Source organism: Osmerus mordax, chromosome 8 (genome assembly GCF_038355195.1).
Source record: "Osmerus mordax isolate fOsmMor3 chromosome 8, fOsmMor3.pri, whole genome shotgun sequence".
NCBI lineage: Eukaryota > Metazoa > Chordata > Actinopteri > Osmeriformes > Osmeridae > Osmerus > Osmerus mordax.
Window position 1 is genome coordinate 12,712,928 of NC_090057.1, and position 115,481 is coordinate 12,828,408.

The 115,481-nt window shown below is 41.1% G+C and overlaps 11 protein-coding genes and 1 long non-coding RNA gene across 24 annotated transcripts; 7 read left to right on the forward strand and 5 right to left on the reverse strand.

Annotated features, from left to right (window-relative positions):
• Nucleotides 1-11,389: 11,389 nt before the first annotated feature.
• On the reverse strand, nt 11,390-28,259 carry flvcr2b (FLVCR choline and putative heme transporter 2b). 7 transcript variants are annotated; one of them, XM_067241817.1, is made up of 11 exons: nt 27,283-28,259; nt 22,608-22,749; nt 20,065-20,205; nt 18,961-19,028; nt 18,230-18,333; nt 17,558-17,668; nt 16,223-16,328; nt 15,826-15,877; nt 14,523-14,578; nt 12,848-13,024; nt 11,390-12,110 (listed from the first exon to the last, which is right to left on the reverse strand). In XM_067241817.1, the coding sequence occupies exons 1-10, from the start codon at nt 27,865-27,867 to the stop codon at nt 12,950-12,952; spliced, it is 1,440 nt and encodes a 479-aa protein (XP_067097918.1). In that variant the 5' UTR covers nt 27,868-28,259; the 3' UTR covers nt 11,390-12,110; nt 12,848-12,949. The 7 variants fall into 7 exon arrangements, with proteins under 7 accessions (XP_067097918.1, XP_067097917.1, XP_067097915.1 ...); XM_067241816.1 differs by having other exon boundaries at nt 12,848-13,036; XM_067241814.1 differs by having other exon boundaries at nt 15,766-15,877.
• Nucleotides 28,260-28,652: 393 nt separating this feature from the next.
• Nucleotides 28,653-34,157, reverse strand: batf (basic leucine zipper transcription factor, ATF-like). The gene is made up of 3 exons (XM_067242129.1): nt 33,904-34,157; nt 32,380-32,484; nt 28,653-29,842 (listed from the first exon to the last, which is right to left on the reverse strand). Exons 1-3 carry the CDS (start codon nt 33,967-33,969, stop codon nt 29,639-29,641), a joined length of 375 nt encoding a protein of 124 aa, XP_067098230.1. The 5' UTR covers nt 33,970-34,157; the 3' UTR covers nt 28,653-29,638.
• Nucleotides 34,158-51,049: 16,892 nt separating this feature from the next.
• Nucleotides 51,050-55,917, forward strand: LOC136947663 (visual system homeobox 2-like). Its single transcript, XM_067241790.1, has 5 exons — nt 51,050-51,452; nt 51,821-51,905; nt 52,800-52,923; nt 54,727-54,907; nt 55,607-55,917. Exons 1-5 carry the CDS (start codon nt 51,050-51,052, stop codon nt 55,915-55,917), a joined length of 1,104 nt encoding a protein of 367 aa, XP_067097891.1.
• Nucleotides 55,918-56,837: 920 nt separating this feature from the next.
• LOC136947357 (acetyl-coenzyme A synthetase 2-like, mitochondrial) lies at nt 56,838-68,768 on the forward strand. Of its 2 annotated transcripts, XM_067241391.1 has the most exons (14): nt 56,838-57,182; nt 57,616-57,712; nt 57,889-58,088; nt 58,791-58,966; nt 59,261-59,413; nt 60,536-60,683; nt 62,072-62,209; nt 62,838-62,930; nt 65,040-65,152; nt 66,168-66,294; nt 66,748-66,875; nt 67,172-67,235; nt 67,371-67,492; nt 68,310-68,768. In XM_067241391.1, exons 1-14 carry the CDS (start codon nt 56,873-56,875, stop codon nt 68,487-68,489), a joined length of 2,049 nt encoding a protein of 682 aa, XP_067097492.1. In that variant the 5' UTR covers nt 56,838-56,872; the 3' UTR covers nt 68,490-68,768. The 2 variants fall into 2 exon arrangements, with proteins under 2 accessions (XP_067097492.1, XP_067097493.1); XM_067241392.1 differs by lacking the exons at nt 56,838-57,182; nt 57,616-57,712; nt 57,889-58,088 and adding an exon at nt 58,183-58,188.
• Nucleotides 68,769-68,856: 88 nt separating this feature from the next.
• On the reverse strand, nt 68,857-76,411 carry abcd4 (ATP-binding cassette, sub-family D (ALD), member 4). 3 transcript variants are annotated; one of them, XM_067241421.1, is made up of 19 exons: nt 76,128-76,411; nt 75,550-75,668; nt 75,235-75,362; nt 74,416-74,555; nt 74,191-74,307; nt 73,819-73,944; nt 73,581-73,631; nt 73,337-73,431; nt 73,123-73,244; nt 72,330-72,421; nt 72,108-72,197; nt 71,556-71,758; nt 70,979-71,070; nt 70,652-70,688; nt 70,417-70,460; nt 70,264-70,316; nt 69,959-70,035; nt 69,438-69,553; nt 68,857-69,123 (listed from the first exon to the last, which is right to left on the reverse strand). In XM_067241421.1, exons 1-19 carry the CDS (start codon nt 76,160-76,162, stop codon nt 69,052-69,054), a joined length of 1,809 nt encoding a protein of 602 aa, XP_067097522.1. In that variant the 5' UTR covers nt 76,163-76,411; the 3' UTR covers nt 68,857-69,051. The 3 variants fall into 3 exon arrangements, with proteins under 3 accessions (XP_067097522.1, XP_067097521.1, XP_067097523.1); XM_067241420.1 differs by having other exon boundaries at nt 70,417-70,466; XM_067241422.1 differs by lacking the exon at nt 76,128-76,411 and having other exon boundaries at nt 70,417-70,466; nt 75,235-75,357; nt 75,550-75,605.
• Nucleotides 76,412-80,783: 4,372 nt separating this feature from the next.
• LOC136947581 (uncharacterized) lies at nt 80,784-82,780 on the forward strand. Its single transcript, XR_010877019.1, has 3 exons — nt 80,784-80,863; nt 82,519-82,593; nt 82,728-82,780. It is a non-coding gene; the product is annotated as an uncharacterized lncRNA (long non-coding RNA).
• Nucleotides 82,781-83,029: 249 nt separating this feature from the next.
• Nucleotides 83,030-88,134, forward strand: adgrg11 (adhesion G protein-coupled receptor G11). Of its 3 annotated transcripts, XM_067241695.1 has the most exons (15): nt 83,030-83,186; nt 83,269-83,427; nt 83,602-83,634; nt 83,722-83,796; nt 83,889-84,042; nt 84,362-84,515; nt 84,687-84,821; nt 84,905-85,015; nt 85,125-85,164; nt 85,280-85,380; nt 85,716-85,837; nt 86,307-86,575; nt 86,783-86,873; nt 87,398-87,681; nt 87,924-88,134. In XM_067241695.1, the coding sequence occupies exons 1-15, from the start codon at nt 83,117-83,119 to the stop codon at nt 88,073-88,075; spliced, it is 1,950 nt and encodes a 649-aa protein (XP_067097796.1). In that variant the 5' UTR covers nt 83,030-83,116; the 3' UTR covers nt 88,076-88,134. The 3 variants fall into 3 exon arrangements, with proteins under 3 accessions (XP_067097796.1, XP_067097797.1, XP_067097798.1); XM_067241696.1 differs by lacking the exon at nt 83,602-83,634 and having other exon boundaries at nt 83,032-83,186; XM_067241697.1 differs by lacking the exons at nt 83,030-83,186; nt 83,269-83,427; nt 83,602-83,634; nt 83,722-83,796; nt 83,889-84,042 and having other exon boundaries at nt 84,469-84,515; nt 84,725-84,821.
• Nucleotides 88,135-88,339: 205 nt separating this feature from the next.
• knstrn (kinetochore localized astrin (SPAG5) binding protein) lies at nt 88,340-90,520 on the reverse strand. 2 transcript variants are annotated; one of them, XM_067241700.1, is made up of 9 exons: nt 90,450-90,520; nt 90,161-90,199; nt 90,029-90,065; nt 89,907-89,936; nt 89,730-89,829; nt 89,403-89,517; nt 89,023-89,084; nt 88,784-88,858; nt 88,340-88,485 (listed from the first exon to the last, which is right to left on the reverse strand). In XM_067241700.1, the coding sequence occupies exons 2-9, from the start codon at nt 90,189-90,191 to the stop codon at nt 88,354-88,356; spliced, it is 582 nt and encodes a 193-aa protein (XP_067097801.1). In that variant the 5' UTR covers nt 90,192-90,199; nt 90,450-90,520; the 3' UTR covers nt 88,340-88,353. The 2 variants fall into 2 exon arrangements, with proteins under 2 accessions (XP_067097801.1, XP_067097800.1); XM_067241699.1 differs by having other exon boundaries at nt 90,152-90,199; nt 90,450-90,487.
• A 1,330-nt stretch (nt 90,521-91,850) lies between these two features.
• Nucleotides 91,851-101,249, forward strand: knl1 (kinetochore scaffold 1). The gene is made up of 25 exons (XM_067241791.1): nt 91,851-91,877; nt 92,158-92,243; nt 92,331-92,383; nt 92,529-92,550; nt 92,848-92,891; nt 93,009-93,061; nt 93,225-93,375; nt 94,123-94,374; nt 96,622-96,803; nt 96,998-97,148; nt 97,235-97,302; nt 97,389-97,487; nt 97,578-97,693; nt 97,839-97,929; nt 98,010-98,126; nt 98,236-98,323; nt 98,446-98,511; nt 98,605-98,644; nt 98,764-98,868; nt 98,975-99,075; nt 99,208-99,276; nt 99,486-99,595; nt 99,704-99,825; nt 100,036-100,161; nt 100,303-101,249. The coding sequence occupies exons 1-25, from the start codon at nt 91,851-91,853 to the stop codon at nt 100,397-100,399; spliced, it is 2,436 nt and encodes an 811-aa protein (XP_067097892.1). The 3' UTR covers nt 100,400-101,249.
• Nucleotides 101,250-102,073: 824 nt separating this feature from the next.
• Nucleotides 102,074-105,557, forward strand: rad51 (RAD51 recombinase). Its single transcript, XM_067241526.1, has 9 exons — nt 102,074-102,157; nt 102,430-102,567; nt 102,692-102,809; nt 102,968-103,059; nt 103,335-103,429; nt 103,731-103,844; nt 104,105-104,234; nt 104,393-104,514; nt 104,781-105,557. The coding sequence occupies exons 1-9, from the start codon at nt 102,074-102,076 to the stop codon at nt 104,902-104,904; spliced, it is 1,017 nt and encodes a 338-aa protein (XP_067097627.1). The 3' UTR covers nt 104,905-105,557.
• Nucleotides 105,558-106,390: 833 nt separating this feature from the next.
• Nucleotides 106,391-112,414, reverse strand: rmdn3 (regulator of microtubule dynamics 3). The gene is made up of 12 exons (XM_067241483.1): nt 111,625-112,414; nt 110,476-110,665; nt 110,022-110,168; nt 109,422-109,776; nt 109,110-109,212; nt 108,748-108,808; nt 108,552-108,627; nt 108,272-108,349; nt 108,020-108,118; nt 107,746-107,799; nt 107,549-107,629; nt 106,391-107,375 (listed from the first exon to the last, which is right to left on the reverse strand). Exons 1-12 carry the CDS (start codon nt 111,842-111,844, stop codon nt 107,289-107,291), a joined length of 1,551 nt encoding a protein of 516 aa, XP_067097584.1. The 5' UTR covers nt 111,845-112,414; the 3' UTR covers nt 106,391-107,288.
• On the forward strand, nt 112,153-114,330 carry LOC136947665 (GTP cyclohydrolase 1 feedback regulatory protein-like). The gene is made up of 4 exons (XM_067241793.1): nt 112,153-112,242; nt 113,285-113,458; nt 113,842-113,936; nt 114,198-114,330. The coding sequence occupies exons 2-4, from the start codon at nt 113,423-113,425 to the stop codon at nt 114,328-114,330; spliced, it is 264 nt and encodes an 87-aa protein (XP_067097894.1). The 5' UTR covers nt 112,153-112,242; nt 113,285-113,422.
• Nucleotides 114,331-115,481: the final 1,151 nt, after the last annotated feature.

Consider the following 115,481-nt stretch of genomic DNA (forward strand, 5'->3'; position numbering starts at 1 on the left):
CATCTTCTTCTTCTCACACTCGGTGCCAAAAGTAGGGAATTCTTCCATTGGCAAGTATCAATTACCCACTCCAAACAAACCTCCCAGGCTTTTGAATATCAACATGGAGCACACACGCCTCCCCCATAAGGCACCCGAAAGGGAGGACCACACACATGGAGTCACCTTTCAGCATCACCCTTCTCCCTTCACTGGCTTATTGTCCTCCTCGTCCACATGCTTCTCTTTTTTTTCCTTCTCCTATCATTTCTTCAGAGAACTTAGTTCTACCAAGCTAGACAAGCATCTGACATGGCCTGAGGCCTTGAGCTACCACCATTTTGACAGACTCAGCCCTGGCTTGGAAAAAAAACACAAAGGTTAGTGGCAATACAATATATATATATACTATATATGGTTATATATGTATTCTCTTAAGAGGAAAGACAAAGCAACTTATAGAAAAATATCTGTTCATATTTGAAAAGAAATGTCCTTTTTCATGTTCAGTTCACATTGCACATCTTGATATTGTGTCTTAACCTGACATGAACTACACTGACTAAATTCAGTATCACCGGAAAAAACACATCCATCAACTTTGCTCACAAATGCCATTCAGGCAAACTGAACGTCAGCAGAGGTGACAGGCATAAAATCTTCCATAGCTTCCATAAGCTCCCATCTGGTACAGATCTGGGAGTATCTGCTCATAGCCAGCCATCAACATTTAATACATACCACACTCCCACTGTGTAGCCTGTATGACGGCTAAGAAACTCGGACAAAGGCACACAGAACACTTCACCTGGATCTCACGTTCAAGAGAGGAGTTGGAACAGCATCTTTTTCTTGGGGTTCATTCCTGAGGAGCATTTTTAGGGAAGAATCCCTGTTCTTTTCACCAGAAATTACGGATGAAAGTCCAAGTCTGGAGTTTAACGTTCACTAACATCTGTGGCAGTTCCTCCACAGAGTAACCATGCAAAAAGGGTTTATTTGTTAGGTTTTATGACAGGAAATTAGCCCTTTACAGCCTGTAACAGTTGTAAAGATTTGCTCTTATGCACATAATTACATACCCGTTCTCCTCCTCCAATTTAATGAATCTTGCGCGACTCAGTCAGTCAGTGAAATAAGGGCAAGTGACTGGGCAAACTCATCATAGTACCTGCATGCTCTATTCACACAAGCAGCTGGATCACAATAGACATGAACTTTAACCACTAAACCACAGGCAGAAAGCCAAATCACTGAGGGAGGTAAGCCTTGACCACACTGTTCTTGCACTCTCTTGCTCAAAAATGAGCGGTGGGGGATGAAGATAGATGGCTCGCCTCGAGGTATCTTCAGCAGCTCTAAGAGCCTTGCACACGTCGCAATAGACTCCTACGCCGACGCTATAAAATGGGAAACGCTTCAAGGAGTCAAAAGTCCACCGCTCGGCGGGAAATTGAAAACATGAGGGCGTTTTTCGTGCAGGGAAAAAGGCTTTGATTTCTCCAAGTGTTGACAGTGCGAGGACACCTTATCCAGAGGCCCTCTCCCACCAGCTCCTCCAGCAGCTCCCAAAACGGTACATGGGTTCAAAACAACTGGGTCATTCGGTTTAACGTCGATAGCATGAGCAGCAGATGACGCAGACGGAAACAACTCATCCAGGCTGCGAAGGGTTTGTCAGTCGAAACCCGGTCACCGGCCTGCGAAAACCTCTCGATTGAACTCGAGCCAAACAACCCTAACCCTTCCACACATGGTGTGGCGCGAATGGGTGACAAGGCGTCAACCGTGGCTTTCTTGGCATTGATTTGGTTGCGTCACTCAACATCCCCGAAACAAATGTCAATCAAGCAGAGAGGTTGGTTGGGAATTCCCTATTCGACGGGCGGAGATTGGTGGATCACAACTAAAGACACAGTGAAAGGCGTTCATGCTTGAAAATGCAGATGACGTGTTTTCCAAACCAAAGTCTTACAATTCAGAGGACTAACCAAGGGAATAGCCAAGCCATCTCTGGGTTCTGCTCTGAAGTATGGTTTGGGGAGACCATGGCAACAGCATACTGCAAATCTAGTACTAAACTGACATTGACAAACAACACCTGTGGTAGCCATCCAGTCATGAAATGGGAATAATGAGAGGCTGATGCAGTATTTATCAGTGACGCTGAGCTCTACAAACTAACATCTACAGAAGCAAAAGTACTAGTAAACCTTTTCCTTCATCATGTGGAAATTCTGTTGTAGTCATCATTTGAGTTTAACGTTTTAAGTTAAATCTTCAAAAATAGCTTACGTAGCTACTGTAGCTAGTTCAGGAAACAGAGTGAAGAGTTTGAAACAAGGGATGTTACCTGAGTCCCAGAGTTGCTTATGTGTTCAAATTTGTAGTATACCAGATGATCTAGGGCCATCTCTGCCAACTGTCAGGCTCTCTCCTCTCTGCTGTCTGAGTTAAAAGCAAAGAGCAGTTCAGTAACAGGGTGTGAAGGAGGTCAGGACCTCCTTCGGATCACTTTCACTGGGAACAGCCCACTGAAAGACCTACAACGCTTCAAGCAAAACCTTAATTTCCTCGCAAATCCCATTTAATAATATTAGTTTTACACCAGCTTAGCACATTATGTCATACGTACTGCTGGACCTGAGTCAAAAGTAGACTACATTTTATGGTAATGCTTAGTAAAGGTCAGTCCCAAATATAGAATCTCATTTACATTTTCATTATTCTACAATTACATTACTTGACCCTAACAATGACCAGTCTTGGTTCATGACTCAATTTAACCACTTACATACAGTAGGCTACTGTCTTCAAACATGATTTTGTCTTTTATATTCTTTATTGGATAGGACAGTTCAAGGAAGACAGGAAAGGCGGGGGAGAAAGAAGGGAACACATGCAGCAAAGGGCCCAGGGATGTTCGAACCCGGGCCCCTGTGGTTAGGCCTCAAACTCATCGTACCATACTATGTACTTCGCAGAAATGTGCCACTTCATGACATATTCATCAGAGATTGTGTTGGCTTCTTTTGGCAAAAATGACTTGGGCTGTTTGTACAAGTGATGACTTCACGAGTCATTCCAATGGCAAGTACCACGGGCAGCACAGCGCTGCAGGCCAGTGATGACGTAGCCTTTTGGCCGGCTGGGGAAGTTGGGTCTGTGAACACGCAGAGATGAATGAGGAACAATGTGTAGAAAACAAGAGTCCAACAGCCAAGTAGTAAGAGAAGGATCAAATACTGAAGTGAGGTGTTTTTATGATATTGTTTGGACTTTGGAACAGTCTTTGTTTTGAGGAAAAATGGAAGAGAGAGAGAGAGAAAGTATGAAGTAGAGGGAACAGGAAAAAACGTGCATTCATGAACAAAAAATCTTAATGATGGTACAGTAGTGTGTGATATCTTCTTTTTCCAGTGTGTAGTTATGGTATCGCTGCTACAGAGGTCTGTTACAAGCTGTCGAGGGATTACCATGTCAGTTGACCCGTTTGCTACCCGATTGCTAATACATTTTTGCCCACACATGTAAATGTGTTATGTAAATTACCAAGAAATATCAAGTTATAGCCAACTTGGAGAACTGCAACTATCCCTCTGCAAGTCAGATGCATGATGTTCACATTATAAAACCTAGCAAGGGTAGACCACTGATATTAAAAATATACTGTATACATGACTATTTAACTCAACTTTGATACAGGAAGACTATTAAAAGGAAAAGGGTCTGACAACTTGCAATATGGACTGATTTTCTCCAATGATGGTATCATTGCATTTTCTCTGAGGTTACGTTGCCTTTTGAGGTACGGAGGCAAGAGAAATGGAAAAGAGCTCAATTACAGTACACACACACACACACAAAGATGATTGTACACCCAAGCAAATCCTCACTCTAAATGCATAATATATGGACTATATGGCAGAATACCACAAATCCCGCCATGCATGCATTCTAGCTCTCTAGCTAGCTAGCTAACTGTGGGGCGGAGCAGGAAAATGTCCCGTCCAATAAACTCCCACAGTAAATCCAAGGCTTAGAGGAGGTGGGTTCAGTAGTTGACTTAACCGAGCCAAAGCCTGTTAGAGCTGCTGCACAATCGTTGAGCTTAGCAAAAGCATTAGTCCGATGATTGATAATAATTCACAGAGCTGACTATTCGCAGGGTGATGTCACTTCTCCTCTCGCACTGATTGCATTCACAGTTGCTCTTTTCTCGCCAAGATACCTTTTCCAGGGGAGAGACGATTCGGCTCACTAAAATCAAAACATGAGGCGTTTACAGTGGACCAAGCCAGGGCCAATGTCGAGATGGACAACCACTGCAGCAAATCAGGGATATCCACTGTGACTCAGATGCCTGTTTTTGTCCAAAGGCAAAATAGAAGGCAGGCCCAAAAATTGGTTGGATGAGACTGGACACAGCACAGTTGAAGGAGTCCAGATAGTGACTCAACAACAGGTCTTTAAAATACTCAATTGTGTGACTAAGAAAGAATCTCACTTTCAACTGTATCCTCATTGGAGACTTAATCATGACTAAAATGAGGTGTCATGCTACAGTAAATATACCTTTACTGACTCACTGTCTGACAGTGAAAGTGAACATCTGCTAATGACATTGTGACACATGGTTATTTGTTAGAATTCACTACGCAGTCAGTAGGCTTCTGTAGGCAACGTTATAAAATATTTGAAACAGCTCCCCCAGTACTTGTCTGAACTTCCACGCTTCCTCCAGCTCGATTGACAGTGGTTTCACAAATTGAAACAAAAGGAAAGCCTGCCTCGCCAAAGGTGATTGGCCGGAACAGGATTGCTGGAACATAAATGGCTGGAAAGTAGCGGGCCACTCCAAACTTTGAGATGAACATTCCTCTGGCACTGTGCTGTCTGTGTTGCTAAACAACTCTCAGAGGACCTTGTTAGCTTCACAACATGTTTATAGGGGATTTTTCTATTCTTTTTTACTGAAAAGGAGATAAGCATTAATTGAGTAGAAATACTCAATTGAATGCATGTGTACTGATAATTTAAATTGTTCTGTACAAAGACTTTGATTCATCAGAAATAAAAGCACAGCCGTACAACCAATTAGTCCTTGGAATCAGAACTCCCCATAGTATAATGGTTCTTTAGCTATTGTCATGTTTATTGACAAAGAAGCCTATATTAAAAGTAGTAACAGTCGAGGACATTAGAGAACATTCTACCCCCAATCACAGTGACTACAACCAACAGGGAGTTAAACATCACCCTGCCCTATGTGAATGAGCTGAAATGGAATTGCCATTCTGTCAAAGGTTCCATGGCTGTATTCCCTCTAATAAAAGTTAATAGTACTTGTGGTTTAACCAAACACATTATCCTATTAGTGTGTATCCTTAACTAGTCTCAGCAGACAACATAAATTGGATAGGGAGACCCTTGAAAATGTAACAACGTCTTGTTGTCGCTGTTGTGTGATAACCATGATTATTGTACATCCAGCCCCAATGAACATGGGACATACACAAGAAGGCAAAAATGAGGATCAAGCGACCTCTAATGAACTGCTTTCACCTGCATTATGGAGTGGAATACTAGCATGGAAACGTATGGAATGTTATGTAACACTAAAAGTATTTGTCCACTTGCTACATTCCATTGAACATTCTCGCAGCCTGAGGAGTGTTCATGGCCTCTATTCATCGATGAGATGAGCACTTTGGTGGGCCCCGAGTGCTATCTTATTGGATTTCTTTGGAAACAAATGGAACAGTGATGGATTCAGAGTGACAGAGAGCTTATTCAGGGGCCATTTCCAGCATCTCACTTTCTTCTGGTTCGTTGAGTGCAGCCTTCAGCAGAGTTTTGTAGGAAAAAAACTATGTTCATCTGCATATGGTTTAGGTTGAATATAAATTCACGTACTTTTCGTGTTTTATAATCCCCACCTAATACATACTATTGTGGTATCCACTTTGTGTCTTCATACAATATCCCTTAAGTCAAGGGAGGAATCATGTTCAAATTCACTTGTGCTTTGTTGGCAAGAACAGTAAGGTACAACTATGCTGCCAAAGTAGCAAGACAGTTACTATTAACGGTCATCAATCATCTACAATATTGAGGCTTGGAAATACCCCAGTGACATCCTCCATTATTCTTCAAATTGTTTGCATAACAAGGACAAATGTGAAAAATCTGCCTTTTTAAAGGGGCTTGTGCAATAGGAGGTCATATCGGTGTACTTTGGTTGTAGATATCTTAAAAAAAAAAACGAGGACAAATGCCACAGTGGGTGATTGAATCCAGGCCCTATGCTTGGACGCTTCTGGGGAGGATTTTCCGAGCACGAGGGACCTGGCGCCGTGGATCCTGTGTATTTTCCACCCCGAGCCTTGCTTGGCAGAAGCCTAAATAATAAAGCCCTTTTTACTGGAGCTGCCTGGAGTTCCCTGTGTACAAACACAACCTCTGCCCCCCCCCAAAAAAAAATTACTTAACAGAGTCTGTCGCTATGGGGACTTACCTCACACTCTGCAATGCTCCCCAGCTTATTTCCTTAACCCCACCCCCAACCACAAACCCAGGAAGGGGGCAACCCAATTAGGCATCGAGGTTGAAGTATCATTCTCGTAGCTGGGGGGGCTCAGAATAGGAAGACACAGGGTCAACCATCTTCCACAACAGAAGAAAAAGGAGAAAAAAACATCTACTCATCTTCTGAAGAACAACCTTTGAAAGGAATTTGGCGGGAGTGTTGGCAGACGCTGAAACATCAAAAGAGCCAAGTGGAGGAACAGTAGGCCAGCCAGCCACCTACAAGGTAAAGTGAGTGGGCAAGGGGATTTTTTCTGAACTCGTAAACATGAGAGCTGTCCGCAAGTCTTTAATCCGCACCAGTTTTTCTGAGCACCGTGTTTTTCTTTCAATTGCATCACGTGGAACGACGTGCGTGAATCCAACACGAACACAGAAAAGCGGCGGGGCAGGATGAAACGTCCATTCATGCGGCAGAGCATTGGCGTGTTTACTTAACTACCGTGCAGGTTAATCTGGGTCCTCAAAGGGTCCTTCAGTCTGAGGCTGTGTGCCCGTGCCAAGGCTCGCTGCAATGATGGCCCGAGGGCAGCTTTGAAACCTGAAGCGGACCCCAGAAATCCGCTCCAAAAAGGTATTGACGCTTCTTACCTCTCACAAGAAATGGGAGGTGGTCATGGGAGGAAAAATCGAAAACCTTTTTCATACCCCTTTCATGAATAGCCTACCTCACTCGTCATAAAGTGCGTGCCGTAGACAAGCACAAGCTGTGACAAAGGAAGCTCCACCATTCCGTCCAATGTGCCATGAACTGTGTTCGATGCCTTTGATACGGTCATTTAACCTTGATCTGGTCCAGACAATGTGGTGTCTCTGTCGCCATATCAACAAGACATTTACATAGGGGTCACGGAGATAAGACGGTACAGTACATGTCTGTTATTATACAACACAGCATGTTTCCATAAGGCCTGCACAGAATCCACAAATGGTTTAATGGAGGGACTGAGTCTCTAGATGGGCGGGTTTTGCACTCTAAAAGCCAAACAGTAGCTTGCTGCGGAACATTAAAAAAGTGATTTTTTCCCCCTTCTACGGCTTAGCCTGACTTTCCTCATTCCCCCCCTTCCTCGAAATATGAACACAACACGCAAGTCTTTGCAGAAGGCTGGAAGAAGTTAGGCCCAAAAGTGCAGTATGCAAACCAACAAGACCACAACATGAAGCAGTGAAACAACAGAAGACGTCCCTACTCGTGCGTGTGAGAAACTTTGAGAAGAAGTTGTCCCAAGGATTGTCAAGAGACAAGCAAACACTGTGAAAAGCAACTAAGTGCTGTCATACTAGATTCAGACCACATGAAACCAACCAAAAGATACAGTAGTGAAACTGTAATAAACAATATATTCCCTAAGAGATTTTACTGGTGGTAGTTTCATCTAGCTTAGAAAATCAAAACCACATTTTAAAGCACCAAAAGTATCTAAACACGATACTTTACATGAAAGAATCAAATTGAAAACCCCCCCCAAAAAAACCATAATACTCTCACATAAAAAAATCAACTGTGCATAAGATTTATCAAACTGCAAGGTTCCTGTTTATTACTCATGAATCCTTCACTAGATTAAAAGGTATACACTCTAGAGAAGAGGAAACAGTTTACAAAGATAAACAAATGTTAGTAACGAGATAAATCATAAAAATGTAATGAACAACGATTTCCAGTAATGATGCAACACTGACAACCAGCAATTGGCAAATAAAAAAACATCACCTCATTGAAAGTTGACTCACTAAGTCCAACCAGCTGTGTTTCTCTCGTACTAACTGAACACACACACACACACAGTGCATTTCATACATGCCGTTTTCACACTCTCTTGCTCTGTCTCTCACCCACACACACATGCATGCTATAGGTGAGAGACTGAGAACATATCTCTTGCGTTGCGGGAGGGAACTGGTTTGAGTGAGAATCAGGTACAAGCTGGTACCAACCAGAGCTGTTTGGACCTGAGCCATCAGTAACCGTTTCACACTTTCACTGTACCATGCACCATGCCAGTTACAGTGTGGAGTATCTGAAGTGGACCTGCATGCTAAGCAGTCTATTTGCAACGCATTACAATCTCTATGCAGAATTTAAGACTGTCCCCTTATATCATATCTAACCAGTTCCTGAATGATTACTCGTATACTAGTTCATACATATTCATACTTTTAGCTTGATTTGATGATTTGAAGCCCTTACTGGAGGCATCCATTTCATGATATCGCATTTTACAAGCTGGAAATAGAGAGCTCAGGGAGTTTGTCTCTCAAAACATCTGACTTTGTGTCCCTTTCGTGTCTCCTTTTCCTCTCTCACTCTGTCTCCACTCATTCTCCCGAAATGTTTTCTCACAATCCCATATGAACCACCTTCTCTCTCACGTCCTTTCTTCCCATCCTGTCCGTCGTTGCGTACCCTCCTCCTCTTTTCCTCTGCCCCTCTCTCCCTTTGCCTGTCATGTGTGCTCAGTCCAGTGCCAGCACACTCAGCCCACAGTGCAAACAGCTTCTCCTTTACTACCGTTCGTTGTGCACAGCCAGCACCATCAATCTTTGCCGCTGTTTAAACAGGCAACACAAATAGGGGGCTCCATGCTACACCGAGTTCAGCCCAGTTCCTCCACCTTACTTCCCCCAACACAGTGCCTCTCTCCCAGGGTGTCTTCTAACATTTTTGTGCCCCCCCTCTCTTCCAGATGCAATATCTTAAGTTCAGAGGGTTGCGTCCGATGTAGACCGATTGACATACCATTTGTTTGATTAAAACATTTAGGTGATTCTGGTCTATATGAAGCATGTTGGAGAAACCATCTGTACTGGACATTTTAAAACTGATTTGTACTGAGATCATGTCTGGAAGTTCTGGAAGTTCACTACCATCTACTGAAATCAGATAATTGTATACATTCACCAGGTAAGATTTTATCTGGCCACTTGTTGTCGTCTTATAAGTGAAAATGGATATGGTTTTTACACTTACTGAGAGGATAGTAGAAGGACACAGATTCTTTCACTCAATTCCAGGAACTTCAAAGAACCTATGTGGCTCCAGTTAGCATTAGCCTCCTTGCTAGTGTAAAGTACGCCTATGGGAGAACAAAGAACATTATCCTAAGCAACTCCAAAAACCACATTCAGATTGTTTTGTTACACTAATGAAATGACCTTGATAGTCAATATTGAACTTGTTGAAATCTAAAGCAGTGTCAGTATGTTAGTAGTCGGTTTGTCTGATGACTTTCAATGCTGTGTAACCAGGCAGGGTAATGGCCTATTTGTCCACTGCAAGGTGCCTGGAATGAGACAGTTTCTAAACATTTCATTTCATGGCGTGCCCCTTTACCCAAACATACATTGCTTTTATTATCTCCTACTGAGATTATAAGCCTTTGACTGGTCATTGTTTTGGCTACATACCTAGTAGATTTGAAGGCTTGGATTAGGAGGGGGTGGTAATATCTGAAGAGCACCAGCATAAAGACAGAATGAGACATGCCTTGAACAACACTGGACTTACACATCCTCAGACAGCATCTTTTTTCAAGAGTATACTTTAATTCTAGCCCATGGCCTGTCTGCTGGTAACCTGTATGCAGTCAGGAGGATAAATAAGCGAATGTGTGTGACATGGGTTCTACATAACTTTACAAATGTACAGTTGACACATTTTAAGGAAAGCGCCAGGCTCTCCTCTTGCTCTTCACCAGACTATTTACCTCACAGAAATGTTGAGAAGGGCTGAGAGCACTGTACATACACAACTGCTTCCAATAAAAATATCTCCCTTTAGAATTCTTTTTTAATTTATTGCCAAAACGAATGCAATCTATCCACAGGTATTTGTTTGAGCAGCACATAGGTAGCTGGTATTGGTAGAAAAGCTGATAAATCAAGGAAGTATTGGAGGATTGAGTGTTGAGAAAACTAACATGTGAAACAGGACAAATGAGAGGATGAAAGAATCCTTCCTCCATTTGCCATGTGAACTGGACCAGGGCCTATATATACGGCAACTAGCTGAGCCATGAGACTCAGCTATCTATTACATGCACACATACTTACAGCTCCACTGTGACGTTTTGCACAGCCAGCCTCCATCAAGGCCCTGGTCCTCTACACACACACAGGCAGCTCTACCATGGGGCTCTGGTTTGTGTTAGTCAACTCTGCGTGGAGACTCAGTATAATCCAGTGGTCCACACACAGGTCCCACTGTCTTGTATGACATCGAATTTAGACGTTTTTCTGCTTCAACACACCTGACTTAAATGAATGATTGTTATCAGACTTCTGCAGAAGTTGATGACGACCCCTTCATTTGAATCAGGTGTGTTGGAGCAGGGAAACATCGAAAAAATGCCAGACAGAGGTGCCCTGAGGACCAAGGTGGAAGACCACTGGTATATCTTTATTATGATTATGGGTATAATCACGTGAATATGGCTTCTAAGACAACCTTTACAAGTTATGGGGCTTTGCTGCAAAAGAAAAGCCTGACTAAACCGGTGACCTTAACTAAGACTACGTTGTTGACTGATTTAAGTAGACACAAAGGCATCAGATGTTAGAGAAAGATTAACAATATGACATTTACATCAAATGAGGCTCCAGGTTAAGTATAAGTATTACAACTTTCATGTCATTACATTAGATGCTTAACTTGAACAGATATTTCACACCTTTAACTCATTCTCACATTCTGTACTGTTTTAAAGTGATGTGATTTCATCATTACCCCATGTTTGGACATTTTTTTTATTGCATCCTCATTTATATGGCAATATCGCTCTCTAGTGGCACATTATGGAAGCAAACATTGAAACAAATGCACAACTTCTGCAATAGTTTTATTTCTTTAGGTACAAGTAGTATTTGCATAGGACAGTATTGCTTTAACACAGTAACCCATGACATTTAAGTATACGATTCAAGTATTTTTTTATTATATATTTCTTGAAGAACCGACATACACCACCCAAAGTGCAGTTACAGTAAATCGTGTGTATTGTAACTATAACAAACTAAATATATATATATTTTTTTACAGGTAGTAAAAAATATCTTACAAAATGCTACACATTGAAAAATGGGATGTAATAACAATTCACATTGATAAATACCAATTAATATCAGAATTTGATCAGTATTGTAAAAGACTCCAAATAAAAGCTTTGTTGTCATAGTAACAATCCTGTATTTTTATCTGAGGTGTTATTGTAAAAAATGTTAGGTAAGATGCAGCACAAATGCTTACATAAACTACTGTTAATTAGAAAACTTTAAGGACAAATTAAATGTAAAATCTTCCATATTGTCAATCAGCAATGTAATAAACACTGCAGTAAAGTTGAAGTACAATATAGAAGCTCTATAGAATTATTTAGAAGTTGTTTTACATACTTCCTGCACTATATTCCTCCCCAGATATTATCCAAAAATACAATATTATTTTTGTAATATGCTGGTAATTTACAACACATATTCTAAAGCTTTGCTTCATTTAGAACTGCAGGCAAAGGCACGATTCCATCCTGATTTTCAGACGGTTCCTGGTAACAAAAATTATTTAAAAAAACAAGTTAATATGACTTTATTTAGCTATTGAATTCCTATAACCAATCTAGCGATAAATAAATGCAACTTTGTCTCGTACTAATTAACAGCAAATCTCCAACCTACACATAAAACATTTAATGTTAGTGGGTTGCTAAGGGTAGTAAGCATTAAAGGTAGTAAATGTGTAGTAAACTATTTGCATCACAGCATACAAATAACAAATGTTTAAGGACATGGGATTAATGAAAAGATAACACAGACACCCTACTGTATGGAGCTGCAATTCTATTCTAGCCTATTAGAGCAAACGGAACCGCTCTGACTGGTCATTTACTTATCAAGTGGTATTCATTTAAGTTACGTCCAATCCAAACCATGTACAAATGTCCTCAGAATGAGGGATATTTTACAGAGCAGGCTCAATACATTAGCCCACAGATGTACACTGGCTGTTAAAAAAAATCCTTAACTAGTTACAATTCAACACAACAAACTGAGCCAGTCAGCAATCGCAACTTCTGTGAAAACCCTCTGTGAAATGTCCCTCTGTCTAACACATGACTGGTTTGAAGTGAAGAGCTCTAAGGTGGCTGTGCCTGACTGATTGAGGATCTTTAACATGTGTAAGATCAACGGAAAGGGAAAGGTGAGAGGTCAGGTAAGGGTGCACAGATGTGATAGAATCACAGGGAAGGGTGTGGTGATTGTGGGTGCTTCGATATGCCCCTACCTTAGACCATCTGTTTGTAGAGAATAGAAGAAGAAGAAAAAATATTTGGGGGGTGGAGGGGTGGGGTTGGGGGGGTGGGGAGTAGATGGGTGAGATTAATGATCATGCCTGAGGAGGCGGTGCTGGGTTGATTAGAGCTGTGGCCCCGTAGTCGTGCCCCGCAATCTGTCCATCCGCCTGGAACGACAGCTAAGGGTCACAGAATGTCCGGAGTTGCAGTTTCAGTCCACTGGGTGGAGCTAGCACATGTCTCTCCTTGTTTTCCCATGAGTCCTGTCTGCAATACCAGCTTTAGCTTCCTATATTTTCGGTTTATGGGGTTACATACCAAGGTATATCCTAAAATTTACGTATGTAAGTTAACTGGGAAAGTCCAAACCCATAATTACCATAATAGTTGACATGTTACTTTCGCAATTAGCTTGTTAGCTCTTGAAAATTAATCGGCCACGCTGTGAAACATGGCTGTGACAGTGAACCTCATACTACACCAGAAACTTCCACTTTTGTAGAGTACCAAGTCACTAAATTACTACCAGATTTCCGTATTCTCTCTTCCCTTCCAATTTCTTAGGTTGAAATATGCTGGAATTGACATTATTTCAAGGTCATGTTGATTGAAGAAAAATCAACGTAAAAATTAATGATTAAACTGCATGATTTCAATCAATGTCATTAAATGTAAAAGACTGTTTTATGCTCGTAATTTCAGATTAGTATAATTAGCAATGTGAATAATGAGTTTGGATAATAAGAGTGACTGTCACAAAACAAACCTTTTATAGCGTTAGCATTTTCAAGGTTCCATTGTTTTTCGGTCTTGCATGACAAATAATTTTCCCTTAACATCCTGACTTAAGTTTGGTTTGTTGGAAAAAAAAATCTCAGAAAAAAGTGATGTTTAGTCACTTTACCAAAGCATTTTGGTAATCAAGTAAGGCTAGTGCCTCATAAAACTAGGCTATAATACCACCTTCAGAATACTTTTCAAGCTGTAGACAGATCCACTAAAACACATGATCACGTATCCGTGGGCATGTTAGCAGCCCCTAGCGTGACTGCATACAGTATGTGTAAAGGTGTGCTGTCTGTTACTACCGAACTGCACCACAACAACTCATAACAACGAACAGACAAGCAGCTGGGGAGAACAAGACAGGCAGGTGAGTGACACGAGACAGGCTATTCTTGGAGATACAAAATACATTTTGGTGACCTTCGAAGCATTGTGTACTCGCCCTGCACATTCCGTGCACGCACACAAGTTCACAATGTTGTTGCTAAGAGTATGTCACTCCAACTGACTCTCTCCAGAAACACCAAGTAGTAGTCAGTCAAACAGTTCGGATAAAAGTCCTAAATCATCTTTTAATTTCTACAGAACACTGAGTAATATAGTATCAATAACTATTTGTATATCACCATGCATTAAAGCTTCTCACTTTATTCAAGCACATTAGCGTTGCAATATGGATAGAACATTAGATTTGAAGCGGTACGGCCTCTTAAAAGAAATGATTCAGTGAGATGCTGATCATAGTTACATGTAGCGTAACCTTTGCAGTAGTGTAAATTCCACTACTGCGAGACCCCTTGAAATAGGCATTTCATTTTCTCCAAAAGAAATCGCTGATACCCCATAACCCGTCCCAAGTAGTTATACACTGATACATACCGCTGCTCTGGCCAACTGGTTGGCTTTCTGTCTCCTAAGGTCAGACTTGATAAAACCTGAAGTAAACAGAGGAATACAGTGAGTAGTTAGGTAAGGGTGGGCAGGTGTCAGGCAGAAAGGGGAAGGGGGTGGTTATTGTAGCTGAATTATTTTTCAAGCTGAAAGCTTGCAATGCTGGTACTTAGATGTAAACAACCAAAAAACGTAATTTCTTGAAAATATAACACAAATAACAGCTTGCGCCTATTACTGTGTTACTGATGCTTGGAAAGAACTACTATTAGTTGTGTGGTATTTGAAAAATGTACAGTATGTAGCATGAGGTATATTTGCATTAGGACACACTTTAACGTTCAAACAACTATGCACCCATGCAACTATGCACTGTAAGGAATTTCTCAGGCATTAGCAAGGTATGTTCCAAGGGCATCCACTAGGGGGCAGCCCTGGAGTAAACTAACCTACTATACGAGTGAAGTGACATGGTTTTCAGTTAGGCCCCAAAGTTGACAACATTTGTGTGTATATTGCATGCATAAGAGTGTGCAGTACAATGGACACAATTGTGTTACTTGTTCCATGAAACGTTGGTTTTCACACCAAATATTACAAAATAATTAAATAATTGTATATTTAAAAAAGAATTATATATATATTTATTCTTTCAAATGATGCTCAACGTAATGATGATGATCAACGTACTGAACTCATTACCTTCCTTTACAAATGCAAGGAGACAGTGTGTGCTGTGACAGACTATATCTATATAATTGTGCGCCATATATATTCATAACTTGAGCTATAACCTATAGTTTAGAATAAGTCGAGTAAAAAGGTAAACCTGAACTATGACAATTTCAATGAATGACGAAAAGACGTTTCATAGAATTGTTCTTTGCAAAAGGAAATATTATGACAAAAACATACATTCCTCCAAGTACAAATACTGTAAAACTGGGGTGTTTTTTAACCGTCATGGTGTGAACTTTGACAACCATCTGTTTTATGGATGTCATGGAAAAAAACCAGTATGCAACAAGAACAACACTGTTTTTGTAATTGAGTAATAACGCTTAACCTTGAAGTACTTAAACTGGAAAAAGTTACACAGTAACCATTACAAACGCTTTGTCTGAACTAAAGAACCTTCTCACTGCAGAACCACTGGATGTGCACCTCTGGGTACACGCTACTTCATGAATACGTGTCTTCACGTGCGGTGACAGGAAAAGGAAATGTCTACCTGTCATTATAGTGCCAATGAGGAGAAAGACACAGAGGAAAATGTTGCCTGCCAACGTGCCATATTCATCAATGATCTTTCCCTGGCAGATGGTAAAGATGATTCCAAACACCTGTGGTAGACGTATGGATTTACAGGCATTTAGACTCAAAACCACGTGCACATAACAGATACACTTACATGCACACTGAGGCATAAAATGTATGTCAAATGCATGCACAGACATCATTCAGTTATAAATGTGTGTGGGTAATGAATTTACAGTGTTCAGTAGTTTATATGCAAGCAGATCACATGTGTTTGTAGTCCTTTTGATTCTGATATACAGTGAGTCAAACGCAGTGTTAAAACGTATGAGCATTAATAGGTGTACAAAGTATGTATGTGTGAGCGATTCGCCAGTAGTTATTTGACTTGTGAACACATTTGATACATTTTGTGAACTGTGTGTGTTCACCTGCGCAGAGCAATTGAGAAGACCTGACGAGGTCCCCTCTGACTCTGGGTAGGTGAGCTCCACAGCAAACTCAAACCCCAGGGGCAGGTAACCTGTCATGAAGAACCTAGACGGAGAGAGAAACCACACGCGAATCATTTAAGAGAGTCTGCTTACGAAACGGTTATGATAATACTGCAAATCAGGCCCAGTGGCCAGATTGCTTATCCTCATAGTGCGTGATGAAACATTTCATATCAAGAATGGAAATGGTTGTTGCTATGTAGAGAGAGCTGACCAAAACAGGGGTACACATATCCTGGGGGGTATTCCAGAAAGCAGGTTATGTGATATACCCAGGTAAGTTAACTCCCCAGCTGACACCCAGCGTTGAAGCAACATTGCCACTAAGTTGCTGCAACATTGTTAATCAGCTGGTGGGTTAACTTACCAGAGTATGTGACATAACCTGCTTTCTGGAATACCCCCCTGAATAAACATTTCTGAGAATGCTGTGCTGTTGACATTGATGTTTAACTTTTTACTTACAAAGGGCACTATACCTTATTAGTGATGATTGTACTTTGAATTTAACAATAAATGAATCCCTGCACATTTAGCTGACAAACCTGTCAACAACCATGTTGGTAGTCATGTTGTCATCTAACACTGTGGCTAAGTACTTCATTAGAATAAAAAAAGATAAAAGAGCAGTTGAAAGTTAAACTAAAAAGTTAAACGTGTGAAAAAGGTCCTTACCTACAAAGTATACTTATCTACAGTTAAATGACTCAACATACCATCTATAAGTGGGTTATATGCACAGATTAGGGTCATTTTGGCAAACTATTAAGAATACAAGGTCAGTCTGTATAAAGGTCAGCTCTCACAGACAGTAGACAAGCATGTATCAGAACAGACAACAAACCAAAGGTGACCAGTAGATAAACACTACAGTAAATCATTGCCACAGACGTTTGGAGTCTTTAAATTATAGTTTCCAAGCATTAGCGTTTCTGGCACACTGACTATACAATCATTATAGTCAGACTACAGACTACAGTTATTCACCAATTATTTTCCATAGCAGAAGAAACTGTATTCAAAGAAACACAGCAACGCACAAATACAGTGAAGTGAATTGGCTACCATTATGACATGCTAACAACGTTTATCTAGATCCTTCTACCCTGGCCCTAGTTCCCGTTTCAGCTTCCTATTTCACTGTTGTGTGTCTGTTACTGCAGTTGACGAATGTAAAAAGGAGTGCAATCCCGTTCCAGTGTGTAAGGCTTTTGAACAGCACCACTGGGCCGCAAGTTCTCTTGTACAGTGTCATGTAGAGTGTGGTATTACCCGAGAGCTCCAGCAGTGATGAAGACCACCCACAGGTGGCCTAGACTGAGAGTGAAGGCATAGACCACCATCCCCACCAGTGACATGAGGTACACAGCCAGCGTGGTCTGTCTAGGGAAGTACACAGATGCAAAAACATGAGGGAAAAACATAGTAGAATCAAACTTTCAGAGAAGACGCTAAGTTCCATAAGTCTTCTTTTCCCTACACATGTACTTTCCCTGGAACCAACAACTTTGAACAATAGGATAAATACCAGTCTGTTTTCAAAGTCACCACATATTGACCGCTCAGATGTCCTTAATGTTGGCTGGCAGAGCTGACAGGAAGACATTCACATTCCATCATGTACTCTGTGAGCACATGCACATTTCGGACATATCTCATAACACTTTTAGGAACAGTCACGAGGAACAACAGGCACCATTAGGAAGGGGGGTTGCTGTTCCCCAGGAAGGATCTCTGTGAGCACATGGCCGGTGACCCCACCACAGTGCGGGCTCAGAGATCAGAGGCGCTCGGGGCGCTATCAGCAAAGCTGCAGCTGGGTCAACAAAGCTGTAACATCACACAAGACGCAGGAGACACAACAGCGTTCAGATACTGATTCAGGAGGGGGCGGGAGGGATGGAAACAAGACAACGGGGGGGGGGGGGGGGGGGGGGGGCTTACTTGTAGGTCTTGGTTCTGTCGAGCCAGATGCCGCAGATCAGGGAGCCGACCATGCCTGCGATGACTATCGTCAGGCCTATTCTCCCGGCGTTCACCTCTTCTCCCTGCGGTCAGGAGGGAGGAGGGTGAGGGGGGTCAGTAGAGTGCGGCACACAGCCATAAGCCTTTCTGCATTCTAATCTGATTGCAACTATGGGCATAAAACTTTATTGAGGGCTGTGCTATTGAGGTCTGCCTGATTCAAGTAATGTTGGCCTTGGAGTCACCGAGGTGGTGAGTCAGAGTGTTTGAGTCGGGGTGTTTATCTATATTTATAAGTCCATTCACCACCTATTTGCGCAATTCATTTTGCACTATGCTGCCCGATTTCATGTCTTGTAACTTTGTAACATTTCATATTTTATATTTTATTTATATCTATTTTATATCTACATTGTTTAGCTCTTTAGGATATGTTTCGCTCTTTAGTATTAGTATTAGACTTTTTAAATTGTATTTATACATTTTCCAATTAAGTATATGTTTTTTGTATGCACCTTCCTGCCACAGTCAATTTTGTGTTTGTGTCAACTTACATGGCAATAAAAAACTATTCTGATTCTGAGAATATTCTTGCCCTCCCTCCCTCACGGTCCACCCCCCACCCCCCCGTCAACACTCGACTTTGGAATGTTTGGAAACAGGTGGAAGTGGCAGTGCTCAGGTCGCAGGTTGACTCAGCCAGGACTTACAGGGTAGTGTTCAATGATCATGCGGTTGAGCAGAGTGCCCACAGCGTAGAAGCAACCAACGTTCAGTCCTGTGAGAGAGACACAGTTACAGAGTGAGATGTACCACGCAAAGCCATTCGGTGTTGCCAACGGCACCCAGTCAGGATATGCTGTCGTCTGTGGTTAAGGTATGGCTGGGGGCAAGCATCAGGCACAAAGAGCATTAATTTCACCAGAAGAATCTAAGTGTCGTTTGTGTCATTTATAAGATGCACGCATACAGCAAAGCAGTCGGGACATGAAGGCCCTAACAGTAGCCCCACAGGCTAATTAAGGGGAAATAAAAGGAGGATTTCAGTTGAATGAAGTGAAAGTCAATTCATTTTGACCTGCAGGTCACTCATGTTATCTAATCTCTAGGGGTTGCCTTTAGTCGTATCCTGTCCTATTAATCATTTGCAAAGACATAGCAAACTCTGAACCTCATAGGCAAACAAATCTGTACGTGTGAAAGTAAAAATAATTACAAAATAAAAGCATTAACCACTACCATGATTATGTTGAATCACCTTTACCTAAATTCATAACCTTGTGGGATAAGACGTTTTATAGGTATAGCTCAGTGGTAGAGAATTTTACTGCTTATAAGTTTCTTACATTGATATAACAAACGCATTCATGTAGGATAATGAGCTGATACTGTAGGTCAAACAAGCACCTACAATATTAGGTTAGGAAATGACAAAGTGTACATAGCAAACATATCCTCTACTGTTTCTTTCCATGATGCTCTTTGTGCATGATTCTTACTTAATTCTTATCAATGTTCCTAACTTATAACTTCACTTGTGCAGCAATAAACCAGCTAGTCATTAAAGAACAGCTCACCACTGATGGTTATCAAACCACTGCTGTGGCGGTTCCTGAAAATTCTGGACCAGTTCCGTAATTAAACGTACAAGCCTTCATTTCCTATAGCAAGCATAGTCATAACATACAGCCAAAATGTCACAAATAAGTAGCAATATTCTTAAAGGACAACTTCTGCTTCTTGTTTTGATGATGATTATTGCCAAGTAACAATTATGGTGGTGGTGTTGATTATAATGGTGCTGGTAGACAAACCATAGCTGATGATGAGGAGGATGAAGGGCTTGTTGCGGAGCAGCCGGAGGATGGAGGCAGTGTAGGAGTACTGGTCTGGGGGGATGCTCCGAGCCGTGGCCTGGGCCTGGGTAGGTGGAAGTTCAGGGCGCTCCTGGAACACTGGCACATAAGAACCAGACAGAAGACCTTGACATCATGTGTTCAAATGGTGGAAAGAGGAACCAGAACTGACTTCATACTCATACTGCGGTATGACTGCAGAGTAAGTTGACAGACACATTAAGCACTTCTTATGATAGAAAATGAACACGTTCCCGGAAGTGTTGTAAGCCTTTAGTATTTTGGCCAAGTTCCAGGACCCCTGGGTCTGTGGGTTCCTGCAGAGCCCTTACAGGACAAGACAGAGCAGATGTGTATATTTATGGTTCTTCACATCAAACTAATCTCCCCTGGAGTGGCTGACTAGAAAACATGTGAACTGACAAGTAAACTGTCTTCAGTACAAGCAAGGCCCTTATAAAACCCAATCCATTCCCCTCATCACTTCAGTTATTTTGAAGAACTGTAGTGAGTGATTTGTATGATATGAAAATATGTAATGTGAAGGGGCCAAGGACAGCATAGACTTTAAAGCAGTGTTTCTCAGTTGGCTTAACCTCACAACCCACATTTCTCCTCGGTCATTAGGTCATCAGAGCCAAAGAACACATCCACGACCCATTCCTCACCAGCTCGCGATCCAGTTGAGAAACACTGCTTTAAAGCCTAACCACGTGAAAGCTTGGATACATGCTGCATCCTCTTCTGCGCTGACAAACGTTCCTTCAGACAACTGTCTGCTAAAGGCCTCGCTGTCAACCGCTTTGGTGGAAGCAACCAACCACATTTGCATTGACAGTTCCATCTGAGTCAGCAGTAGAACTTTGTCAGCCCTAACTGAGAACAGTTCCAAGTTCCAGGGCATGAGTCAGAACCCCAGATGGCCCAGTAGGACACCAGACATCGCATGAGGCATCAGACAGACTTGGCTGACCAGTTGGTATCATTAGGTCACTCAGTAAAGCAAACAAGTACAACATAAGGGCAGAAATTGTTCATTAACAGCCAAGTCCCCCCCAAAAAACTTTGAACAATGTGTCATTGAATAAAACTTCAAATATCTAAACAAATTCTAACCATATCCACCCCATTCAGAGAAATGCATTTGAATCATCCACGATTACAGTCAGAAGAATACACACATGTGGACTAACAACATACTACAAGTGAGTGCGAGTGACTGGCACTTTGCATTGTACTACAACTGAAAGCTCACACACACAACTGTTCTTTTGTCTTTCAGAATGCAACTTCACCCCCCCCCCCCCCCCCCCCAACAGAACAACAGAAGATTGTATCCATTCGCTTCTTCCTGCTCGTGACCTGGCTCAGTGCCTTCTGTGTGGGCGTGTCTTAGTTAAACATGGAGCGATGCAGGCTCTACGGGTTTTTATTCTTTGCACACCCACAAGTTTACTTAGCATACGTGCCCTCCTGGGACACTCCTATGTGTGCTGCTTGTTATGTCAGAAAGACCCGGAGCGTACAGTGTAAACACAAGCCAAGATAAGCAGGAAGGATTCATCTGATTCTACAAATGATATTCAGGTCTGATGAATACACCAGTTAGGTTAGGCTATAAAAGGCTAAATGTTTATGCTGATGTACTCATCAACTTACACAAATCAACATATCTGTGGCAAATCCTTCCTCTGTTTCGTATTAGGGAAGAGGCTACGTTCAGAGTAAAATGGCTTGGGGCTGTTTTGAAGCGGTCAGAAATCCAAGTCCATTTCAATCACGTCTTTCAGACTCAGTACCGTCACAATAATGGTCATTCTTCAACACCCTCTCACCCAAGGGGAAAGATGCTGAATGTGTTGGGGGATTTGGGCCAGGTCTGCTCTCTCTGTGACTTTTAAATGTTGCTCATTGACAGGAGGCTAACTCTCAATTACATCATCACCTGGGACTCCCTGTAGACAGCGAACCAATGTGCGAAGCACACAAGCCAAAGCAGAGAGCTTTTTGAAGACAGACTTGAGAGAGCTAAGAAGGAAAGAGGAAACACAGGCATGAAGCAACGTAAACTAAGCTCAAGGTCACACGCTGAAATAGCTTAAACTCAAAATTTCACTTCTACTCTCCCATTTTGCAATGTCAGAGTACTTGAGTACTTAACCTCACTTAACCCCCCCTTAACTAGAGTACTTACAACACTTAACCACCCTAACTATAGTACTTACCACATCTACCCCCATAACTACAGTACTTACCACACCTAACCCCCATAACTACAGTACTTACCACACCTAACCCCCATAACTACAGTACTTACCACACCTAACCCCCATAACTACAGTACTTACCACACCTAACCCCCCCAAAATGTGAGTACTTAGCTAGCCTCCCATAACGACCAGCACTAACCACACCAAGCTCACTGTAACTACAGTACCTACTACACCTACTATGGCTAGAGTACTTACCACAGCTAACCTCCAGTAACTAAGAGTACTTACCAGTAACAACGAGAATGAAGAGTAGCGTGGCCACTCCGGCTGTTATGTAGAACATGATCCTGATGTGATAAGAAAGCTGCTCCATGTCTTCAACATTGGGTACAAGAATAGGTGGCACAAGGAACCCAATGGCAATACCCAGCTGTGAGAGCAGAAACAAAGAGGGTGCATCTGAAGTTAATACACATCACAGCAACGTGGCCCAAACTATGTGGTGTTCACTGGCTGACAGAAAGAGAGATGGTGGTGGTGGGGGGGGGGGGGGGGGGGTTGTTGTAGAGCAGGGGTCCCCAAACTACTTAAACAAAATGAAGGTAATTGCGTACTGTAATGTACAGTACTGTAGCATCAGAACAGCACATTCTGCACAGCTCACACAGAAGGCCTCTATTTCCCGTGTGACCTAACTTGGTGTCTATGGGGTGTGAAACATAACCTAAGCCGTAGACACATCTTATCAGTTCCCAGCAGTGAGATTTGACTAAATAAAACTCTGAGGAGGAACGAGCGCAGACCTTCCATCTGAGTCAGAATGGCAGAACATGGCTCGCTAATTACGCAACATCATCCCTCCGTGTTGGGTATTTGACAAGTGTGCTACAAATCTGTTGTTTAGGTGTAACACCATGTCACCGTGCTCTGCTTCATCCACACAGCCAACGTTACTACAGACTACGTCTATTGAGAATAATTCAAGTCAATCGAGACAGCTAGAGAGACCGCTACGTCAGAGCACAATTCAAGCTGACATACGCCAATGAAAGGGGTCAAACATTTACAGTTAACCAACCTGGTTCCCCGATACGCCAATAGAGCAGGCCGTGGACACCTCTCCCTGGCCAAACCACAGAGAGGCCAGACGAGAAGGGATGCCGAGGACAAACACAGTGGCGACAGAGCACACAAACTGGCCAAGGAAGGTGACGACGAAGAGCCCCGGGCCGACGCTGCCGATCTTGATCCACGCGCCGATGCAGTTGAAAGCGGCGCCGACCAGAACCACCTCGCGCATGCCCCGCTTGTCCAGGAGCCACAGGACAGGCACAATGAGCGGAATGTAGCTGAGGAAGTATATCATGGCGAGCCAATCGATGGCCAGCATGTCGATGTCATAGAAGCGCATGAAGATGTTGCTGATGATGCCGTACTGCAGCCACATGAAGGCGTTGCTGGCTGACAAACCGCTGAAGAGAAACAGCATGACCCAGCGTCGCCGGTAGATCTTGGTCTCCATCTTGGGCACCAGTTTGGCTTTGTCACCACATGACATCTCCGGGCTCTGCCAAGAGACTATAGGGACGGCTTTGCCCAGCGGTCCCGGAGTCCACTGGATGGAGTCCAGTCCAGGAATGAGACTCTTTCCTGTCTTGGATTGTGGACACTTGCCTCTTGATACACAGTCTGTCCCAGAGATGTTGACCTCTACACTTTGGTCCAACATACTGTTTTAGGCTTTACTTAGCAGATCGGAAGTTACACTGAGAAGCAGATGGAAACCCCTCTGCCCACTCCCTCCGTCAGTCTTTATTCCACACTTCTCCAACCAGGTGACAGTCTGCAGGCCGCTGTTCTAAATTCAACCTTCATTAAGTTGAACACTGTTGTGTATGTCCGAAGAATAATGAAGCCAGATTCCCAGTGTAGCTGAAGTAGCTATGCAGTTTCCGTTGCATGTGTGAGAGGGGGACGTTCAGGAAGTACTCCCTGCCCTCTGAATTTTTAACAGCTAGCTGCTTGTACTAGTTCTGAGGTCTGCTCCACCTTTTATCACCTCCAGCCTTGTCATGTGATGCTACATCTATCTGAGCCCTTATGACATTGGCAATAGGTTACATCTGTTCATGCAGTATATCATTGAAAACAAAGACATGCACATGTATCTAATATGCCTCAACATGGCAGGTTTTGAGAAAAACAAATGTGGGTATCTGAGTCATTTTAAGTTAATGGTTGATGTTTCTTAGTATTGTGGCCATTGTTCAGCCATTGACAGATTATAAGTGCCTCCATGTGTTATGTCACAAATAAAAATACAACAAAGCTAGCTTTTTCCACCAATACCTTTTTCCACCATTACCTTTCAACATGAATGATTCCCTATTTAGTTCCTAGTATATTCTTCATCCATCTGCCCCTGTCCCTGCTGATGAGAGATATCCCCATTGAATGTGATACCTCCACTATCCTTCACATTAACATTATTGTAGAATTTTTCAGCAAATGCAATGTTTTGCATGTCAGGCAAAATGTTGTTTGAAAACAATATGGAAATTCTTATAACATAATTGCAAAAGGTTGTTCTGTCTGAACCTAAACAAGTTTCTGATTTAAACGTGCATCTTCAAAACATAAGCTACCATTACAGCAACTAAAATCTAGTAATACGTTCTTTCTTGGAAATGATATCACTAAGTTTCAAAGGATAATGGGACAAACGTAACTGTTCAACAACTCTGTTAGCTGATGTCCTGTTCAAAGCATTCAAGCATTCAAAGCATCCAAAGCCTGAATACTTCCCTGTTCTTAAGATAGCAGAATCAGCCATTACAGTCAACAGGAGATCACAAGGCTGGAAGAAACATTAGATGAACTATGAATGTCAAGACAAAAACCAATGACATCAAAATGCCATGATACTGTGGTTTAAGTTTAAGCCCTGGGGCAGGATCCTGATTTATTTAACTGTCTTAAGTTATATGTTATAAAGTATAATATATTACTATAAAGCCTCTAAGGTATTCAGTGGCTGTATACTGAACATATATATTATATATAATATATATATATTTTTTTTTAAGATTTAGCTGTAAGGAAGTAGGTGGAAGCAGTTATGTTCCAATGCTAATCAAATGCTTTGCTTTGAGACAGACCAAACGGTTGGTATTGTATCACTACTCTCTCTCCTTGTCTTTCCTCTTTATATCCACCTCTCATTTAGCAAAGACATGTCAGAAGTTCATTGGACACTCAGAAAAAGAAGGAAAAGAAAAAAACGTATGTTTAATAAGTTTTAACATAAAAAGTTATGTTAAAAAACAAAACATGTTGTCTACTCTAATTGAAATGAAAAAAATATGACACAACCTGTCTATTGTATCAAACACAACAGTGGGATAGGATTTCTAATGCGTCTAATGGAGTTGATATAACGTCTGTTTGGAGTAGTTATCTATGGCTAGAATGTCACAATTATAGGCTTATATTGGTTTAATACTATACAGTGTCTAACTGATAAGCTAAATTGTGAGCCTTACTCAACAGTATACCATATTTGCCTGTCCTGATTCTCTTTTCCCAACAGTGAAAGCTAAATGTTGTACCATCATTGGCCCTATACACTGATTAGTCTAGTGAAAGAAAAAAAGAAATATGGTCCAAGATCTAAGAGGCAGGTCAAGTGCTCACGAGTGCAGTTACCGGTCAATATAGCCTATTTTAGTTTATTTGAAATACATACTTTCTAAAGGTATCAATTGTTCATTATAATAACGTTATTACAAGAGCAGAGTGTAGTTTCATCAGGGTCATTACCACGGTGGCCGTCAGGTGTAAATGCAAAAAAAAAAGAAGCTGCATCCAGTTTAAACAACGGAAGTGCTCCAGGACTCTAGGGGCAGCACTAATTGGAACAGCTTGATTTTCGATCCAGAGAGAGAGCAGATGAGAGGTTTGTTTTTGGAACGGGACCAGAAGTGAAGTAAAGAGGCGACATAAAAAGGTTAGTATTCATTTTTACATTTGGTCCTCCTCTTTTACAGTAGGCTATTTTAAAAGAGTATTTCCAATACAAACCTCTCATCTGCTCTCTCTCTCTCTCTTTCTACGTGGGGTCGAAAATCAAGCTGTTCCACTGAATACTCCCCCTAGAGGCCTGGAGCACTTCCGTTGTGTAAACTGGATGCAGCGTTTTTTTTGTTGCATTTTTTTCGGGGTTTGTGTGCATTTGCATTGTTTCTATATTTGCAGCTCGTTTATGTATTTGGTTGTGTTTTGTGTATTTGCAGCGCGTTTGCTGAATGCTGCGCATGTGTTGTCAAATTAATGAAGATGTTTTCTTAATGTGCTTGTGTTTTGTCTATTTGCATGTGTTTTCTTAAGTTGCAGGGCGTTTGCACCTGTCGGGCACCGTGCATTACCGATCATAGACACAATTAGAAGAATATGGAGATATATGTTGCATTAAATACTTACATTTACATTTAGTCATTTAGCAGATGCTCTTATCCAGAGTGACTTACAGTAAGTACAGGGACATTCCCCCGAGGCAAGTAGGGTGAAGTGCCTTGCCCAGGGACAAAACTTCATTTTTCACGGCCAGAATCGAACCAGCAACCTTCTGATTGGTAGCCCGATTCCCTAACCGCTCAGTCTTCTGACACCCCACTTGAGTTTGATATGGTCTAAACATTTTAAACACCCATCTGTGCATGTTCTACATTAAACTTCCAGTCAATGTGCACGTTTTGGTTACATTTCATAGCAATGATGTGTCAACCTTTACTGTCGAGGCTGACGATCACGTCCTCAACACTTGTGCGTAATTGCGCAACTCGCCAAATGGAAACATGGGGATGTCAGTATAGCATTCAGTTAACAGGGATGTTTAACGAATGCTACTACTGAATAAGTTATCAAGTCAATGTTATCAATATTTAACTTGAAAGTTGACACATACCTGATTTCCAAAGACTCCAATGGAGCATGCAGTTGACACCTCCTCTGACCCAAACCACACCGATGCGATCCTCGATGGCATCCCGAGGATAAATACCTGCGCCAAGGAGCAGCAAAACTGACCAAGCATGGTAACTGGGAACAGGTCCGGTCGGACGCTGGCTACCTTGACCCATGTCCCAGCGCAATTCAAAGCCGTCGCCACCAGCGCAATGACCCTAAGTCCCTTTTTATCCAACAGCCAAGTCACGGGAAATATGAATGGAATGTAAGTTAACATATAGATCATAGACATCCAGTCTATAGTGAAAGTGTTGACATTGTAGAACCGCATGAAGATATTGTTGATTATTCCGTACTGTATCCATTGGAAAGAGTTGCACAAAGAATAGGAACTAAACAAGCATACAATAAACCATCGCCGCTTATATAGACGAGTGGGTTGAGACGGTTCGTTGACATTCAAGCTTATCCCTTGTTCTGTGTGTACGGTGGGTTCGAGGCAGTGTATCATTCTCAGTTTTTCCACGTCCGTAATAGTTTGACTGTCTTTAATTTCACCATCGATGTTGTTTTTTTCGCCCATGTTAAACTACAACAAGCAACAAGCATTGACAATCGACTCGCCAGTTGCCTCTAAATGTTTCTTCAAAGTTAATTCTAGCAACTGTAACTACTCCTCTTAAACGTTAACCAGTCAGAAACCGACAATCGATATAGGCAACACGCTGTTCTAATATTTTTCACAAAAATTGTACGACGCTTGGTTGTGTAATTAGTCTGAAAATGTACCCGAAAAATATGTTTGTGTTTCTTCGTCAACTAATTTACGAAGATTTTCAGTTTCCCGTCTTGAAACAACTTTTAGTCAACTATAGACAAACACAATTTCGAATTAAATCTGATCGATTTTCCCCACGAGTGCCCTTTCCCACACGCTATCTACTTTCTTGCAATGTTGACTTCTCCACCGCATGGTCACCCAAAAAAAAAAATACAGTTTGATAGAGCTATACAGTCTGCATGGTCTTAGTGGCGCAAAATTACAGCAATTTACGTCATCACGCGAAGGCAACCGCCCCACTGGCACGCTCCTCTCGAGGGCGGAGTTGAGCCCCAGTTGAGTATTGACTGTAAAACAAGGATGAGACTATAGTGTACTTGTGCCAGTCATCTTTGACAGAAATGTAATACACCAAACATGCAAATAACCCAGTGTGATCATTTAAAAATCATTTTTTTAAAGCGTTTACTGAAAGTCCAGCGATGGTTAAACCATGGTGCAATAGATACCGTGATATTTAGCATGCCCCTCTTCGCCTCTTAATTTAGACTTCGAAGAAATTCAAAATGTTCCACAAAACCTTAATATAACATTTCAAAATTATGTTTTGACTTTATTTCTATTCAACACAGTCTAATACAATCAAACATTCAATAAGTCATTATAATAGTTCACATTCGCATTGCCGAGCTCTCAGAGCTAACACATACAGTATTAAACAGATGTACATTGTACCTTACATTTTCTTGCATGTATACAGCGCCACCTAGAGACTCTTCACATAAATCACACACAATGCAAATAAAGAATAATGGTCAAAAAATGACTTAAAGGAAGCATACACGTGGACCAATAAGCAGCACAATTGCGTACGCCACAGCACTTTTTCGTCTTGCTGGCTGTTTCATTCTCAACTTTTACCAGTTTATTTGTAGTTCTTCAAGAACAATCAGCCTTATCAGATATTATGTGCATGAGCTTTTCCTTCTTTTTCCTGAGCTTTTCAATTTTACTGAATAACAACACAAATACAATGATAGATCTCCATGACAAAACGAAAGGAATAAACAAGATAACGCACAATCTTTCAGAAAGCACAACAACAAAAAACAATCAACATTTCACGTCATGTTGGTTTTCGGTCGTGTAAACATGGACTACTTGGTATTTCAAGACATTATTCGACACATAAAATTAAATCATTTTACAAATCTTGTGCCATAAAAAAAAAAGAAAAGTAAAATCATAATATGATCAAATGTGGCAATAAATATATTTTGTCAATCAATTATGTCACCTGTTACTTCTGAAGAATATACAACAAATAAACAAGATGCTGACTGCTTCATTTATTCAGTGTCTTGTGGATAACTTGTCCCTAGATGTATCTCCAAGATCAGCTTAATCTCCCCCAAATCTCCTCCAATGTAAGGATAACATCAAATCACTGATCAGAGCTTGAGCATCTAGAGGCAATTTAGCATCCACATCACTGCTCGTTCTGTCAAGTAATATACATTACTTTCACCTGGGGATCTCAGCTTTTACATGGCTTCATAGCACCACCTAAAGGTCAGTGTTGGTAGTGCGGCACTGCAATATGCTGATGGTGAAAGCTGCCATGGGGTGGGTAAAGTAGGTCGGAGGTTTGGGTAGCCAGTCCCGTACACAGGGGCTCGTGGTTATTCAGCACAGAGGTCAGATACTTGGCCTCCTCTGTCAGTCTCTTCACCTCCTTCCTCAAGGCTGCATTCTCCTTCTCCAGATTTTCGCTTTCCTGAAACAATCACACATTCAGGTAAGTTAACGACAGGTGTGCGGTACCATCACTTTTATTGACTGTCGCTTGTCAGTTTGTTAAAATACATAGAAAACAGATACATCGATGGTAAAGAAGCAAGTAATTACAGTATGTGTCATATATATATTCTCATTCTTCTGTTTCTAAAGGCAGGGGAACATGTTGCTGGATTGGACCTGTGTGGTGTTTTTGAAATAAGAGGAATCTGTGATTGGTTGGCCTCATTTGTTTGTCTTCGTTTATTTTCATTAGTTTGTTTTCCTACGACCATCAGATACAACTTTGTCTCCTAGTCAATCTTAGCCAAATACCAACCTTAAAGTACTACAATGATTGGGCTTGTTCAGAGAATGTCCTGTGTTCTATCATAGCCAAATTGTTTGTCTTTGGTCCCAATATGTACGCAAATGTGTCACATCCGTCACAGTTGCCATATGATTGCATGTAAGATGCTACTAGTTGTGGGTGATGGCCTTGTTCTAGCCGAGCTGTGTGAATAACAAGGTAGAAAATGTTCCGCTTGGGTCTTCTAAAGGTCATCATAGAGTCAGGGAAGATAACACAGAACTCAGATGAGGGGCCTTACTGTCAGAGATAACCCTGGGTAAATCCCTTTGCTCGCGTCACTAAGCCCAACACAGCCCACTGCCATCCGTCCTTTACCAGAAATGATGGCCTATCTCCCCTGCCCACGACTTACAACTAAATCTCATTTACCCTGCACACAGAGAGAGAGAGAAAGAGAAAAAAAACTTTCAACTACAACTCAGGAAACAGGAAACGTGTCACTCTGAGGGAAAATTCAGCTTCCTGTTTATTCTGCTACGCGATGAAACCAAAACCACAAAAATACGCTGAGTGCTGGAGTGGTCCCCCGTCCCTCTCGCTCATTCTTTCTCTGTCTCTGTCTCTCTTGCTCTCTCTCTCTCTCTCTTGACTAAATGGACAACCCTCACAAAACAGTGCAATAGGAACCTTTCACATGGATTTAATCTACTGTCACCCACGCTATGGGGTTTTTTCCAAGGTAAATTACAGTGAAATCTGGTCACACAAAGGAGTTCAAAAGAAATGGCTGCTCTAGAAGAGCGTGTGAACGACGGCATGCTTCCTCAACACTGGAGGTGTGACGACCCTTGCGTGACAGGAATGGCCCATTGTAGAAATAAAAGTACAATATTCTGTAAGCATTATCTGGAACATTCAGATACTCAAAGTATCCTCTACAAGTTTTCAAATGGAGCAGTTTAGCCTGTCTCCTGACCGCGTACAATCAGTTTGCAGTGTATTTGTGGAAGCTACAAGTGAAAATAGCTGCTCTCAACAAGGATTATAGTGAAAGTTGGTGACTAAAAACCTGTAATTGTGTCTAGTCACTCACCCCAAAAAGCAGTTGGAATGAGTGTGTACTTTTGTTGTGACCCTCCCTCCATCACGTGGACCAACACCACAGAGAATTACCGTAATGAGAGAACACCAGTAAAAACACCCCCCAGAAAACAACACAATTCAGTTATTTAGATTCAGTGCGATAACCACTAGTGCTGATTTCTGCTCTAAAGGGAATGACGCCCACGCTCGATAATTAATGCCCATGGGCTTCTGCAAACACACACAGCAAAGCGTCCAAGTGTGCAGCTCAACAGAAGCCATGACACATCGCCACATGGTCAACCAGCACCTTGTAAATATAATACAAACCAAAGCCCAGACTCAGTTTCTCGAAGCGTAGGTGCCTGTAAGAACATGACATTTTAGGCTAGGTGGTGGATAAAGGTTGGGAAAGTTCCCTTAGACAAATCAGTAGACCTAAATATTTAATCTTGGCATGTGATTGAGACCAGGCTGTAAAAGACTGGTGGGATTTTCAAGGGGTAAAGCCGCTTATGATTTGTCCTGCCAAATCTGCCACATGGGTCAAATATTTGAAACAATATACTTCAAAGAGGTTGGAATGTGACACCTTACGGATGCACAAAAGAACCACTTTGCATTAAAGGTGAACTACCTATACATCTCCAAATGTATTATGGCTACCAATTACTAATAAAGAGAATTATTCTTGAGTGCAATACCTTGTGAATATAAGTGTATTAGAAGGTCTACAGTGTTTGACAACTGTTATTGAATCCCAATTTGGGTTAAGCACCTGCAAATGCTGCCAAATAATGTTGGTGCACATCACCTATCTTCACCTCTACCTTGAAACCAATGAAACACACCTAAAAGTGTAAATTCTGAGGCAGTGGTCTTCAGCCCTGGGCCTTAGGGACCCCCTGCCCTGCATGTTTTAGAAGTTTCCCAGCTCCAACACACCTGATTCAAATGAATGTCTCATTATGAGGCTCAGCAGAAGACTGATAACAACTCATTCATTTGAATCGGGTGTGTTGAGGGGAACATCTAAACATGCAGAGTCGGGGGTCCCTGAGGACCAGGGCTGAAGAACCACTGTTCTGAGGTATTAACTTGGTGCATCTGAAGTGCATTCCAATGTTGGGAAGTGTCCTTACCAGGTGTAGACTGTCAGCTTTCTGAGTCTGCCTCATCCTGCTCTTTTGAGCAGCAATCCGGTTCTTTTCTCTCCTCATCACTCTCTTCACGTCATCCGAAGAGCCCTAGGACAGAGAGGGACAAGATTTATGACGAATCCAAGATGCCACCAAGATGCAGTTGGACGGCCCCTATCACTTAAACAGAAAACATCTCTACATCAGCAAACTTTGCATCTACCGTGGAATGAAACTGCCTTCAATGACATCTTATTACAGACCCAGTGGATTGAGTAGAGGGTTGGAAGGTGCCCTAAGCTATTTCAGACCTGGCTCTCTCTATGTAAGCTAGCTGTATTTTGCTCAGTCATAACATCTGAGGTCTATATTGAGAAGGATTTGTGGATTAGACTATTGGGGTTTCTGGGATGCCTGGCTGTATTCAGGGCTGAAGAAGGAAGCATTCATTGATGAAAAGGTACGGTGTGGATGTCAAAGTCGAGTCGTTTGGTAGGTGGTTTGATCCTGCGGCTTATCACAAAGCAAAAACTGAATGAGCTGAACGGGCTGGAAATGTCATCTGAGGGGAAGGGCTGGGGTTGGGTCAGGGTGTGTCTGAATGATCAGTAAATGGATTGAGAACACAAGGTTTCATGTCCTGGAAGCGACAGTTATTGGAGTATCAGAATAACTAAGTGCTGATGCCATGCTGACTCACACTTTCAGCAGCACTGTGCATTACCGAACGAAATCTTTTCTACAGAATGCAATGGCATCTCAAAGTACACCAGCATGGTAGAAGAAGAGCAGTGATTAAGCTGGCCTCAGCAGGGCTCACATGCACACCCCTGAACAATATGTATTTGAGGGGCTAAAAGATCACTCCATGTGACTCAACCATTCTGCAGACTCCGCTGACAGTTTGTACCAGAACTATACTAAAACATCAAAGTCAAACATTTCGGCTCTTATGGTTTGCGTTTGAAATGGCCACAGTTCCATATTGCATGGCACACTACTGTGCATTAGAAAGCCCATTTTCACAAGTTGTATTGTAGACCAACCAAGTGCGATCCACCTCGACCCACGACAAAATATACCACTGACTTGATTATCGCTCTAAGATAGCTGACCTTTACTATTTTTTTACTTCCAAAACCATGATAAACAACATGTCATGACTTTTCCTGTAACTGTTAAAATATGTTCTAATCTCCATATAGCTTCAAGCTGTATTGATACAATTCCTGACTCCTCAAAGGATGTGATGGACAACACTTCAAACACATTGTTCAGCACGTAAAATGTACACCATGTGTTACAAAGGTGATGTGTGTAGCAAATATCAGACTCAACGTATAATACCTGATGGCATTATACCCACATGGCATCGCAAACTGTTTTCACACACTGACATCCGCTTGCAGATTAAGCCATCTAGAGCAGTTGGTGATGATGTAAATATACTATATGAACTCCCATTGTACAACACATAACTAAATAAATGTAGTCATAAGAGCGGGACGAGTGAAAGAGATCTCTTACCTGCTTGCTGCCGGGCGATGGAGACTTAGTGTAACTTGTGTCATTGCTGTCAGAGCCCTGTGCCATAGCCAACCACGACAGCTGAAACCCCTTGCGCTCTCCACTTCTGCTTTCTGTTTTTGTGTGTCTTAGTGTGCGTGCGTGTGTGTGTTTGTGCGTGTGTGAAACAGAGCGAGTGCTGAGCAGAACTTGGCAAATCGCTTAATGAGTAATGACTCCTTTCTTCCCTCTCTCTCCTCTGTCCCTCTCTCTCGCCTCTGCTGGCTCTCTCTTTCTCTCTCTTTCTCGCTCACACACTTCTGCTCTCCTCTTTTACCTCCCTCTCTCTTACTCACACACACACACACACACACACGTACACACACACCAGCACACATTGAAATTGCACGCACACAGAGTGAGACTGAGCCCGCCTTCCTAATTAGCAGTGTGTGATGTGGTTTCTGGTAAAGACAGGGGGTAAGTGACACCAAATTGGAAGTCACATGTCTGATGGAAACTTTGCATTCAAACATACAGTACGAGAGAATTAAGTGTGAAATTAACCCCAGAAAAAGCCCATTTCTGAAATGGCGCAAGGACGTTCTCACAGTAATTCTCAGTAGATGAATTGACAAGGCGAAATATTCCAGGCACCAATTTTACACAGCTTCATGAATTAGGAGTGAAAATGTCAACAGTGAAGACATTTAATGTAAGCGACTGTGAGAATGCTGCTAATTTATCCATTGAGTCATAACATGGTAAATATGGCCATGTGTTGTAAACAGCATACGATGATATCACTGGCTGGTGAACACACTCGATCCATGCTGACGGCTTTCATGAACATGGAGAAGTCGTTTTTCTTCTCAGTCCAATGCAAAATTCCGTGGAATCCGTGGAACACCAGTCTGGTACCCTGCACCATTGCATGCTAATCACCCCCAAGCCCCCCCCCAATCCCGCACCCCTTCGCCCCCCCCCCCCCAACCCCCCCCCCCGACCCCCCCGACCCCTGACCCCCCAACCCCCGACTCCCCAAGTTAAGAAACATCTGCAGAGTTTAGGTAGGCCTAAACCCTGCAAAGAAACTCCAGATGAGCAAATGACTCCTGCATATTTGCACATGGTTACACAATGGGTGCTTTCCACAGCCCTCTTGTTAAAGAATCACCACCTGCAGCTGAGATGTTGAAGAAGGTGAGACTAAATTAAGCATTGTAGTTTGGGGGAGAGAAGAGGGGCAACACCCCTGAGAAATTCCTATTGCGATTTACTGAACATGACTGTATGATAGAAAAGTGGAAGTTTACGATGTGAATGCCCGGGCATTTTTAGGCAGACTGACACATCTGGCAGTTGATTGAATGAGTGACGTTCGAAGTCGTTGATTGTTTGGCCTAAATGAAGAGTGGATTTGTAGGATATGGTCGATGAATGAGAAGAGAGACACTTTTGAGTTTTAGTCACCTTCTGAAGATTGCATTCCTGTTTTAACAAAGCCCAAAATAGTTTAACGTATAGAGTGTATTTGTAAGGTATGTTAGTATACATTCATGTCATGTTGTTGTCTGTCTTTTACATTTCACTATTTTGCATTCGATGGCAGGCAATCAAAATTTCCTTGAGCGCCTGAAAAAAACGGGAGCAAAACAGATTTTGCTTGGCAGAACAGTCCTCCCACACAAAAACATGTTCTGCCATCGCAGGAATTTTTAAGAGCTCGGAACGCATTGGACGAGGGCAGATTTTTTTCTAGTACTTGGCACTTCTGCCTCCAAAACAGCAAAACAAAAACGAAAAAAGAAAAGAAAAGCTGATCAACCTAATTCGGGTCTAAGTGACTCCAGACGTATTGCAGATAAACATGCACTTGTGGGTTTACCTGGCGCGGCCCACTTTAACTTTGCCCTACACAACAGGTAGGACGAAAGCCCCCTTTTACAATAGAATTCTCTGTTGTCGTTCCATTCCAGAGAAACTGTAAAGGCTGTTTTCTGTAAGGTCAAAGGACGAGGACTACTGTATGCAGTACATACTACATTTTTACATTTGATTCATTTAGCCATGTGACCATCAGCTGCACTGAATGAAAATGATATAATTTTCTTTTACATTTAATTAAAAGAAAAGAAAAGTATATAATTTTCATGCAGTGCAGCTAATTGTCACATGTATGGCACTATTTGTACGCCGTTTTTGGTAAAATAGCCTAATTTACCTATGCCTGCAGTCATTTATGCTCCTCAAAGAGTATGAGGTATTGTGAACTGACACACTGAATATAGCTAATGACATCAGCAGGACGAAAACGATGTATCTTAATCTGTTAATCTATCCTATCTAAATAAATAAACAACTGTAGCCTATCATTTTATTTCAAACCTTTATCCAAAAAAGAGTAGACCCATAGGCCTATATCAAGGATAATTGACCTTTTGTGAACATTAGACAATTCTAAGCATCAATTTTTGGCAATACAAACACTAATAACGTGTCATTGTTAACATTGGATCATTTAACACTGAAAAGGTTCCATATTAATAGCCTATACAATTGAAATGGTTCTAAGCGTTGCAGTTATTGACGATCGATTTGCGACACCTGGTGGCCACACTTTTACGTTGCGTTTTACAACAAGTGTTAGTGCCACTTTACTCCAGAAGGAGGCAATATAGGATGCCAAATACGATATAGAGCTCGAAATACTATTCCTCTCCTCTATGTGAGAAATAACAGCCAAAAAGCACGCAATTCGATTTTCAGTGGTTTGATTGCGGTGATTATAGACCAATATCGCCTATGATATATAATATAAGTCATAATTGGCCATAGGATAATTAAACAGTCATTCTCGTGATTAAAATCCAGGGGCTAGGGCTATACGTTCTTCATGCGGAGAAGGAGTTGATGTGGAGGAGTTCATATTTATTTATCAGGCCAAAAATAAAACTTATCAAAAGCCCTAAGCAAAAGAGACGGGGTCTCGCTATATTACTCAGGCTGCACTACAGCGTCTATTCACAGGCGCGATCCCACTACTGATCGGCACGGGGGCTTTGGCCTGCTCCGTTTCCGACCTGGGCCGGTGCACCCCTCCTTAGACGACCTGGTGGTCCCGGGCTCCCCCAGGAGCACCATATCGATACCGAACTTAGTGCGGACACCCGATCGGCATAGTGCACTGCAGCTCAGAACTCCTGAGCTCAAACGATCCGCCAACCTCAGCCTCCCAGTAGCTTGGATTACAGGCGCATGCCACTGCACCCGGCGAGAACAGTGAAGGTTTTTAGATCTGAAGAACCTTCTAATGGTTACGTCATCTGGTGTCTGCAGAGGCCTCTAGTGGTAAAACCGCGACAAAACACCCTAAATCTGCAAACATCCACCTCACGGTAGCCTAACAATTTTCCTTTTTATAGTAAGTAGTTCATGGACTCGGTTTGACCATTTGATCGTGTCTGTGCAACAACGAGCACTCAATGTAAAACACACACATTAGTGATGTTCTGTTGTTTAACTGTTCTGAGACGTTTAAGAACACAATAACTGAAGTAAGTCACTTTTAAATTCCGAATGTCTCATTTAAGATCATACAGTTTATCAGTGCGGTGCAATGTTACACCGTAATCGCAGGGCTGCCAATTTTTCCAAACACCTTGGCATGAGATTTGGTATTCTTGAGAGTGATTCCTTCTTCCCACCACAGGGTGGATCTCTCTCTCTTTCTAAAGGACATTGCAGCCTGAAGGTGAAGATGAGGGACTTCTTGGCACACCTGGGGAGTGTTGCTGTGACGGTCTGGTCAGGAGACTGGGCTGAGGTCTGGGTACTGGTGAGGGGGTTTCAGGGCCATGTGGAGGTCTCTGGCACCATGCTATGCCCACTGAGAGATGCCTTTGTTAGTCTGACCCAAATGACTTGACCCGGAACCACAGCAAAAGGGCTCCAATGAACGGAACCAATGAGCAACACTTCTCCTCCCTTATCTCCTCACATCCAACCCGAACATCAATCTGCCCTTTAGTAAACGGATTAGGACAAAATGAGGTTTCCTGTTGGGACAAGACCAAGTGACTGCAGCAACAATAATGTAAAATCGGAAAAATGTAGTCTACGGTCATATTGTGCTGGCAAAATAGACAAAGCACGAGTAACTGCTCAAGGGTTATTTCCGGACTCGAGAATGACAGTGACAGTTTGGCGGCATGTGAGACTATTACCGTGTCACCCGGCCCTCGCGGTGTGTCGGTTTATGGGTGTATCTTTAATAGGCGTGCTTTTTCATTTTTCTTCCCTCACTGGCTGTCCTGAGAGGGGAAAGCACATCAATCTTTTTTTCCTGTCTGCTTTTTCATTACGCTGACTGCATTCTTTATAACCCTTTGATGAGACAGGGCAGCAAATCTGGGTGGGGATCGAAGATTTACAGCCGTGAAGACTGTCGCCATTAAGCTTGGTGGCCTGCTAATGAACAGTGCAATCACACCGAGGAGCTTGTCATCCCAAAGTCATCTAGAGGGACCGCTGCACTCTCGTGACCCTGTCAGGTCAAAGGACACGGCTACTTTCATACGCCCATTTCTTTTGAACTTTGACATAAGTGTAAATGAGAATTATGCATGGGATCTAGGGGACCGTTTGGAGATTGTGACATTGATAATGCTGCCTTTTCTTTTTTCCATTTATGTATCGGATTTATCAAGAGCAGTTTATAATCAATATTTAACAAATCAGTTTGTCAAAGTACACCCATGGCACCGATATGGATTAAAAAATATATATCATATCAGACCAACCTTGAGGTTTGTTGGATTCCAAAGGAAACTCATTTGTTCATTAGACTTTGTTTGGTCCATCTATACTTCTACGACCCTGAGATCAAACCTCAGTATCAGTATTACCGTATCTCTTGTCGGAATGACCAAACCATGAAACAGAAGGTGTCAAATCAACACCTCCTGTCAAAAATCAATCCCAGCAGAGGTGGTCGGTGATGAGTGTGTGGGTGTGTAGGGGGTGTGTGTATGAGTGTGTGTGTGTGTGCCTGGGTCCCCACGGGGGATTGACGTGTGGCAGGGTTTGGCAGGCCCAGCTGCTGCCTGGCCGGTGATGCACAGCCCCACGCTACAGTACAGGTTGTTATCATCGGACCGACGTCCCCCTGGGAGCACAGAGAGAGATGAGTGCTGTAATTAGAGGCAAATAAGCCAAGGCAAGTGCTCCTCTGGGACCCTGGTGGGGGGCGCGGCGGGCGTGGCCGCCGCAGCTGGGGCACGTGGGTAACCTGTGGGGGCCTAGCGACAGGTTCTGAGTTTCGACCTCTTTGGCATCCATGTTGGAATTCCCTGTCATCTTGTGCTCAGTGGGGCTACACTGTGTCACTAACCTCATCCGTGCACCAACTCTTCTTCGTCATTGGTAGATGAGTAACGTCGGGGCAAGGCTGGGAGGTATAACTCTAAGATCCAGTTTGTTGTTCACTGTAGTGTTCACCCCTCCTCATTGATTTAGAGGCCTTTCAGAAGGACTTCTGTACTCTCACTTATGAATACAGGAGTGTAGATAATGGAACACAAATGGAAATAGTAGAGTAGAGAAGAGTACAGGTGTATTGATCTCTGGGTAGAAATGTCAGCCACAATATACAAAGTAACCGAATCGTAAAAAATTTACAAAGGTATTCCAGGCCAAAACCTATTTTGTGGTCTTGAGACCCCTGCCTTACTTGCATTACATTTACAGCTGTTTCACGAAATAAGCAATTCTTTCACATGTAATAATTCAGGGGGGGGGGGTCATCACAGAGTTCACAGTGAGTAACCGTTTACTGAAGTTGTACCGCAAAGCCTCTTCCAACAGATCGATACCGACCTCCTGGAGACCGGCTCCACGATGGTGTTTTTAGACAGCGTCTCACGACGAGGTGCTTGATGTCGATTCGTCATCCGAGGGCAGAGGCTGTGGTGTCAATGAAGCCTGGCTGTCCTCAGCATCCTCGCGGTGATTCCTCCCACCCCCACACCGATCTCCAACACGCTGACAGCGGTCGATAGACCTGTCTTGAGCACTCTTGTCAAAATTCCATGACATGACCGGACCAATAAGTGAAGGAACTGTGTAGTATGTTTAACTGCTTGGTACCTTTATATACCGGAGGTTTAGTGCTTGTACTACGGCATATGTATGAACCAATTGTTCATACATATGCCGTAGTACCAAAACCAAGTGTTGCTGTGCACATGAATAAATACACAAACCTCCACACAAAAATAGGTCTGTCCAACGTAACGTTTTCATCTTTGACATCTCCTCTTTTTTGGGGGGTGACAGCACATCTTACAAAGTACCCTAGTATGCGTGTGTTTATGTGTGGCCAACCCTTGCATGACGTCTGTGCGCCATGGGGCTTTGAGTAGAGAGATGAGATAGATTCAGCTGGAGATGTGCGGGGGGAGTCTGCTGCCTCCTGGGAAATCAGCCCCTCATGTCCGCATCTTTAGCACCCCAGTAAGGTATCAATAAGTAGGTAATTGAATTTTGAGCACAAACACAAGCGTCAAGTGAGAGTCAACGAGGGGTGTGTGTGGGTGTGTGTGTGTGTGTGTGTGTGGGTGGGTGGGTGTGTGGGTGGGTGTGGGTGTGTGTGTGGGTGTGCGCGTGTGTGTGCGTGTGTGCGTGTGTGTGCGTGTGTGTGTGTGTGTGTGCGTGTGTGTGTGTGTGTGTGTGTGTGTGTGTGGTGTAGGGGTTGTTTTCCTTTCCATGTTTACTGGTGGGAAGGCCCTGGGGGGAAATAAGTTGGATGCTGTCATCTTCTCTCTCCAGGGATTTAAGACAGGAGGATAAATGTTTAATCCATTAAATAACAATTACACTCTGTAATGGTGCCGTGGTGATGTTCAAAGAAGGGAGGTACCGTTTTTACAGTACGTTCTGCTTTGTCTAATTGTCCGACTCTGGGAAGAGGGTTCACGCTGTGTCTTAGACAGAAAAATTGACAAAGTAAACCACCTCTAAATCTTGTTCACATCTAGTTAACATCTATTTACTAGGTACAAGATAACTAAAGGAACCTTCCATGAGTTTCTACGTGTTTGGTTCACACAAACCACCATGATCACAAAATAATCTTCAAATGCATTTTACATCGCAAAAAAAAGGTACATCCTAGAAGTGTTAAAGATTTATGGCCTTAGTGAGAAAGGAGAGGGGACGCACGCATCGTCACTTGGTACAAATAAGGTACTGATTAAACAAGTGCTGTTTTTAGTAGCCCAATTGACCTTTCTAATCAACTAAACAAATCTCTCCCCTCTATTAATCAATATATGGCTGTGAGTGTGTGTGTGTGTGTGTTCACTCAACACTGATATTCACACAATTAAAAAGGGATGGCATAGGATATCACAAAGCTATAATAGGTCCGTCAAATGTCCTCACTAATCCACCACCTTCACCAATATACCACACCTCCAGTCATGAAGAAGCATGTGATCATACAAATGTGTTGGTATACTGGTAAGGAAAACTCCCTGTTAAAACTATTTTGTAACAGGAAAGAAAATGCGTTCTGGATCCCTGACGTCACTCCAGGAGGCAAGACAGCAGGATGGCAACGAATGAATCAATCCCAGTCTCGATTAGCATCATGTTTAACCAGCTGATGGACATCTCAAGGTGAAGACCCTGTGAAACATGTGGACCTATACGTCCGTTAAATCATTTTTAAACTGGCCATTTGGAGGAAAAGTGACCTGCGGACTGAATGGGGCTATTATAAATGCAATGTTATTATAAAATTAATCACACACAAAACAATGGATTGTAAATGTAAGATTAAGATAGATTACATAAAAATAGATTAAGGCTGGAAGACAACTTCACTTGACTGAAATTCAGCTATTATCATGCTGTGTTCGTCCGGCAAGGATGTTACAGAATGTTACTTTGAAAGTAAAAAATCAGCAGATGTTTGTATCAATTACCATCTCTTGCCGTAAATTAATTATGGAATATTGCTCTGGAAAACAATCTTCCATGACACCAGGATTGGAGGTGGGAGGTTCAGGGGCGGGGGATGAAAGGAGGCACAGGTTATTAATCCTAGAGGATAATAAACTAAATGAAGGGTTGGATGTCAAGCCCACAGTTTAAACCCAATGTCGAAATGAAGACCTCCATCTGAACATGGAGGTTTTAGAGATGAAAATGGCACAGGGAGGGGTTAGTGACTGTCAGAAGTAGATTTTTTTTTTTTCGTTGAATAAATACATATTAAATTGGAAACCCCTCTGACCCTGTCTACTCTCAACTGTCTGATTAATCAAATCAGGTTTAGAAAACGATGAGCTGGAAAATTACAGTTGGAATATAGGTATGGTTTAAATATCTAAAACAACTTCACTTGTCTGCCAGTGTCAATATAAGGCCTAGCTAGATCAAAAAGGGACATTGGATAAATAAAGTTGGAAATTCCACAGTAAGACAGAGAAGAGACTAAGAGATGCAATGTTTTTGGAGTTTAGAAGATTTGAAATGTAGGCATAATCCACACGGCAAATGCTTGTTTGTATTTCCGTTTGAGCGTGTGTGTGTACGTGTGTGCATGTGTGTGTGTATGTGTATGTGTGTGCGTACGTGTGTGCGTTTATTTGTGTGTCCAAGTTTGTACGCTGATGCAACTGCATGCATGTGGGCAACAGAGGAACATAGACTAAGCTCCAGCCTCTCATTATACGTTCCTTTGAAAGCTATCGTGATGACGAGTACGGAATGATTAGTAAGATCGTTGTTGAGTACGCAGAGCTGTGAACAATATTTGTAAAACTAGTCATGAACATGCAAATTAAACACTACAGATCATAAATGCTCTAGAAACAAATATTCAATTTTTTTTTAAAGAAATGTACATCAGCGTTGTTGACACTAGGCTAAGATTTGTTGAGTCCAGGGGGGTATCCCAGAAAGCAGGTTATGCGACATACCCAGGTAAGTTAGCTCCTCATATGACATCCAGCGTTGTAGCAACATTGCCAGTGGGTTGCTGCAACATTGTGAATCAGCTGGTGGGTTAACTTACCCGGTTATGTTGCATAACCTGTTTTCTGGAATACCCCCATGATAGCTTTCTACAAACAATGTTTGGGTAAAGACATTCGGAACAAAAACATACAAAATACAATTTGTTTACAGGATGTTCCAAAAAAACAATTTTCAACTGCCACATCTCAGTCCTGGCTGTCTTTTGTTTGTTTGAGGTTATGTCCTATTCAGTCACAAAAAAACCTTCTCGAATCTAGCTAATTGCTATTTCCCAACGCTGAACTAACGAAGGAGACGGGTCACGAAACAACTGTTGATCAAAACATCTTACAGGGGGAAAAAACAAAGGCCTATAGTCTGACAATGCGGCAGTAGTGATTCAACAGTTTGTGCTGAAAGCACAAAGCATTAATTAGGGCAATAACTTCATGCTAGTGTCGTTCCATAGACTCCCCTCTCTCTCTGTCTCTCTCTCTGTGTGTGTGAGCGTCTCTCGATTGGTCTGGAAGTTTGGTGGGACCCCGCCGCCTTTCGCTGCATTCCGCCATTGCATGTGCAGATGTGTTTGGTGCATAATGAGAAAGTGGAAGAAGCAGCCCAGGAGGGCCCCCCTAGAACCCCTCACAAAACATTGGAGAGAAAAAAAACGATATTCCTCATTGTTGTAGCTGGTAACGAGAGCTGACATAATTACTCGGGCCCATTTCTTGTCTAATTAGCACACTTCCAGAGTGGACAGGGGCTTGCGCTTCGGCCGAGGAAGGGAATCGGACAGGCATGGCGATGGCAACACAAAAAGGGGGCCCCTAGTTTCAGCATAATTAGGTGAGACAATGCCCCTGACTGTTCCTCGGCTGTGGCCGTGACTGAATCTGGGGGCTGGCTAGGCAAGCGGCCGACCCGTGAGGTACGCTGCTCCCCGGAGCCCTAATAAGCCCCTAATTGTCTTTTTCGATTCACATGGACAGAGCCAGCAGACGCTAAGACGACCCGTTCCTGGTCTCCTGCCGTGACCTGGGCCCTCTGCGTGCAGAAAGGGAGAAATGTGCGCTGACTGGTTCGAGACCTTTTTTTGTTTTCAGCCCCCAACTCTGAGATGTCTCAGGAAAACATCCTGTGATAGCGTCCCTACTGAAGGGTTTCCGAGACGTATTGAGCTGAAAAACCTCCACGTTCCTCGTCCGACCACACTAAAACACGAGCAGCACTGACCGACTGATACTGTAGCTAAAAAAGGCTGACACAAAGCATCATGTTTATGGTTTGAGCTTAATTTCGCAGTGTACGGTCTAGCCTGTGGGGAGTCTGTTGGCTGAGCGGTGAGGGAATCGGGCAAGTAATCCGAAGGTTGCCAGTTCGATTCCCGGTCATGCCAACTGACGTTGTGTCCTTGGGCAAGGCACTTCACCCTACTTGCCTTGGGGTAATGTCCCTGTACTTACTGTAAGTCGCTCTGGATAAGAGCGTCTGCTAAATGACTAAATGTAAATGTAGCCTTCTTCAAATCAGACATTTGCTTGCAGAATGCAGATCTTGATGTTGCAGGTTCAAATCTCCACTTGAACATCAATTTGGAAAAAAACATTTACTACATGAACACATTAATATTATCATTGTTGTTATTGTTATTTGTTGCAGTCAGACTCAATCCAATCGTTTGCAGCGTAAGTACTGGCATTGCAAGTTGTTCAGCTCTACAGGTTGCATTTCACTACAAGTGGACCATCTCCACAAGTGTGCACATTTTTTGCAGTCACACACACGTGACACACACACCATTGCCACTAAGGCAGATTTGTTTTGTCTTATTCCAGACTTGTTACATATGTTTGAGGTCCTCTTCCAAGGCAGGTGGTAACCCTACAGACTTCCAAAATACATACACACACACCCTTCTACGACCCCGACAACATCCCCACCCCCTACTGTCAAGGCCTCGAAGCTCAGACCAACGTCAATTTGATGTGCCCTCAGCCCTTTAATTAGCTGTCAATTAGTGCAAATGAATCAACTCTTCGCCTAATTAAGCAATGCCACCAGGCAGCTCCCATACTTGCCATTGTGTGAGCAGCATGAGAAAACCATGCCTAGCAAACTCGCTTTGGATCACGTGTGCAACGCACCGATCGCACTGCCAGGACGGAAGGTGGTGGGTTAGTGTTAACAAGACTTTTACGGTTACACAAAGAACACAATTCTGTGTCGTTTTCAAGACCTTGAGGACTCTGCAATCGTTGATAACCCCCTGTTAGCTCTCTAAATCAGCACCTAATTATCATAACCTTGCAGTCTCCAGCAGGTATCCACCACTGATGTTGTACTTGAACGAAGCTCAAAGCATCTACTGTTACGGCAATAGAGCATTCTGCTGATCAACATAATGGGACTTTGTGGACCTTCTCCAAGTCCCCTTGTTGCTGGAGGTTGTATCAAGCTACAAACGTGCATCCCTGGCTTAAACCAAGCAACTTATCACCTTACTCCATTTAACATTTCATTACAGTTTTTCTCAATTGTTTACACACAAATACTGGTACTTGAGACACAATGACCACAACATGTAACTCATGCACCAACCCCATGAACCAATTCTGCTAAACTACAAGCACAATTCCTGCTTTACACTCAAATTGCAGTTCTAAAACACACTTTTTTCAAAACACTACACACAATTCTCTGCATTTGGAACAATTTTCATGAAGAAAATCTTTTGTTTTCACAAGGAACACACTGCCATTCAAATACGCACTCTGACTCATCGCAAGGACAAACACCTGTCACACAGTTTTACAATTAGCAATCAGAGCTTTAGCATAAAAGGGCAACAAGTGACCTCTTCTGTTTTTGAGCAATGGATGCCAACATTGGAAACAGAGGCAGAGGAGTGAGAGTAAGAGGAGGAGGACGGGGAGGACGAGGATGAGGAAGGCCAAGGACCATAATCTCTGATGAGATCCGAGCCGCTTTGGTTGACCATGTAGTCAACCATGGTCTAACAATGAAGGAGGTTGGGCAAAGAGTACAGCCAAATTTGAGCAGGTACACTGTAGCATCCATCATCCGGACTTTCCGAAATGAGAATAGGTAAGAAATCTACTCTCACTACAAAATTGCAGTAGGCCTACTGCATATCAATACAGTACTCAATGAGTACAGTAGTACAGTATTGCCTGTGGACTGTTCTGTAGGACTGTACAAATAAAGTATGTTTCAAGTATTTGGGAAATGTATTCCTACTTTGTATTCCTACACAGTATTTACAGTATTTTACTATTTGTTTGGCAGAACTGAAAGATTACCAACACAAGGTGGTCGGGAACATCTTCTGTCTCCTGAACAGAAAACTGAAATCATGAACATGGTCCTAGAAAATAACGCCATAACATTGCGGCAAATACAAAGAAAAATAATAATAATGTAACTGTGTACACTATACAGTAAATGATTATGTTGTTTTGTATGTAGAGCACTGTATGTGCAACTTTGTGTTGGTTGGGATGTACACTGCTTACATTGTTTTTCTGGGAAAAATACGTGAAATATATTTGTTACCGTGTATTTCTGTGATCTGAGTATAAAAACAATATTCTCAATATTTTATAACACACTGAACAAAAAAAGGCCTAAATCACTATGATGATAGTGTTTTACATTGAGCACATCAGTGTTCAAATGGTTCTTATAAATGTTGATTCATATGATGGGTTGTGTGTGTCATTTGAAGACAAAATACCATTTTGAGAAGAAATAACATTGTTTTGAATGTAAAGTTTAATTTTGCAGGAGAAGTGAGGGGTTTTGCCCATTGTGTGTGTGTTTTCTTGATTTGTGTGTAGAGTTCTGAGAGTATGAGATATGCATTCAGAAAATGTGTGTAACCAATCGAGAAAAACTGTAATCTTTTATGTAAATAGTTCACGTGAGACTCAGTTTGTGTCTCTGATGGATCATTTCCCCAACATGCATTTGTACATGGCAAATAATTGTGTGTGAGTGAGAGAGAGAGAGAGAGAGAGAGAGAGAGAGAGAGAGAGAGAGAGAGAGAGAGAGAGAGAGAGAGAGAGAGAGAGAGGGAGAGAGAGAGAGAGTGAGGAAAGGGTGCATGTTTCCCCCGATAAGAAGCCACTACAGTCGTTCTCATCGCACACACATCTTTTTATGTTACCTACTGTGCCATGATGTCAAAGGTTAGCAGATAACCGGCCACAACAAGATGTCCAGTTTAATGCTGACATGCCCCCGACACTTATCAGGCAAAAGTGGTATCAAAGGAACCAACTGGTCAAATATTCATGCCGAATACCTTAAGACAGGATGCAGGATACCCTAAGGAGAAACTATATTAGCACACAACCAAGTCATACCAACACACACAGAATATTCTTGAGCTACGTGACACTGAGAAACATATATTTAGTTACTATGATTTGACAAGCGTTCTAATTATTTCCGAAGTGAGATAAATAATGTATGGGTTCAGATGTTCCACTCACAGGCTGCCATTGTGTTAATAAACACCATATTCTTTTTTTCTAAACCTAAAGAGAGGAATAACATGTACTGAAGCAAATCTCAGAACAGATGTTTCAGTTTTAATCTTCAATCAAGGCCTCCCTTTTTTGGTGGCAAGGGACGTTGCAACGTCCCATCTCGACCAAATGGGTCAGACAAAACATTTCCCACATTTGTTGATCCTCTATCCATAATAAAGTTTTTAGGGTGTTTTGGACATGTTTTTCCCTTGACAATAGCTAAGCCAAAGCCTGATAAAGTTGAAGGAACAATGATATTCTACATAGAAGATAAATGCGTACGTGTTTGTGTGTGTCTGTCCGTGTGTGTGTGTGTGTGAGAGAGAGAGAGAGAGAGAGAGAGAGAGAGAGAGAGAGAGAAAGAGAGAGAGAGAGAGAGAGAGAGAGAGAGAGAGAGAGAGCGAGAGAGAGAGAGAGAGAGAGAGAGAGAGAGAGAGAGAGAGAGAGAGAGAGAGAGAGAGAGAGAGAGAGAAGGGAAGGATGGAGATAAGGGAATGTTGACGTGATCTGACTTCAATAATCTGAGTCTCATGCTATGAAGTGTTGTTCAGTGGAAGAGACATTAGCATAGCTATCATGGTAACATTGATCTCTGCATTCACCTTAATGAAAGCCACCTTTAATAGCTTCTCATTAGTTCCTGCTGATAATCAGGTAATTTGAGCCTCTTCTAAATTCTTCCCCCTGTATTCTGCCACTTTTACCATGCAAGATGGCAGACAGTATCATCAAAAATTGACAAAATAAAGAAAAAATATCAACCTTTTCTTGGTGGGGAGCATACAAATGTTCGGATTTATTATGTGCATCTTTATTATTGTTTTTAGATATGGATCTTGACATTATTCAAATGGCCATATAGCTAATAGTACCCTTAGAACATCATCTGATTTCATTTTCATTTGTAGATGGGATGCATCTGACTGTTTCACAAGTTAGGCCTACCTGGGGGTGATGTCATGAAAGCTTGTCTTCAAGTAGGCATAGATTAAGCTAAACCAATTTTATTAGAATGTCTGATATAAATAGAATGATCCTTTGATACTTTGAAATATACTGTTTAACATATACTGAAAATATGGATTTAGTGGCCTATCCCAATTATAACAGGGAAAAGTCTTAGCAATTGCATATCTTTTCCTTGTAGTAACTGTCATCCTTGATGAAGTGTAATGCAATACCGTGATTTCTGTCTTAAATCTACAGCATTTAAGTTCAACTAGTTGCGCCTCGGAAACTATATTGCATTTACTAGTATCTATGCCCAAGCGTGGCCAGTTTTTAGGGAGACGGCAGTGCATTCATTGCACAGCACTCATAGCACCCGTCATGAGACAAATGACTTGTATCCTATCTATTAAGCATCACAGGGGATTACTAGCGCCAAATCCCAAATCTGTTGTGGTTTGTGCAGCCACCACGCGCCGAAAATGACAGCCTGACGCGTGACCTGCGATGCCAAACGGTCCCTGATAAATCAAGTATTTATATATTCATTGCCACATGGCACTTTGATAAGGTCGTGTTATCTCTGCTTCCATCGAAGGCGTCTGCTTATTTCCATAAATTGTCTCCTCGACATAATTATCTGTCCAGATGTCCAAAAGTGTGCCACAAATTATCTCTGAACGAATGAAACTCCAACGTAGGCCTAATTGAATAATAGCTGATTAGAGAGGATTACTTTTTAAATAAAAAATGTGGGATGCTTCCCAGTTTTTCAAAGCAAACTGGATTTTTAAATGGTGAAATATCTACGTTCTAATTTCTTACTTTAATTTTAGCCAGTTTGGAATGATTCGCATTGGGGCAGTTGTTGACGGAGACATAACATTTGTTAGGCCAATATGTTTCTGGAGTATCTGTACCATAGGACACCTTATCTTTGTATGTATGTATGTTTTGTACGTGCCCTTTATGTAATATGTGGTAGTCAGTATGTCTGTATGTATTTATGTTTGTGTGTTTGTGTGTACCCCTCTTGTAATATGTTATGTGTACTTTTCTATCTGGACCTTGAGCCCAGATAGAAAAGTAAAAAATACTTTTATATATTATCAATCAGTTGGTCAGTCTCACGTTCACTAGATGATTTGAGTGCACAAACACCATGCGCCTGACTTCTTGTAGCCCATGCCCGACCTGTATTTCAAAAGGAAACTCAGGATGGGCCCTATTTCAGTTGTTAGAATATAGTATTTTTTTCGTCTGCCAGAGTTTGAGGGAAACTAATGCTGGCCTTGTATTTAAATCGTTTGTGATGCAACCCTGATGTGTCCTAAATACCCTTAACTGGGACATGGTATTCATCATGTGACCTATCAAAAAAAAATAGTTAATATCAACAGATGCGCAGTCTGACTGACGCATCCTGAACTGCAAAGACAAAACATTTAGTATGCAAAACTAATTAGAATATGCAAATTACAGAGCCCCCGATTAGACGTTAGGGATTAATGAGCGGCCTTTAACAAATTAATTAGTTATTCTCTATATTGGTAATAAGCAATTGAATAACTTCAGTAGGCCTAATATTTTTGGAAATTAAAGGTAGGCTATATATTTTTTTTAGATGTCAGGCTATTTATTGATGACAAGTCAAAAACATATCCTGTTTTTAACCTCCAAAAAGCCCAACCTGAGAAATACTCCTGCTGATGGGTGCACACTCTTTTAACGTTCGTGTAATATATTGTTGTTATATTATTATAATAAGTAGGCATGTCGTAATAGTCTGCATGCTATATTCGTTAATGTTAATTAACATAGTCTATAATTCGTGTTTGATGTACTATGGCTATCAATAGGCCAGTAATCTAATATTAGACAATTAGTACACAAATGACAACCATAGGCTACTTTACCTCCTAAAAGCAAGGCTAGTGTTATTTTTGTAAAGTATAGCCTACATTTACTGTCGAATTTACTTTAGCCTGTCATTTTCGATTGAGGACTGTAGGCTAGCCTATTGTGTGGGAGTTATTATCTAAATTCAGTTAGACACAGACTAAACCTGCAACAAATTATGCTGGTTTGCCTGGAGTTCAGGGTCTAATCCGGCTGATTGGATATTTTACGATCCAATGAGTCCTGGATGAAATCATCATGACAAGGATGGGATAGAACCTTGAAAGTGGCTTCCAGTGAAAGTAACAGTGTAGCCAATGCTTTTCTGGAAATATGTTTATAAGTGGTATATGTTAGGCTTATTTCATGTTAAATTGTACCTAATGTGAAAACACACACTCGTTACCTTGTTAAAATTTGTATTTGGTCCTATATGGCATGTGTTCTCAAACGACTTAAACAGTGGTGTTTTGTTTTCGTAAATTTGAACCAATCAAAACTGTTGACCAAATATAAATTTAATTTTATCAACTATTAGGAAACATTTGACCATTGTGTTGACTGTGGAATTGGACACACAATCGCTCTCACTCAGTGATTGGCTGACGAGAAGTGACCCCTGCCGCGATGAACCTGTTGGATAAAAAGGGAATTTCTGGAGGGAGAACAGCAGTGCGGGTTGGTGATTGCACCAGGGACCAGCTAGTGTTGGAAAAACTAATCGGGGAATACCATCAGACACCATGACAGGCAAAGAAGGGACGGTTTTTTCTGAATCTTTGAATAAACAGAGAATGGCCTCACCCGCAAATCATGGGGGACCACAGCCTTTAAAGATCGGGTCTACGACGCACAGGTGCACAGGTTTCGGGATACAAGAGATACTTGGATTGAACAAGGAACCGTCTGCCCCCCCGCGCCGTCCGTTGGAATCTCTACCGCCCAGGGCGCACCTGCTGGCATCTAGGTCGGCTCTTGGTCCAGGGGGCGTCGGGGTTGGTATGGGAATAATTGGACCAGGCGGTATACATTCGTTTTACAGCCAGCCTGCGTTTCTGGAAGTGTTATCGGAGGCGCAAAACGTTCACCTGCAGCCGCTCAACAGGGCTATGGGACAACTGGATGCCCATCACTCCGCCAGCTCCGGTAACACACCTTATACTTTATATATAACATATATATTACAAGGAAACTGATATGTAATTATTTAAAAAAAAGAAATACACACTAATAAAAAATATATTTTAGTCCCATAGCTGATAGGGTAGGCCTAACCTTAATGTTAATTCACGTAGCCTAATACACTTTTGTTTTGGAAGACGGGCCCTATATAAAGCCTATATGCGAATTAAACTATGTTTTTAGAATTCTGTTATGGCTTTTAGTTTATCTTTATCAAATAGGATAGGCTACTATGAAAATTGTGAATGGTTGCTGAATTCTTAAGACCTAATATCTGGCAATGCTATAAATTGTATCATAGGCGTGCATCTTACACTGATGTTTATTTACAGACTCAGACGAAGTATCTTCCAGTGAAAAGAATTTTTCTAAATCATCAATGTGCCAGAGCAAGAAAAGAAAGAAAAGACGCCACAGGTAAAACATTTAATATTAAGCAGTAGCCTATTCTTGTTGGGATGTTGTTGTTGCTACACTGTGTCTAACCACTGCAATACTGTAAGAACTGTGATTATCTGCAGTCCTTGCCGACTATGCACTATTTGCAGGCTATGTTGTTTGTGATAAAAGTGTCGGCTTAATGAATAAAATAAATGTAATAGCTGTAATAATGTAATAATTTGTGTTAGGCTATTACTTTTGTATTTTATAATATGATGACCGTATTAAACGACAATTCATGAAGGCCAAGCCTTTCGAAACCATATTCAAGGTAGCAAGCGGAAATTCGATCATAAATTTAATTGATCGTAGGCCTACCCGAATATCCCAGAAGAGTTCTAGAAATAGCTAAAATAACTTTTTATTTATTTAGCTTATTTAGCGTTTGCCTTCGTGACATATAGGCTAGTATTCTGGTTTGGTAGGGTATTTAAAAAATCTTATAATTCAAGTACATAATCAGAGACCAATTCCTTTTTTGGAACATCAATACAACAAAACACAAATTGGCATCAAAATAATTGTAGCCTACTCTGTTCATTACACACGTTTTCAAACAAGACATTATATCAAATAGTCTGAAATTGCCTGTCAATTCTAAAGTGATCTCCAGTAGTCTTTGGGCTTTATAATTATTAATTGTGTTATTAAAGTGAACCATGTAAATGTTGTTGCTCATCCACTTGCTATATGCATACTATACATTTTTGGCCTATTTTAATTGAGCATCAGATCAGCTGAAGGGTAGAATTGAATATGGAATAGGACAATAGGCATAAAGAGGCAAAACAGTGTGGAACAAAAAATCATGTGAAAAAAATCATGTGAAAACAAAAGAATTAAGGTTTCTATTTTCTACAATCTCGACAGGACCATTTTCACATCTTATCAGCTGGAGGAGTTGGAGAAAGCTTTCAACGAAGCCCACTACCCAGATGTCTATGCAAGAGAGATGTTGTCGATGAAGACAGAGCTACCTGAGGACAGGATACAGGTATTTCATCTGCATGTGCTTTTCTGTGTGGATGTGTCTGTGTATCTGTGTGCAAGGAGCAATATCACAGTACATTGTCCGAGTGTAACAATGTATTAATACTTCAAAGTAGTTGTTTCATTGTCCTGCATTCTATTACATTTCTATTGAAATGAATGGCAACTAGATCAAGATTTTTTTTTTGCTCCCATTACGTCTTTTAATGTTTCATAACATCATAATCCTCTGGTCTGTCAAGTTCTCTCTAATATCTACAAACAACACCATCTAAAATATATCATCACTTCAGTCTGTAATATTCCTCCATATACTCAAATAACCAAGTGAAGGAAAATCATAAATATATGCAGAAAAAATAAATAAAAGATACTCTGCATTAGCCAATAAATACAGTACACACTTTGAAATAAAAGAAAGAAAAAAAGAAAGAAAGAAAAAAAGGAAGAAAGAAATAGAGCTTTAAGGACAGTCAGATTGAATGAACATCAAGCCGGAAGAGAGACAGTTAAGGAAGAATAGTTGACAGACAGACACTGTGACCAGACAGACAGATCCCGATCAGCACACTACCAAAAATTAACACCCAATTTACTCATCCAGAGTAATTAGTCGAATCAGAAGAGCCTTCCACCTTTCCCCTGGGGAGCCAGGCAGGTTTGAGGAGCCGAAAATGAAATGATAACTACATTGAAATTAATTAGCATGGGTCAATGGCAAAGGACTCTCCTGGGCTCAAACCGATTTAATTTCCCGTGATATTTGAAGAGCTTGTCGCCCATCGATTGGGCCTGGAAATTAACTTATTTTTCAATCAGCCTGCCTGCACCCCAGAGGTCACCTCTCTCTCAGCCCTGCACACATGCCCGTGCACACGCCCGCACACACATTCAAGATGCGGACACACACACACACAAGCACTCGCACATTCTTACGCAGAAACAGTTGTCATGCTCACGCACGCACACACACACCACCCCCCCACACACACACACACAGACAGGCATGCACACACACCTCTGCTCTCCAAGTGTTGCTGGAGATGCCGATTCTCATCAGAGGCCTCTCTCTATGAGATGGAGGTTATCATCAAATCTACCTGAATAGCTTTCCACGATTGGCTTTGATGGTTTTTAATTTCATTCTCCGTGCCCCCTGCCCCCCCCCCCCCCCCCCCCCCCCACCGCCCACCGCATCCTCCCCTCACTCACACACGCACACATAAACCCCCATCATCCGCCTCCTTGGCCACCCTCACTTGCTCATTCCCCCCCCCACTGCCTCATCTATATGCACATGGAATTTTAAGGCTGGGAGGCTATTACTTGGCCAAGCACTCACACTGTGGAAATCAATTTAGGCACTTGAGGAGCTAGGGGGAGGGGCAGTCTAACAAACTCCCTCTCCTCTCTCTTTCTTTCACAGAGACACACACACACATACATACGCACAACCAACCTTTCTGCGGAGTAAACGTTATAACAGAGGGAGGGTCCCAGTGGAGAACATTTACAACAGATATACCTGAGTAGTAAAGATTTTGTAGTGGACAATTTAATTTGGAAGGTGATGATATTCATGTAATTCTGCAAATGAATACGATGTCCATTGAGTGTTATTGTCTTCAAGGTGGGAATGTTATGCAGGAAATCACTTTTCAACCTTTTACATCCAACTTCACAAAAACTAATCATAGATCATCCCATGTTCTCCGTTTAAACGTTGAAATCCCTCAATTTCATTTAGAAGACAGGTAAGCAATGTGCTTTTCAGGCTGTTCAATCTCCCATGTTTCTCTCCCGATAGGTTTGGTTCCAGAACAGACGAGCCAAGTGGAGAAAGAGAGAGAAGTGCTGGGGTCGTAGTAGTGTCATGGCCGAGTACGGACTGTACGGTGCTATGGTTCGCCACTCCATCCCCCTCCCGGAGTCCATCCTAAAGTCAGCCAAGGACGGCATCATGGACTCCTGCGCCCCCTGGCTGCTAGGTAAGGAACTGCACCCATGACACCTGATTGCATTGGCAAAGGGGAAGAAACACATCCATCCACCAATTCACTTTAACTTTGAATGAACTGTAAATACAGATACATTGAAAATTTCATTTAATTGCAGGAGTTTTAAGATGTTGCAAGAGAATGATTTGTATGTAGGTTTCTTTCATTATGCCATAGCATCCATACCATGGATCAGGTAAAAGAACGAGCATAGGATGGTTTTATTTTTTGGCTCCAAAATACAGTTGTGATCTCTGACCCTCTGTAACCCCACTGCTTATTAGGAGCCAATAAAAAGGTGTCTCTGTCAATGATAGGGGTTAATCAATAGGGTGATAATCCCACTTTATCAGAAGGGTTTAAATAAAAGCCTCTCTTGGCCGTCACATCTGTCAATAGATTAGCATAAATCTATGAGAAGGTGACTGTAATTGAAAAAGAAGCAAGTATCAGCAGCACAGGAGCATAGTGTAGTGGCTCACACCAACAACGACATCTAGAACCTGCACATCAACACAGACACACATGAAAACAATCCTATTTGTACCATTTGCATTTTATGATGGAGGTCATCAGCCCCGAAGCCAAAAAAAACGGTGATGCCTGGGTTTCCAGCGTTGTTGTTTTCAGGTGTGGACACCTATTTCGTGTGGAATGTATCCTAACCGTAATCTCAACGTCTTTTGACAGGTATGCACAAGAAGTCCATGGACACGACCGTCCCCACGTCTCCAGGGAAACCAGACACACCTCAACCCCCTGCCAGAGAGAGAGTGGTGGAGCGAGACATGGAAGAAGAGGAGGAGAGAAGGAAGGATTCCAGGTCACCCATATCCAAAGAGGAACTGAGGGAGAATAGCATAGCCGCACTCAGGGCAAAGGCCCAGGAGCACAGTGCTAAAATGCTGGGGACAGTTTCTGGGGACGGACCCTTGATGGAGACAGAGGAAAAGGACAAACATACAGGACAGAAGAAGACAGCTGAGGCAAAGAAGAAGTAAAAAGACATTATAAAAATTGCTGCTTTTAATAGACTGTAAGGCCTAGTTTTGTTGCAGTGCCTTTCATGTATAATAAACTGATCTCTCATTGACATTGTAAGACACTCCACAATCTGGGTTTAGCTTTGATCCCAGAATGCTCTACTGTGGTCATGTTATTTACAAATGCTAATTATATAGGGAACATTTAAAATGCAAATGTCTGTAATGACTGGTTTAACAAGTGGCAGCTACTTGCTTTTTGCAACAAAATATTTTATATTATAAATCAACTGCCCTAAAATCAGCAGACCATCTTACAGACTATACATGGAGTCAAAACAAGAATTTGTGCAACAAGAAAATTCATCAAGCCTTTGTGAGTGGTTTTCATTTGACCTCAGATGTATATATTGTAAGTACTGAAAATGAAATATAGCTAAGTTCATATACACAGTTCACTAACTGATACAATGTGTTTTGTCCTTGTTTCTGTAAAATAATAGTAAAATTAGTGGCTGTTATTCTGATTTTCCATCTTATTATAGATTCTTTTTTGTGTGTTTTTAAGCTTGATGTGCCCACACATCCACTCACACACATGTTTACACAACATCCACATCAAATAATAAATGGTCGAAAATAAAAACAAATATGAATTTCATTTTAATAGCGGCTAGAAAACAGTAAAAACTCAATACAGCTCAGTTTGCGCAATCAAGATCATGAAAAAAAAGAAATGGAAAAAAAACGGGTAACCCATTATCGTCGGCCCACGTTGTTTAGCGACTCCCCTTTAAACGCATCAACCATTCCTTTCACTCTAAAGATGTTGTAAAGTTCCCCGAGTTCTTCTCAACAGATGATTTTCAATACATAGTTTTTAAACGTTTTATTTTATTTACGAGATTGGCTATTGGCTATTAGGTAGGCAGATTTTGGCCGTTTTGGTCGCTTTTATGGCAACATAAGTTTAATGATGTGGAAGATATGGAGATGCTACTCATCGACTTTGATTCCTTCATTTAATTGGCGACGAGTTTTAAAAAACAAAATTTTGGGCAGAAACTATAATATAGCAGCATGTATGCCAGAGGCAGCTGGATTTTTTGGTGTAAACGATCATACGGGACTGCACGAGTTTTCTGTCATCGAATGTGACAGGTTTTGGGGCGCAGTGGCGCGTCAACGGCTATCCTGGATAAGTCCCTTTTCCTCCGTTCAGAACTGTGATTTGACTCAAGGCAATATAAAATGGTTTGAGGGGGGGAAGATAAATGTATCTGGTAAGGTTACATTTTTTCCAAACTAACTAAAGTCTTTGCATGCTTTGTTTATAACAACATGCTATTATTGGAGGGAAAAATGCAAGAGTAGCCCATATCCCATGGCATATTAGTATTAGAGTAGGAAAACTTCGTTAGTTGGAGGGATAGAACTGATCTAATTTGTCATGAAAAACCCTTCTCGTTATAGGGTTAGGAGACAAAGACTCGCTTGCAAGGTCAAATAAAACTATTACAGAAAGCGTGCACTGTGTTCAAACAGTTAAGCTATAAATTGTGTGTGATGATGTGTAGTGTGAGAGTATGATGGTGAATAAAAGAGAATGTGATACTGAGTTTTAGAGAGAATTAGACTATGGTGTGTGAGAAGCGAATAATTAATTCTGTCCTACAAGGGCTCTCATACTTGTCAATGAATGCATGTGTGCCTCAGTAAACTGCTTGGACCGACATGTACACACCTGCCCAGAAAGAGTTGCCCTGATCTGGGAGAGAGACGAACCAGGGTCCGAGGTCAAGGTTACCTACAGGTTAGAAAATAGCCTATTTCATCGAGGTCACATGATGTGAACAAATAATACAGCTAAACATATGTTGTTCTTATTTTCTAGCATGATTGCGTGTTTCACCATGACCAATTCCTAACCTAAATACGTGTTCTTTCAAATAGAATAATCACACTCATTTGTGCAACTCCTCCCCACAGACAGCTGTTGGACCTGACATGTCGCCTGGCCAACTTGTTGAAGAGGCAAGGGGTGCGTCGGGGGGACTGTGTCACCCTCTATATGCCCCCCTGCCCCCTGGCAGTGGCCTCCATGCTGGCCTGTGCCCGTATCGGTGCTGCCCACAATGTGGTGTTTGCAGGTTTCAGTGCCGAGGCCTTGGCTGATCGAATCAGAGATGGTGAGGCTGTCTGGATGGCAGAGGGCCACTGACATATAGAATCAGAGATGGTGAGGCTGTCTGGATGGCAGAGGGCCACTGACATATAGAATCAGAGATGGTGAGGCTGTCTGGATGGCAGAGGGCCACTGACATATATAATCTAAGACAAGAATGAAAGACAGGATGATTTCAAGCACCGCCATTAAATTGGTGATTTGTTTCGTTTATCAATACCAAGATTGTGACAGCGGTGTCAAATCAAGGGCATTTTTATCGGAAGTGTTTTACAAGTACACATGTAGGCTACAACTCATTTCTTATTTTTAATACACACTGTGTGTCAATAGGACTCTAAATGACCTCACAACTGATTTAAAAATGGAAGGACTTTCCCAAGTGACCAGTGGGTAATGATTGGTTAGATCAAAGCTTTGGGCTACTTGATTGACTGGGTGAGCTTTTTATAGATTTTTCACCAAGAGTAGGATTTTATGTTTCATGTCCTCACTCACCTGATGAAGCAAAGGTCAGGTTTTCCTAATCCTGCACTAAGATCGAGATTAAATAAAGGTTTGGGTCAGGTCTCTCTTCCATGCTGTAACGAAAGTATGAGCTCAAATTCAATTGAAAATAGCCCAAATAAGATAACAGTCTAGTCTTTACCTAGAATTAAAAACAGTCTCTACAGCTAACAGTCAATTTGCTCAACCATTGTTCCAGCCCAGTCTAGCACAGTCATCACGGTCAACCAGGGAGTAAGAGGCGGCAAAGTCACAGACTTGAAGAAGACTGTGGATGCAGCCGTCCAAAACTGCCCCTCGGTCCGGCAGGTGCTTGTTGCCATGAGAACAGAGAACCCAGTCATCATGACGGATAGAGACATCCCCCTGGAGGAGGTAAACCCATTACCATCCAGTAATACTTCTACATAATGGGGGTATTATTATTGGACTCACAAGTTTTAGGCCTGAATAGTTTACAATAACCTTTTTAATCAAATAGTATATGGATAATTTCAGTTAAACGTGGATTGTGCAATTGTGACTACCTCGTTCAAGTCCGGCATTTCATTTGTAATGTAGAAAACGTGTACCAACTGCATATGCAGCAAAATGTACACTCTTGCATGTTAGTATTCTGACAAGGCTGTATTAAGACTCAAAATGGCTGACTTGTTGGAGCCCCTGTAGGAGATGATGAAGGAGGATGTGGTGTGTGAGCCTGTCGCCCTGGACAGTGAGGAAGTGCTGTTCCTGCTGTACACATCTGGAAGCACAGGGAAGCCCAAGGGCCTGGTCCACACCCAGGCTGGGTATCTGCTATACGCCTCACTCACGCACAGGGTGAGCCTTATCTGCTATTCATCTCCTACAGTTTTGAGGTCTGGGCGAGGAAAAGAGAGAGAGGGCATATCTAAATTCAAAAGGGGGTCATTGCGAAACAGTTTCTTGAAACTTGTACAAAAGCAACTTTTGATTGGAGCCTTGCACTATGGGTTCTTGTAGAAAGGTCATGGTGTGGTAATTTTGTTGTGACACTCACTAGGAAGTTACTGAGCAACCATTTGTCACACTCTACCCTTGCAACAAAGATGTATTTGGGGAAACCAAATCTGCCTAAGCTTGGTGAACCCTGTCAAGAGCTTAAATAATATGAATGTAAATAGGTAACCTTGGTTACCTATTTAGGATAATATTCGTATATCAATTTTTTGTTCAAAATTGTTATTTAGTTGTTACACGAGAGAAAAATATAAGATGCTCAAAATTCTTTCAAGGGTAATGAAGGATTTAAAGTGTAAAGTGTTATTACATATTCTGCAGTCAAAGGTAAAAACTCAAAAGTAAAGACAAATTGGATGTCATCATAGAATTAATTTTCCTACCGAGACGATAAATAACATAACATACACTATCTTTGCTTCTGATGAAGAAAGTGTTTGTCCGTCTCTTCATAAACGGAGTGACTAAGTTCAGTTGAGTTCTGGATTTTAATACGTATTTATCAATCTGCAGATTGGGAGAGAAAACCAGTCTTCTGACCATAAATGACAACACAACACCAAGCTTAGGTCTCAACCAGGTCTCTCTCCGCTCCGAAAGCCGGAGGACCATCTTTTATAGGGCACAGGAATGTAAACATAGATAGTGACAGTCAGGCAGTAATGACGTTACAACAGTCTCAGAGGAAGAGATTCACAGCTCCCAACACATGACCACTCAGACTAGAGAGATCATAGTTGGCGCTCTCCTTGTAGTCATGACAAAGGACGTTTACCCAGTACTTTCTCCTGATCACGAACATCTATTAACCCTGACACATAGACACAATCTACTGTTATTAATAGCAAGCTTACATGATAAACGTACTAACTAGTATCCAATGACTAGTTCTATTGATTAGTGATTAATGTAAGCACACAGGAAATCCCAATTTCTTCCACACTTCCCTGTTCTCTTCTTCAGTATGTCTTCAACCACCACGAGGGAGATGTGTTTGGCTGTGTGGCAGATATTGGCTGGATAACAGGGCACAGTTATGTCGTCTATGGGCCTCTCTCCAACGGAGGAACCACGGTCCTGTTTGAAAGCACACCAGTATACCCGGACCCAGGTGAGAACATGAGCCAAGTTGAGGGTGACGTTATTGCTGAATACACAATATTTGGCGATCCTTTTACATTAATGTTACATAACTACCATGTAACTATATAGTATTGAACTAGCAATCCCTAGTAATACCTATTAAGTAACAGCATTAGCAGTCACATAGGACTTGTAATGTAGTTACAGGTCATTACTGTTTATCAGTTATTATCAGTAACAAGTTATTACACAAGTGAAACTTGGGTTGGGCTTTCCAGAGTTAAGTGGATGTCAATATTGATCTTGTTTTTGTAACACAAACTTCAACTGCCCCTTTACAACATCCACTTATCTCTTGCATCCCTTTCCCATTCAGGGCCTCTAACACTTTTGTAATAACCAATACGTCAACACTTAATACCATACTTTGTTTAACTGGAAGCTAATATAACCTTGATGTAAAGTGTTGCACAATATTTAATAGATGATCAGATTTTAAATTGAATTGTAATGGTATAAAATGAATTATAAAATACATCCTCAAAACTAAAGGTTTCTACATGTACAACAGCAATTAGGAATGCTTGGCTGGACCTGATGTTAGTTTCCTCCAGGATCACAATGACTCGTACTGAGAGACTTGTTGCTCTTGTTGGTTAGTTGTAACGGTTTTAAATTCTTGTACTCGCTGTGAAATATTTTACTGTTGATTGTTTTTTCTACAGGTACACTCTTGCACTTTTTGAGTTTCATGTTGTTTAATTGTAACTTGTTTAACTGCATGCTCTTATGGTTCTTCCCTTTGGCACTTATTTGTTTTTTCACAAAGTATGCTTCATGTTTTGGCTGCTCGCAATGTTTGGGGCTATCTCGTTGTTATGATCAGTGACCTACGCTCTTATATAAAGTTCTCTCTTGGAAGTCGCTTTGGATAAAAGTGTCTGCTAAATGCATAAATGTAAAATGTAAATGTTTCTACAGGCTGCTTTGAAAACGTTTCTTGCTTTGGGAGTAGTTGTCCATGACATGCACTTGACCCAACAATCCTTTCCACTAAATATAGCTCCTTTGTTTATATTCACTATAGGCCCTCTGTCCTTGATGGTGATTTAATATGCTTCTTACACGCAACATAACCATGTTACACGGGTGTTTCCAACCATGTTCCTGGAGAGCTACTACTCCTGTAGGTTTATTCTCCAATCCCTGTTGTAACTAACCTGATTCAACACATATATATCAGAACATACTATAACAAATATTAGAATTGGGTGTGCTAAATCTACAAGAAGGTAGCTTTCCAGAAATAGACACTCCTGATATAACATGTGTTTTTAACCTGCTATTTGCTGGTTTTCGAATGTTGACCGAAATTAAGCCCAAATAATGACACAGTCTCTCTTATGGGGTTTGCAGGGAGATACTGGGAGATGGTTCAGAGACTCAAGGTCAACCAGTTTTACGGCGCCCCCACAGCTATCCGCCTGCTGTTGAAGTACGGGGATGAATGGGTACAGAAATACGACCGCTCCTCGCTCAAAACCCTGGGCTCTGGTATGCCAAACATCAGAGACTGTCTTAGATAAAAATGTCCTCTGCAAGCCACCCAGTTTTGTCTTTCCACTGTACTCACTGTACTGAACATCTATGGCAGCATGCTAAGTTAGCGCCATGTTGTTAGCGTCATGTTGAAAATAGGTTGTGTGAGGGTTGAAAGCAGGTATTTTGACTGACTCAGGAGAACCTTGTGACCTAGAAGAGCTGATCCACATAGCTGAGCCTAACTGCCTAGCCACTGTAGAGGGCGCATAGTTTCCAGTAAACTGTAAAAAAGAATGATGGAAGGATACTTCATGAGTTGGATGTTGGAAGGTGATCATGATATATCCTCAGGACTTCACTTCTTAACTGGATTCTTTGCTTGTCGACACGTACAGTATATCTCTGATGCGCTGATAGATGATTACCCTTCAAATTCCATTCTGCTGGCTTCACATGTTCCATACTTTCCCTAGAGGTCAACGGGAACTTGTCCCCCTCGTCATGTAGGGGATCGCCACATATGTTAAAATACCAGAATAGCCCCCCACACCACCCACCCACACAAACACACGCACGCACCCTCTGACACACAAAGCCCATTGCCAGTTTCCGATAAACTCCTCCCTGTTTCTTTTGCCAGTGGGAGAGCCAATCAACAGAGAGGCTTGGGACTGGTACCACCGCGTGGTAGGGGACGGCCGATGCCCTGTAGTGGACACCTGGTGGCAGACAGGTAACTGGGACCCTCACCCTGCTGTCTTCATTACATTGGACCTTTTCATCTTTTATTCACTTAGCAGACGCTTTCATCCAAAGCAATGCACAAATAGTGCATGTAACAAGCACAGCAGAAGATCGAGGATCAGAAATGTATAGTTCTTTAGTATTTCGGCGGGCAGACTCAAGGAACGGTCTGTATTTACTTATCCACATCCCCAAAGTAACTACATCTCAGTTACCAGGCACAATGAACACAAATAATACCACAGTGCAACAATATCACACTTACTTAACTACAGTGTAACAACAACATGTAAATCACAGCAGTGCATAGTACAATGCAGCAAAATCTATTACATGAAATAAGTGAAAGGTCAAACATTTTAGTAGGTATGCCACGTCATTCCAAGACCTTGTCTTATAGTATATCAGCTAGGCGGCTTTAACTCTGCATTTGGATCTGTTATTAATAGAGCAGGATCTGGTCCGCCGACAGCATAAACACAATCCATGTAAAGAAATGCAGAGTTCATGAACTTTTTAGAAGAGAGCTTTGGCAAGCAGGGGAATAGAGACTAAAAGTCTTAAAGGGGAGAGAATCCCATTCCTCCCACCAAGAAAGGAATTACAGTATTATATAATACAGCCCCCCCCCCCCCCCCCTACACACACACACACACACACACACACACATATATATATATTTATATTTCTCTCTTGCACATGTCCGCATCCAGTTACAAGCCATTATAACACTGGAATGGAATTTTTCCATCTCTTCCTGACTCCTTCAAACCACCTGTTTTTCTCATTTAGTTTGATATCTGCAGCACAGGAAAAGCTGAACTGTGGCAAGATTTTAATAAAAATCTCTTCTCAATATAATTTTCATTGTGAGGGTGAACTTGCAATTCAGATTCTATCTTTGAAGTCTGTTTCCTATAAATTGCTCTCCCGTTGCCCACACATGCAGTCATCCACTAAATGTCTGTATACTGCTGTAGATGCTGTACACGTTGAAAAAGCTGTTGCTTGATACATTGAAAATGACAGACTGGAGTGGCTGCACAGGCTGCCTCTCTCCCCTTCTCTCTGTCTATCTCTCTCTCTCTCCCTCCATGGTACAGAACAGACAGGAGATGCAGTAAGTCTGTATAATGGAGTATGAATAATGGCTACCCCTGTTTCTGAAAGGCTTGCTTCCTTTGGAATTGTGGTGATGAAAGACAAATGCAGGGTAAAACTCACACATTTTATTTAAGTACAGTATTATTGTCCTGTTATGTCAGCACAAATATAATTACAGGTCTGTAACCAATATTCATCTACCAAAGATGTTTAGCAGGAAGTATAACAGCAGGTTTTCAAAGCTGATTTCCCTGATAAATAGATTATAGAGGATGAAGTAACATGCATATTGACCCTATATATGTCAGCCACAATCCCGACAAATTAGACTCATTTGGTAATTACAAAATCAACCAAAAGAATGTTAATTAACATGGGAGTGGCAAATACTCATAATTAAACATGCGTGAGTCAAGCATTACAGACACAGATATGACCCAAATACCCTACTTCAGACAGAGGATTATATTGTTGTTATTTCGTTATGTTTTTTAGTCTTTTCCGCCATTCCAATTAGGGAGAAAATGGCATTATTGATAATTGCCGGCAGTTTGATCTGTCCAAAAGTAGCCCATTAGAGGATAAATCAGAGATTCTGACCGGCCGTTGGCACTGCGCCCCTTTGTCGGATCATCCCTGGTGTCCTACTTACGGCCGGCACACTCAGCTGGTGCCACCGTCCCCAGATTACCATTGGGTCCCAGCGAGTGAATCAAACCTAATTGTGTTGAATTTACTCAATGCGGCCGTGATGCGTCTCATCAAACATCTGTAGTGAGGCTCCGGGGGCTTATGGACGGTTTATTTCCCAGATTTCTTCCACGCATGACCAAACGTTTTGTCACTTTCTCTGCTATCATTTGTTTGCTTTGTGTTCCATTAAGCAGCTGTTGAGAGAAAGGTCACTGAGTCTGATCATGTATCTCCCCAGCATCTGCCTTCATCTATTCACCTCTGAAAGCTAATGCTAATGTGTATTTTTCTGGTCTTCCAGAGACAGGAGGGATCTGCATCTCTCCTAGACCTTCAGACCCGGATGCAGAGATCGTTCCGGGCATGGCCATGCGGCCCTTCTTCGGGATCAAGCCGGCGCTCATGGATAGCGAGGTGACGTGCCCCTCACCCAGGGGAGGGTCCCTCCACTCACACACACACACACACACACAAAGACAAACACACACATACAGGGGCCTCAGGATGGGAGGCTGTAAAACAGGCACCAGCTGGATCACTTTTGATACCAGCTCCAACCCACCCCCCCACTTTTCCGACAACAGACCACTCGGTCCCATGCCAACTGCCCTATTAAAAACCTGTAGTCCACCGGATGGCCGACGGGTTGCTTTTGCTCCCAGAAGAGGCACAGATTGGGCCAACAGTTGGAGTGGTCTCTGAGCTGATCTCTCCTCTCTGTTTCTCTCTCGCGCTCGCTGTCTCCCGCTAAGAGGCCAAACACTCCCTCGATCTGATAATCTGTATTAAGAGGGCTACAGCTGTGCCTGTTTTGAGTGTCTTTAAGTAGCATTGTGTACCATTTGACAACGTTTTAAAGTGCTTGGCAAACGGAGGAGGACACGAATGTTATTGATGACAGACTGGGTCATAAATAACTCGACATTTGAATTTAAACATTGGCATTATCATGGTGATGTAGCCACTGTTTTCCCCACACATTCTACTCTTTTGCGAGGTCATCTACATAACGCTTCCCGTTTTTAACAAACATTGAGCAGTTTTAACCAAAGAAGTGGGTCAAATCATTTTACAGCTTTTACATCAGCAAGGAATACAACAACATTTCCCACATGTCCAATACATTTAATAATTTAGCAGACGCTCTTATCCAGAGCGACTTACAGTAAGTACAGGGACATTCCCCCGAAGTGCCGTGCCCAACGACACAACGTCATTATGCACGGCCGGAATCGAACCTGCAACCTTCTGATTGATAGTCCGTTTCCCTAACCGCTCAGCCATCTGACCCCCAATACTCCTTTATTCAAGGACATTTCTTACAAATTCACCACAACCGACATGGGGCAACGTTTTCAAATGTAAATTGAATCCACGAATGCTGACAAACTGTCTTGTATCAATATTAGTGGTGGGCTGTTGTTTTCAGGGTAAGGTGATCAGTGCCAACGATGCATCAGGAGCACTGTGTATGAGTCAGGCTTGGCCTGGCATGGCTCGCACCATCCACAACGACCACCAGAGATTCACCCAGACCTACTGCCAGCCCTACCCAGGTACGGTAAGAGACACTTACACTTGATTTCAATGAGTGATCCCAGGTACTGATCCACTAACTGTTTACCATGCCAAGCCCTAACCTGAGTAGCCCATCACAGTTTGTAGATATTAAACATTTGTAGATAATCTATTAGGCCACCTTGAAATACTTTATATCAAGGTTACAATAGGTACATGTCAATAAATGTTATAAACTGTATAGGGAAGGTAAGTGGATGTTGTAAAGGGGTTGAAGGTTGTATTGAAAATAAGATCAAAGCCCAACCTCCCCCATACCAAGTTTCCCTTGTACCACAAACTGTAATGAAGTGTAACTGCATAGTAGTTCCTAGGTAATGTAGTTCCTATGTAGTTTGGTAAAAGTTTTGCATTTCACGACTAAAATGGCTACGTTTCTGTAGGATATGCCTTGTTCTACGCTCCTCACTCCAACAGCTCTCCACCCACAGGTTACTTCTTCACCGGTGACGGCGCTTACCGCTCCAAGGAGGGATACTATCAGATCATTGGTCGTCTTGATGATGTCATCAACGTGAGCGGCCACAGGATAGGGACTGCTGAACTGGAGGATGTTGTGGTACGTAACGCGCCTGGTTAGCTGCAGACCATTTGTAAAACAAATAAGTAAGTCCCTGCACGGGTTGAACAGGTCTCTCTTGAAAAAGAGATTGATCTCAATGAGAATAACCTGTATAAAGGTTAAAAAATAAAAAAGTTTAAGCAATATGTAAGTTGCAGTCAGTAGAGATGGTTAAGCATAGATCTATCCTGCTATAACATGTTATAGATAGGTTGAACATGAATGGTCGGAAAAAATTTGAGAAACAGTCCAGATGGACAGGTAGTTGTCATTCTCTGAATATTCTCTTTTAGAACCAGTGCCCTGGAGTAGCTGAGTCTGCAGTCATTGGTCACTCCCATGACATAAAAGGTCAAGGTAAGGTCCGGCGCAATTTTTTCTGCAAAACCATTAAGTCACTGAAACCGTTCAACCAGTTCCTTGAAGTAAACTATTCCTGTTTACAGTTTAAGGGAGAACCACCTCACTAACCACTTTGTGGTGTTTTTACAGGGGTGTATGCGTTTGTGGTTCTGAAGCAAGGAATCGAGGTCCAAGAGGCGCTTCTTGCTCTGCAAATCACAGAGATTGTTTCCAGGAGTATAGCCAAGTATGCCTGTCCAGACTTCATCCAGGTACAGTACTTACTTTTCCCTTGAAAATGTTTAAAACACAATTATTTATTATTATTATTAAAAGTTATATTTAGCCTGGTGACAACATGGGACATGCATGAGCATGTGAGTCGGGTCATTTATTGTAAATACATTTTCTGTGGACTTTCAGTGTCTACCCTTGGACTGCCTTCGGGTCAGTGTCACCGTCGTGGTGCAAAAGGTGGGTCACAATGACCCGAAGGCAGCACAAGGGATTTATTAAGGCTCTACCTTGAGGTCATTTTCTGTCCTCAATACAAATACTTAAATAATTTTGGGGGGTAATTTAGCAATCTATCTCCAGAAAAATTCACCACGCTCTTAATGTCGTTGTTGATAGTCCACAAAATGTGCACATTGTATTCAGTTTAAGGTTGATAACCTTGAGTCAAATACAACATTTCACAGTTATGAATCCGTCAGGAAAGAGTTCATATTTGACAGCAGCTGGCAACAGGATTACCTCTTGTATCACAGTTGAATAATCGGCTAATAAAACAATAAAACAGGCCAGATGGAACTGGCCCCATAGTGACGTGCACATGAAAATATATCTTTCTACAGCGTAATTTGCTCATATTTTCATACAATACGATGTCTTGTATGAATGTTTGCTGAAAGCATTACTCTTTAAAAAGTTGTACACACCATTCTGGTGGAGAATCAACAAAAATGGTAAATAAAACTCCTCAGATGATGTCGATTAGGAATGACATCATGAATAGATTATCCAACTATGCATCCTGGCTGCATCATGGTACGTATCATCATGCTAACAGTGACAGGTGTTTTAAAGGTGGTGAAGCGCTTGCCAAAGACACGTTCAGGGAAGATCATGCGTCGGGTGCTGAGGAGTGTGGTGGAGCAGGAGACAGACAAGCTGGGTGACCTCAGCACACTGGACGACCCCACGGCCGTCCAGGAAGTCGTCCAGGGTCACGAGCGTCTCCGTGGAAACAGAGAACAGCAGAAGTAGCGTGCCATTTTCTGTTTTTTCTCTCAGTGCATAAATGAAGCATTCCACAAAACTAGATGGAAGAGGAACACATTTGTGGAAAATGTTTTGATTTACACTACATTTAGAGCTCTATTGCCTTACATTTGTATGCCTTACGGTAATTAGTATGCATGTAGTATGTTACCAGTCTCCATATAAGTAATTACTGCGAAAAGCATTGTTCATTATCATAATGTTGCTTCATGCATGCATAAAAATGTATTTTCTTTATCATGTGTGTAATAAAAGCCCAACACAAAGCACTTGAAATATCTGTCTCTGAAATGTTTCTGTACAATCTACAAAGTGCACTTTGCTTGCCCACACATTTTCACATTAACAGTCACATGTTAAAATAAAGCTTTTATTGTAGTACAAAATATGATCATATAAAAAAAGCCTCATTAAGAGAATGGTATTTTTCAACCGAGTTCAAAGAACTATTTTCTCTCAGCTTGATCAAGGACAAAAAAAGCTACATAAAAATGATTGGTTCATACTGAACAGTTATTTGGAGATGAATACCTTATCCCTAGCAAAATCATACATCCTTTTTTAGATTGGTCAGCTCCCAGCGACCTTCTCCACACAATTTTAACAGGACATCATGGTACTGTGGAGGAACAGACAGACACAAACAGCATTGTCCTCTGTGGCCTAAAGCATTATCATTCTGTTGCTTTACAACGTCTAAAGACTATCTACAGTATCCAGAAAAAAACAAAAAAACACTGTTCCCTGTAATACAATTTTTTTTTTTTTCTTTTGACACTTAAACACAAACAGGTTTTCTCAAACAAAGGATTGCCAAAGATAATAAATAGATATATCTACAAACCGCATCTTTAACAAATAACATTTTAAACTGCATCGTTGACATCTGTGGCGAGCTTAATCTGGTGCAGGTTGGGTCCTGGTGGAGCTTACCTTCTCCAGGCTGCTGCGATGGCCCAGACTAAGCAGAGTCATCCCCAGCTGCTGACAGGCACGGTACATCTGTCCTTCGGCCTCCTCCGACAGAGCACTGGTGGCCTCATCCAGCACTGAGACGTAGCGAAACAGGTGAGGAACACTTTGTAGAAGCAATTTCCAGGTTATGAAGTCAGTCATGAATACGTATGTAAGCCGCCTTGTAGCCTGTGTCTTTGATGCCTTATTTTAAAACACCACTTCCTTGTCAAAGTCACGATGGAGTGTTTTCACAAAGCTCAAGTTCCTGAAGTTCCATACATTATCTTTTTACATTTAGAGACTTTGATGAGACTAATACTCAAATACAGATGTGGCCAATGCGACATTCAACATATGGAATATCTTAATATTTTCTCCATGTGATGATTCCCACAGTGACATCATCATTCACAGACATCCTCTTGTTTTTTATTTATAAATGAAGATCTATTCGATCCCGTGATTAGGTTAGTTTTGTTGCTAGCACAAGGACTAACCTGCGTATTTGGGCTGCAGGTAGAAGAGTCGGGCAAAGGAGAGCCTCTGCATCTCCCCTGGAGAGAGAGCATCGTACCTGCAGAAAGAGAGGAGTCAAAAGAAGGCAAGCCATACTTCTGAGTAGAAGACATTATAAGACATTATAAATGAAAAAGAAAAAGTATATATATATTTATGGAGCTCCAGTATTTCCCAAATACGTAGCAATGCATGGAACTGACTGACTGAGTGCTGGAAAACAGCAACTGAGTATGCTCTCCTCACTGTTCGCTTTGACTTTCAAACTCGTGTTGTTGATTCTTACCAGCTCCAGTCCACCTCCCCATCCAGTCCCCCTGTCCTCTTCAGGAGACTAGACTACAGAATTAAACAGACAGCAGGGGTTATGACAAATCTCAGATGAATATCAACATATATGTAGTGAAAGGATTTGACACTGAAATCAATATAAACGTACCACTCCTGCCACTTCTAGATACTGTAAGATTCTCTCGTCGTCCACTGACCCTGCAAACATTAAGCCCCCATGGATGTAGGAACGACTCAGAATAATAACCATTCTGAGGAATACATTTAGAATCCTAAATATGTGGTACTATTCACACTATTCTCTAGTAACTTGCATCTGCCTTGCAATAGGTAGGTACGTTATTAATCCCAGGGGAAAATGGAGAAAATATCACTGACCATACCTGACTGAGGGTAAATCTTCTGCAGGGGGTAAATCACCTGAAGAGAAAGAGTCAATTTAAAAACCCAGTGTAGAGTAAATGGCATCACATTTACCGTAACTAGACCCCTATTTACCTAAACCAAGTCATAGTGCAAGACGAGATTGAGTCAAAGAAGACGGTTGCGTCATGAGTTGTGTCATGAAATGACATCGGTCAAAGCTTTAAACGTTGACAAGGCATGTAGAACACCTTTGCTGGGGCCGGAACCGTATTCGCTATGTCGTGTGTGTACGGAGGAGGGAGAGGGGGGGGAGGGAGAGGGGGGGGGGGCTGTGAGTGGGCTACCTGCTCTCTCAGTGTCCCGTCAGTCAAGTAGGGCTTCTGGGGCAAGAAGAGGATCCCCCTCGGCCCGAAACATGAGGTCATCTGGACAAAACCTGGGGAGATCACACCACCCATCCAGACATAGCATGAGATGGGTGTGCAGACTTCTGTGAGTCATTTCTAACGATAAATGCAACAATATTAGTGGTGGTAGTACAATAAACACTTTATTTATAATGCAGATTTGACTATCATGCAGCTTGTTAGTTGTTGGGATTAATAATGCCAAAGTAAAATTGTGTACTGTACCCCAAGCCCCATAATGCTGTCATAATATAATCATGTCATTAGTTTTTAAACCATTTCCTTCTGTTAATCACTCTCCATCTCTCTCCCTCTTACTCTGTTCCCCACCCATCTTCAGTTCTCCCCCTCGCTCAAGAGGGGGGGAACTGAGATCTTCAGATCTATATGTCGAGGTTTTGGAATACATGCAGGTCATTAAAGACCCTAGGGGCAAACACAATAAAGCATTCCCTGATTACCAACCTGGTACCCGGCCACATACAAACACACTGAGCACAGGGGTAGCCCTCACCGCTGTGAGCCTCCCAGAGGCGGTTGAGGACCCTGAGGAGGGAGGTCTTGCCCGTGCCCGTGTTCCCCACCACCAGTATATTGGAGCCCTGGCTGATCTTCAGATTCAGGTTTTCCACCAGCAGCTCGTCAGAGAAGGGGGACTTGTAGGACAGTCGCTCCAGAATGAAGGCAGTGTCTACTGGGCCCCCATGGATGTGGTCACTGTGTCACAGGCATCACAGTCAGAAAACTCTAGTCACAGTCATAGCAAATGTCACATGTCATAAACTTCACACGCTAATAGTTAGTGACAGATACATGTTATAATGATACATGTCATCTGTTTTTATTATTAGAGTAAATCCCCCATTGTGAGAGGTCTATAAATGCACTTTGATGTGATATTCAGTCATAATAAGTGTAGTAAACCCAGATAAACATATATTTCTCACTCACATGTCAAAAATGCAACACTTCCTTTAAGGCAACAACAATATGGTGTTTAATCGTGTAACTGGAGGAGTTGGGGATAAGTTACACATTTAAAATACTTTTACTTGAAATGAACTACCTGTCAAAGTCGTAAGTGTCCCCCGAGGCCGGGTCGTAGTCACACTGCCTCCTCAAGATGTCATCCATCACCTCCCTTAGCTCCCCAATCCTATCCATAACACACACACACACACAACATTTGGTTGGCACAACCAGGGAAAGAAAGATTCAGACGCTTACACACCCACCCACCCACACCAACACACACACTCTGCAAGGTCATCAGTATGCAGCGGCGTACCTGTGGGTGTATCCGGCCACATCTGACAGAGTGGTTGACAGGTCTATTAGCTGAGTAAAGCCGTTTATCAAGTAGATGCAGACAAAGGCATTCTGAGAGAGAGAGAGAGAGAGAGAGAGAGAGAGAGAGAGAGAGAGAGAGAGAGAGAGAGAGAGAGAGAGAAAGAGAGAGAGAGATGGAGAGAGAGAGAAAGAGAAAGAGAAAGAGAGAGTGAATAAATGTATACGTGGAAACAAAACTTTAGGTTGCATAGGTGACCTTATGAACACGCACATTCAGAGATACAGTAACCCATTCGGTTACAGATAGTTTTACAAAGCGTATGATGCCACCAGGAGGCCAATAGTGGAATTACTACTGAGACAAGGTCCTTCAGATTACAAAATGTGTCTGATGTTTACAAGTTCAACTTAAGTCCTAGAAAAATATGAAATCACCCCATATAAGCTAGACAAAATGTAATACATGTATAATATATGTGGGGGGTCAACAATGCTGCTAAAATATCTACAAACATTATAAGAAAGCAAAAAGCCTAGCCATTCAAAATGTCCACCTCCGTGATTACTGGGCTGCTCCATGACATACGAGTGCTTCTATACACATACAAACCATCCATACAATCACCCTCATAGACCCCGCTTTGTGGAACATCTAAGTAACACACGTCCATACCCCCCCAGACTCAAGGTGCTTGAATCCCACTGCCTAGACCCTGTGTGTCACAGCAACCACTGCTTGTGACACTCTCTCCTTTTCCAGGGAGGTGGAAACAGGCTGAGGGAAGGCCTACCTTACTGATGAGAGCGCTCAGCTCCCCGGGGCCGAGGCCGTCATAAAGCCCAGAGAAGATGGGGATGGCGATGACAATATAGCTGAGGAAGCCACCGAGGTAATCAAAGGTATTCACTCCAACTGACAAGAGAGGAGAGGAATCGATGAGTCATTTAAATGGAGGATTGCAATTGTGTGTGTGTGTGTATGTGTTTGTGAGTTGATAACCATACTGTAAAGCCAGAGCTCCTTATTTATCAGGGTCTTCTGAGTATGCAGCAATGTCTGCAATTTGTGATTGGTCCGCATGTGTTCCACCTTTCCAGCTCTATACACAAAAACACCCCCCCCTGTAGGTTAAGGGAATAAAGCCCCCCCCCCATATAATCATACTACATAAACAACTATATTGAAAAGTAAATTAGGTGGTACAGTTTAATAGAAGAAACCTTTAAAAAAAAACAATGGTTGACTGACCTGTAAAAGGCAGCAGATTCTGCGTTGACACGGATCTGCATGTGTTTGAACCTGGGAGTAAAAACCAACTCTGAGCTTCAGTCATATTACTCAAAAGTAGCTTTGTTCGAAAAACAAAGCTACCTGAAACCTTGCTGACTCACCATCTCCAAGCGAAACTAGTAGAAGGTACTCTTGAGGATGTCCTTATTCATTCCATTCAAAAAGGCCTCATGACTCAAATAAAAGGGCACTATACCTGAAGTCTCCCTCCAGTTTTTCTTGCTCAAACAGTGTTGACACAATGGGCCCCATGAGGACTTTGTTGGCGAGAGTCCCGATCACAAAGTAACCAAAGATGCTAACAGGACCAATCCAACCGGTGCTGTGGGACAAGTATTGGGTCAGGTGATTTTGCATCATACACACATCACTGTCTTTTTCCATGTATTTGTTATCCTTATCTGAGAAAATGCTATGCTGACTAAATATTATTCAGTGCACATTTTAGGCACAAAAAAAGGTCAATTGTAACCTTATCCATCTGAAAATTCAGTACAAGGCACTGGTTTGTTGGGAATGTCTATAGATGGTGGCTACCTCCTTGCTTTGACCCCTATACAGTACTTACCTGTGGAAGCAGTGGTACGTGTAGTAAGTAAGAGTGAAAGGCGAGACAATTAGCCTGCTGGCCATGGTGCTCATCTGTTTGCATAGCCTCTCTGTGTCTTGGCTGATTCGCTGGTCTCTGACAAACACACAAAAAGGACCAATGGTACGACAGCTCGATTCGTTGCACTATACAACGCTGTATTTTCCTTGTGTGTGCGAGTGTATGTACTGCTTGGTTACGTACGGGTTGTCAATGTCCTCCCTGAGCACATTGAGAGTGTAGTAAACTCTTCCTTGGAAGTAGGCCTTGTGTAGGCTCTCCGTTAGTGTCTTCCTCCAGCTCACGTACATCTGACTGCAAATGTATTGGTCCATACTCTTGAGCTGGCCAGACAGACAATATGTATGCATTATCACCAAAGAAGAAACATGTAACAAGTGTTATACAGTCAAAGAGGATGTGCCACCCAAACCACAGACGAAGAGCCTTTGCCTTGTACTATTATTCAAGAAAGTGTCTAGTCATTAATGTGTATTCTGAATATCACCTGAGTTCTGATTACAGTTCTAAGTCAGACTGTCATGCTTGCCATAAAAATGGGTGCAGCTTGGTCTCCACTGTTATTGACAGTATGCCCCCTGGAAAGTTCTAGATGCTAGGCTTATGGCTCATAATAAAAGGACAGACTGACCTGACCTTGTAAAACAGGAGTTAAAGACAAGGTTACAACAGAGAATGATTAGATTTCACAAGCTTAGGCAGCAGAAACATTGAGTGCTTTTTTTTGAAAGTCGACTATCATTTAGTACAATCCAAACATACTTTCATGATTCAATCACAGTATCTTTGCTGAGCTAAGCTTTTGATGAAAAGGTCAAGCCTTTTTCACTCCTTTCTGAAGCCCAATGTAAATAAAGTGGGGGCCATCAAGGCATGTCCTCCTCATTCAGAGGAAATAATGTGGTAAATAGTGGGTGTAAATTGTAGGGTTTATACTAGTGTAGGTGGTAATATGATTGCAGGACTTCTTTTTCCCCCCAAGCCCTAGCAACTTTCACTTACAGAGGAGTTCAGTAGTATTAATAGGACAGCAAACCCAACCAGGCTCCGGAATCCTCCATAGTCCTTGTTGGAGAGAACCTCGTAGAACTGGCTTGGAATGACCCCCACTTGGTAAATGATAAGCTGTTCTAAGAAAGAATATGAGTCAGCATGTTGTTAGGAGTTGACTACTGAAATTTCATGTTGAAACGTTAAGACCTAAAAAAAGGTATTCATATTAGATGAGCTATCTTACAGTTCTGTAGAAATGTGACAGAAGGTTGGTGCTCTATTTACACAATTATTACAATAACTTAAGCCTCAGGGCAGCCATACCTGTCAGTGTGACACAAAGTAGCGTGCCAAACATCAGCACATTCTGGTTGAACCATGATGGAAAGAGGACCCTCTGAATACTGCACAATCTCTGCACAAACTTCCAATCTAATTTTGGCCTTGAAAAAAAAAAAAACATAATTCATTCATTAAAGCAGGCAGGTTTTTTTCAGGTGTAGCTACAGGTCACAACTCTTAAAGTGCTTAATGTAACTTGGCTTTCTGAAAGTGTTAACTTAAAGACTTGCTCATTTAATGTTTCAAAATTGTATTTTTATTTTTATTTTCTATTTCTCAGACTTCTATTCAAACAAAATATCTATTCAAAGTGTCTATGACACTCCCTGACCAGGAAGAGCAGAGTTATTCACAGCCTAGATGATTACCTACTTCAAATGTGAAAACTGTAAGATATCTATGCAACTCAGATCATTCACTGCAAGCTTGCTAGATCTCCCATAGTCTCTAAATTGGTAAAAAGTGTAATCCCTTCCAATTGAAACGACACTACATACTGTACACAGACATGAACTAGCAGCTTTTTTTTTTTAAAGTCATTCAATGCAAAACAGTCCTACCTTTTAGTCCCTCTGACACTTGTAAGTGGTGGCATTTGCACAGAAGAGTCCAGTGACTTCTTCAGACTCAGAGTCTGTTTTATGTATTGATGTATGATTTCCCAAGTCAACTTATGTGACAGTTAGCTACTGCTTGTACGAAATACCAGAACAGGAAGATCGAACACAAAAAAATAACATAATAAATACCCCGTGCATCACCTCAAAACTAGCGCGAGTATTTCTATATAGCTGTTCGTTATATGTCTGTCTTAAACCTGCAGAGCGTACACTTGTGTGCAGAAGTCAGTGAGGGCAAATGTGTTGTTTACATTTTTAGCCAACAGCTGAAGAAGACATGTCCGCCCCTCTCGATTATGCACTGCCATCTAGTGGCTAAACATCCATCTCTCACGTTATTTTTGTTCGGTAAACAACAAACAACTAGCCTGACTCTGCCCTCCTACGTACTTCCGCTCAATTTTCATTGTGCTTCTGTACTGCGTCTGGGCTTGAGGTATATTGGTCAGATGTCTCCGGTAAACTTTTTACCGCTCCAATCAGCGAACAGAGGGAGTGGCTGAGAACGATGACGTTGTTGTCGTGCGCTAGTTTGAGTTGTAGTTCCGTAATGGCGGCGGAGAAAGATGCGAGCGAAGCCATTCGGTCCGTTGGTGCAACGCTGCCGAATATCGAGAAGTTAAAGCCGGAGCAAGAACAATCTTTGATCCCCAAGGGGGTTCGTTTGATTTTCCAGCTAGCTCCGTTAGTGATGAAGGAGTTGGCTAAGGCGAACGCTAGCGATTGGTTATGCCAGATCCACAGTGGCTCTGGGCAGATCCAATAGTTCCAATAGTAAGTAAGTAAGTAAGTAAGTAAGACTTTATTTATATAGCACATTTCATACAAGAATTGTAGCTCAAGGTGCTTTACATAAATCAATAAAAATGATAATACAAGTGATAAAAGTAAAAATTAAAATAGCAAATTATAAAAACAATAATATAACTAATAAAAGTAGTAAAACCCTTCTAAGATAAAATTACTTAAATGCTTTGGTAAAAAGGTAGGTTTTAAGCTGTCTTTTAAAAATGTCTAGCGTATTTGCTTCCCTAATATTTATGGGTAATTTGTTCCATAGTTTTGGGGCGTAATTGACAAAGGCCGAATCACCAATCTTCTTATGACTACTTCTGGTGACCTCTAATAGGCCTGCATTTGATGATCGCAGTGTTCTAGCTGGTGTGTAGTTTATAAGGGAGTTAGCAATGTAGCTAGGTCCTTGTCCGTGTAGAGCTTTGTATGTGAGGAAAAGGACCTTAAAGTCAATTCTGAAGGTAACAGGGAGCCAGTGTAAAGTAGCTAGGACAGGACTAATGTGTTCTCTCCTCTTGGTTTTGGTTAATAATCTAGCTGCAGAATTTTGAATGAGCTGTAGTCTTTCAGTGGTTTTCTTGGGAAGACCAGTGAAAAGTGCGTTACAGTAGTCCAGCCGGCTGGATATAAAAGCATGAATTAACTTCTCTGCATCATTTTGGTTTATGAATGGTTGTACCTTTGCTATATTCCTCAGGTGAAAGAAAGCTGTTTTGGTCACTTTATTAATGTGAGAGTTGAAATTCAAATCTGAGTCCAGGATTACACCGAGACTCGTCACCTCTGGTTTAAGACAGGGGGTTAAGCCTCCTAGATTCTTAGTAAGCATCTCTCTTTTGGATTTGGGGCCCACATAGTAGGACTTCGGTTTTGTCTTCATTTAATTTAAGAAAGTTATCATTCATCCATTTGTTTATTGCCAACAGGCAGTTGGTAATGGAATTGATGGCCGTTGCATCGTTGGGTTCAGTGGATATATATAGTTGTGTGTCATCCGCATAGCTATAGAAATCTTTGTTATGTTCTCTGATTATGTCGCCGAGTGGTAACATATAAAGAGAAAAAAGTAATGGACCTAAGCAGCTTCCTTGAGCAACCCCATAGCAGTTCTCATGTTTCTTGGACCTATGGTCTCCTAAACTAACATAAAACTTCCTTCCTGTGATATATGATTTCTTCCAGTTCAATACACTATCCGTGAAACCAATAAGCTTTTCCAGTCTATTGATTAGGATGTCGTGATCAATGGTATCAAATGCTGCACTGAGATCTAACAGGATAAGGATAGAGACTTTATTTGCATCAGAGTTTAGTCTGAGGTCGCTAATTATTTTGGTGAGAGCAGTTTCAGTACTGTGATATTTCCTGAAACCTGACTGCGAGACTTCCAGGATGTTATTTTCTTCAAGAAAAGAATTTAATTGGACTAAAACTATATTTTCCAGTACTTTACTAATAAATGGAAGGTTTGATATTGGTCTGTAATTTGCAAGTAGACTGTTATCCAATTTGGGTTTCTTTAATAGGGGCTTTACAACAGCTGTTTTGAAGGCATCTGGGAAGACGCCAGTTCTAAGGGATGTGTTTATAATCTCTAGCACCGGACCTGAGACACTATCAAACACTCGCTTAAAGAATGTTGTGGGTATAGGATCAATATCTGAGGTTGTGGAGTTAGATTCGCTGACAATTTTGGAAAGTTCACTAAGTGTGATACAGGTAAATGTGCTCATGGTTATGTTGCAGAATCTACTGATGTCAGTTTTGACCCCACTATTAATAATACTAGCTCTGATCAAAGTTATTTTGTTCTTGAAGAACAAAGCAAGCTCTTCACATTTAACTGCTGAGGATGGAGGTGGAGCAGGGACAGTGTTTAGCAGCTGGTCAATGGTGGAGAAAAGAACTCTGGAATTTCTGGCATTTTCTGTAATAATGTTGGAGAAATATTCTCTCCTTGCTAGACGGATGGTTTTGTTATAGGTGGTTAGTGTATCTTTGTAGATATTGTAGTGGATAGTGATCTTTGTTTTCCTCCATTTTCTCTCTGCTGCACGGTAGTAGATCCAACTTCAACAGAGTACCCGCCTTCAAGGAAGTTAATGCTTGTCAATGGATCGAGCCCAGACTCTCTGTACAAATGCATTGTACCAGAGTCTGGTTAGGGCCAGGCTAACAAACAACTAGGATTCTAAACAAAATATCAAATAATGGATATAAAATAAATACATAACGGGAACTACAATACCATTAATAATATATGCAAAATTTGTAGGCCTACTTTTACAATCAGATATAGATCAGGTGACCGGCAGATTGGCACGCCATTGTGTAGGCTAATAGCCTATTTAATCTGGGAAAAACTATGTAATAGGCCTATGTGTAATATGAATCATGATCAAATAGATATTCCAAATATAGTATGTCCAAATCAGTATGGTAAATTAATTTCCTCAACTTCTCAACAAAAAATGTTTTAGAAAAGGGGTTTGTGATTGCTGAGGAAAGCACAAATAATCTTTGAGTTGTTGTAAAGGCATTGGTGACAACTGTTACCTTTAATCCACCCCACTCTCCCCCATAATTTAAGGCAAACCTGTAGGCTACACTGCGAGGGAACTGTTAAAAGCTTCCACAATCTACAGATGGACACTTCAGAATGAGATGTGGCACTTGGCATTGTTTTCAGTGTTGCCCCCATACATGTGAAGCATGACATTTCGTTCCACATGTGTGTCTGTACATCGAAAAATGATCACGAACGATAGTACACAAACGATCTTTGTGTCGGGTGAATTCTGGTAATCTGGGACATTGGGTAATGTGGGACACCTAAACTCCAGAGCGTTTTCTTCTCTGCTATGACAATGTAGTCCACATAACTTTGACTAGGTTTAGCATGGGTGTTATGTGACTGAAATCACAAAAAGTGATTGGTGTGGTGTCAGTGTCACAGAAAGGGTCAGGGCACTAGATAATCAGGAAGCTCCGATGAGAAAATGCATGCAAATAAATTCACCCTAGCGTAATGTAAACAGAGATCTGTCTGATTTCATACATTGGATACGACTGAGTTTGAAAGGCAAATTCACTATGCAAAATCATGTAGGCCTATTATTATTAGAACATTATTTTCATGCAGCTACAATGTAGGCTACTACCAGAGAAACATATCTATCTGCCTAAACACCTCCAGTTATTCCAGTCACTTAGCATCAATCCATCAGGTAAGAACCACTCCTGTCTTTCATTGCAATATATTATAGTTACAATTATATATTTGGAACAGATAATTAACTATGCCATCAACAGATACAGTACTAAACTATATATTTAATGTATTACTTGTTGTAAACAGATGTACACACAAAGCTGTAAAAAGGGATGCTTGTTTGGAAGATTAATATAGTAATGCTATCATGTTTGTAATTGTGTCATCTTAACTCACACCCTTTCCCCCACCCCACATCTATATAGCAGTTCTGCTTTTGAACCAGACAACCCACAGACAAAGCTGGAAAACGTTTTATTTTAAGTTTGTTGCGCTTTCTCATCTTATACTGTAGCTTACTTACTCGTTGGTTTCTAGGTGACATCTTCCTCTTGAAACTGGTTTAAGACACAAGGTAGATGTATTTTTGCAAATATGACCCTCCATTGTGACCTTTAGGCTATTGTGTAGTTAATAAATAATTTACTGTGGGCACCTAATGTCACTAAACTACAAAGATGGGATTTACTGAATATACAGCTTAAGTAGGTACACATTTTTAACATTATGTGTTTATTTTTTATTGGTATAGAGATGAGAACTTCTTGAGATATGGCTTTAATAAACTTGATGGTTTGGTTGGTTGCTCTTCCCTGGATCACTTCTGCCTGTGAGTAGAAAACCTTTAATGACTACCAAATAGAATAACCCACTCAAATCAAATTGTACAACATTTCTTTATATCATTCTCAAAAGACACAGAGCAAATACTTATTTTATAGGAACCCATCTACCCATCCTTCTGACAACTAACACACAGCAACTCGGAGGCATTTTTTTATTTAGAGCTCGATGCGGTCTTTGGAAATCGCAAGGTTTTCATTGTGTACATATTCAGTAACATACTGTCAATGTAGGGTGATTTTGCAAAACGAGAGGTTGTCTCTCATGTTCACTGTATGCTATTACCCTGGCTCAGTAGCCTACATTATTATTTTATTTTAAAGAACTCTTAACTTCCTTGGTTGACAGGAGACAGTGATAATCCTCTAAAGACCTTGCTCATCACGCAATACTGTACAAAGTCCCCACGTCTCTGAGACAATACGCATTCAATTAACCCTGCCCACTAACCCAGTTGTAATGGAAAGAATATTGGGGACACGAAAATGCCTTACCGATTTAAGGATCGATCATGGGGCTTTACAATACAGCCATAAAAAGTCCTGTGCTTCCTTTGTGGGTTTGTGGGTTGTGTTCTGCACAGTAATGCCATGCATGATGAATGCCAGTTGGATATTACAAAGGATAGTACACACAGCAGGGCTCTGTACACAATAGAGTCAGTCTGTTAACAGGCTTATTATATGGAAATTAGTTTGTTGAATTGATTGTCATTATTGAATATAGTTTACTGATTATTGTTCTTTTGCAACATCAAATAGCAAATGCAGAAACATAGACAAGTATGGAAAAAGAAAGTGAGGGAGAAAGTGGAGGGGGGGAGGGTGGCGGGCCGGTCTGTGTTTCAATGTCCCGGGCTGTTTTTCGGTCCCAGTCCGACCCTGCACCCACAGCAAGGGCAAATACGACCATTTGGATTCAATTCACTTGATTTCCGTAAATGTCATCACCAGAGAGCACAAGTTATGTCAACAAGTTTATTTGCACAAAAAGACCATCTTAAAATGGCGGCCGTCTTCTTCCACCATGGAAGAGGAGATTGTGGTGTCAGGAGACAGATCCATTGATGGTTGTGCTCCATCTGTGTTGAACCCAGTCAGCTAGATAGCCTACAAAGGCCAACAGAATCAATATTTTGTGCACACATTACATACCTGAGGTACTGGCTGTTCCTGCATCTGTTCCCCCAAACTCATTAAGGTCACTGAACATGGCCGTGCATTGCTCAGTGTTCTTGAGACCCCTCATACATTTTTGTCTGGAGTGTTACCGGAGTGTGTTACAGAGAGACTACCCTGGGGCAGTTTGCGGTTTCAAAATCTCAGTGTCAGTTTTAATTCATGATCAAGGTGATCTAACTATGTCTTCAGACTTGGGCCTATGTGGCTACTGTTTTTTCTTCCAATGTTTTGCAAATTCAGGAGAAAATGTGTAGAATCACTCAATATGTAAAAACAATGGAACAAATGGCTTCCTTCTAATACATTGAAGGAAGCCATTTGAACAATATTTCAAGATTACTTTAATCATATTACAAGGATTAATTTACACTGTGTGTTTTATTCCATTCTAAGACTTATTTTTCAAACTTCACCTTACTGCATTGAGATATTATGATATTTGTTTCTTTATGCTCTACAGTTGCAGATCCTTGTAATGTCGATGGTTGCTCATATGTTTTTATTGTTGATGACGAGTACTCTGGACTTATACTTAGTAAGTTTGACAACTTGACAAATGCCAATGCAGAGCACTGCAAATGATATAGTAATTCACAACTCTGAATATCTGTTTCACCATCCATTCACTTACACATTTTGTTGATTTATCTCAATTCTTACTACATGCAGATCATACTTCAGATCAGACCTGTTCTGCACCGTCACGTAAAGAAGTGTGTTCCAACCCCCAAAAGAAAAAATGCAAACGTCAGTATGAGACATATCAAACTTTCCGTTAACTCCAATGTAAACCCATCTGAGGCAATATTGGACGCTCAGTGAAACTGCTCCGGCCATCTATTCCTACACTGAATTTTCTTGAGTCTTTCTTCGTCTTCTCTTAAGGTTTTAGGTTGGTTTCGGTGCAGTTTTATGAGTATCTGTGAAGTCCTCTATGACATTGTAAAAGGGGTTTACAAATAAAATGGGATTTTAATTCAAACTAGTAGGCATAATGATCATTTAATTGATTACTGACTGCAGGAAAAAAACATTGATACAAGCAGTCTTTGTCATTAATGTTATTTTTTATTCTTGCAGTTTTGAGAGACACCTGCTTCGTTTCATTTAACAGGGAAAACGTATCCTGTGAGTATTATTAATAGCACATTTAACAGTGACACGCTGCAGGTGTCAAAATGTCTAATTATATTGTTTATTCAATCAACAGCTGAGTGCAGAGAAAACAATTTTTGGATGCAAACAAGGAAAATGTCCACTCTTCTGTATATGTCAAAGCAACGTGTCTCTGACAACATGGTTCTGTGTGTAATAACTGGAAATAATTGCAGTGCAACACCAAGCTCAACACTGAACTTAAAAGAAAGCGGTAACTTGAGGCATACTGAATACAGTTGCATATCAAGCAAACTTTGTACTATTGTTAATTATGATAGCCTAGGAGATTGCAGGCTTACCATAGACATTCATTTACATGCAGGAACACAATTATGAAAGAGTTCATAGAAAATGTGATTTATTTACAGAAATGTCTTTGTTTCAGATACGAATTATATGGTCTTTCACAAAAGCACTGGTATGTTTTATTTTGCTCAGATTATGATTTTGATTTCATGTTATCCAGTTTTCACTAATAAGACTTAAGGCATTTTTGCATTGACAGGCAACTGCAGTGTAACCTGTGTGCGTCCAAAGGAAAAATGCAAAACAAAAAAATTTGATGAAGTACAATGTAAAGGTAGGAGAGTCTATAATTTCTTTGCTAATTTGACAAAAGTGTGGAATATTATTCAAATACATGTATATTTTAAATACATTTTCTTGCTTTAGATATTCGAGATGGAGAACATTTCATCATCAATATGACACTATCACCAGTAAATTGTTACAACTGTTACAATGCAACGAAAGAACCAAAACAGAAGATTTCTTCTCCTTCATTGAGGAACACGGACGAGGACCACATCAACCCAGTCAAAGCTTCGTAAGGCATATTGTTATTGAGAAACTACATGTTAAATACAATTTAAGTCTTTGGGGATATATCCAACTGATTCAGACAGGGTTTGCTTTTCCTATGGTTGCGAGGCTGGTGTGTTGTAGTCATTGATGACAGGTTTGTAGCATGACAGAATGTTTTAAGTGGAGGTTGAGGCTGAAGGTCTGTCCAACACACTGTTACTACGATCAGATTTGGTTTTCTCAGGGGTAGTTTTGTAACTTACTTAGAAGATCTGTGATCAAGCTTATAGGGCATATATGTTAAATGTATGTTCAGTACATGAATTTCTAACTCTCAACAGCCAAGCTATGAAAAAGATGTCCTCACTCGTCTCCGAAATGAATGAGACTTCAGCATCTGTGTCAATGGGAGAAGTAAAAGGCATTCTTGTGAAGCAGGAAGACCCTATGTATTTTGAACAATTTTCCTTTGGCTATACCAACTCCACCATTAATGTAGGTGCATTACTTGACCTTTCAGGAAGCTTGTTTCATTGTGGCACTGTTCGTCCCTCCACCCCCTTCTCTGCTATTAAATGGAATGGAAAATTGGACAAAGAAAGCAACATTTACACTTGTACATCAGTTATAATACATTTGATAAATGGATTCACATGTGTATTTCAGATTGTACAAAACTTGGAAAAATTGAATGGATTTTCCAGGTCTGTAACTGTCTCAAAGGAAGCATTTGAAAAAGTGTACAATTCAACCAATGATACTTCATTTGCTGGTGTTTTCTGGTTTCCCAACTTTGCAAAGGTAATGAAGAAAATAAATAGGCATACTCATTTGAATGGACTCAACAACTTCTACGTCAATAATAATCTCTTCAATCCTTTTAGGATTTAAAAAACAGTACAGTTCTGAACAATGAAGTAGTAGCAATTGAGATGGGAGCCTTCATCACTAATCTTACAGAAAAAATATATCTAAATTATCGGAATATAAATAAGGTAGGCTACTTGTAACGTAATCATTTTTTTTATAATGGCCATAATTGTCAAAGATTTCGTCCTATGTCATATGTAAGTTAACAAATTAACCCTGCTTATTTTACATTAGGAGGGAGCCAGTGCATCTTGCCAGTCATGGGGCGGTGAAGGTATTTTTCTGCCATCAACATTTCACAGTAATATTAGAAATTAGCTAATTAGTTTGATATCAATAACATGCTATTTTTTGGCAAATATTTAAGAGTTTGTTCTTCTGTCTCAAAGGAAGTCAGCCTAACTGGACAACAGATGGCTGTTTAACCATTGAACAGGGTCAAAATATAACATGCGAGTGTACACATCTGACATTCTTTGCTGTGTTGATGGTAGGTCCTCTCCGAAGGGTTAGCCATTTTAAGATTGTGGACATTTCTGAATGTCAGACTAAGTTAGAATATCCATAAAGAAACAAATGCAAACTTTTCCCCCATCAGAATCATATAAAGTGTTGTGTCATGAGAGTAATTAAATATCTTACTTTTTCTTTTAAAACCTTCTAATGTTTGGGGACTGATGTGGTTTTGAGTTTATGGGTCTTGGGTTTGTGTTAGGAGTCTCCTGAACTTGGGTTTTTGTCTTAGTTCCAGTTCCAGTCTCGACAGATGATTTGCACACTGCAGATTGAGCTAATGATCAGGTTACCATTCTCATGTTTTTTTAGTCACCTCCGAACATAACCATCTCTGATGAAGATCTAAGCTACCTCACCTACATCACATCAGCTGGCTGTGGGTTGTCTATGTTTTTTCAGAGTGTGGCCCTCTTCATCCACTTTCTGATAAGGTAGTTATGATGTTGCTTGTGTCATACCAGTTACCTAAGGAAGGAGAGGTTAGGTCCCAGGTCATTATTCTAATAAAGGGTTAGTGGTTGATATGTTAGTTGACCGCTTATACTGTACATTTTTAACGGCAGGGGTTTTCTGTATGTGCAAATTCTAAAGTCACAGCTCCAGGATATTTACATGTCAGCTGCTCAGATAGAGCAGCACCAGAAAACTATGTGATAACATCGGGCTACTTTGTTGTTAACAATAAAGTACTGTGTCATATTATACCGCCAAATGACCTTTAAAACATGTTTGTTTCTGTGGCGTCAGAGGAACCAAATACAAGTTATTCACGTTTGCCCAAAAGGAATGCTTCAGAGAATTGTCCTTACAACTAAAGTTTAATCAAGAAAGTATATATGCAATGGATTCCATCAACCTTAACAACATTACTCTCTTATTTTTGAAATTCTAAAACCGTAGGAAGAACAAGGCCAGCGACGCCACTCGGATCCTTATCCAGCTCTTCATAGCCATGTTCCTTCTCAATTTCACCTTCCTGACCAATGCCCATATTGCAAACCTCCGGAACACTGTGGGTTGCCAGTTAATGGCTACCATAATGCACTTCTCCATGTTAAGCACCTTCACCTGGTTTGGTGTGATGGCCTTACACCTCTGTCTGCAGATGTATATGGCCAAGAGCATCATCATTTCTCACTACATACTCAAAGTCTGCATTGTTGGGTGGGGTGAGTCCAAGCCTTATATAGTTGTGTGTAAAGGGATGGTCCACACAAAAATCTAATTGGAACTAAATGTCTAGCAAATACTGTAAAAGTGCTAAAAAATATCCCTCTGACAATCAAATATTGTGTCTCAAGTACTTGGCTGACATGCATGCTCTCAATAAGATTATGACATGCCTCTTAATTCTCCCCCTATGATTGTCTCTTTAGTCTTGCCATGTGTGGTTGTGGCAGTTCTTTTCAGCCTGGGAAAATATGGTGAACAAGTCATCCACACAAGTGGGGGAAAAGATGTAATGATGTGAGTAACAGAAAGACAATAGCAATAGCAGTGAATGATGTTGTACACATGATACTTCTACTGTATTTTCTTACTGTAAATACCATACTAGCGTATGGCAACTGCTTTGAAATACACCTTATGGCAAATCAATTTTCACATGTACTGTATATGTGATAATTGCAATATTCTCAAGGAATTCATACTTTTCTAAAGGTGGAGCAAATTGTAACATGTGATGAAGAGAGTTTATTAAAGTACATATGAAATAAAGTGAACAATGTAGATTAAGAATTATATTTGGGAGTCAGGTGGCTGAGCGGTTAGGGAATTGGGCTAGTAATCAGAAGGTTGCTGGTTCGATCCCCGGCTCTGCTAAATTACGTCGTGTCCTTGGGCACTTCCCCCTACTTGCCTCGGTGGAATGTCCCTGTACTTACTGTAAGTCGCTCTGGATAAGGGCGTCTGCTAAATAGGCCTTTGGGTCAAGATAGTCTTATTTAGCCAAACTAACTTTACATTTCTCTCCTTTATACAATATCAAGGTGCTGGATAGGAGATCATAATGTCCACTACATTGTAAACATTGGCTACTATGCGGTGGTCTTCGTGTTTACATTTATTACATTTATCGTCGTACTGCGTTGGATGGTCTACCTGAAGAGCACAGAGACAGACACTGACTGGCTTGGCTTGAGCGCCAAAAAAATGGTTGCAATTTTTGGTCTGTCCTGCCTGCTGGGCATCACATGGAGTTTTGCCTTCTTTGCCAGCGGTCCTCTGCGGGTGCCATCTTACTACATCTTTTCCATCCTCAACTCCTTTCAAGGTGGGTAGGGTCAGCTTTTTGGAATTTACATGTATTCATTTAGCAGACACTTTTATCCAAAGCGACTTCCAAGAGAGAGCTTTACAAAAGTGCATAGGTCAATTGGCCGTAGGAATGCATACTAATTTATTGAAGACTTTAAAGACAACATGCAATAAATAAAAATTGGGATTGGCTTTCAAAGCAATAGGACTGAATCTTGAATGAAAAACAAATCTACCACTCTCACGCTCCTTTGCCAGGCTTCTTCCTGTTCCTCTACTACTACAAGACCAGTCGGGTAATCGGAGCAACTGTTGAAGACTCCAGTGGCAGTGGAAAAAGCTCCTTCAGCACCATCAACATGAATTTCAAGCCCCACATCAACCCCTATGCCAACCAAAAACAGCACTGAGTTCAGGAGCAGAGGTCATTAGTTCTGAGTTCTTCAAGATAGTGTAAGCCTATGGACCAGAGCAGCTTGCAAATACTTGATGTAAAATGAATCTCCAATGTAGGATTACCAAGCTTCATGCAAACAATATATATATAAGAAACACATGTTTTATGTTCTTTAAAATGTACACTTCATACAAAATGTTATTTCAATGTAAAATCTTTATTTACCCCCCCCATGTCATTCATTTTTTCAATGTACAATCAATAAAAAAAATATTAACACCCACAGTCTGTCTATTTTACTAAAAGCATATCTGCTTCCTCAAGAGCCTTCTCCATTTCTTCAACTTCCAAAGACAGGCTCTCCCTCTCCTGCGACAGAAGCTCCCGAGCTTCTTTGAGATCTTTCATGGTGTTTTGGATTTCCTATAAATTTGGTGAGGACCATAGACACAACCCAAGTTAAGCAAATAAGAGGTCAGACTAGGAAGTCTCTAAACACATTAGTTGGCAAAGTATCTTTGATGACTTAAACATTGAGGAATAGTATTGTAAATGCAGGGGGACAGGAGGGTGAGTACAGCAGGTTCTTACAAAAGGATTACTTAAGATACATTTAAGATAGTATACTAATGCAACCTGGTCCCATTTACAAAGGCCAAGGAACATGGGAAGTTAAAGGAAAAGGAATACAGTCCAGTGCTCCTAATAGAATAACACTTACATCAATGCGTTCACTTTGCTCTGTTGTCATGTCACAGAAAGTGTTCAATTCTCCCAAAAGATCTTTGGATACATTCTGCAGTTGGGAAAGAAATAAGACTCATTGATAATGTATTCAATAATAATGCTAATTCCAAAATATCCATTGAGACCAGATGGTGGGTACCATAATTGGTTGCTCAGATACCTATTACTGAAGTACAATACACAATCATTTGTTCAACAAATAGACGCTCTTACCACCACCTCTTTTCTTTCATCTTCATTTTGTTGTGTAGTTTGTCCAATTCTTTCACCCAGAACTAAAAATGTCAAACGTGTATAGGTAATTATCATTTGCATACTCGGAATTGAAAAGTTTGTAAAAAACATACATGAACTAAGGGGTGATGTCTTTCTCAGCATTCTAGACTGTGATATGGTAAGTTTAGTGTCATTTTCATCAAGTATGTTTAAAAAAATAAAATAAAAAAACTCAAGCCATGTTCAATTGAGAAATACTTGAAAATGTGGTGAAAGCTCCAGAGCGTATTAATTGTGCATTATTATGAATATCCTATGCATTCTCAAAGAACCTGCGTGTGTCCATTTGGCTTAAACATTTCGGAAGTCAACCCTACCAGGGTCAATATTTCCAGCGACAAGCAACACGTGGCAGTCCTTCAGTTGTTTCTGGAAGTTTCCATTCTCCCCTTTGAGATCACTGCACTGCTGCTCCAGCTGGGCCATTCTTTGCTAAATTTAAATATATAAGTAGGTATGGGTAAACATAAAATTGGATATTGAGATTCATTATTTGTTTTATTGCACTGATAGTACGTTTTTAGTAAGATAAATGTGTCAAGTATATATCAAGAAGGCTATTTAAATTTTACATTGCACTGATGCTTTGAGATCTCTAGAATATCGATCAAATGTGGGCAGATCTAAAATCATGTGGGCACTACCTTAGTCTCAGTAAGGTTCCTCTGCAGCTCCTCATTGACAACCACCAAAAGCTGATTCTGGTCCTTGATATCTGACTGTTGTCCATACCTGCTAGGTGGTCTATCAAAACACAAACAGCTTTAGACGTTTAAAAATATTAGCTTAACTTTCCCAGCGTTGGTGTATTGACAACTTACCCTTTTAGTTTTTTGGTTGTAGGGATTTTTCTGCCAAAGACAAAATAAACATGTAAATGTATCGACTTCTTGGCATGCTACAGGATATGTATGCACAAGTATCTTTCCACGGGATGGGTCACCTTGGTGCATTTTCGTTATGGGGCTTGAATACACCATCTGTTTGGAGACACAATTGAGACCAGAGCTATATCTCTATATTCAAAATGTGGTTATGGTGTAAAGAAGCAGAAGTAGGCCGATACCTAATTTACCTTGTCCTGATCTGGGGATTTTCGAAGTCATCTTGATAACTGCAAAGCAATTTGGCGAACAAACTGTTAACATGCCATAGAGTATGTTCTGCTTTTACAGAAACTAGCTCTAGCTACAGCAGCTAACAGAATAGCCCAGTTAGTCTTAAAGTTAGCTCGTTGATCAGATTATTCTCATTAGTCTAGCCTTAACATTTAAAGCTAATGCCAAATTAGAAGGACACTTAGAAGGCCAAATTATAAGGACACTTGTTACAAGAATGTTATATTAACTTGATTCCAAACAAACCTTTTTTCTATAAATTGACAAAAGACTCGTACCGCCAGACAGCACTGACTGTTTTGAAAATTACGTCGTCACTTCCGATTAGCTAGCGTTTGACTCGCTAGCATTTACTACTTCCGTTGGGTGATTCAGGATCAATAATGATATTTTAAAATAAAAACTAGTTTATGATATCAAGTATGTGTCAGTATGTGGCACAAATATGTGGTATCCTATTAAAAAAAGTCACATATTTTATAATTGACAATTACATTTCGTGACGAAATCAAAGGATCGTTTGTAAAACGTTGAATGTGATAAGAAAAAAAGGGTTAACGTCAAAAAAGAGATTGTTTACACAATAGAAATGCTTGCAATTGGAAATTATTTAGCTTTAGCTTGATGGGAGACTAGTCATCCAACTGCCGGAAATCAGAAGAATAAGGACGGCTAATACGCATGTGCATGGAGAGGCGGTTAAATTCAAAATCAACAATTTCGCCAGCTCCTGTGCCTGCCTGTGGCCAAAGTAGCAAACGTGAAAGTACAGACAGCTATATGTGAGGGACTTTTTACACATTTCAGAGTGTAACTACAAGGTCAGTAACGAATTTACAATGCATTTTCTTCCTATTTAAAATACATTGCTTATGTTAGATAGCTACAGTACCACCTGACCAGCGTTCGCTAACTAGGCTAGCAAATGTAGCTACTGTAGACTAGTCTAGTGTTAGTCAGATCGACCAAATTGTGTTCAGTTATAGTTTTTGGTTTTCTCGTATTCTCACTGATAGTACACGCTAGTAGGATAGCCTTAATAATTGTTAGACTAATAATCTCTTTGTTATACGTGGGCTACTTGTCGTTAAGAGAATTACTGGGAAGGAACTGTATGCTATTGTTCTTATAACCTTGTAGTCAGTAGAGTAATTGCATGTTCATAAAGACGCTCCAAGAAACAACACAATGGCCAGGCTTCATGACAGGATTTATATTCTCTTGTTTGAGAGTTGTGAAGTGATTTTATCATTAGTTGTAAACCTTTTCCTGACCCTCCTTAACTAGAAACGGTCAGTGCGAAAAACGAACCTCGGTGTGATCTCTTCGTTTGATGTCACGTTCATACAAAAATGGCATTTATTAAAAATCACACATCATGAAGGGTATAAGCATGTGTGAAAGAGGCCAACGCGATCTACCTCATCTTTGTTTTTGGCAGCTAACTGAAAATGGAGCCTCCTGATGTGTCTAGTACTGAGTGAGTACAACTTTAATTTCCTAAACTAAATAACTAGCCAAATGCATTAGCCCTTTTAAGTTATGGTATGGCAAGTATTTGTCATGTCCAGTTTGATTGGCTACAGGCTATTCCATTCTAGACTTACATTTTGTATTTGATTTTTTGTATGTTGTAGTAACAACACTATGTCGACCAGACGGAGGATCTCTTCGGTTAGTACATTATTAATTTAAACGCGTTATTATGAATTGAAAAAGGTGTGTTCAAACTACAGTGTCTTGCCTAATTATGCATCTTAATGTAGATCCTGAAAGCTCCACGAACATCGATTTCAATTTCATCCCCACAGAAGGTCAAATGTCAGGTAAAATAATTTTTTGGAATAATGTGTATGAACAAATAAATGGTGGTTGCAGTTAACATAGTGCTGTCATGATATTGATTGTCATGTTGCAGAAATGTTGTGTATTTTTGTATGTTGTGATTCTTAAGGTTGAAGTTGCAAAGCCGGTGGAGAAAAAGAGGAATTCAAAACGAGTCAGTTTTGCACCCTCCAATGATGTTGTACTGTTTTCAGAGTGAGTGCAGTGCCACCTCTTTTAAATGTTGTTAAAACGCTTATACAGTAGAGTTATTCTCATGTGCTTTCTTCTACTTCTTTACAGAAAAGTAAAAAATGGCTCCCCTGTCTGCAGTCCTTTACAGGACATCACAACATGTACGTCTTTTTGATTTTGTGTAACATTTGACTTTTGAAGGGCAAAACAGTAGCCTTTCTATTTGTTGTCTTCACTACATTTTGGGCATGATATTTCATGGTTAAATTGAGCGAACTTGACATATCTTTCCAATCTGTTCAACAGCGACAGCAAATCTTGATGAGAGGTAAGGATGGTCTCCACATCCATCAAGTCTACAATGACAATTTAGGATCTGATTATTAAAATTGCTGTTAAGTCACATATTGATACATGAAGGTTGAATCTTTGTGTATATCATCCGTCATCATGGTTTGTCATTCCTATTGTTCAGTTTGAGTGATCATATACAGTATATCTCATTTGATCATTGTTGAAAAGTAGTGACCATTGCGTCAGTGTTTATCATCTTAAAATTCAACAGATTAGCAGGTCATTATATTGTTGGATTCACTCATTCTGAATCTTTTTCTCTGATCAAAAGGCTACAAAGTGGTGTCATAGAGAGTGGATCTGACCTGGTCCCAGGTAAGCCATGTAGAATGTGAAGATGCTATACTGGGTGTCTGTCAGAACTACAGAGGGGACTGGTCTTAATAATAATGTTTCCCCATCAACCATTGTGCACGTGTTGTATCATTTCAGGAATAGAAACGTTGCTGAACGCCCCCCTGTATGCCTCCCAACAAAGACAAAAGGTGACTATGAAAGCTAATACTAACTTGATCTAATGTACTGCATCAAGTGGTTTACATAAAGGCCAGACGGCTTTTCATATTTGAGACTCGGTGCTTTATACACAAGTGGTTAAAATGTATACAACCTTTTCTTTTCATCCACCCTCTCTTCTTCCTGTAATAGATGATGTTTAACAACGATGTCCAAAGCAGTTATGGGGAGAACACTGTGATGTTCACTGAGGATGCTATTATGGATATGACCCACAGTCACACAATATGTATTGCCAAAAACTGTGAATCAACTGTATTTCTTGAAGATGGTGGTAACATAGGTATGCCCACCTCTGGAAACATGGACTTTACATTCCCAGTGAAGAAAAGGAATACAGAGATTTGTGGCTCCACTTCCTCAGCCCAAGACTCTGAATTTAAAGATTTTCTTGCAAGTCTCTCTAAGTCAAGTGATCGCAAGGAAAAGCCTGTGGTATTGAACACTGCCCCATTGCATTCCGACAAAATTGAGGAAAAAGCTTTTTTTGCCAAACTTAATGCAAAGCGTTCAAGTAGGGTTAAAGAGAACCAGGCTCCTGTGACGTCAGCAACAAAGAGAAACTTTCCAACGGGTTTAGTTACCCCGCAACAGCATGTACTCGTGGGTGCAACCACAATGCAGACTGACATTGGCCCACCAAGCATGGACCTAACTGAAAACGTAATGCTAAATTCTGGAAAAACCTCAAGGGTTAATGAACAAGGTTTTACATCAAGCACTTTCAGACTGTCATCTTTAAGTACAGATCCTGATGACATGGAAATGACAAGAAGCCAGACTGTTGCTATTGATTCTAAAACCATTGGGATGATTGGCTGTCTAAGAAATGGAAGGTTTGAAAGTGTGGCTTTGACTCAAGACCCCAACAGAACCCAGATTTTCTCAAATGACAACCACGGCATGGAGTTGACAACGCCGCTTAATCCACCACTCAAGGAGAGCCTAGACTTCCGGACCAAGCAAACTGAATCACCACGTCGGTGGTTTCCCAAGGAAAACTGGTTGTCTTCTGATGTGCCCGTCACAGTGGTGCCGAATCAGACATTGGGGAGAGTGAGCAGTTATGGTTATGACTCGGATGACATGGAGTTGACAAGAGGTCAAACCGTTACCATTGATCCCAAAACGATGACACAGAAGCTCTCACAAAGCAAAACCAGCAAAAGTTCAAGCGAAGAGGAAAGTGGCATCTTGTCGGAGGACTGTTGTGGTATGGACATGACCGAGGCGCTTACGGGCCATATCGTGGCAGGCAGCCACACAGCCACCAAGGATGCTAGTAATGTTTATCTCCCCACACAAGAGATGAACCAACAAAGTACAACAGATTGCAGACTTGGGTCGCCTGTCTCAGATAACATGGAAATCACAGAAACCGTTTTTTCCAAGTCTTGCCTGATAGAAATGCCCCAACAGAGTAAAAGCAAATCCAGACTTGACTTCACAGCCCATGTGCCAGCTTTTAGTCAGTATAGCAAATGTACACATGAGGCCCCCAATGGCGACAGTAGATTGCTTCAGGAGCGAGACACGGGTTACAATGCCTCTGTTGCCGTATCTGAGCCAGATGACATGGAAATAACGAGAAGTCAGACTGTCGTCATTGACTCAAAGAGCCTCAAAATGGTCCATCCTTTGCAAACAAAGCGGAAAAGCACATCTTTTTTTCCTTTCAACACACGCAACCAAATGTCAGAGGATTGTGGCATGGATATGACTAAACCTTTAACAGTGTCCATTGATCATGTGACAGAGTCTTCTACTGGGAAAATGACAGGTCCAGTAAGCAGATTTGTACATGAAGCAGAATGTAGTCCTCAAGACATGGAAATTACAAGAAGCCAGACTGTTGTCATTGACTCAAAGAGCCTCAAAATGGTCCATCCTTTGCAAACAAAGCGGAAAAGCACATCTTTTTTTCCTTTCAACACACGCAACCAAATGTCAGAGGATTGTGGCATGGATATGACTAAACCTTTAACAGTGCTCATTGATCATGTGACAGAGTCTTCTACTGGCAAAATGACAGGTCCAGTAAGCAGATTTGTACATGAAGCAGGATGTAGTCCTTTTGACATGGAAATGACAAGAAGCCAGACTGTGGTTATTGAATCAAAATATCAACAAAGAGTTGGAACGTCTTCACTTAGAAATGAAAGCACAGTTGGCATTTTGGAGTCAAACCTTTCCCAAGAGGACAATGGTATGAAAATGACCCAAGCTTTCGCTGTTCCTACTGTGGAACATTTCTCCACGTCGATCCATGAGAAGGAAATTATTTCCAGCCAGTCCACAAACACCGCTGTGGAAGTGTACACCCATGATATTAAAGTAGGGCACAGCTTTGATCCCCCTCTTTCCTTGTGTTCAAATGACATGGATATAACTGAAAGCCGACCAGTTTTTGCTGATTCTGATGGCAATCGATTGAGAGCAAGGAAAGGTTTATCATCCAACGTCAAAAAGAGTTTGTTGGACAAAGCTACGATTCCTGCAGATCAAAGTGCACGTGCGGATATGGCACTTCAGGACTGTGCTATAGGCCTCTGCAGTGAGGCTCCTACAACGTCTGAAGACATGGAATTGACAAGGAGCCAGACTGTTGCAATCGAAGCCAAGCATGTTGGACACTTTACACTGGAGGAGACAAAAAGAAATAGAAACCAAGAATGTCCCCCTGAAATGAGCTTGCCAACAGTTGGCTTTTCATGTTCTGCTAACATATCAGTAAAGGATGATGAAGTGGAAATGACAAATACAGTCACAAAGGCTATTGAACAAACATATTCACCAACCAATTCCAAGGCAACCACAAAGCCAATCTTTAATCTCAGTAAATCTGGAGAAATCACTGCAAACCTTGCAGATCTCGAACCAAAGGACATAACCAACATGCATGTTCCTCAACTGAAAGATGGAGACGAGTATAACCTGTGCAAGCCAGAAAGCTCACACATTACCAAATCAACATCAACTCAAGATCTGGATACTTCCAACAAGAGAAATAGACGGAGAAGCCTGGCCGATCTACAGTCAAAACTTCAGCATATGAGCCGCATGATAAACGAATCACCTGAAGTGTTGCCAATGGGAAGTGTCACAGCACCAATATCTCAGCTTGTGAGGAGCCAAGAAATACCCTCTCTGGAGATCGAATCCCAGCCAGTTGATGGCAATGGGTCACAGAATCTGGCATTGACTATAGACAAAGAAGAGAGCACTAACTCGGAGGACCGTCATTCTCCTAATGAGAAACATTTCATGACCGCACCTGTGAACTTGAAAAGTAAATGCCTTGCATCAAAACTGGCCTTTGGCGGTTTTAAGCCTAAACTTCCCCAAAGGAACAGACCCCTACAGAATACCTCAAATTGTATGGCTGATGAGAAACCCTTGAAAACAAAGAACATGGAGGTAAATGATGAACTATACAGCAGCACATTGGTTGATAAAATTTACGATGAAGTCATTCCAAATATAAGTGATGAGGAGTTGTCAGAAACTCTGGACACAAAATCTTTACAAGGGATCGATGACATAAGCTCTGAAGACCAGTTTAACAGGAGTGTTCTGAGGGATTTCATCTACGAAGAACCAGTTCTCAATGTGTCACAAGGCCAGAAGAGGCCCTTACCAGAAAACGACCACAAAGACGCTGCTGATGACGAAAAGAGAAGGAAATCGTCAACTGACAACCTCCAGGAACTGGTAACTGTTCTTTCTTCCACACACTAATCTTGCCATATTGTTCTGGGTTGCCGTTTGTCAAATCTGTGCTGTCGTTTGTAAATAAACATACATGCATTGTCGACCACATGAAATACAATCTACCTACTTTCAAAGAGGCGTTTGGGGGATGCATTTTTGTCCAACCTATTTAATACTTTATTTGTCCTGGACAGGGAACAATCTTACAGGAGGATCATTCTGGTCCAGAATCCCATTCACATGTTGTTCAATGGGACAGTAAAGGTACAACTGCAGCGGTTCCTTTACATGGTGCCGATGGCAGGAACTCAACCAACATCGGACATGAGGCAACGTTTGAGTCAAGTAAGCTTTAAGTTATTTTCGCTAAATGCCATTCCCCAAATATTTTATTCAAAAAGAAATGGCTGATAATGTAAATCCATTTCCAGCCTACAGACATAGCCAATTTGAGTCCCAGCTTGAGGACACTGGGGGCTACACAAATGACGTGAGAAAGGTACTTACATGTCTATAAGCAGTGAATATGTGGCTATTGTTTTCTTACTGTCAGTGGTCTCATTGTCTTTTACCTTTTCTTAACAGAAACTTGAAGATGGCAGTATTACAGTGAAAGAGTATCTTAAACTCTTCAGCATTGACTTTGTCATTGATAAACCTCGACAGAGTATTCTCCCTGCCAAAGTATGTTCTTTCTATTGCTTACGAATTCAAAACTTCTGCCCTCTTTTTACAGACATTCAGGCATACAATACATTATATTCTTCTCTTCAGGTCCTGTGTGATCTGGATTGCAAAACCGAAGACATGTTAATTGAGATGCACATCAACCGTCCTAAACAGAGGGTGTATGAGACGGATTGCCAGAAACTCACAAAAATGGTGGAGGGGTATGTTCATAATCTTTTTTTTTTAAGTATGCAATGAATTCTTTTCACAAATATAAGCATGTATTATACATTTGAACCCTGTGGATAGCAGCCCTTAAGATTTTTGGGGGGATGTAAAAGTGGTTAAAATAGTTTTTATTTACAGACTGAAAGCCAGAATGAGAGAACGGGACAACCTTCTGAAAACTGTCAACGGACCACTGTGGGAAGCGACAAAGGGCTTTTCAGAGAAAGAAGTATATTGTATACCTTATCTATGGCCTCTTCTACATCTTTTGGAGTTTCAACCCCAACTTTTAAATGTGTTTTTTCTTAGTTTCAGTGTTTTGGTGCCAAGTTGAAAGAGAGAAGGAACTTCTACCGAAAGAGAAGCAAAGTTCAATCACACGAAATGAAGGCGGTCTTGTACACTAACCTTGTGAAAGCATGTCAGGTAGGAAATTGTAATGACCAAGTGCATTTACGTTTTGTCGCCTTGTTCTTATTTTCTAGTCAAATATAGCCACTGTAGTTATTAGTCATTCCATTCCTCATCTTTGCAGGAGTCACAACAAAACTTGAGGGGAAAGATTGAACAGACGGATGGCATGCTTAATGACCTTGACGAGTGTATTCACGTCATAGAAGCTGGTATGAAAGGTTAAATATAAATGATGGATTAGGCAGGAAAATTGTATAGCAACTTATTTTACATTTGAGACTGAGAATTAATTTTTCAGGGTCCAACCTTTCTCTTCTTCTGTCTGCCATAGAACTTGCTGCAGTGGAGGGTGAAGGGGCAGGTGACAGGGAACCAACTTTGAAATCAAGACAGCAAGGTACACTTTGTTACTTTCAAAGTCTTTTTTGAATACTTTGGAATACCTGTAGAATATATGTCCTTTGGTTTAATGACACCATTTCTCATATAGATTTGGAGAATGTCAACAAGAAGGTGGCTGATAATGAAAGGTACATTGTTTAAGTAATAACTTTCTAGACTTCCAACAGTAAAAAGCACAAATGAAGCTTAATTGGGTCATTTTAAACGGCAGAAGTATCCTTATTCGAGTGTTTTGATAACTCTGCAGACAAATGTGTGAACTCGAGATGCAGAAAAATCACTCGATTGAAAGAGTGGACAGGCTTCAAACTGAGACCCACAAACTTGGGAATGCCATTGCCATGCTGGATAGGTAACTCATTTCACTGTTTGGGGGAAAAGGTTGTCGTAAGGCTTATTAAATATATATTTGCCTTGAATATTGCTATCATAAAGTGTAAGATATGATCATATTTCAGGTTGAATGAATGGAAGTTAGGGGAACAAGATGTAAACAGAACCGTCTACACCTTTCTCCATGAGTCTTTACATCTGGAAGTGTTAATGGAAAAACCTAACGGTAAGATTTCATATAGCAGAAAATATGATATGAAAGCATTTGCCGTATGTGGTGCTTGTGCAGTATGTTAATCCAGTGTTTAAAGGAAGTTGATGTTGGAAGTATTATTTGCCAAATGGTTGCTTTCTTTAGGAAGAGATGATGTCCAGGTAGAGACTGAGCGCAACATCAAGGATGTCACATTCCAACTCCACCTGGATGGTGATTAAACTCCATACTTAATATTGTCTAACACTCCAAACCATTGAAAGTGAAACAGTGTGGTGGAAATTTGTGTATTTCATGGTTAGTGTATAATTAGCCATTTTTACCCTGAAATAAGACACACAACCACCTGACCCAGGGAGGTACTCAGATTTCCAAAACCATACATTTTAAAGTGTTACATTTGTTTTTGTTTTTTTACATAGATCAAAAGTCACAGTGCCAGGCACGCCTTGTTCACAGACTGCTATCCCAATACCTGGGTGATGAAACCGCTTGGGTCAAGAAGTATCCAACCAGTAGATACGTCTCAAAGGTATGGGTGGACATCAGGTGCACTTTAGAATTGTGGAGCATTAAAGCTGGGTTTAAGTCAATATCGGTGTAGTACAGATGGGTTCAGGGCTCTGCCGTTTGTCTCCAGCTCTTGCATGATGTGGGCTTGGTGGTGAGTCGCTGTCGTCTACTAGGAGAGGAGGTGCACCGGCTGAAGATGTGGGGTGCTCTCAGGCTGGACATACTGGACATCAGCTGCGTGGACACACAGTAAGACTGGAAGTTAGGGCTGTAATATGATGGTATCAGTTAACATATCGTACAGTCATCCATGAAGGATGAGGACATGCCTTTGTGTTAACGATAGTTTGTCGAGGGGAAAAAACTTAACCACAGCCAATTGTGAATGATCTAGACTATATTATAATTACTGTAAAATATTAATAGCGTTTTTTTTGTTGTTGCTCTCCCCGTTTTTAGAATCCGCATCCTGTTCTCCAGCCTTAAGGCGGGTGCCAAGTTTGAGATCACTATCGGTGTCACCTCTGCCTACCCCTACTGTCTCCTCCAAGTGCAGAATTTCCAAAATCGTATTGGAAACACAACGTAAGTTGTCATTTGAGGGTTACAATACAAACGTTTACTGCTTGTCATGAGAATACAATCCTTGCAAACTTGAGATAGAACATGGAGGTAAATGATGAACTATAGATCAGAGATAAGTAACTTACTTTTATTCTCATTCAGGATACACCAGCTGGAGGAAATAGTATTTTCCGTAACACCGTCCAAAGATTACTTGACCAAGATCGTCAAGAATATTCATGGAGCTCTCCTTTGCTGAGACAAGCTTGTGTAAATGGACTGTATTTGTGCTACATGTACAATAAGTTAATCTAGAGTGTTTACATTTAGTGTTTTTCATATCACATTATGTATGACTTATTTTGTAATTTGTATGGAATTGTGTAAATGTTAATTGATGTGTAGATGTATCTTTTCCTACATGTGTTGGGGCAAAACCTTTTAAGAGGGTGCCTGCATTGCTTGAAGATACCAGTTTTTGTTTATGTAACAAAAGAAGAAAAAAAAAAAACTTTCAAATATCTATCAAAACGTATGTTTTCTATAATGTTATTTCTACATTTGAAGCTATGTTCTGTTATAGAAGAAACAAACTAAACATTTAGCTTCACTAGCATTAGAAGTTGGGTCATGTATAGCTGAGGTACTGAATATTGTAACACTTAACTGTACATTGACAATTGTTTTACAAATTACATTTGGCTATCCATAAATAGAAAAGTTGCATTGTTTTTACAAGTTGTCATTTCATCCTTACTATAGACCTCCCATGATTGTTTTGGTAGGCAAAGAAAAAACTAAATTCACTGTACAGGGATAAAACTGAATAAAGTAGACTTACCATGCTGTTAAGGTAATCCTTTTATAGCTTTTTTTCTGGACTGCATTTTCTCTTTGAATTGGCTGTCGTCGCAGTGTAACATCTCCTGTCTTCAATTGGATCCTAGCTTGTAGCAAAATAATCATGAGGCCAGGATGTTTTGTCTTGTTTAATGTGACCTGTGACATTCGGAGACCAGTAACAGTCAAGAGAACCCTAACCCCATTCCTTCCATTGTTCAGATTTTTTTTGCATTGACCTAGACTGGAAGTGTACATCAGAAAAATGTGATGCTTATAATGTTCCTGAAAATGTTAAGCATATTGTGATGTGTAGTAAATACAATTTGGAGAGGAAGATCTTGTGTTAAGTCGTGAATGGAACTTCTAAGAGATTTTAGGGATAAATGAGAGAATGTTGGAAGGCTCTGTTTCTTAAATATACAGGATTTGTATAGTCAGTCTCTCTTGAAATAACCTGAAGCAGTACCAGGAAGAGACATAAATGGTTCTGACTGAAGTATTTAATGTCCTGAAATGTATCACTCCGATACAATAGATGATGGTATGCACCTACACTGGTTTGAGAACCGCTATTAAATCACAGAAGAAGACCTAAACGGGGGCTATGACGGGGCAAACGTCATCAAAGAGTATACACTTCGACGTCATTACGTTGCCGAGTAGAGACTTGCGCTGACTGACGAGCGGGAGAATTTGGTTTCCAAATAAGAACAAATATTGCTACCAGCTGCGAAACGTAGAGTAAGTAGAATAACAAGTCGATCAGATTATAAACTGCTTTCTGTTTTTATATCTAGAAATCAAGTTACTACTGGGACTTAAAGCCCATGTTGCTAATCTCATTGTGTAACAGGAACTGTGTAGCCCACACAGTCTGTTTTTATTATATTATTTAGCTAGCTCTGGCTAAATGGCTCGACAATGACACCATACTCTTTGTTGTTGGTTTACTATTTTGTTTACTTTGTAACACATTGATTGGCAAGTCATTTTATTCAACCCCAGTCTGTTTCATTAACTTAACTAGAGGTACGTGCTGTTTTTTTTTTTTTTTTACAGATAAACATACTTCACGTTTCAGTAAATCAAAATGGCCATGAGGAGTGAATCCAGAGTGGAGGCAGACGTAGAGGAAGAGGAAAGCTTTGGACCACAACCTCTGAACAGATTAGAAGTATGTACATTTCCATATCCTAAACTTGTCTCGACGGTGGACCAGTTGATTTTTACCTGACTATAGCTCAAAGTATGCGAGGAAAGTTTGGGAAAGCAGATCCAGGATCTGTAATCGGTCATGTCATTAGAAAATACTGGTATTGCACCTTCAGGGTACAAGCATACCCATTTTCACTTTGAATCAATACATACAAGGAAGAGTAAAATGACATGAACTATTATGCAAATAATGTATTTCATTGTTATGACCTGTCATATTTCTGTACTCAGCAATGTGGTGTCAGTGCCAGTGATATAAAGAAACTGGAGGATGCAGGCTTTCATACCATCGAGGCAGTGGCATATGCACCCAAGAAAGAGCTGCTCAATATCAAAGGCATCAGTGAGGCCAAAGCAGATAAAGTTCTGGTAAGCTCTTACATTTGTTATTTATTTAGAGATGACAAACAACACTTGGAATTCAGAAGCAATACAGGTTAGACATAAATCATTAAAATAGCAGTTTGCGTTGACTTATGTTTCCCATGCCTAGGCTGAGGCTGCTAAACTAGTGCCCATGGGCTTCACCACTGCTACAGAGTTCCATCAGCGACGCGCTGAGATAATCCAGATCTCCACTGGTTCCAAAGAGTTAGACAAACTGCTTCAAGGTGTGTACTATCCCGACAAAGACCATCCGATAGGGAATATAAACCGTTTTTTCTAGTATTTCCTCAAACAACAAATGTACCACAATGTCAATACAGTTGTGCGTTTGTTTGCCGTGATTGTGACTCCGTAAACTATGTTGACCCCGTTCCCCTGCCAGGTGGGATTGAGACTGGCTCTATCACAGAGATGTTTGGAGAGTTCCGAACAGGGAAGACACAGCTGTGCCACACCTTGGCAGTCACTTGTCAGGTACATCCTCTTTCAGTGCCCTTCCACCGAGGGACTCGAATGCTGGTGTCGCTATGAAACATTTCAAATAATATCTCCTGCTGCTGATGTCCATCGGTGAATGTGGCCCTGTTGTTAATGCTCGCTGTTTTTGGCTACGCCTCCATTCGACACAATTTCTTGTGCACAGTATTGAATTCAATAAAAGCAGGTCAAACATGCATCTAAAAAGTAAGCTCACCTTACTGGCTGCATGAATGCGTAGAGTAACCTTTCTGTACATTTTCTCCTTTCAGTTGCCCATTGACCAGGGTGGTGGAGAGGGCAAAGCCATGTACATCGACACAGAAGGGACTTTTAGGCCAGAGAGACTCCTGGCTGTAGCTGAGAGGTGAGGTCTACTAGTTGTACCACACACACAAAAACTAAGAGAAAAACCAGTGGTTTACAGTGCATTTAGTCTTTTTTAGAACCATGATACATAGTTGACACTAAATAGAGAAGCTTGAAATGATGAATAGCTTGCTTTGATTTACATTTGAGGTACTTTATGTAATGGTTTAAGGTTTTATGGGTGTTCTTGTAAATGAATGTCTATTAATTGCACGTAGTTGCTGTGGACCTCTTAATAGTCAAATGAAAGAATACATCTAATGTGTCCCCTGCCTCTCCTCTGCGTCTTGCCTCATCAGGTATGGGCTGGTGGGGAGTGATGTGCTGGATAACGTGGCTTATGCCCGGGCCTTTAACACAGACCACCAGACCCAGCTCCTGTACCAGGCGTCCGCCATGATGGCTGAGTCCAGGTGAGGCCCACTTCCATATCTTCTTAGGTCTCTGCTCGTCTGGTCTGTTATTCATCTTAAACCGATTGCAGCCAGTATCATACCCATAACCCCCCCCCCCCTCACTTCCTCAAATTTGTGAGGTCGTGCCATCAAACATGTATATGTAGAGAAACAAATTCATCTTCGGTTGAGTCGTGGAATATGGTAGCAGCGTGCAGTTGTGAACCTTTCCCTCCTAATCTTCATAAAGCCAACATATCTTATCGCCTCTTCGTCAGGTATGCTTTGCTGATAGTGGACAGTGCCACAGCCCTCTATAGGACAGACTACTCCGGTAGAGGTGAGCTGTCTGCCAGACAAGGCCATCTGGGACGTTTCTTACGGATGCTGCTAAGGCTTGCAGACGAGGTACGTCGAAAACCCCTAATATCCCCCCCACACACAGTTTTACAGTTTTCTCCGAAATCATTGTCTCCAGTTTAATTTGAGTGCACATTGCTCTGTCCGTCTTGCTTCCACATGTAACACTGAGTGCCCTTCTTTTTGATTCCATTCTGGCGCTAAAGTTTGGCGTCGCCGTGGTGATCACCAACCAGGTGGTAGCCCAGGTGGATGGAGCAGCCATGTTCTCAGCAGACCCCAAGAAACCCATTGGGGGAAACATCATGGCACATGCCTCCACGACGCGGTGAGGAACCTGGGCTGAGCCGTGGGGAACCAAGGGAGCGGCACTCTCGCCTCGCCTCCTAAAATCAGCCTCTCTCTGCTCAAACTATTAAGATAACGGTTGCTATTAGGTGGTAGTAGGTATTTCAATTTGTAGCCAGTGGTATTGGATCAATTATGAAGCTACTGCCCTTCATGCTTGGTCATGTTACAGTGCTCATGAGTCCTGCAGACTGGTTACACACAGAGCTTTGCTAACAAACAAAAAACTCTTGCCTTCCTTCGCAGACTTTACCTAAGGAAAGGCAGAGGGGAGACCAGGATCTGTAAAATCTATGACTCGCCCTGCCTCCCCGAGTCAGAAGCCATGTTCGCCATCAACCCTGACGGAGTGGGTGACGCCAAGGACTGAGCAGGCCTTAATCCATACTTGGAGGGAGGCACAAGGCTGGCCATGTGACTTGTGCCTACTCACCTTCTCACCAACCCAAGCACCCATTGCACAACAGCACACTTTCGTAGTGTGCACAATATTCAGGCCTGGGATGACAAGTAGATTAGGGAGATACAGGTCCCAAAAGTTGGTTTGGTTCATTTTTGGACCATTGTAATGCAGAGAAGAAGCAGGGGTGTCCACAGTCCATTCTGTGAGAACACATTGTATAGAGAATTTAACAGTTTTTTGTGCTTTGGTCTAAAGTGACGCACAAAAATGCCCATGCCCACACTATAAGAACCTATGTCTTATTAAAGTTTTGAGAGGGATAGCGGGCTAAAGAAAAAAAACTGCGATATATTAGATCTTGTTGAAAATCCTCTGGATGGTTTTTGTTATATTATTTGAAAATGTATTTGTGTATTTGTGATCCTGTGTTTTATGTGTGGTTTCTAGCAGTCTGGTTTCCTTGCTTTTTGATGTAAACATTACAATGACTACTAAATGTATTATTGAAGAGCAGTTGCTTGACCAAAAGACTAGTTGTCCACACAGTACATTATTTAACATTGTGTGCCCTGAAGTAAATTCTAAAACCTATTCTTTATATTAAATGTTTTATCTGTGTTTTCTCTAGAGTCTTCCGTCACTTAGATAATCTAATTTACGTTTACGCTAACATTTTGCATATAAGAAGCTGATTTATTTGATGAGAAGTGATTTCAGAATTTGGAGTGGTTTTAGTTAGCAGGTTAGCCATGAATCAGATGTTTTTCAACAAACTAATGGAATTTAAAGAGTAGTAATGACATGTTTAGCAGTATTATTGTATTTATAATGTCCTCCACACAAAGGATGCTCAGTATTGTGGAATGTTGAAGCATTAAGGGCAGCATTCACTCGCAATTTGGCAGTATTCTATTTTTCGATTAAATCATGCTTTATTAGCATGAATGAGTGAGCATTGTTGCTAAAGCCACATAAGATTTAACAAAATACAGTACCAGTCAAAATTTCTAATTTCCCCTGCAAGAGGTTGCCTCTTGCAGGGGAAATGAGAAGACATCATATTTCATTCTACACTTCACTCGTATTTTGAGTTGTAAATGAGCAGCAAAAAAAGATGCTTTTAAATCTATGTAATATTTATACATAATAAGTAGGCCCTATGCATTTTTATATAAAATATACAGGAATATCAGTTGTAAAAATGGAATTAAAATCCCTGTACAACCGACGCAAGCAAGCACACCCTACAATTTCCCCAGAAATTGTACCCTCTCTAGTTATGTCTTTACTCTCCTTTACGTTGTCCAAAGTTTCTGTAGCTACAATGTCTACCTAGCTACCTATTAGGCAATAACCCAGGAGACGTGATATATTGCCAAATAATCCATGGGTTTGATTTGCGGTCATAAGTAATTGAACCCGTACGATAAAATCAAACATTCTGATCCCACAGAAGATATGTTTATTTAACACATTTGACAAGTTCAATATTTGAGTATCCCAGAATAATTTCCAATATATTCTTCCATCCTAAACTAACCCTAACAGTCTCACCAAGGCTTTTTCTGAATGGAATCCATTTTAAAGGACAACAGGAATGTATATTACTGTCTTCCAGAACAAATGACATCTTGAAATTCAACAAAAACACAAAACATGTGATGCATAATTTAACAGTTTAGTGCACACATTCCCTATCCTTATTACAGTGAAAGCATTTTCTAAATAAATTACTAAGTACAATAGAAATAAATAAATCTATGTCAAAATAAAGGCAAAAAGGCAAACACTCAAGAAATAAGATAGATGTGACCTCAGTAAACCCCTTTTGTCGAAACTGCAAAGTTAAATATACAAAAAATGCCATTGGACACAAGACTGCTTGGGATTGAGTTTGATCAAGAGCTACACTTTATTACTACATTAAAGCCTGAAAATATATTGATTATTGTCTTTGTTCAATATGATGAATTAGAACAGTGATTTTCATACTTTTTTGTTACTGTATCAAAAAATTTGTAACATTAACAACAGGTTGTCTGACTTCACATCTACATATAGGAAATACAAAGCAAAGTTGAGAGTATTTAAATTATTTCCACTCAATTTACATTTAGTCAGAAGCACTTGCAAAATACTTCACATGCTTAATTACAGTGATAGAACAAACAAGAGTATTTCTGTTGTTCTGACTTTGACCTGGAATAATCATACATACAGTACACTGTATATAATCTCAATTTGTCTCATTGCAGTGACACAAAAATCTTCCTGAAAAACAAGATGAACACCTGATGAAGCTGACGAGCTGGGATTTGTTATTCAATCAGGGACATCTTCTGTGTCCTTGCCTATTTTTCAACACTGGAGAGCGGGAGGTCATTTGGTTTGTCAATCAAGACTCTAAGCTCTGCCTCTAGTTTTGTGGTGTCATCCTCCTTGGGAAGAGAAAATGTGGTCAATTGGACAATAATGAACATTTGAGGAAATACTCACACGGCAGTTGAAGAAAAGTAGATCCAATTTGTGAATTTTGAACTAATGGCCATAAAAAGTGTTTTATTGAAGAAATAAACCAATAAGGATATTACCTTAACTGACGTTAGCTTACCTCATTAGAAGTGCTAGGCATGTTTAAAGCCAGCCTTGCCCAATTCCTTGCCTCAGAACCATTACCAAGCTCGTTGTGACACTAAATTCAAGCATATATGCCGTTATTATTGAACCAACAAAGATCATGACCAATTGATAGCTTTTCTTTTCTTAGGCTTGAGAACAAGAGACTGCCGAGAGTTCAAGTTCCATTACCTTTGCAATGTAAAGTCTCACTGTCTTAGAGAATCCTGGGTTCAGCTCCTCAGCCTGAAATAAAGAAACAGAACGGGAGAAATTGAAAAATCAGAAAATTAATTAGTTTGTTGTATTTTGAGACACAAATGTAAAAGTCAACATTGAAAGCAGTTGGGTTATGCATATTGGCAGAGACAGGCTAGAGCCCAGCCTTATTATTAGATTATATGAATGTGTTTTATAATGTATTTCATGTCATCCTTGATTTTGTTGACATTTCTGGATCAAGTACCTTGAGGAAGTTTTCCAATGCTTCATGGAGAGTTGATGTGGGTGGCCTTTCATACAAGGCAGCTGCAGCCTTCTTCTCCAACCAGCCGAGAGAGGAAACCTACAGTAGCAACACAACAGGGTCACCATTCAGCAAGCAAAACACATATCAATGAACCCATAAAGTCTTAAGCAAAGAGACCCTATGTGACATTCTTTAGTGATTCACTGCCTTAACAGTCTAGGATGGGGGACAAACTGTTTTATTTTTCACCTCATAACACCAGCGCCCAAGTAGGTAGAAGCACAGGGGATCATCGTCCCTGAGGGCGATCGCTCTGTCTAGATGTTCCTAAAGTAGAAGGAAAAGGCAGGCAAAGATGGTGTATGCTACTGAACAAACTTTATTGGTATAACTGACATCGGCAACTGGACCTGCTTATAGGAATCCTCTAGTGGAATGCACATGAACTCCCTTCCCGATGTTACATTATGGGTACCTCAAGACAAGATGTTGAACTAGTATGCAGTATTTATGAGGCCTAGTACTTTACCTTGAGAATGTGGCTGCTTTTTAGTTTGCCATGCATGCCCTCGTACTGGGAGGTAAGTCCTGTGAGGACAGCAAACCTGGGGCGGATCAGGGAACAGGAGTAAAATCAACTTTTTTTTTACATAATGTTGCCCATTGGGGGGAGAGGGGGGGCTGAACTCCCTTCGCAGGAAGCAGAACTGTGTGTATCCACTCACCACTTGTGGCACTCTGCGTTCAGGCCATTCTTCTTCAGAGCAACCTCGGCCTCCTCCCGTCCTGTAGGGTGGAGTTTTAACGTCAAGACCAAAGCCACATGGAGAAATACAGTACTTTACAAAAAAAACTATCTTTTTCTTCTTTTTACATGAATATTGTCATCAATATATATATTTTTTCTGCTTCTGTTTTTGTACAGCAGTATAAAAGTGCAATGTTGAGATTTCTTATTCAGGTTTTCATTTAAAGCATTTTTGCCTTAACTTTTTTGGGGTGCCTAATACTTTTGCACAGTACTGTAAGTGTCAAAGGTATTTCACATTGATGTTACACATGGCTGAGTGTGCGGTTATGTGGGCACCTTGCTCTGCATATGACTTCCTCTCCTGTTTGTCCTCTGTGGCGTCACACATGTCGCTGTAGGCGCGGGCTAGTCGCCATAAAAACTCCCCGCTGTTGCCATACTGTGGGAAAAAGTCAACGGATGCAAATACATTTTAGAAATATGGAAATGGCACCGTATGAAGAAAACAAAGAGGAAACCTGAACATTAAACGTTAAATAGAGGTTAAGCTTTGTTTCATATTTAAATACAATGGTTCAAAATGCCCTCGGGTAAAATGGTCAACCTTCACTAGAACGTTGACTCCTTTCTACTGTCCCTCTGGATTACCTGTGCTTTGTTGGCAAGTAGGAGGTGGAAGCCCTCTGCTTTCAGGCTGGCATCTCCTGTATGGAGGATGTCGCTCTGAGCCAGGAGCAGGGACAACTCCCCGCTGGGCACCTCTGCCACAAACTCTTTCCTCTCCACCTCTTGCTGTGTCCTCGGTTCCTCCTCCTCCTCCTCCTCCACCTCCTCCTCCCCCTCTTCCTGAGAATCGTCCTGGCGTAGAGTAAGGACTGTGGCACAGCTCTTGTCCTCGTCCTCGTCCTCCGACTCCTGCTCTGGCTCTATCTCTCCTTCCCTGTCGGTCTCTCTGTCCGTGTCTCGGTCCGTGTAGTCAGACTCTGCGTTAGCGGTTGAGTACCTAGTGCAGGTTAACAAAAGCACAATATCCGTGGCACCACTGTAGGTCAATATGGACTCGTTAGCTACAGGACAACTGTCATACAGATGATCACGGATTAGCAGTCGAAAAGCTTATTTAGAAACAGGTAGACATTTAGTGTATTCTTAATAGGAGTCCACCTTTTGGCCCCTGTTCACTGGGAGGGGGTCGGGATTTCACCTCCTTCCTAAACATGTGTTAGAACACCCAGCAGTATCTCTTACCCTCCCTCGCTGGTGTCCCCTGCATACAGACTGGCTGTTCCCTGGCTGGCGGTGAAGTAGATGGAACTGGAGCTCATGGAGTCAGTGCGCTCCCTGTGGATGATATGGCGTCTCCTCCGCGCCCGCTGGCTCTCCTCCACGCCCTTTCTGTTAGGGCAACGCAAGACCACACGCGCTAAGAATCAGAGTAGGGGCCTTGTTGGAATGCCTGGTAATTCAATGTATTTTTTAATTTCTCTCTATTCCTGCTTGGAATATATTCTTATTCTTGCTTCGAATATATTCTTAAATACTAAGTGTGGGAGGGGATCATTATCCAAAATGGAAAGTTAGGAGGTATTTATGACGCATATTCAACCTTATCCAAGTACCCACCAGTCAGCCTGACTTGTGCTATACTCTACCAACAGACGTCCCCGTAACGAGCAGGTCGGACGGCGGCCACACCACTCACTTGACATCCTGGATGATCTGCTGGGCGATGTCCTGCAGGCCGCCGCGGAGCTCGGCCACCTCTCCGCGGAGAGAGGCCACGCAGGTCAGCACCTCGTCCAGGCGGTTCCTCAGCTCCGCCTGCTGCCCTGGGGAAAGGCCCTGCACCACCGCCTCCACCGCTGCCAGGGCCTGCTGCTGGGCAGCCGCCTCTGGAGATGGGGACAGGAAGGAGATGTCTGTATGCGTATTTGTGTGTAATTATGGTGGTGCTCATTTGTTAACCACTGAGACAGTTGGGAATACTTGGTTGGCGACGTGTCATCAAGGTTTAGAGGTGGCAAACCAGCATAAAATCATAATAATAATAAATCATAACGCCCCTGTTGAGATTGTTTTACATTGTAAATATGTAAAATATTCAAATGTTTACTATGTGTCAAAGTAATTTGTGGCAGACTTGTGCACAGCCATTTTCTCATAGTGATGCATTACATTCCACCAAGTTTCTAGTATCAACTTGGAAGAGTGACAGTTAATGACATACGAAGAGCTGGGTGACGCTGATGGGTCATAGACTTTAAATATGTGGGAGTCAGGTGGCTGAGCGGTGAGGGAATCGGGCTAGTTATCCGAAGGTTGCCAGTTCGATTCCCTGTCAAGCCAACTGACGTTGTGTCCTTGGGCAAGGCACTTCACCCTACTTGCCTCGGGGGAATGTCCCTGTACTTACTGTAAGTCGCTCTGGATAAGAGCGTCTGCTAAATGACTAAATGTAAATGTAAATGTAAATATTTATAAAAGAAATACCAACTGAATAAAATAGGGAAGGAAGCTATGGAAGCGAGAAAAGTCAAATACCAAGCAGTTCACATACATACGCACATGATATTTATCTGTTTTTTTACTTCAATACCCATAAAAGTAGGTTGACAAATATGATGTAATGAACACAAAACGTGCCCCCAGTCCAGTCACACAAAGAGCCACACAAGCCTTGATGTGAAGACAGTAATACACACTCTCAGGAAAGGCCCTGCACGCACGAACGCACATTGATTATGTGCCCATCACATCAGTGATCGTTTGTAGCCTATGGCTCTCTACTTTGTGGCAAGGCAGCATTGTGTCTCGTATTCTAGGCAACAATTATCTTGCTGAGCCATCCTACCTTGTGCATTAAGCGGTTCAAGGAGAGCATCTGGATCAGTGATGTCCGTCGCCTGGCAAAGAGGGCTGGTCTGAAGTTGCAAGCATTGAGATCTTCTTCTCGTCACTTCTTTGTAGATTATAAATGCTATCAAGCCTACACCTGCTGTGGCTCCAACACCCAGTCCTATCATGCCATTTCTCCCCAATGATGTGTTCATGATACGCCAAAGTGAGACCATACCCGGGAATTCAAACTTAAGTGGTTTACAGTTGGCTTTGTCTCAAGTCAAAACCTCATGCTGATGACAGCACTTTCGTTTTTTACTATATTTGAGCTGAACTACTGGTAAAACGCACGAGTAGCCTTCGACCGACGTTCGCGACGCTAGCTATTCTAGCTTCCTTGGCTAGTGCAACTACACCCACCCAATTCGGTGTAAATGTGGGAGATATATACCCGATGACAAAAAACTAGATAAATACCAACGTTATTTAATATACATTTTTGTATGCCAGCAATGTCTTCACTTTCATAATCGGTACTTGTGAGGCGACTAAGGCTAGCTATATCAAATGCCTGATGTTAATGCTAAGCCCTGGTAGCATGGACTAGAACGAGCTGTCAAAAACTGAGATGGTAACTACAACCAGCATGCAAGTGATGTGGTCCATCCAAACACATACAATATAGTATTTTTCTGTCTGTAGTACACACGCTAGCTACCATACACGTTTACATAATCAAGGGCAAAGACCTTAGAGTTAAAAACAAAACATCGTCGTGTTCTGTGTTGTTTTTGATCCGCGCGTCGATTTGACTTTGTACCAGGAGGAACGATAAAAATGCTGGAATTGGTGGGCTATGATCATACTTCCGTTGGACACCGAAATATATAATTTGACATAAAACGTAGTACAGTACCAGATAACTTTCAAGAATATTTGCAGGAATTATTTGAAATACCAGAACAAATGTGTATAGACATAAACAGATACATTCAGAGAATGCTCTGTATGTTAGTTTAATCTTGTAATATTTGTCCAACATTTGCATAAATGTTCTGATGAAAAAAGCAAGTATTTTTGGCCAGAATAGAGTGAATGCAACAAGGGATAGCCTACAGAGAACACAAAAAGCGAAGAAAGTTGACAGGAAACACAGGGAGCAGGAATACCATCGGAAAATGTGTCATAACTACCTGTATGTCCCTAGTCTGTGTTATTGTGGTTGCAAAAACGAAATTAAATACGGATATTAAAGATTTTATCCAGCTATGGTGGCTCCACATGACAGGATATTAATTTCTTTATCAGGCATCATTTTTTCATTTTAAAAAAAGAAATAGAAAATGATGTGTGTTTCCTGTCTTTTTGTATTAGAACATGCTTTTGGTATTAACTCGAGCAGCATATTTAATGTACAACTTTAAAAATCCAGCATGACATATCCAACATACTGTATCCAGAATTACATTTTTGAATGCTATTGATGATTAGACATTTAATTGTTCTTGAGAATATTTTTTGTCATTGGATATTTATCTTAAATATAGTAGGGCATTTCAGTAACATATTTGCCATTCAATCATTAATATCAATCATTTATAATAGTTCAGAGATGGATTCAATGTGAACACCTACCTAACCCTTTTGGTGTATGCTTTTTACGCCCTCTTCAGCTCCCTCATGGTAAGGCATCATCTTCTGAGCCCTGCCCAGTGCCCTGACTGACTAACCTACACTCAGTAGTTAGACAGCTGACAAACCACACAGGCTCCGAGGAAGACTCCAAGGACACTCAAAGTGTTTTTTCAAAGATGCCATATGTTCTGATCAGCACATTACTGCGTCTGGTTTGTCGATTTACCTTTTTATGCATGCTGCCTGTGTTACAGTTAAACTATTGTAATCATACATTGTACATTAGTCATTAGAAATGACTAATTAATTTAATTTAATTACTTAAAATTAAATTGACTGAGGTCAAAGGAATGAAAATAACTGGATTTATGAGACAATGACCTCCTTATAAAGGCGCGTCTATATTTGACAACAGTTCAAATAGGATAGAAAGTAATTCCAATAGTCATTAAAGATAGCAGTATATGATTTAAATGTTTAGTATGTGAAGTGATTAGATCAAACATAATTTTGAATGTATTACCATTGCATACATACAGAAAAATATACAATATCAGCTTAAATATATGAGCTGCACCATCATCACTGTTCTCAGGAGACAGGTCCAACCATGGTCGGTGATGAATTCTCAGACCCCGCTATCATGAACTACCTGGGAGCCAAAAAGACCAATGCATTGGGTAACAACTTGTAAGTGATGCATGCAATGTCCTTTTTCTCCTGGTGGTATAATACGTTTTTTTGGACTTTAGTGCTCATTTATTTTGTTTAAGATGATTATATCTTCAAATCCATTGTTGATTTTGTACACTGTAAGCACTCAATACGTGAACAGTGTAGCACAATTTGATGCATAGTTGGACAAGACATACAAGGGTGTGTATGTGTTCAAATACGTTTGTAAGCATTTCATTAAATTGCTGTGCCCATTTGAAAACCTTAATCTTGCAGTTCTGAGTACCATGTTGAGGAGCCTCCCCGGGTGGTCATGGATAAAATGGAAAAGATGGGCTTCTCTGTGATCAGCATGACTGGTGTGGGACAAACACTGGTCTGGTGTCTGCACAAGGACAGCCCTATGTGACGGAAGCTCCAGTCTAATGTCACTAGAGGGAGCCACAGCAATTTCCTCATAGGGACACAATCACAAAAGCACACCTGTTCTTGTAAGCATGTTAAACCTTAATCTTTATTGTTTACTCCCAGCATCTAACTCAAGCAAGTCAGCTAAAGTCTAAATTCATATTTCTAATTGGATCACGTTTAATTGTATATGTAGTACTGTACTTGTTTCACCTGTATCCTACATACAATATAGTAGGTAGTGCATACATTATAGTACACTGTGTGATATGTCAATGTAATGTACACGTAGATACAGTCCAGTGACCCTCTATTGGAGAATCCTCCAGAAAATACCAAGGTTGAGTGCAGATCACCGTCCAAACCTTCATCTTTAACCTTTTTACAGATGTTTCCCTTACAAGGACAAATAAACAGTGTGGATTTCAATGGATAAGAACAATAAAATATAATTAGCACGTCACCGCATTGATAATTTGTTGCTCAAGAATGTTTGAGAGATGAGCATTTGACTTTAAGCTTCATGTGTAGGATATTTCTTATGGTATTGTCCCCTTTGTTTGTACCAGGAACTGGTTATATGTGGTTTTAGAGTATGAAAAAGCTGCATGGCCAACACTTTGTGTTTAGGATGTGCTGATCCACTGTGGTAGGGAGAGTACCTTCAAAACAATTACCTGGTGAATGTATTTTGATTATATGACAAATAATCATAATAATCAAGTTCCTAATCAAAATAATTGTAACTTAAACTCAACTGTTTCTGTAATATACTATTATCCTCACATGCCAAAAATGAGAGTGAGGGCTTGGTTGCATGTGTCTTCCATAGTGTACATGAACCATGAGATGCATGTTTTTGCATTTACCATGAGCCAGGCCATAGCTCCCTCACAAGTGTGTTTCTCCATGTTTCAAAATCCCAAGGATCTAATGTGTAATTTTGAAGGTCACAACTAGGAAGCCACTGTGATAAAGACAGTTTCAACAAATTCCAGGAGCACAGAGGATGTTGGATGGAAGGTTGTTTGGTTACACATTTCAGCCAACAATGTAGTCCGATGACAGATAACAACAGAAAATGTCACGGTATGAGTGCCAGCCCTCATTGATTAAAGCAGATATATGTGAGCGAGCACAAGCCTGTCTTTG

What these genes read in the sequence shown, in the direction of transcription:
- flvcr2b (XM_067241819.1), bottom strand. Translation starts at nt 24,048, where the DNA reads ATGTTGGACCAAAGTGTAGAGGTCAACATCTCTGGGACAGACTGTGTA. An exon ending in TTGGCGTATCGGGGAACCAG is followed by an intron (nt 22,750 to 23,397) that starts GTTGGTTAACTG and finishes CTGCTCTCACAG; the next exon opens with CTGGGTATTGCCATTGGGTT. An exon ending in ACCAGTTGGCCAGAGCAGCG is followed by an intron (nt 13,025 to 14,522) that starts GTATGTATCAGT and finishes CTGTCGTTCCAG; the next exon opens with GCGGATGGACAGATTGCGGG.
- batf (XM_067242129.1), bottom strand. Translation starts at nt 33,969, where the DNA reads ATGGCACAGGGCTCTGACAGCAATGACACAAGTTACACTAAGTCTCCA. An exon ending in CATCGCCCGGCAGCAAGCAG is followed by an intron (nt 32,485 to 33,903) that starts GTAAGAGATCTC and finishes TCTCTGTCCTAG; the next exon opens with GGCTCTTCGGATGACGTGAA. An exon ending in AAGCTGACAGTCTACACCTG is followed by an intron (nt 29,843 to 32,379) that starts GTAAGGACACTT and finishes TGATTGTTTCAG; the next exon opens with GAAAGCGAAAATCTGGAGAA.
- LOC136947663 (XM_067241790.1), top strand. Translation starts at nt 51,050, where the DNA reads ATGACAGGCAAAGAAGGGACGGTTTTTTCTGAATCTTTGAATAAACAG. An exon ending in TACCTGAGGACAGGATACAG is followed by an intron (nt 52,924 to 54,726) that starts GTATTTCATCTG and finishes CTCTCCCGATAG; the next exon opens with GTTTGGTTCCAGAACAGACG. An exon ending in CTGCGCCCCCTGGCTGCTAG is followed by an intron (nt 54,908 to 55,606) that starts GTAAGGAACTGC and finishes GTCTTTTGACAG; the next exon opens with GTATGCACAAGAAGTCCATG.
- LOC136947357 (XM_067241391.1), top strand. Translation starts at nt 56,873, where the DNA reads ATGATGTGGAAGATATGGAGATGCTACTCATCGACTTTGATTCCTTCA. An exon ending in GAGGTCAAGGTTACCTACAG is followed by an intron (nt 57,713 to 57,888) that starts GTTAGAAAATAG and finishes TCCTCCCCACAG; the next exon opens with ACAGCTGTTGGACCTGACAT. An exon ending in ACGCCTCACTCACGCACAGG is followed by an intron (nt 59,414 to 60,535) that starts GTGAGCCTTATC and finishes TCTCTTCTTCAG; the next exon opens with TATGTCTTCAACCACCACGA.
- abcd4 (XM_067241420.1), bottom strand. Translation starts at nt 76,162, where the DNA reads ATGCCACCACTTACAAGTGTCAGAGGGACTAAAAG. An exon ending in ACTTTGTGTCACACTGACAG is followed by an intron (nt 75,363 to 75,549) that starts GTATGGCTGCCC and finishes ATTCTTTCTTAG; the next exon opens with AACAGCTTATCATTTACCAA. An exon ending in ATCGCAGCAGCCTGGAGAAG is followed by an intron (nt 69,124 to 69,437) that starts GTAAGCTCCACC and finishes GTTCCTCCACAG; the next exon opens with TACCATGATGTCCTGTTAAA.
- adgrg11 (XM_067241695.1), top strand. Translation starts at nt 83,117, where the DNA reads ATGTTATTTTTTATTCTTGCAGTTTTGAGAGACACCTGCTTCGTTTCA. An exon ending in TAACAGGGAAAACGTATCCT is followed by an intron (nt 83,187 to 83,268) that starts GTGAGTATTATT and finishes TTCAATCAACAG; the next exon opens with CTGAGTGCAGAGAAAACAAT. An exon ending in CATTCTTTGCTGTGTTGATG is followed by an intron (nt 85,381 to 85,715) that starts GTAGGTCCTCTC and finishes ATGTTTTTTTAG; the next exon opens with TCACCTCCGAACATAACCAT.
- knstrn (XM_067241699.1), bottom strand. Translation starts at nt 90,191, where the DNA reads ATGACTTCGAAAATCCCCAGATCAGGACAAGGTAAATTAG. An exon ending in GGAACCTTACTGAGACTAAG is followed by an intron (nt 89,518 to 89,729) that starts GTAGTGCCCACA and finishes ATTTAAATTTAG; the next exon opens with CAAAGAATGGCCCAGCTGGA. An exon ending in CGCTGGAAATATTGACCCTG is followed by an intron (nt 89,085 to 89,402) that starts GTAGGGTTGACT and finishes TGACATTTTTAG; the next exon opens with TTCTGGGTGAAAGAATTGGA.
- knl1 (XM_067241791.1), top strand. Translation starts at nt 91,851, where the DNA reads ATGTCGACCAGACGGAGGATCTCTTCG. An exon ending in ACAGCAAATCTTGATGAGAG is followed by an intron (nt 92,551 to 92,847) that starts GTAAGGATGGTC and finishes TCTGATCAAAAG; the next exon opens with GCTACAAAGTGGTGTCATAG. An exon ending in TTTGAAATCAAGACAGCAAG is followed by an intron (nt 98,512 to 98,604) that starts GTACACTTTGTT and finishes TTTCTCATATAG; the next exon opens with ATTTGGAGAATGTCAACAAG.
- rad51 (XM_067241526.1), top strand. Translation starts at nt 102,074, where the DNA reads ATGGCCATGAGGAGTGAATCCAGAGTGGAGGCAGACGTAGAGGAAGAG. An exon ending in AACCTCTGAACAGATTAGAA is followed by an intron (nt 102,158 to 102,429) that starts GTATGTACATTT and finishes TTCTGTACTCAG; the next exon opens with CAATGTGGTGTCAGTGCCAG. An exon ending in TGCTAAGGCTTGCAGACGAG is followed by an intron (nt 104,235 to 104,392) that starts GTACGTCGAAAA and finishes CTGGCGCTAAAG; the next exon opens with TTTGGCGTCGCCGTGGTGAT.
- rmdn3 (XM_067241483.1), bottom strand. Translation starts at nt 111,844, where the DNA reads ATGGTCTCACTTTGGCGTATCATGAACACATCATTGGGGAGAAATGGC. An exon ending in TACTTGCCAACAAAGCACAG is followed by an intron (nt 109,213 to 109,421) that starts GTAATCCAGAGG and finishes TTTTTCCCACAG; the next exon opens with TATGGCAACAGCGGGGAGTT. An exon ending in TGAGACTTTACATTGCAAAG is followed by an intron (nt 107,630 to 107,745) that starts GTAATGGAACTT and finishes GCTTGAATTTAG; the next exon opens with TGTCACAACGAGCTTGGTAA.
- LOC136947665 (XM_067241793.1), top strand. Translation starts at nt 113,423, where the DNA reads ATGCCATATGTTCTGATCAGCACATTACTGCGTCTG. An exon ending in TCAGCACATTACTGCGTCTG is followed by an intron (nt 113,459 to 113,841) that starts GTTTGTCGATTT and finishes CACTGTTCTCAG; the next exon opens with GAGACAGGTCCAACCATGGT. An exon ending in AATGCATTGGGTAACAACTT is followed by an intron (nt 113,937 to 114,197) that starts GTAAGTGATGCA and finishes TTAATCTTGCAG; the next exon opens with TTCTGAGTACCATGTTGAGG.